Source organism: Saccoglossus kowalevskii, chromosome 8, assembly GCF_978046115.1.
Source record: "Saccoglossus kowalevskii chromosome 8, keSacKowa6.1, whole genome shotgun sequence".
Lineage (NCBI taxonomy): Eukaryota > Metazoa > Hemichordata > Enteropneusta > Harrimaniidae > Saccoglossus > Saccoglossus kowalevskii.
The window spans coordinates 8,935,698-9,046,858 of record NC_140648.1 but is presented as its reverse complement, the minus strand read 5'-3'; the positions used below and the strand labels follow the sequence as shown (position 1 = coordinate 9,046,858).

At 36.6% G+C, this 111,161-nt stretch overlaps 5 protein-coding genes across 6 annotated transcripts; 2 read left to right on the top strand and 3 right to left on the bottom strand.

Annotated features, from left to right (window-relative positions):
• Nucleotides 1-2,203: 2,203 nt before the first annotated feature.
• On the bottom strand, nucleotides 2,204-9,365 carry LOC100373937 (ATP synthase peripheral stalk subunit d, mitochondrial-like). The gene is made up of 5 exons (XM_002739919.4): nucleotides 9,179-9,365; nucleotides 7,029-7,125; nucleotides 6,682-6,753; nucleotides 2,968-3,030; nucleotides 2,204-2,475 (listed from the first exon to the last, which is right to left on the bottom strand). Exons 1-5 carry the CDS (start codon nucleotides 9,298-9,300, stop codon nucleotides 2,347-2,349), a joined length of 483 nt encoding a protein of 160 aa, XP_002739965.1. The 5' UTR covers nucleotides 9,301-9,365; the 3' UTR covers nucleotides 2,204-2,346.
• Nucleotides 9,366-9,828: 463 nt separating this feature from the next.
• Nucleotides 9,829-36,360, top strand: LOC100374245 (BTB/POZ domain-containing protein KCTD5-like). 2 transcript variants are annotated; one of them, XM_002739921.4, is made up of 6 exons: nucleotides 9,829-10,062; nucleotides 29,182-29,290; nucleotides 31,667-31,758; nucleotides 32,704-32,799; nucleotides 34,708-34,833; nucleotides 36,171-36,360. In XM_002739921.4, the coding sequence occupies exons 1-6, from the start codon at nucleotides 9,862-9,864 to the stop codon at nucleotides 36,213-36,215; spliced, it is 669 nt and encodes a 222-aa protein (XP_002739967.1). In that variant the 5' UTR covers nucleotides 9,829-9,861; the 3' UTR covers nucleotides 36,216-36,360. The 2 variants fall into 2 exon arrangements, with proteins under 2 accessions (XP_002739967.1, XP_006823071.1); XM_006823008.3 differs by having other exon boundaries at nucleotides 31,667-31,764.
• A 16,596-nt stretch (nucleotides 36,361-52,956) lies between these two features.
• LOC146739263 (neprilysin-3-like) lies at nucleotides 52,957-58,239 on the bottom strand. Its single transcript, XM_085502676.1, has 5 exons — nucleotides 58,213-58,239; nucleotides 57,989-58,054; nucleotides 55,860-55,955; nucleotides 55,591-55,667; nucleotides 52,957-53,115 (listed from the first exon to the last, which is right to left on the bottom strand). Exons 1-5 carry the CDS (start codon nucleotides 58,237-58,239, stop codon nucleotides 53,016-53,018), a joined length of 366 nt encoding a protein of 121 aa, XP_085358802.1. The 3' UTR covers nucleotides 52,957-53,015.
• A 2,590-nt stretch (nucleotides 58,240-60,829) lies between these two features.
• Nucleotides 60,830-105,252, bottom strand: LOC100374393 (endothelin-converting enzyme homolog). Its single transcript, XM_085502675.1, has 17 exons — nucleotides 104,548-105,252; nucleotides 80,114-80,164; nucleotides 79,821-79,937; nucleotides 79,164-79,250; nucleotides 78,642-78,772; nucleotides 78,146-78,368; nucleotides 76,991-77,089; nucleotides 76,599-76,676; nucleotides 76,355-76,458; nucleotides 75,709-75,767; nucleotides 75,474-75,525; nucleotides 75,299-75,366; nucleotides 68,506-68,648; nucleotides 68,282-68,347; nucleotides 64,668-64,763; nucleotides 64,399-64,475; nucleotides 60,830-61,618 (listed from the first exon to the last, which is right to left on the bottom strand). Exons 1-17 carry the CDS (start codon nucleotides 105,250-105,252, stop codon nucleotides 61,519-61,521), a joined length of 2,256 nt encoding a protein of 751 aa, XP_085358801.1. The 3' UTR covers nucleotides 60,830-61,518.
• LOC144350047 (uncharacterized) lies at nucleotides 94,324-95,460 on the top strand. The gene has a single exon (XM_078008424.1). The coding sequence runs from the start codon at nucleotides 94,324-94,326 to the stop codon at nucleotides 95,392-95,394; it is 1,071 nt and encodes a 356-aa protein (XP_077864550.1). The 3' UTR covers nucleotides 95,395-95,460.
• Nucleotides 105,253-111,161: the final 5,909 nt, after the last annotated feature.

The following is a 111,161-nucleotide window of genomic DNA, read 5'->3' as shown; positions in this document are numbered from 1 at the left end:
AATCTAGTATCAACAAAAATCAGATTTATCAAATGACTTCTAATTTTGTATTATAATACATGGTCACATACTTTATATCCAAACTCAAGTACAGTTCACGTCTCTAGTATCGTAAGCATATGCCAGCTTATTTGTTATACTCAACAATGTTCATAGTGGGAAACTAAGGCACTTAACAATTTAATGAGAACAAGGCACAAGTCAAACATAAATGTGGACCACGTGACTATCGTAATATACAATGTATGATTGAGAATATACAACCTGGAGTGTCAGTTAAAGTTTACTCTTAATCGTAATCTGTTGTACTAGCTAATATGCACGACAGGAGGAAATCATTTGCAATTCGACTCATGTTATTCTAAATAATCCGTTTCAAGCTCTGCTGTCATCGTAGATATCACACGAGCTGTTCATATAAAGGATTGTCCATTCGCCAGTAATTGCGTGTTTGACTTCTTTGACCAGCTCAAGTGATATTTTTGAATTTTTGTTGAAAACGAAAAGTCCGATTGCTTTGATACTTTACATGTAGGTACCTCATTCAAAATTTGTTCATTTTGTGACAATATTTTTCGCTCCGTTGTCGACGAGCGGAGCTTATACGAGTGAATGTCAGTCGTCAATGTCAACTTTTTCAACTACAAGCCTGATTGCTTTGATACTTGGTGTATATGTACCATGGGCAAACCTCTTAGATTTGTGCATTTCTAGACAATACCTTCAATTTTCTAATATTTTTGTCATTTTTGGTAAAAAGTGATATTTACACTTTAATAGACAATATCATCGATTCTCTATTTTATAATATATTTGTTACTTTGGGTTCAAATGATATTTTCAGTTTCTTTTTGAAAACTAACAGCCGGTTTTATTTGATGTGTAGATCATTTTTGTAAACAGTTTGAGGTTGGGTTATAATATTCATAATAGCCAGAATCTATTAAACCAAGTTTGTCTTATGCTTGTGCATTACTTAACTTGGCTACCACAGTGTTCTTGTAAAACAGTGGGACTATTTCAGTCAGAATGCTTGTTTTGTTTTTCATTATGAAGATTTTCCTACAAATAAACATAGGCATGTACCGGTATTATGTTTGACAAAAATATGAGACTGTACATGGGTATCTTAGATATAGAAGTACGGCCAAAAAGGATGATTACCAACAGTCAACCATCTTTGATATAGTGGTACAGTTACCAGTCTTTGATTCAATTGTAAAACAAATTGTCATGGACATTCATCCACCGAATTTTGAACAAAAACTGACAAAGCATGTCTACAATACTACATTTTCAAAAAACAAGATGGCTAGCAGTTTATCATTTTGGATCAAATCACTAAACCACATTATGTTCACATGTCCCAGACACATGCAAAGAATAAATGGATTTGGTCCAGATGTTCTGGACCAAATTGACCCCCCCAGAATTAAAACAAGCAGGCCGAGGTCCACCTGAAGTACCTACATGTATGATATCAAAGCAATCAAACTTTTGGTTTTCAAGAAGTCGGTAAAGACAATATGGTTAGCTCAACAGTTGACCTAAAAATAATGGTATCACCCACCAGGTGCATGGCACCCTCTGGAGTCATGGGTAACACCTGTAAAATCTTCAGTTTCACTCCACTTTTCCAACACTGAAGCACAGTAGTATTCCCAAATATCTAACTTTAATAAACCGTGTAAAGTGTATACAATGCAAGTAATTGGAGTGACTAATAAACAAGTGGGCTAGCTGAGCAGCTCCTCTAAATTTTCATGAATACAAAAGTGCATTTGTACCCCCATCAGAATCCATAATAGCTCAGATGGCAGAGGACGTAGTGCAAGTTTGAACCCAATCCTTAGCCATATTTTTTTTCAATAACTTAGGAAGAAGCTTGACTCCTCTCCAATTTAATTTAAAAGCACCAGCTGAACTTACTGTGCAGTAAGTATGATAAATTTACAAGTCTTTTCTTTCTCTAGGCTTCGAAACAAATAAAATTACAGGGTGTGCATGATATATCCTTTATGAATCGATATCAATCGATGATTCCTCGTATTTGAAACAGAGGTAGAAGATTGTTTGATTACCGGTAACTTATGGAGCTGTGAGACGAGTTAGTTCATTCTGTTAAAGTTAGTTTGGGCAATCCACAAGTCCCTGTTTTGACATTTATACAAAGTTTCTGGCATCCTTAGTGAAACATGAAAACTTAAGGATTTCAACAAATGCATTTATTATGCCATTAAAACATATTACATGTACAACACCACAAACCTCTCAAATGGCCTAAGGTTCAATTATTAGAGACAAACTTGAGAATTCAAACACCATTTTTAAAACATCAATCGGGTATTATTCCCAGTATGGGTAATGTGGCCAGTGAGGATATTTCTTTCTCTGTTCAAGAGTTTCTGGGAAGGTCTCAGCAAACTCTTCTTTAGTCATGTCTTCAAATGGTATCATAGTAGTCCACTGAGCCAGCTGTCAATACAAAGATAACTTAATAAGATTGCATATAAACATTCAGGTTTTATTAAAATTGCACTCTAAGACAATCAAAGCTTTTTTGGGGTTGTCTGGACTATTATGTGAAATATTTCGTGGCCCTAATAATGAAAAATATGTACTAAAAATTTAAATTACATGATTTTCAGAGAGTTTCGGCTTTTCATTTGAAGGTTTGAATTCCATTTGCCAATGCTTTTAAATAGTGCTCTACATACCACAGTAATTCAGGAATAAAGCTTTATAATAAGTAATAAGTAATCTGGGATAATTACATTTTTACTTGGATAAGGCAAAATTAAACAGACTGTGCTGTGTATATTGTTCCATGCTATATATAGGAGCATTTTTCAAATGAAATGTTAACAATATGCAACACATTGGTCCAGCATACAACTAAATACATTAAGTGCATATTTTACTGCTTTCTGAAAAGAAAACATTTTACTTGCTATAAAGTAGTCATACCTCTTTCTCATATTCAGCAATACGTTTCTCTGATTCTACTTTGAAATCCGCTGCAAGTTTGTCCTAGAAGTAGATATAACAAGTCATTGTCAATGACACGTCCCCGTTCCGTTCATATTTGAGTGACATATACATTCAAAGCAGATCATGACCGAAATGCACCTGCATATGTACAACACATTGTACTAAATCTGAACAAAATCCATCCATGCCTGACTGAGATCTGGTTCCGGAATTGTGAAAATACGTGATTTTAATGCATTTTCGGTCTTAAAATGGCCATCATTCAGCTATTGTTAAGCGGATCATGAAACAAATGCACATATCTATTTGTGACATGATGTACCATGTGTGTGTGAAGTTTGAACTCGATCAATCCAGACATGTCTTGGATATGGATCCAGAACTGAATTCTTTAAGAAAATGGCCGCCAGTCGGCCATTTTGAACTTGATCCAGGAAAAAAAAATGACGTGCATCAAGGTCCTATTATGTTTAATGTAAGTACCAAATTTGAACGAAATCCGTCCATGCATAACTGAGATACGGGTCCGGAATGGTGAAAATGTGCGATTTCAATGCATTTTCGGCCTTAAAGCGGCCGCCATTTGGCTATCCTTAATGGGATCATGAAACAAATGCACATACATATTTGTGATATGATGTACCTTGTGTGTGTGAAGTTTGAACTTGATCAATCCAGACATGTCTCGGATACGGATCCAGAACTGAATTCTTTAAAACAAAATGGCCGCCAGTCGGCCATTTCGAACTTGATCCGAAAAAAAAAATGACGTGCATCAAGGTCCTATTATGTTTAATGTATGTACCAAATTTGAACGAAATCCGTCCATGTATAACTGAGATCCGGGTCCGGAATGGTGAAAATGTGCGATTTTGATGCATTTTCGGCCTTAAAATGGCCGCTATTCGGCTATCGTTAATCGGATCATGAAAAAAATGCATGTGCATATGTCCCATATAATGTGTCATGTATGAGTGAAGTTTGAACTTAATCGGTCCTTGCATGTTCGAGATAGAGGTGATCACGGACGCACACAGGGCAAAACACAAGTCCCGTTTTCGGACTACGTCCGAACGGGGACTAACAATAGATAGTATAAATACATGTACATGCATTTGAACACAGCATTTTGGGGATTGTCTTAATACAGAAAACATTTACATTCTATTCCATGATGTTTTATCAGACAGGTAAAAAAGAACTGACACAAAGTAGTACCGAGATATTGGATTATATCAGAAAGTCTTATTTATTATTTGTTTGACAAAACAAACTATACAGATTCAAATTAGCCTAGACCCCAGTGAAATGATCAATCTAACTCCCTGTCTCAAGGACTCCACTGAGATGAGTAATGTGACTCCCTGTCTCAAAGACTCCACTGAGATGAGTAATGTGACTCCCTGTCTCAAAGACTCCAGGGAGATGAGTAATGTGACTCCCTGTCTCAAGGACTCCAGGGAGATGAGTAATGTGACTCCCTGTGTCGGACTCCACTGAGATGAGTAATGCGACTCCCTGTGTCGGACTCCACTGAGATGAGTAATGCGACTCCCTGTGTCGGACTCCACTGAGATGAGTAATGCGACTCCTTGTGTCGGACTCCACTGAGATGAATGAGTAATGCGACTCCCTGTGTCGGACTCCACTGAGATGAGTGATGCGACTCCCTGTTTCACAGACTCCACTGAGATGAGTAATGCGACTCCCTGTCTCACAGACTCCACTGAGACGAGTAATGCGACTCCCTGTCTCACAGACTCCACTGAGATGAGTAATACGACTCCCCGTCTCATAGACTACAGTGAGATAAGTAATGCGATTCCCTGTCTCAAAAACTCCAGGGAGATGAGTAATGTGACTCCATGTCTCAAAAACTCCAGTGAAATGATCAATCTGACCCCCTGTCTCATAGACTCCAGTGAGATGAGTAATGTGACTCCCTGACTCAAAAACTCCAGGGAGATGAGTAAAGTGACTTCCTGTCTCAAAAATTCCAGGGAGATGAGTAATGTGACTTCCTGTCTCAAAAATTCCAGGGAGATGAGTAATGTGACTTCCTGTCTCAAGCACTCCAGTGAAATGATCAATGTGAATGGCTGGTTGTAAACATCTATTGAATATTTCATACAGTAGAACGTTGATTATCCGGACTGTTAGGGGGACATGCTTTTTGTTCGGTTATGCAAACAGTTCGGATATGCGATCTTGTGTGGGCGTGCTCATATTTACAGGCTCATGTACACACAAATTCTAACGCACATGACTGTAATGAAATCAAACAATAGTACATGTAGAGTACGTCATTAAAAACATTTTTATTTAATCAGTAATGTACATTTGTAATAAAAATGTTGCGTGCTGGAATATTAAAAAATGTTTCAAAATGTCCGTAAAATGTAGCGATAATAAAGTTCCTTTGCTCCTTTCTTGGGAAAACCAAGTCCCGGAACCAAGTGAAGACGGATTTCTCTGAACGATCGTCATAGGCTGTTTTCGTTATCTTTCGTTTCAGTCCTGCACTTGAATCCATTTTACTGAAAAAATACAGCAGCTTTTGTTTTGCCTTGATATCGGATATCGTCGATTTACCAACACCATACTCGGTAGATAGATTGCTTGCGGTTTCGCCACGTTCTAGTCGATTTATAATTGACACCTTCACGTCCAAATCAAGCACACTGCGTTTGCATTTCACTGGGGGTAGCCATGCCAACGCTAGATAAAAGATGCTGATAAAGTAAACAGGTGAAAGATCGCTTCGTATTCGCTGTGTATAGATCGGCTCGATGTTACCAGATTGCTCAGGGATTTTCGAATGGTAAACTGCTACAAGATTTTATTGGATTCAGCAAAGTTTTTAACACCTAGAACGATTGACATAATAAATTGTTGTAAAAATTCAGGTTGGCTACTGTGATCATCGGACGTAAACACTTTGACGCTGTGAACCATCAAACTGCCCGCCGACTGTGGTCATTGGTTGCCGTTGTCTGCTGATAAACCATCAAAGAGGCACACCAAGGGATTGTCGTTTCGTCTCTCTTTTTCACTGCACTATTAAACTGGTGTCACTTCTGTGGCAAGACATGCCAGTTATTTTCTTTCTTTTTTTATTCCGAAAAGGATGTGACTTCTGATACTGGACATTAAAATTAAAAATCGGAAAAAACATGGGATCGGCTCATGGCCGCGTTTCTTTGACGGTAATGGAACCCCGTACAATTTTCCCGAGAAACGTATCCGAACTGCGGTGACTTACAACTTGGTAAAGTTAAGGATCTGACTGTAAACAGTGAAGAAGACATTTGATGAAGTTTGTGTTTTTAGGACATTTTTTTATTTACAGTGGAACACTGGTGTGGCATAATAGGCTTGTCTGAATTTAGGAAATTATTGGATACTGTAATTCGTTTCATTGTTTGCGCAGACACTGTAAACAATGAACGTACACGTGAAAGACGTCGGATTACATGTTGATAACAGCTTTAGTGAAAGTATTGCACCAGGAAATTACACAAGACGACTGTAGTATTTATTGTTCACAGTTGACTTTCGTATTACACGGAACACAGCCAGACCTGCATACAAACTTTGGGGGACACACAGTAGGTTCGGATAACCGAACATTTCAGATAATCGACGTCCGGATAATCGATGTTCTACTGTACTTTGAACATGGATACATACCATCTGTTTCTCTTGTTCTTCTACTGCTGCAGTAGCTGTATCCTTCGGATATGGAACATTCACTGCGCTGTACTGAAATAGGATTGATGAATAAAACATGGTAAATGATTTTGTGTGAACTTATTGGTACTGCTATTGAAAATCAACAGAGAATGGTAGTGTGACTGAAAACAGTTTTAGTGGTTGGCCTACTGACAAGTCAAATTGGTGAGTTTCTGTTAATGAATTGAGCTATGGAAAGTGACACACACACATGTTTGTTTCTCATGTGATTAAAATAAATACTCACTTACTTACAGCAATGAATGACAGAAATTAAGTAAAATAACTTCAAAACCAGCACTTACTTGTTTTTCAAATTTATCGACAAGGCCAGCAACTGGCACCCTTTTTCTGTAATAAGCCCAGTCAATAGCTTTGGGTTTTTCAGGAAGCGCAGTAAATCTAATAAAAAATATTCAAATGAACATAAAGAGAATTCAGAACTAATTCAATAAATATTGTCACAGGTCACTACAGTACTGGCATACATGTACATGTATGAACCGACTATGTTACTTAGGTTAGTGGGTTACACAGCACTATAAGTAAGTAATTTATTATAGTGACCTGCAGCTCAAAGAACTGCCTAGCCCAGTAGACTTATCAGTCACCTTATACTAGTATAAAAATGATTACATTTAAGGTAGTGTCTTGGACAACAGACACCATTACATTAAACTTGGTAAACCAATGATTTCATAGATTACAAAACTAATTAAATAGATTGACATTTCAAATTTTTCTCTTGTGTCTTGTGGGATTAAGAATGGCATTATAATGACGATCAATTCTATTAGCAATAGTTGGACAACATCGCTACTGAGCTTGGCACAAAAAAAGATGCTAAAGGAGACTGAAATAATGCAGGAAAAAAATTGATTTTACAATAATACATGTATATATGCTAAAAGTTAAAGCAGTAATTGTTGAAACATATTTTCTCTGCCACTGTATAGTACAAGTGACCTAGTTCACACAGTGATCTAATTCTCATGCATAGGATCTGGAGTAGTTGTCCCAAATCAAAGTTCTTCTGTGTAGAAGTTCTCCCATTGGTAGAATCTGTTATGAATGCCATGACCAGGACTCTATAAAACAAACTGGCGCTATGAATTTACAAAGCTAATTTCTAACCTCATATCTACCTCTGGTTTATAGTCCCAAAGAAGTCAACCCAATTCCAGCATGGCTATTGGCGATGTGGATATTCTAGCTTAAGCTATCGTACATGTATCTATTACAGTACAACATTAATTTCTATGCTTCAACTAAATCCAGATAAAACAGATATTTTAATAATCAATAGCAAATGTTGCTAATTAAATCAGTTCTGTTAATGTGAACAGCAGTTCAGTGATAATGTATGTAATTTCTACGTGATTTTTAACAACCATTTGTCTATGGCTTCTCTTTTGTTTGTAAATTTTGGTTGTAAATTGGCATTCTTTTAAGTATGAATAATATCATCTAAAATCAGAGAGTGGCTCTCTGTCAAAATTCTCTTGTACTTGATTACTGTTTTTGATCAATCAGGTTTGTAAAGTGCAATACAAGTGAATAAATTATTATTAACATATACAAACAAAAGTTTGCCAACAATACAATTTTATTGCTAATGTATCATCAATGTGATATGATTTTGTTGATAATGTGCAAAGCGCCCTGATGATCTCAGATATGAGCAACTTTACTTATACTGGAAAGCTACCCACACTGTCCTGATTGATTGTCTATGGCTACCCAGAGACGAATATCACTAGTACCAGAGGCCATAAATAATAAATTTACTGCAAACTTGAGCTCTGTAAACACTGTTTTTACTATTGAATTGTTGTTGAGATGTTTAGAGTTTCGTTAACATCGCCATTTCGAATAAAAAGCTGAATAGTCATTTTAGCAATGTCTTTGGTTTAAATAATGGCAAAATTATATATAGACCCCTTACCTACTCTAAACACTAACCCTAATTTCTCCCAAAAACATTATCCTAAAATAATGCACTCATTAAAAATGGCATTCCTAAGACAGGACTATTATGTACACTTATATAATATACCATTTAATGCCCTTCACAACAAGGCATTGTTTCTGCTCCACTGCTGAACTGTTTCAAATCTAGGCTGGATGCTCTCTGGAAAAACACGTTATTGATTGGTTGTAAAAATGTTAATCACTATGTTCACTTTCACACAGTTCACAACTATTAGGGTTGACTTTTAGATTGAGTGAATGACGATAGGGATATTATTAGCATCGCAGCTAGTTATATTACCGGTAATTATTATCGTATAGTTTTCCAAATTTATATGGAAATCTAAGCTTTATTTATTAATATCTAATTTTGATACGTGCGATCGTATAGTGTGAAAAAATTGTACCACCGGTACCGTATAGAATGTACATGAAGCCGGCTTCTACAAGTTGCACGTAGACGTTCGACACTTGATTTACTTACTTTGCTTTAATGGCTTCTGACTTGCTCTTCAGTGCGAGAAATTGTGCTCGTTGGTTGGGTGGCACTCTCTCCGCAAATGCAGCGAAGTCAACGAATTTCTGGCCCACACGTCGGGCTGCCATGTTTCAATAATTTACAATACGAGATTTTCCAACACACTCGCCGGGTGAACAAAATGGCGGAGGTCAGATAGTTTACCGCTGACCCTATGCGCTATCGTTATTAGTTTGATAAATTGAATATATACAAATAATATCCGTATAAACAACTTTATATGGTCATAAACCACTATACTATGTATATTTTTTTTAAGTATATTAATAGTGATGCGAGTTACATAAAAATACATATGACAAACATGAATTGTGGTTATACAAAGCAACTGACGAATATGGTAAAAAGTTGTCAACGATTATGTCTCTTGGTGGCGCTATTTAATAATCTTCCTCGTTCCCAACATCTTACATACTTTATTGATTTATTGTTAACGATCATTAAAATAAATTATACAAAAATACTATATATAAAATAAATACATTGAACAAGTTATTGTAAAAAATATCGCCAAAATTATTTGCTAAAATTTATGTTGTAAATCCTAACGTTCTGGAATTAGCTGAAACGACTTGGCAGGCGAAAGAACAAAAATGCCGGAAGAGGGCGCTGTTGATTGAGCATAAAAGATGGCGACGAATTCAAGCTGGAGCAGCAATCATTCGGTGGAAATGGATGGCGAATCGGGTAGCGACGCCTCAAAAAAGAAATGGGTAAAGCTTAATGTCGGGGGACAGATTTTTCTAACGACAAGGACAACGTTATGTAGAGATCCAAAGTCTTTCCTATGCAGACTGTGTCAAGAAGACCCCGATTTAAATTCGGACAAGGTAAATCTTCCAGTTCCATTTCTTAAAATAAGTAAAGATGTCACATAATTTTATGACGACGTAAATGTCCAAATCTTTTAGTTCGACATTGGAACTTTCTTGTGTAATGACTGCGTGTGCCATGCGATTGCTCCTTGACATAGTACGCCGTAACTTCTACTACACATCCTTCGTTCGAGTCATCGATAAACCACGCTGGTTTAATCAATTATTACTTGAAAGTTGTAGACGCTTTCTCTTTTGTTTACATACCGTTCTATTTTTAGCTGACAGCACTAGAAAAATAAAGCATTCGTTTCTATTTTTGGATTTTCTTCAATTCGTTCTCGGTCATTCTCGGTCATTTTTTAAATTTACGTTCTGACACTAGATATTTTATGTAATACCCGTTTATTCTACAAAACTGGTATTTGCTCCATGCCGGCACTGTTGTACCGGTAGCTGCAGTTATTAACCGTGATGTCGGACATTACTTCATCATGGTTAATAATTCGTCTTTACTATAACTAGTATAAATATATTATTAGTTGCATCTGCCTACTTCTGTTGCATGGCCAATGTGTCTGAACAGATTAAAATATTTATGCCCCCCCCCCAAAAAAAAATACATATTCACTTACTTGAAAACCACTTAAACTAGTGATATTTGTGAATATCAAAAATACATTGTTAAATCACAGTCCCGATATTGTGGTTAAATATAAGGTGGAAACTGAGGACTAACAACTGATTTTCTAACCATATCCGGTGTCAAACAAGGCTGCAGTTTATGCCCAATCCACTTATTCATAAATGACCTGCCAGTTAATTTTGATGTAACAAGTTATTCACCTTTGTTGAATAATTTAACAATTAGCTGCCTTTTTTTTATACAAACTGAGTCATTTGGTTTTGATAAATATTTATAAACTGCAGTTGAATCCAACCAAGCCAATTTAATGTATTGCTAATGAAAATTTAATTTGAAGTTATATACATGACATTTGGTGACTGCATAACATTACAATGTGGCTGTATACTTAGAAATTGTTATGTTCAACTGTGTTGTAACTAGTGTTCATCGTTAAGTCAGAAAAAATATTTAAAAAATTTGGAAAACTATGGTAAAAGCAGCTTCCTGGGCTTACAAATATTAGTTACATCCTTGATAAAATAACAAACCCAAACGGTAAGATGCCCTGCTGACATTATCATCTCCTAAAACTAGCCAAAAAATATGAAAAGTCTTATAAGTATTAAAAATGTTTGATTGCCAATTATTAGTTTGAAAATTGTCACAACTCCAAACATCAACAAACTGTTAAATTTTTCAGGTTTTATTATCAGCTGTTTGCTGTAACTGTTTTCACTGACTTACATGTAGCCCGAGCGACAGCCCAACTTGCATGGTATAGTAGTTGAGTTTACATGGTCTGAAAATCAACATGATGTCACAAATTTAGCAGGCTCCAATAAAAACTCTAATATTCAACTTGTCTTTCTTTACAATAATGAAGTTCAACAACTGATTCCTCCAGTGAAGATTTACACCTCGCTTTCTGTCTCTTTCTTCTAAATATCATCAAAAATGCATCTAAAATGGCTAATTACAGTGACCTGGATAGATAATAAAATTTCGGAAAAGGAAAAGGCTCTGGCAGACTGATTATTTCATTGCACAAACAAACTTTGAACAAAAGTGAAATATCACGGCACGACATTGAAGATTTGTTAAATATCTTTCATTTCACTTGCCTCTTTCTTGGCTGGTATTTTGTGGTTTTGGAAGACCATCTTCCTCATGACTAAATTGGTATTTATGTGTTTTTAATTCAACTGTTTTTGTTGGTTTTTAAATGTAAATAAGTAATACTGTATTCTAAATTACTTTTTCAACAGTCCACGAATACACCTCTCTAGTTTGAAAATAAGTATATGTGATTGCATTAACAAATTATGCAACTTGAGCTTGATAAAGAGCAGCCAATGTACCACAGTATATCTTTTGAGGTCGCAGCCTTATTATTTCTTCAGTGTATTATCACATCGTTTATCTACCTACTTGACATTTATAGTGCATTATGATTGTGTTAAAGTGTTAATCAAACAGTGTTCATTATTATGTAATGAGAATTGCCATGGCTGAGTATTCAGTAAGTGGCTACCATTGGTTTCTGAGTAGCCTCATTAAATCTTATAAAAGCCACAAATTTGTCATAACATACAATGTAGTATTTAAATTATACATGTTACCCTATAGACACCCTGAATTAATTTTAACCCACTGTTGAAGAATGTGTGTGAACCGTGTCAGTTCCAACCTGCGCGAGTTTAATTGGAGAACTAGTAGTGAGGTGAAATATTATTTTATCAGATCCTCATGCAACCTACATACTTATGAAATCAGAAAGGAACAGTTTTTTATCTAGCAATATTTATATTGCTGTTTATCCATAATTTATGAATTAGTTTTGCTGAAAAATACACATTTTTGAGTTTTGAAGTACTGTTATAATTATCTGCTAGATTTAAAAATAATGTATTCCTGCATATGCGTGATCTTTTCTCACCTTTCACAGAATAAACCTGCATAGATCTATTCTATATTTTCACAAAAACATTGATCAACATCTCTAAGTTTTAATAAAAATCATCTAGGAAATTATATTAATTATAAGAAATTTCAAATTTAATTCATATTCATCATATTGTATGTCTGGCACATTGTTGATGCAAGTACAATCGTGTACTGAGAGACGTACACTCTATTCGAGATGGATGCTAACTTTTGAACAGGTGTTGTTTATCTCAATTTTGCCTTTTGGCATAAATACCATCTTTTCTTATCTCATGAAATCATGTAACCTAGCTCCATAGTGATTTATTTTTTTGATATATTTTATGCCAACAACAAAACAATGTTTTTAGTCATTGCACATCAACCCATTTTCTTGGCATACATATATCAATGAACGTGTTCTCTCTATAGCAGAAATGAGAGATAAGTCTCAAAAGTAATAAACTGTGGGCACTAAGTAAAATAAGTAAATAAACACATTTTTATTTGCTGTGTTTGTCGCTCGGCACTCTTAACTCAGATACATGTATGATTTGATCAATCACATTCAAACTTCACACACACATCATATATATTGGGATACATATGCATGTCAATTTGTTTCATGATCTGATTCAAGATATTTTAAAATTAAATATTCATAAAAATCAGGCATTTCTGCCATTCCAAAACTGAATCTTGGTCTTGTATAGATGGATATCATTACATACATGTACAATGTACATTGGACATTATTGGACCTTGATGCATGTCGTTTTGTTTTCAGATCAGATTCAAGATGGCCAACTGGTGGCCATTTTGTATCAATGAGTGGTTCTTTGACTGATCATGTTCAAACTTCATAGAAGCCTAACATGTACGTATTTGACATGTCATTTGTTTCATGCTCTGATTCAAAATGGTTGATTCATTTCAGTTTTGTTTACTATTGAACCAACAGTACTCTGATTCAAAATGGTTGATTCATTTCAGTTTTGTTTTGTTTACTATTGAACCAACAGTGCTCTGATTCAAAATAGTTGATTCATTTCAGTTTTGTTTTGTTTACTATTGAACCAACAGTGCTCTGATTCAAAATGGTTGATTCATTTCAGTTTTGTTTTGTTTACTATTGAACCATCAGTGCTCTGATTCAAAATGGTTGATTCATTTCAGTTTTGTTTACTATTGAACCATCAGTGCTCTGATTCAAAATGGTTGATTCATTTCAGTTTTGTTTACTATTGAACCATCAGTGCTCTGATTCAAAATGGTTGATTCATTTCAGTTTTGTTTTGTTTACTATTGAACCAACAGTGCTCTGATTCAAAATAGTTGATTCATTTCAGTTTTGTTTACTATTGAACCATCAGTGCTCTGATTCAAAATGGTTGATTCATTTCAGTTTTGTTTTGTTTACTATTGAACCATCAGTGCTCTGATTCAAAATGGTTGATTCATTTCAGTTTTGTTTTGTTTTTACTTTACTATTGAACCAACAGTGCTCTGATTCAAAATAGTTGATTCATTTCAGTTTTGTTTACTATTGAACCATCAGTGCTCTGATTCAAAATGGTTGATTCATTTCAGTTTTGTTTTGTTTACTATTGAACCAACAGTGCTCTGATTCAAAATAGTTGATTCATTTCAGTTTTGTTTACTATTGAACCATCAGTGCTCTGATTCAAAATGGTTGATTCATTTCAGTTTTGTTTTGTTTACTATTGAACCAACAGTGCTCTGATTCAAAATAGTTGATTCATTTCAGTTTTGTTTACTATTGAACCATCAGTGCTCTGATTCAAAATGGTTGATTCATTTCAGTTTTGTTTTGTTTACTATTGAACCATCAGTGCTCTGATTCAAAATGGTTGATTCATTTCAGTTTTGTTTTGTTTTTACTTTACTATTGAACCAACAGTGCTCTGATTCAAAATGGTTGATTCATTTCAGTTTTGTTTTGTTTACTATTGAACCAACAGTGCTCTGATTCAAAATGGTTGATTCATTTCAGTTTTGTTTTGTTTACTATTGAACCAACAGTGCTCTGATTCAAAATGGTTGATTCATTTCAGTTTTGTTTTGTTTACTATTGAACCAACAGTGCTCTGATTCAAAATAGTTGATTCATTTCAGTTTTGTTTACTATTGAACCAACAGTGCTCTGATTCAAAATGGTTGATTCATTTCAGTTTTGTTTTGTTTACTATTGAACCATCAGTGCTCTGATTCAAAATGGTTGATTCATTTCAGTTTTGTTTACTATTGAACCAACAGTGCTCTGATTCAAAATGGTTGATTCATTTCAGTTTTGTTTACTATTGAACCATCAGTGCTCTGATTCAAAATGGTTGATTCATTTCAGTTTTGTTTTGTTTACTATTGAACCAACAGTGCTCTGATTCAAAATAGTTGATTCATTTCAGTTTTGTTTACTATTGAACCAACAGTGCTCTGATTCAAAATGGTTGATTCATTTCAGTTTTGTTTTGTTTACTATTGAACCAACAGTGCTCTGATTCAAAATGGTTGATTCATTTCAGTTTTGTTTACTATTGAACCAACAGTGCTCTGATTCAAAATGGTTGATTCATTTCAGTTTTGTTTACTATTGAACCAACAGTGCTCTGATTCAAAATGGTTGATTCATTTCAGTTTTGTTTTGTTTACTATTGAACCAACAGTGCTCTGATTCAAAATGGTTGATTCATTTCAGTTTTGTTTTGTTTACTATTGAACCATCAGTGCTCTGATTCAAAATGGTTGATTCATTTCAGTTTTGTTTACTATTGAACCAACAGTGCTCTGATTCAAAATGGTTGATTCATTTCAGTTTTGTTTACTATTGAACCATCAGTGCTCTGATTCAAAATGGTTGATTCATTTCAGTTTTGTTTTGTTTACTATTGAACCAACAGTGCTCTGATTCAAAATAGTTGATTCATTTCAGTTTTGTTTACTATTGAACCAACAGTGCTCTGATTCAAAATGGTTGATTCATTTCAGTTTTGTTTTGTTTACTATTGAACCAACAGTGCTCTGATTCAAAATGGTTGATTCATTTCAGTTTTGTTTACTATTGAACCAACAGTGCTCTGATTCAAAATGGTTGATTCATTTCAGTTTTGTTTACTATTGAACCAACAGTGCTCTGATTCAAAATGGTTGATTCATTTCAGTTTTGTTTTGTTTACTATTGAACCAACAGTGCTCTGATTCAAAATGGTTGATTCATTTCAGTTTTGTTTACTATTGAACCAACAGTGCTCTGATTCAAAATGGTTGATTCATTTCAGTTTTGTTTTGTTTACTATTGAACCAACAGTGCTCTGATTCAAAATGGTTGATTCATTTCAGTTTTGTTTTGTTTACTATTGAACCAACAGTGCTCTGATTCAAAATGGTTGATTCATTTCAGTTTTGTTTACTATTGAACCAACAGTGCTCTGATTCAAAATGGTTGATTCATTTCAGTTTTGTTTACTATTGAACCAACAGTGCTCTGATTCAAAATGGTTGATTCATTTCAGTTTTGTTTTGTTTACTATTGAACCAACAGTGCTCTGATTCAAAATAGTTGATTCATTTCAGTTTTGTTTACTATTGAACCATCAGTGCTCTGATTCAAAATGGTTGATTCATTTCAGTTTTGTTTTGTTTACTATTGAACCAACAGTGCTCTGATTCAAAATGGTTGATTCATTTCAGTTTTGTTTTGTTTACTATTGAACCAACAGTGCTCTGATTCAAAATAGTTGATTCATTTCAGTTTTGTTTACTATTGAACCAACAGTGCTCTGATTCAAAATGGTTGATTCATTTCAGTTTTGTTTTGTTTACTATTGAACCAACAGTGCTCTGATTCAAAATGGTTGATTCATTTCAGTTTTGTTTTGTTTACTATTGAACCAACAGTGCTCTGATTCAAAATGGTTGATTCATTTCAGTTTTGTTTTGTTTACTATTGAACCAACAGTGCTCTGATTCAAAATGGTTGATTCATTTCAGTTTTGTTTACTATTGAACCAACAGTGCTCTGATTCAAAATGGTTGATTCATTTCAGTTTTGTTTTGTTTACTATTGAACCAACAGTGCTCTGATTCAAAATGGTTGATTCATTTCAGTTTTGTTTTGTTTACTATTGAACCAACAGTGCTCTGATTCAAAATGGTTGATTCATTTCAGTTTTGTTTACTATTGAACCAACAGTGCTCTGATTCAAAATGGTTGATTCATTTCAGTTTTGTTTACTATTGAACCAACAGTGCTCTGATTCAAAATGGTTGATTCATTTCAGTTTTGTTTTGTTTACTATTGAACCAACAGTGCTCTGATTCAAAATGGTTGATTCATTTCAGTTTTGTTTACTATTGAACCAACAGTGCTCTGATTCAAAATGGTTGATTCATTTCAGTTTTGTTTACTATTGAACCAACAGTGCTCTGATTCAAAATGGTTGATTCATTTCAGTTTTGTTTACTATTGAACCAACAGTGCTCTGATTCAAAATGGTTGATTCATTTCAGTTTTGTTTACTATTGAACCAACAGTGCTCTGATTCAAAATGGTTGATTCATTTCAGTTTTGTTTACTATTGAACCAACAGTGCTCTGATTCAAAATGGTTGATTCATTTCAGTTTTGTTTTGTTTACTATTGAACCAACAGTGCTCTGATTCAAAATGGTTGATTCATTTCAGTTTTGTTTACTATTGAACCAACAGTGCTCTGATTCAAAATGGTTGATTCATTTCAGTTTTGTTTACTATTGAACCAACAGTGCTCTGATTCAAAATGGTTGATTCATTTCAGTTTTGTTTACTATTGAACCAACAGTGCTCTGATTCAAAATGGTTGATTCATTTCAGTTTTGTTTTGTTTACTATTGAACCAACAGTGCTCTGATTCAAAATGGTTGATTCATTTCAGTTTTGTTTTGTTTACTATTGAACCAACAGTGCTCTGATTCAAAATGGTTGATTCATTTCAGTTTTGTTTTGTTTACTATTGAACCAACAGTGCTCTGATTCAAAATGGTTGATTCATTTCAGTTTTGTTTTGTTTACTATTGAACCATCAGTGCTCTGATTCAAAATGGTTGATTCATTTCAGTTTTGTTTTGTTTACTATTGAACCAACAGTGCTCTGATTCAAAATGGTTGATTCATTTCAGTTTTGTTTTGTTTACTATTGAACCAACAGTGCTCTGATTCAAAATAGTTGATTCATTTCAGTTTTGTTTTGTTTACTATTGAACCAACAGTGCTCTGATTCAAAATGGTTGATTCATTTCAGTTTTGTTTACTATTGAACTTGACATGTCAAATTTGTGGGAGGTTACAGTTGTCATTATTCAATCCCACAATTTTTGTTTTTAAATAACTCATCACTGTAACAAATTTGGAGAGAAAAGATTAACCTGATGTTAAATCGTGCAGACCTGACTCTAAATGATGAACTGCCTGGCATTATTCAATACGGTATAAATACCATATTTCTTTATCATCAAAAATATATTATCGTAGATTGGATTCTGGAAATACTCATCAGTGGTCAACCTAGTCGTATTTATGTTTTTTTATGGTTACATTTTATTTCATTCTGTGTACAATATCAAAAACTATAAAATCATAATCAAGCTGGAGTTAATATTTTTTTTGTCACAAAACCATGATGCAAACGTTTCGCAACAAAACTTATTTTAAAATTAGATGTACTAAATGGCTTTCCAATTATCTATCCCGAAGGCATCAAGAGAATCTGGTCTCGTAATTTATGTCAGCTTTCAGGAAAAATATATCCACCAAATTTGTCATTTTCAATGAAAATGCTATTTTTGAATTCTTCTTGAAAAATGCTACTCTAATTGCTTTGATACTTTGTATATGTTCACTTTAGTTCAAAGGTTAAATTTAAATATTAAATGACTAAATATGTATCTTCAATTCTGTAATTGTCACAGAAATTTTTGTCATTTTTGGTCAAAAATGTTATTGTCAACTTTTTCTGTATCAACAGGCTCTACAAACAGTAATCGGGTGATGAACTTGTTTTATTGATGGAACAAGAATATACATGTAACAAAAATCAATATTGATTCTAAAACTGCCAATATTAATTTATATTAAGAACTAAAAGTTAGTATAATCATTATAGCAATTATTGTAGTATACTTGGTCAATGAATATGTTAACTACGTCTACCGGTATATCATGTTTCAATCAGGTTACCCAACTCGACCTGCGTTAGTGCTAGTCCATCTGTTAGAATTTTAACAACAGACATGCTACTTACTCAGTTAATGTAAGATATTTATAACACTGTTTTTTTTTTTACTATTGTATGACCATTGAAACAGATGGTTCAGTGTAAATGTGTTCGATTTCACTCCTATTCACACATTGGCTTAATGCACTCGTCCTTTCACCCTGAATTCCGATGATGATTATAGTAATAAGTGAAATGAACGTCATGCAGTGGATATGTATCGTGTAGACAAAGAAGATGGAATAACGATTACTTATTACTGTACATTTTTTAACTTATTATTTTATTCTAAGATGTTAAGAGAAAGAGAGAGAATATTGATTGATTAAATAGGATGAGAAATTGGAGATAAATTTAATACTATTAACTACCGATGGTTAAAAATAACTGCTAGTTAAGTATATTAAACAAAAAATATTGATGATAATATACGAAAGGCTTGTGATAGAAATGCTATGCAAAGCTGAATTTCTACTAATAAGATCATTTGCATAATTAATTGATTTTAAGTTTTCTCTTTTAAATTTTCAAATGAAATTCCTTAGTTTATTATGCTTGTCTTTATTTCATCACATTCCCAACCCTTTTAAACACCTTGCCTGTATCAGTGAATAAATGCAATATAGTACAAGTAACTTGTCAAAATTTAGAGAGAAAATATTACTTCTAAGTTAAGTTATTAAAATCAATGAGTAAGTCTCAAAAACGAATATATTTTCATGATAGAAACCAAAGATCAATGAATCATTTACTAATATAACATACTTTGTGAGGATTAGTTTACTGTTTATTAGTTCATCAGTATTTTTAAACAATATTTTTATAATTTTATGTATGCCCGATAAAACATTCAAAGATTTAAGGGCGCTATTTGCATGTGCAACGTTTGTGTTGATGAACACTGATTTTTTTCCCACAATCCAATGCGCTCTTCCAATGAAATCACGGGTATCAGTTTTGACCTGGGCGCGATCTGTACTAATTACCACAGATGACTCCTTTGATACCTTTCAATCATAAAAAAAAATATGACCTAATTAAAGCTTGGTAACGTCTCAGTTTGTATTTGTTTGTCTGTACAAAAGCCAAAGCCACCATCTTTGTTTATGAGACCCATATCTCTGAGTCTCGCATGGTAAACTGTCATTCGGAAGAACAAGTAATATAGGAAACATAATTTTTCATAAATGCAGTTTGGTGATTGCCCCTTCACACATACACACATCTACAAACACCATAGCTTGAAATTATGACACTGTGAATCTTAACCCCTAAAATACTGACAGAAAGATCAAATAAGTGAAATTAATATTGCATTAAAATGCTGCAGGTATTCTGTATATGGAGAAGTGTCAAAAAACGGTCTGAAATATGCCATTCCAATATAAGGGAATGTTTTTTATTATAGAGAAAGTGAACTATAATGAGCTGTTCTACTAGTAATTGTATTTATCGTAGTAGAATTACTTCCAAACTTAATGACATGACATGACATGGTTTTATTGAGTTGTACTTGAGCTTAGCCAACTATTTGAAATTAACACATGCACTGTCGAATCTAACGGAGTACACTATGTTAGAGACCACTTCTTGTGAAAGAGCAGTATGATGTATCGGACTGTAATCCTTCCATTATTTTAACCACCCAAGTTTGTCTGCAAAAATAATTTTTGTTTTTCCTCTTATTTCGACTGACTTAAAAGAAGCATTTAAATAGCTACTGTGGAATACTTTATTTTCACTGGAATTAATTTTCGCTGAAAAGGCTTTTTGGGCGTTTTGTGTGGAATTTATTTTCACTGATTTTTGATGAGTTTAATGTGAAATATAGGAAAAAAAGTATATTCACTGGATTTTATTTTCACGGAAACATCCCTTCAGCGAAAATAGCGAAAATAAATTCCAAGCAAAAATAAAGTATTCTACAGTATCATTTCAGCTATTTGTTTCCCACAAGAATTTGTAAACGATGCCCATTACAGGAAGTTTTAGTTTGTCCATGATATCAAACAGATAGAAATGATTTTATTTCCAATATTTTATTCTCCAAAGAAATCATTTCCAATCTACAAAAATTCACATATTTAATGAAAACTAATTACAGAAATATAATAAAACTTTTAGAGGAATTTTTACATAAATCATTCATTTTAAGAAATAAGCTTTCTTTGGATATAATGACTTTTTTTTTTTTAGCTCCGCTGTCGACTTTGTCGAGCGGAGCTTATCATATGAGTGATTGTCCGTCTCCGTTGTTCGTGTCAATGTTTTACTTTTTCGACTTCTTCTTGAAAACTACAAGCCTGAATGCTTTGATACTTGGTGTATATGTACCTTGGGTAGACCTCTCTTAGGTTTGTTTGTTTCATGTTGATATCTTCAATTCTCTAATTTTGGTGAATATTTTTGTCATTTTTGGTAAAAAGTGATATTTTCGACTTCTTGTTAAAAACCACAAGTGCAATTGCTTTGATATTACATATATAGGTACTACATGTGGACCTCTCTCAGATTTGTTCATTTTGTAATGATATCTTTAATTCTCTAATTTTGGTGAATATTTTTGTCATTTTTGGTAAAAAGTGATATTTTCGACTTCTTCTTAAAAACCGCAAGTCTGATTGCTTTGATATTACATATATAGGTACTACATGTGGACCTCTCTCAGATTTGTTCATTTTGTGATGATATCTTCAATTCTCTAATTAATTTATTTTGGTGAATATTTTTGTAATTTTTGGTAAAAAGTGATATTTTCGACTTCTTGTTGAAAACTGTAAGCCCGATTGCTTTGATATTACATATATAGGTACTACATGTGGACCTCTCTCAGATTTGTTCATTTTGTGATGACATCTTCAATTCTCTAATTAATTTATTTTGGTGAATATTTTTGTAATTTTTGGTAAAATGATATTTTCGACTTCTTGTTAAAAACTGTAAGTCCGATTGCTTTGATACTATTCATATTGTTCATTTTCTAATGATGTCTTCAGTTCTTTAATTGAAATGTGCATTGCTAACAGCGGAGCTATCTCAGCCGATAGGCTGCTTGTCTATTTTTTACGTTATCATACTTTGATATTATTTTAATCACTTGTATATTTATTGCTGTAAACCAATAGAACATTTGTACTTCTAAGGATGCAATAAAGTTATTATTATTATTATTATTATGTCATTGATAAACATGCATGTTTTATCATTTTTCTAGGCTTTTAAAGTTAAAGTCAGTAACAATATTGTTATAAACTTTCGCTGCCATTTTCGGCTTCCTGTAGTTAATTAGACTTGGTTTTAATAAATGCAAAGCTAATCTGAATATTCACATTTAGTTATCTCCAGATAAAACCCGCCTAGTGTTATCTCTATAGAACAAATGGTCGGCAGAAGTCATGGTAACAATAGCATCAATAAGGGTCCACTCTTCTATTTTTAGCTCCATGGTGTCACATGTGAAAATACATATTGCCTTGGTTTTCAAGGTTTTACATTGTTGTCTACGAGTTGAATTTTAGTACATGTTCAAAGCCTCAAACTATTCATCAATAACAGTAGAAGTGTTTTTGTATAATGTACTGTAAAATACTTTATTTTAGCTGAAATTAATTTTCGCTGATAAGGAATTTTTCTGGCCATTTTTCAATTCCAATTTGTTTCCATGGTAACATTTTCATAGAGTAACTCAAGAATGTGCGTTAATAAATGCCCCTTGCTGATCAACAGTCTCGCGATCTGCTGTGATAACATTGCCCATAAGTTGTTTTAATAACAAGAGCAGCAAATATTGCCATTATTTTATCTTCAGGTACAAACAGCCAGCCAACCAGTCACTCGGCAGAATATGTATAATAACAATTGATTTTATCAGCTGCGAGTATGGATGTTTTTTTTAATGAATTGTTGCATTTTCCATTTAAATCTGATAAAATTCACAGAAATGATAAGTTGACTAGCAAGATTGAAAGATACTCTGGCGTGAATAAAAGCAGTACACGTAGTTGACAGCCATGCTGGCAGCCATGCACATGATTGCATTTGATAAGATTTTTATAGTAAAACTGTAATTGTTCTATTAGAATAAAAATAAATGATTATTTTTTTTAATAAGTTTGACTGTATTTTGTGTTTGCAAATGATGAATTATGTGATATTCTTCAATTAAATGATTTGCAAGATGGTTTCACAATTGTTTTATAATTTCTAGATGTAACTTTTTTTTGCACAAAACAATCAGCTGAAATGTGCAGTTTGTGAGCTGCAAAAATAATCTTATTGCATTGCCTGCAATGGTTGGGTAAATTGGGTTAGCTCATCTGACTGGCATCATTGTCGCTGTCATAGTTACCAAATACATGTATCATGGCCATTTTTCTTCAATCTTGCAAAAACATGTGTATGGTGATAGGACTGCCGTCAACCAGGAGTACCTTTGATCTTTTTGCTTGTTTACAATATTGAAAATATCATGTAATGAAAATTGAACAATTTTCCCATAATTTATTGATGATGCAAAGTTGTCTTTGAAATCACTGCTTGTTCACCTATCCTTGAATGTCAATTTTTATTTGGGTTTGTACATAATGTAGATATTCAGACTTTTTGTGGGCTGATGTTATGAATATGATTTTCTAAATGTCTGATTTGTAGACAACCATTTCTTAAAACCAAGACAGATAGTGTTTCCGGAATCTCTGTAATTGCACCAGTGCATCATGGGAGATGTAATTTGAATGGCTCGCCCATTGTTTTCTTTTTATACCAGTATGCCAACACACTACATACTCCATTGTCTGCCTAATATGGACTTGATTTGACAATGATTTGCCTGAAAGTTAGCTTGCCAATGTCAAAATGTTCCTGTCATTATTCTTTGTAGGATTTATTGTTTTGGATCTTTCTATAATAATTGTGTAAACAAGGTACCAGTATATTCACCACATTTTAAAATTAAATAGCACCCAGATGAGTTTTGAAATTTACAGTCGTGTAGCATGTGTTTGTGTTTTATTATCTAGGTCATAGCATATATTTCTGCTCCAATACAAGAGTAAGTCTCATAACTGCCTCTCAGTTGGTTATATCTTCTATGGTTAAATCTGGTTCATAATCTTCTGCTGTTTGCAATTTGACTAAATTTGGTTATTTCAATGCCAGCAGTCACCCAGTGTCATTTTTTTAAATACATTTGTATTTATTTTATTGATAACGAAAGTATATTCTAAACGAAGTTTCAAATAAAATCGAACAACAACTGCATTGCGCAAACTTAGCAAACGATCACAGTTGCGCAATCAGGTCATGCTGCGTTTCACAATTGTTGATTATTGCTCAGTAGTCATTATAATAACGCACAAAAAAATAAATTTGTTGAATTGTTATGAAATGCAAATAAAATTCAACTTAGTTTAGCCACAGTCTCTCTATCTACCTTCAAATAGAGGGACTGTGGTTTAGCAAATGATTCCGGTCGCATATAAACGCTCGATGCTGTAGGGTATCAGTCATGTTGCACGAGTTCACCTAATAGGTCAAATCGCTAATTAACCAATCAAAATGCTGGATGATGCCAACGTGTTCAAATTGCTATAGCTCATTTAAATATGTTAATGTTATTGAACGTAACGCGGAAGAGATTTGCCGATGTTGTAGTACGATCTTTTGGTTTGGATTTTGATGGGAAAATGGCATGACTTTTTTTCAAATCAAAAAATAGTTGTTTTCAAAAGATAAACTGAGCATTAGAAGAATAATTTAAAATTGTTTACAGTGATAACAGCTCATTGTCGAAACGAAGCTTACCCATTTAATAGACTATATAAAAACTAAATAGACTATTTTAGGCATCAGGAAAGATTGAAATGTCCGAAAAATTACGCCAAAATATGTAAAAAAAAAAAACTTTAAAAACTGCTGAAAAATCGCAATTTCTTGGTCCCATTTTATTTTTTTAAAAACCCAAACTGCCGTTTAACGGCCCTGGGCAGATTTACGGCAGAATCCGGTATAACGCCATTGTTTATGATTTCTAAATCAACCATTTTCGTTTACTTCAAGATTAAACATTATGTGTGAAATTTAATGTAAAAACAGGAGTAACACAGGTCATGGCGGGATTTGATAACTGGTACAGTATTCAGAAGTATTTCCATGCTTACCGGTAATGTTATTCACATTTGATGACAACTGTCAATTTTGCTGAACACATTATTCTCCTCTTCAAAGATGGCATTTCGATATTGAGTTGTAAACAAATTTATAACCAAATTCAAATCATGTGATTTTTGCGGCAGATGTTCTTCTGCACCTTTCTCGCAGAATGCAAGATCTCACAGTGAAGGGAAAAATCTTCTATTGAATGCAAATGATGTCAAAATTTTCCAAAGATCAGGCTCACTTCACAAATCTGAATTCTATATTCATGTACATGCAAGGTATAGATAGTTTTTGTATGTTTAGTTTAGGAGAATTTCTAATCCAATACGGTACCAACATACGGTATTCAACAACAATATAATGTACATAATTCTATATAGAATTTCCCAATTAGTAGTAACTAATCCCTCACTGATACCAGATTGTAATGTTATTTTTACTTTTCAATAAATTAAAATGTACAGTTGTTATATTCTCTATTGCATGTAAGTATTAATTGTAAATATGTATAAATATAAATTATATCTGGGATAGAAAAATATACATTAATTTGAGCAGTATATGAACTGTGTATATAAGGTATTACGAGGATACTGAAAAGTATGCATAAAGACAGGAAAGCATGAGTAACGACCGTCACGCAGCAGAAGTCAATGCGACCACATACTGTCTGAATGCATACCTTGCAGTATCCTCATAATAACCTTATTATTATACATCTTTTCCACCAAGAATACATCATAGGAATGCCGAAATCCAAAACATTTAGAAAATAATTAGCGAACTTCTTTATGTGGGGTCCAATCAAACCCAGGGGGCAGCCATGTTTGTTTTTATTATTAGAGGACACTTGCGCACATAATCCTTCCATATTTGGAATTTGGGTTTCCTAATATGTTAGGATGAAAATACCCAGTGCAATACCGCAAATTTACGGCACTCTGTAACTTGTGGCGTAACGGTGACAGATGTATAATAAGTTATACTCGTAGAGCATTCCTACAGCTACATGTAAATTTGAGATAATGTGAAACATTTGGTTTGCACAATTGCAGGATCTTTTAACACCTTTGTAGTTTACATAAGTGTATGTGCTACTATTAGAGCAAATACGGTAGTGACAAATCACCAGGGTCGTTTAGAGTGAAATTTGATGCTACAACTATCTAATTGTGTACATTTCTCTTTGTAAAAAGATGCCGTTTAGAGAAGTACACACAGGGTCCATAGCGTTGGGGAAATCCTTTGAAAGTCTTTGGATTTTTTGAGGTCTGAAAAGTCTTTGAGTTGTCTTCAAATTACAGGAATAATAATAAAAAATATTTGAAAAGTCTTTAAATTTCTTCATAGTTATTAATTCATTTTTAGAAAGGGCCTTTTTCTCCAGGGAACTACATGTACATATCCTCAGAACTTTGATGAACTTTGGTGATGATGTTGGCCTGAATTAAGGGTCAAAATGTCTTTAGGGAAAAATGCAAGAAAGTTTGGGAAAACGTCTGGAAAAGTCTTGGAAATCATTTGACCCCGATACATTACTAGGTGAACACCACAGGTGTTTTGATCTAGGCAATATACAAATAAACAAATGCTGTCATCGTCTTGACTTGATCAGATCTAAACATGCTTTGGATATAAACAGACCAGTGTGTGTTGTTTGTTATCTTCATACGCTGCATGTGTATACATGTAGGTATGTGTAATAGTATATTCCCTCTGAGCCCTTCCGTAAATTCCACTAGCACATGTCAAACTATATATATAAGATGGTCAAAATACAGATTTACAGATGTAGACATTAATCCTCTGAGCCGCAAAGTAATCTTCTGTCACCTTTCACAAAATAAACTTGGATAATTTTTCAGTATTTCTTTCTACGAATTCATAAAAATACAGAAATTATAGAAACATTTTGTAACTACATTTTGAGGTAGAAAGATATTCCAATATATATTCCAATATATATTGTCGCCATATGGGACAACGTCAAAAGATCGATGTCGGGGGGGGGGGACTTATTTGCTTTAGTTTGGGGGTGGGGTGTTTTGACCTCAAAAAGTTTCCATTCGACAAAAACGATTTTATTTTTTAATGAAGTCAAAATAAATCTTGGAGTACTTGTAGTTCATGAGTAATAACAGAAAATAAAAAAAGAACACATTCAAAACGACAAAATGGTTTGGTGCATGAAATAAGGTTAATTTCAGGGCATGAACTTGGAGCATGCGCAGAACCCAGAAAAGTAGTTTGCGCAGGCGTATATATTCCCCTTCATTATTACAACCAACTGCTATGCCATACTACTGTCCGATTATCAAATTATCAATTTGTATTTAATAATGAATGTAGTCTGACGCCATGATCAATATTCGTCAATTAAGTTTCAGTGGGGGGGGGGGGGACTAAAGGAATTAAGTTTTTTATCCTACATTGAACTTTTGATGTTGTCCCTTAGACGTATTGGTTTTAATATGCAATGCCTCTCACTCGATAACATCAAGAATTTGTTGTATATATATTTCAGGATTTGTACTAGTTAACCGCATCCAACGATCCAACCATAAAGCATTAATCAGCAAAACTGAAAATGTATTTTCTACATTCATTTATAAGCAGTTATCACTGCATATCTCTAGCAAATATTGTACCATGTTTGAGATGTGCACTTTACAAGTGTACGCATAATTGAACTATTAAAAACAGTGGCATGTTGCAGGATTCCGAATTTATGGTGGCCATGAAGGCAATTAATCAAAAGTCGGCTTCTCCCACACCAACAGCGGTGATGCAAAGCTCCACAAAAACACGAGAAACAGTGATTCATTCCATTATATTTTCTATTTTTCAAACGTGAGTGACGCCATGAATGTTCAGGGAAGCCATAAATAAAAATATTAGTGAATTTGACAGCGAGACCATTTAGTTTTGCTGGGAAAATGAGTTTTGGATTTCCTGGAAATGTAAGCTCCGCCCACATCGTTTTCAAAATGAAATAAACACCACTAATGCATTGTTTATGTAACAGAATACAATGGAATGAATTACAGGAAAGAAAACGCAGATGAGCTTCTTTGTAACGTAGGGGCATGAGGTTGTCAATCCCAGACAGAAAATGATGTGTCTGTTTGAAAACACAGACGGTGGTTGAAATCAACTTATCAACGATCAACTGCATTCATAAGCCGCTCCCAGCAATTATTCCTGTAGTTATATGTGCACCAGTTAGTGTGTACAGCCTTTTTCTTTTCTTTTCTTTTCTTGTGTATTTGTTATTTTGAAAAGAAATAAAATTAACTTAAATATAAAAAAAAAATATGTGTATTCTTATAGTTTGTCACAGCTCAGATCAGTAACTATACACATAAACAAAAGATTAGCGCAGACGTTGGTTATCTTTAATGAACGATTGACAGTTGCTGTTGTTGAATAATGAGTCAAATTAGAATACTAAGCTCCGCCCATCCCATGGGACGTAAATGTCAGCCTTTAACCCTTTGAGTGCCAACGGTAACTTCTGACACCATTAGTCTGCTCAAAAACTAGAAACAATGTAGCATTTTGTATGTTTTGTCCAAAATTAAGTTTGAACTCAATTACATAAAATTTAAACTAATTTACCCAAATTGAAACTGGGTTTTTAAATAAGCCTTCGAAGGGTTAAATGACTTTATTATGTTCACTACACAGTTTCAATGAGACCTTTTTAACATGTTTTGTTTCAAAATTATGGGGTTACCATGTTTTAACATGAACTGGGTTATAGTAAAACTTACTTAATTAAGGCAGACCTATATCATCCACACTAAATTATCGTACCTTTTGCCAAGTACTGTAATAATTCTAATTTATTTGGTTATTTTTTAGTGTGCATGTGAATCTGCATTCATTTGACGATCCAATTCAAGATGGCCAATCGGCATTTATTTTAGTGCTAAAAATGAATCAAAATCCAGCATTTCTGTCATTCTGCGTATTAGTCATGTACATGTACAACTTGGTCAAATAGGTTTATTTCTGAATGGGTTTCAGTTAATAAGCTTGTTTGCACATTTTGATAATTTTAGGTATTTTCAGTATCCTTATTCATGCTCGTCATTTGCCTTGCCCTTAACATGCAGCATTAGTTTTTAAACTTGATTTTATTCTTTTGTTACTCGCAGGATGAAAATGGTGCTTACTTGATTGACAGAGACCCTATTTATTTTGGTCCCGTTCTCAATTATCTACGGCATGGTAAACTTGTCATTAATAAAGACGTGGCAGAAGAAGGTCAGTATTATAACATTATTATTATTTCCATATTTGACTTTCAGTCTATTCTTGTATATTAGTCTAATAATACATTATTCATGAGTCAATCATGAATTATTCATGAACCTGTCATGAATTATTCATGAACCTATGCTTACCATGTTTTTTTCCCCCACTCGACTATTGAGACCCTCCATGTTAACTCTAATGAATTGTCTTTCCATGTCCTGTGCATTTAGAATTTTTTTTTTTTATTTATTTCAGACCTGAAACACTGATAAAGTATCTCTGTTATTAATTATTGTAAAACGTGTCTGTTTAGCTAGCATGTTATTTTAACTAATTTAGCTAATCTGTAATTTTGCTAATTCAAGATGTCAATAATTTAAAATAAAGTATATTCTCACAGTGAGATTGTTGGAACTTTAGCTAAATTAAGATTCAGTTAGTTCATGCATGGAGTCAAATTCACTAAAATGGCATGTAGCTATTTAAACGTGTTTTACAGTATTGTATCACCTGGTACAATCATGAAGTAGACATTCATTGATACTACCCCTTGAAACAAATCAATAAAAATGATTTGACGATTGTAATAAGATTTCAAATAAAGTGCATTGTTGATTTGGCATTCACTCAACAAATGTTTAGGCAACAACCTCTGCAAATTTGATCGAATGGTAGACTGTACATGTCCATATGTCGTATTTTGTATAATTGTAACCAATATGTTCATTCTACATTCTGTTGGTTCTACATCTTATGATGGTGCCAGATGATATGCACCAATGCTCAATTAGCGACTTGCCTATCAGTATATCGAATTTCCAAGCTCTTATTAATTGGATTTCTAGAGAGAAAAAAAATACAATACGACCTGGGTTATTTGTATATTCAGGATTCAGCAATCTTTCAAAACATGGCAAAAAACGTGTCTGCTGTAATATTATAACCAACCACACAACTAAAACAAACTACCAAATGTTGTTTGTTATGCTTTTCCAAAAAGACATTTTAGTCTCTAAAGTACTTTAAATTCACTTTTTAGTTGATCGATATACATGTACCACTGGCCAGGAAACTCTTCTTGTTCTTTTGGCAACAGCTGTGAAAGCAACCGATGTCATCTTGTCAATTTTTCATTCACTGAATACAACACAACAGATATGTCACCATCTCAGTATTATGTTATTCTTTTGTGGTTGTCATGGCAACTCCAGACAGATTTAATCAGTCGTTGGAAATTGAAATTATTATAAATGCATTGTTCCGACTGGTTCTAATTCTAACTTATAACTGTATTTACTGTAATAAAGTACAAAATATTTACTACCCGTTGAACAAAGTTATATTTTGGGTTCTGTGTGAGTGTGTCTGTCAATCGTAATTTCTCTGACATGACTGAACCGATTTTGTTCAAGGTTCGTACAAGGACAAGTCATAATGTGATGCATAAGCATGTCGATTTGTCTTTCATTTTGTTAACATTTGACTGGCGACTATTTTTTGTTTCAAAAAACGCTCAAAATCATGGTGGGTTACTGATGCTCATCTTTTCATATCGCAATTTCCTTCAAAATAGTCGACAGGCAGCCATTTTGTTTTTTTACTAGTATTCTGTTCGTTTTATTTGTTCTTTTGTAAAAAATTTTGAACCTTCCATCAACTATTGCTTAGGAATGTGTGTGCTGATTTCATTTGAACTTGATATGGACATCTTGCATAATGAGTTACTGATGCACGTCAAGTATTGAGATAGGTACAAAAACACGATAAAATATTATGCCAAGGTACATATATGAGGCATACATGTACCTGGGCCGGATTCATTTAAACTTGATATGAAATCATAAAACTAATTAATTTGAAATGGATGATTTAATGTTTTCGGTCAGGTTGGTGTAGTACACAGAGATCTGTGGAACTTCTCCAATTTCAAGACAATATTTTTAACATGCTGGATATCCAACATTTAGTTATAATCTGTCTACATGACTGTATTTCTTTCTTTGTTTATAGTTGATACAGTCACTAAAAAAACTGTCGAGACTATGACATTGACAATGACTTGTTATGGTAGTCCTCATTTGAACACCAAAAATGGGAACGTTTAATTTTGGTCATATCCATCTGGAGTTATATCTCAGACACTCATTGATTGATCTCGTTCAAACATTACACAAAGAAAATACCATCATGTCTTACGTATGCAAGTCGAAATACTTACCATTTTGGACATTGACTACAATGTATTTCTGATAACTCAACATGTCTGGAGCTGTTTCTCACTTGTCTACCATTATGCATACAATGACATCTCCCAATCCATCTATCAATCTATTTGACATACCTCAGTGCTTTCCTTTCTTACAAATCTTCTATACTCGTATTCAGGTGTTCTTGAAGAAGCAGAGTTCTATAATATTACAGCCCTTATTAAGTTAGTAAAAGAGAAAATACGAGAAAGGAATGCAACATCTTCTCAGGTACATGTACGTCAACATTATTATGTCTTTTCACAGTTTGTTGATTTTCATTAGCTGTGACACATTTCTAGGGGCTTAAAGAATGAATTCTGTCCATCTGCATTTTCTTTAGCTCTGCTGTTGACTTTGTCGACCAGAGCTTATCATATGAGTGATTGTTCGGCGTCGCCTGTGTCAATGTTTTACTTTTTCAACTTCTTCTTGAAAACTACAAGCCTGAATGCGTTGATACTAGGTGTATATTTACCTTGGGTAGACCTCTTAGATTTGTTCAATTCATGATGATATCTTTGTATAATGATAATATTTTTGTAATTTTTGGTAAAAAGTGATATTTTCGACTTCTTGTTGAAAACAACAAGTCTGATTGCTTTGATACTATACATATTGTTCATTTTCTAATGATATTTTCAGTTCTTTAATTGTAATGAGCCTTTCTAACAGCGGAGCTATCTCAGCCGACAGGCTGCTTGTTTACAAACTTGGTGAATCATAATGTATAATGGTATACATATACTTCTCATTTTTGTTTCCAATCAGATTCAAAACGACTGATGGCTATATTGTCACAAAATACTGAATTTATGTATGCAAAACAGTTCTTTTTGTACTTGGGGAAACAGAATATATTGGTTTGCTTAGGCACACTCATTAATTTTTTGAATTTGTTGAAATAAGCCAACTGGCGGCCATTTTTTTTATGTCAACAATTTTGTGTTTTTGTATAACGCATTCAATCTTTCAACTTGGTACAAGGACAATTAATTGTTGACATAGAAATGCTTGTACAGTGTATATCAAATTCACACGTTTTTATACCAGTCTGTTCCAATTTAGCTTTTCTCAGACAATAAATATAAATTCTGAAAAGCACTCTATGTAGCCTGTCCGCACTTGTATTTTATTTACTAAAATATTCAATTTTGCCATCTTGTTCTACTGCAGGCACCAAGAAAACATGTTTATAGAGTCCTGCAATGTCAAGAAGAAGAAGTGACCCAAATGGTATCAACGATGTCAGACGGCTGGAGATTTGAACAGGTATGTTGATAATAGCTCCATCTATCTTGGCCATGAACACCAGAAAAGTGTTAAACCTCTGAGATTCTATGTATATTTACTAAATTCTAGGAAGTTTATAATACAGTATTGTTTTATTAGTTCATGGCACATGTGAAGGATATTGCTAGGCTGTACCACTCATTCAAAATGGTCACCAAGTGGTATCACTAAGCACTCAAAATGGTTTCTAGGTGGTGTGACTTAGCATTAAAAATGGCCACTAGTGCATTGTTTCATTTTCTCCTTCCCCTCCACCTTCACTGATGGCAACACCAGTTGGGTCCTGGAACCTTATACCCACTAACTGCACTCCTAAGTCAGGCTGATTATAATGGACTTGTTTGGCACCACAATCTGTGGTGAAGAAGTATAGCCTGCCAGTGAAAAGTTCATTCTGCCACTAATTTAAGCCATCTGGGTTGAATGGTTTATTAACATACCGTACACCATATCAGTTAGCAATTCTAGAATGAAATGGTCGAGCAATTTCCTTCATAAATGATGGTCACTAACAGGGGTACCGTACTTCCCAGAGTATAAGCCCAATCTCTGTTTTTAGACATTTAACAAGTTGAGGGTATCCCAAGTATAGGCCCAGGGGGATTTACCGAGCGTCGACGACATTTATTAAAATATGCAAGTAAAAAGTGTATTTCATTGCATAATGATCGTGATTGGTATGGTAGTTTGGTTCCTGCTTTTACGAGAAAACTCCATTAATTTCAGAGTGCATGACCGGCGAGCATACAGAGCATGGTTTGCACCTTTTCTATTCTGTTATTTACTCACGATGAATCCCAATGTTGCAATACTGAAGTAATTAATCCATATTCCTTTTGAGTAGTGGTTTTAGAAACGCAAAAAATGGTCATTGAACTTCGTTTTACTTTTCCGAATAATCGTGTTCATTGAAACCTTCGTGATTGGGATGTGAACCAGCAAACTATTCTTCGACATGACTTGTTGGCGACTGTAAAACGTTTAAATACTTCCTCCACCCTCAGTTTACTTTTCGAAAATTGCAAATCACAACAGCATTAGGGGAAAAAAATCACCGTTTTTTGCGAAATCAGATCGCATTTTAACATCGTGGTAATTCACTTCCGCATTGCATTGAAAAAATTACTTCATCAATAATCGGAAAACTTTGTCTGTACGACACAGCATTTTGATTGGTTAACAAAAGACATGACCTGTTAGGTCAAAGGTAGTTTTTCAGGTCAAATCATGATGAAAAATACCATGGCGAAAATTGCTTTGTATCGAGAGTTTGCGAGCGCTCAAAAACATTCCACAACGAAGATAATGAAGATCTTGCCTTCAACAGTTTTCCCACAGACCCTACCCATTTTTGCAACGTAAATTCAGATGGTATGTAAACTGTATTGTAATAAAATGTGTGTATTTTTATGAACATATTTGTTTCTTCATTGTAAAAAGTGTTGTGGAAATCTCAGAGACCAGCGCTGTAAACGAAAAATGTAATTTTGATGATTTTTTGAGGTTGGGAAAAGGGTTACAATTTTAAACCCCCCAAAAAATTATCTTTTCTGAGGTGGTCCTCGAGTATAAGCCCACCCCCTAATTTTCCCGATTTAACATGTTCAGGCCCCTGGGCTTATACACGGGGAAGTACGGAAGGGAAGTATTTGCAAATTAAGTTACATGAGCAACATTGAGAGATGAGTTTCACTATATTGTTAATTGTGCAAGAACAGTTACAAAAGGTGGGTATGAATTCATTAAGGTCATCAACATACAGACAGAGTTTGAAAAACTAAATGAGGAAGGTATTATAGTTAACTTTTGGGTGATATAGACAATCATCTCAGTATTTATTTTCTTTTTAAAATAGTTGACAGTGTTGTGTTAATTAAAAAATTTCAGCTCATAAACATAGGGTCATCATATAATTATGGCAATGAAGACCAATCTGAGTTCCTGTGCGTGGTATCAAGAGAACTCAGCAATACTGTCAATGGGACAGAGGCGGAACCCACAGACAGAGCAAAGGTAACGTATTCATATTGCCCATCATGTCACATCATCGATGCATCACACTACAGTGATGCCTTGCCCATCATGTCACATCATAGATGTATCACACTACAGTGATGTCTTGCCCATCATGTCACATCATTGATGCATCACACTACAATGATGCCTTGCCCATCATATCACATCATCGATGCATCACACTACAGTGATGCCTTGCCCATCATATCACATCATCGATGCATCACACTACAGTGATGCCTTGCCCATCATGTCACATCATTGATGTATCACACTACAGTGATGCCTTGCCCATCATGTCACATCATTGATGTATCACACTACAATGATGCCTTGCCCATCATGTCACATCATAGATGTATCACACTACAATGATGCCTTGCCCATCATATCACATCATTGATGCATCACACTACAATGATGCCTTGCCCATCATATCACATCATCGATGCATCACACTACAGTGATGCCTTGCCCATCATATCACATCATCGATGCATCACACTACAGTGATGCCTTGCCCATCATGTCACATCATTGATGCATCACACTACAATGATGCCTTGCCCATCATGTCACATCATAGATGTATCACACTACAGTGATGTCTTGCCCATCATGTCACATCATTGATGCATCACACTACAATGATGCCTTGCCCATCATGTCACATCATAGATGTATCACACTACAGTGATGTCTTGCCCATCATATCACATCATCGATGCATCACACTACAGTGATGCCTTGCCCATCATGTCACATCATAGATGTATCACACTACAGTGATGTCTTGCCCATCATGTCACATCATTGATGCATCACACTACAATGATGCCTTGCCCATCATATCACATCATCGATGCATCACACTACAGTGATGCCTTGCCCATCATAGATGCATCACACTAGTGCTGCCTTGCCCATCATGTCACATCATAGATGCATCACACTACAGTGCTGCCTTGCCCATCATATCACATCATTGATGCATCACACTACAGTGATGCCTTGCCCATCATATCACATCATTGATGCATCACACTACAGTGATGCCTTGCCCATTATGTCACATCATAGATGCATCACACTACAGTGATGCCTTGCCCATCATTTCACATCATAGATGCACACACTAACAGCGATGCCTTGTCCATCATGCCACATCATTGATGCATCACACTACAGTGATGCCTTGCTCATCTTGCCATATCATTGATGCACCACACTACAGCGATGCCTTGCCCATCATGTCACATCATCGATGCATCACACTACAGTGATGTCACATCATTTATTGACAGTTTACAATTCTCATTTTATTTCATTGACAGGTTTTGCAGCAGAAAGGCTCAAGAATGAGAGAACTTCGAATGTAGGCACCCCTCCTCTCTCTTTTTCTCCCTCTCTTGTTTACAGTGGTGCATTTTAAGGGCATTTCGTTGCCAGGTGAAATTCAGGACTTTGCCTATCTTTGCTGAATGTTCAAACTTCCCATGATGCAATAGTGGACATGACTGAAAATACACCAATCGGTTCCTCCAAAACATCCTCATTCATACATTTGAATAGTTGTAGGTACAAGCTGTGCATTTAGTGCAAGTTTCATATGGTAGGCTGATTATGAAACAACTAATCCTAAATTGGTTGACATTCTAGGCAGACGTGGCAAATATGGTAAACTTATTTCGGCAGACATGGCAAATATGGTAAACTTATTTCGGCAGACATGGCAAATATGGTAAGCTAGTCTCGGCAGACATGGCAAATATGGTAAGCTAGTCTCGGCAGACATGGCAAATATGGTAAGCTAGTCTCGGCAGACATGGCAAATATGGTAAGCTAGTCTCGGCAGACATGGCAAATGTGGTAAGCTAGTCTCGGCAGACATGGCAAATGTGGTAAGCTAGTCTCGGCAGACATGGCAAATGTGGTAAGCTAGTCTCGGCAGACATGGCAAATGTGGTAAACTAGTCTTGGCAGACATGGCAAACTTATTTCGGCAGACATGGCAAATATGGTAAGCTAGTCTCGGCAGACATGGCAAATATGGTAAGCTAGTCTCGGCAGACATGGCAAATATGGTAAGCTAGTCTCGGCAGACATGGCAAATATGGTAAACTTATTTCGGCATACATGGCAAATATGGTAAACTAGTCTCGGCAGACATGGCAAATATGGTAAACTAGTCTCGGCAGACATGGCAAATATGGTAAACTAGTCTCGGCAGACATGGCAAATATGGTAAACTTATTTCGGCAGACATGGCAAATATGGTAAGCTAGTCTCGGCAGACATGGCAAATATGGTAAACTAGTCCCGGCAGACATGGCAAATATGGTAAACTTATTTCGGCAGACATGGCAAATATGGTAAACTTATTTCGGCAGACATGGCAAATATGGTAAACTTGTTTAGGCATCATTCTAAGCAGACATGGCAGATGTAGTAAACACGAGTGCTTATCAACATGTGTGACTTGATATCAATGGCGACTGCATTCTGCATTGCATCATGGGAAAAGGTTTGTAAAAATGCATAAATTCCTAAGCAGGATTAATTTTTAACTTGAGAATGTTATTTTTTTTATAGAGTGACTGCCTAATTTTTATTTTAGTGATAGCAATGACTGTTGTATGTATAAAATGACATTCATTTTGAAAACAACCTGTGTATTTGTTTTGTACTGTTCTCTCCAGAACTTAGTTGGTGAACTTTGACCTCATGATTCCCACTTTGGTTGCCATTTTCAATTACAGCATTTTCTATAAATCAATGTCGTCTTGTACAAAATGTGTTTATATTCAAGATGGTTTCTTAAAATTGACTTACTTTTTACAGTAACTTGCTCTCATTGAAATGTCATTACTACTTCTCATTTTGACAGAAATAGAACTCAAAACGTAAATTAGAAATGTGAACCTTAATTAACTGGTAGTTTGATTGAATTTCAAGTATGCAAAATGTGAGATGAAAGCAAGTTACATATCGTATCTTGGTTACCAACTTGGGCTATTGGTAATGGTCAAAGTGAATCAACTTTTAAAAGTTACTTATGCCACTAAGTTAGGGGTCCTGAAAAGCTTATCAGTGTGCATCACTGAGTTAGGAGGTCTGAAAAGCTTATCAGTGTGCATCACTGAGTTACAAGGTCTGAAAAGCTTAGTGTGCATCACTGAGTTAGGGGGTCTGAAAAGCTTATCAGTGTGCATCACTGAGTTAGGGGGTCTGAAAAGCTTAGTGTGCATCACTGAGTTAGGAGGTCTGAAAAGCTTAGTGTGCATCACTGAGTTAGGGGGTCTGAAAAGCTTAGTGTGCATCACTGAGTTAGGGGGTCTGAAAAGTTTATCAGTAGTGGTTATATTTTCAATGCAGAGAATAACGCTTGATGCAAAAAAAAATGCATCTTGCATTTTGAACTACTGCCGTCCTGTGTTGGAAGAAACAAGGTCAAAGTGCAATTGTTTGTTACTTCAACTTTTAGCTGTGAGTCACACATTGTCAAGAGAATTAAACTAGAAAACATGAAATACATGCAGTAAAAATATAGTTTGAGTGTATGTTTGCATTCATACAGACATTAAGACTTCATATTTTTCAGTAATTATTTATTAGTGAGAAGAGCTCACTGCACAGTTAATTCTTTACTACAGTGTATACTTGGAAATCTGTTCAGCTAATGTGGAAATGTTTCTACAGAATAGTTTTTTTTTTAGTATGATTTGATTGCAAACCCACTGTTGAATATTATAAAAAGCTGTAACGATACTTTTATGTCTGACCCATGTTTTTGCAACTTTCTTGCAATTTTGATACTGTCCAATGTAGTAATTCTCTTTATTATGCTTATCACACTAAGGATTTTTTATTACCTTGCTCTTTAAAAAAATGAGGAAAAATATGAATAAAAAAAAATAAAAAAATATGAAACAATATTAAAAAAAAAATTGACTCGATAGATTTTGTTGATATTTTTAACGGGTAATCGGTGGTGACGTATTTTAGTTACTGGTTGGGTAATTACGAGGTTGAGATGTTTATTCTGGGATGCTGTGTTTTTTTTTTCAGAATCTGCCCAGTATCCCTAATGTGTAAATGCTTTCTTTTTTTTTCTTTTTAATTATAGTTTTTTTTTTCAAATAAACTGCATGTAATTACTGGCATTTCAAAAAAATTCAAAGCAAATCAACGCCATCTTATTCATGTCCTATCTAGGGTACGTCAACATGCTACAACAATAGAGGGCTCAATACTTTACTTCCTGTAAATGTTAACATATATTCTGTGACCTTTGGGTGTGATGTCAAACAGCAGGAAATAACACCACTAGAGGGCACTCTCCAGGTCATGTGATGTATGATGTAATCTGGATGCAAAATGGGAACCTTGCTTTGGTCATATTATTCTGCTTATAAAATATTTGGAGTAAATCTGTATTAAATATTGGTAAAAGTTTGCAGTTTCCTCACCTCATATCAGAGTAATTCAAACATGACTGTTTGAATAAATCTAGAGTCCAAAATCTTGCCATCTTGAAATTCATTTCAAAATCTTGAAGTGCTAAAGTTTTTCTTGCAATTTTTGATAAACTGACTAGCTACTTTTAGATAGTTTGTATTGGTGATATGTACCTTTTTAATGCAGGTGAAACGAGTTGTGATGCAACCTTTGACCCTAAGTTAAAAACAAAAGAATTTAAATATAATACCTGAAGAGGGGAGTGTTCACAGACAACTGCTGTTCTCATCAACATTATGCAAATGTAGGCAATGTTTAGATAGCCCCTACCCCCAACAACAACAAAAAACATCTGATAGCCCAGAGAGGTGGTTTGTTTGCCGTTTATTTTATAAAGTATGTATACATATAAAGCATTGCTTTCCAGATATTGCATAAAGCTGCACTTAAAACAAGTCTAGTTTTCATCATTTTTTATACAAGTTATTCTTTGCTACACGAGTTGTAATGTTGTCTTGGCCTATTGAGATGAATGCAATAGTTGTCACTGGCTGTGTTCTCGACACTTATCATTACAGCATGCTCTAAACTTTTACCTGATTATAGTTTTAAATTTGTTTAATACTTGCTATTCTTGATTTGTGAAGACTTATAATTTTCTGAATGGATTGACTGAGCTCTGTATGCTATATAAACAATGCAAGTGTTTTCTACATCATTGAATTACATGAACTTTGACCCTCCAAGGAAGCATATACATCCTTTAATTTGCAGTTGGCCACAATATCATATTTTTACAGCATTCTAGACTTTTCTGTAGTTTTTCTGAGTTGGACATAAATTAAACTAAAAAATATTGAAATTTGGTCATAAGCTAATGCAGGTTTGGCAACTCGAACTGTATCTGGGTATATTGAGTCAAAATTTTTCGTATACTAGTAATCTCTATTTTGTTGCCATGGTTACTTAGAAATGAATTATTGTCAACATATGTTTTGATTTTGTTAATTTATATAATTTTATACGTAGAGACAACGCTAAATATTAACAATTAAAAACATATTTTTAATACCATGGTTATTTGCAGTTTATTTCTTTAGTCATGTATTAAAAAGTAGTCAAAATGTCTGAACATTGTCTTGGTTCAAATACAATTTCTGAATGTATCTGTCCAGTAAATAAGAATGGTGCAAGGACTGGACCTGCTTTACAGCTTGCAATCATAAACATAAATAAATCCACTTTTTTTTCTTGTAAAGTTCCAAAAAATTCTACATTTAAAAAAAAAAATAAGAGTTGTGTACAGTTAGACAACTATTAAGTTAAATTGTTGTGACTCTTTCTTAAAATGTTCAAAACAATTAAAAAAAATAAAATTTTACACTTTCAAACTTAGTATGTGTATGTTGTACTATTTTGTTGTGATCGCAGCTTTTAGTGTACATTGAAATGTAGACTCGCCTTGCCAAGTCAACTTCGTTCTATCCATTCCAGACTTGCCAAGTCTACATAGTTCTATCCACTCCAGACCTGACTTATCTGTTCAGCCCATTCTATCCATTCCAGACCTGACTTACCTGTTCAGCCTATGCTATGCCTTGCCAAGTCTACTTCATTCTATCCACTCCAGACTTGCCTTACCTGTTCAGCCTATGCCTTGCCAAGTCTACTTCATTCTATCCATTCCAGACTTGCCTTACCTGTTCAGCCCATGCCTTGCCAAGTCTACTTCATTCTGTCCACTCCAGACCTGACTTACCTGTTCAGCCCATGCCTTGCCAAGTCTACTTCAGACCTGGCTTACCTGTTTAGCCCATGCCTTGCCAAATCTACTTCATTCCAGACTTGCCTTGCCAAGTCTACTTCATTTTATCCACTCCAGACTTGCCTTACCTGTTCAGCCTATGCCTTGCCAAGTTTACTTTATTTTATCCACTCCAGACTTGCCTTACCTGTTCAGCCTATGCCTTGCCAAGTCTACTTCATTTTATCCACTCCATACCTGCCTTACCTGTTCAGCCTATGCCTTGCCAAGTTTACTTTATTTTATCCACTCCAGACCTGACTTACCTGTTCAGCCTATGCCTTGCCAAGTCTACTTCATTCTATCCACTCCAGACCTGCCTTACCTGTTCAGCCCATGCCTTGCCAAGTTTACTTTATTTTATCCACTCCAGACCTGACTTACCTGTTCAGCCTATGCCTTGCCAAGTTTACTTTATTTTATCCACTCCAGACCTGACTTACCTGTTCAGCCCATGCCTTGCCAAGTCTACTTCATTCTATCCACTCCAGACCTGCCTTACCTGTTCAGCCTATGCCTTGCCAAGTCTAATTCATTCTATCCACTCCAGACTTGCCTTACCTGTTCAGCCCATGCCTTGCCAAGTCTACTTCAGACCTGACTTACCTGTTCAGCCTATGCCTTGCCAAGTTTACTTTATTTTATCCACTCCAGACCTGACTTACCTGTTCAGCCCATGCCTTGCCAAGTCTACTTCATTCTATCCACTCCAGACCTGCCTTACCTGTTCAGCCTATGCCTTGCCAAGTCTACTTCATTCTATCCACTCCAGACTTGCCTTACCTGTTCAGCCCATGCCTTGCCAAGTCTACTTCAGACCTGACTTACCTGTTTAGCCCATGCCTTGCCAAGTCTACTTCATTCCAGACTTGCCTTGCCAAGTCTACTTCATTCTGTCCACTCCAGACTTGCCTTACCTGTTCAGCCCATGCCTTGTCAAGTCTACTTCATTCTATTCACTCCAGACTTGCCTTACCTGTTCAGCCCATGCCTTGACAAGTCTACTTCATTTTATCCACTCCAGACTTGCCTTACCTGTTCAGCCCATGCCTTGTCAAGTGTACTTCATTTTATCCACTCCAGACTTGCCTTACCTGTTCAGCCCATGCCTTGTCAAGTCTACTTCATTCTATCCACTCCAGACTTGCCCTACCTGTTCAGCCCATGCCTTGTCAAGTGTACTTCATTTTATCCACTCCAGACTTGCCTTACCTGTTCAGCCCATGCCTTGTCAAGTCTACTTCATTTTATCCACTCCAGACCTGACTTACCTGTTCAGCCCATGCCTTGCCAAGTCTACTTCAGACCTGACTTACCTGTTTAGCCCATGCCTTGCCAAATCTACTTCATTCCAGCCTATGCCTTGCCAAGTCTACTTCATTTTATCCACTCCATACCTGCCTTACCTGTTCAGCCTATGCCTTGCCAAGTTTACTTTATTTTATCCACTCCAGACCTGCCTTACCTGTTCAGCCCATGCCTTGCCAAGTTTACTTTATTTTATCCACTCCAGACCTGACTTACCTGTTCAGCCTATGCCTTGCCAAGTTTACTTTATTTTATCCACTCCAGACCTGACTTACCTGTTCAGCCCATGCCTTGCCAAGTCTACTTCATTCTATCCACTCCAGACCTGCCTTACCTGTTCAGCCTATGCCTTGCCAAGTCTACTTCATTCTATCCACTCCAGACTTGCCTTACCTGTTCAGCCCATGCCTTGCCAAGTCTACTTCAGACCTGACTTGCCTGTTTAGCCCATGCCTTGCCAAGTCTACTTCATTCCAGACTTGCCTTGCCAAGTCTACTTCATTCTGTCCACTCCAGACTTGCCTTACCTGTTCAGCCCATGCCTTGTCAAGTCTACTTCATTCTATTCACTCCAGACTTGCCTTACCTGTTCAGCCCATGCCTTGTCAAGTCTACTTCATTTTATCCACTCCAGACTTGCCTTACCTGTTCAGCCCATGCCTTGTCAAGTGTACTTCATTTTATCCACTCCAGACTTGCCTTACCTGTTCAGCCCATGCCTTGTCAAGTCTACTTCATTTTATCCACTCCAGACTTGCCTTACCTGTTCAGCCCATGCCTTGCCAAGTCTACTTCATTCTGTCCACTCCAGACCTGACTTACCTGTTCAGCCCATGCCTTGCCAAGTCTACTTCAGACCTGACTTACCTGTTTAGCCCATGCCTTGCCAAATCTACTTCATTCCAGACTTGCCTTGCCAAGTCTACTTCATTTTATCCACTCCAGACTTGCCTTACCTGTTCAGCCTATGCCTTGCCAAGTCTACTTCATTTTATCCACTCCATACCTGCCTTACCTGTTCAGCCTATGCCTTGCCAAGTTTACTTTATTTTATCCACTCCAGACCTGACTTACCTGTTCAGCCTATGCCTTGCCAAGTCTACTTCATTCTATTCACTCCAGACTTGCCTTACCTGTTCAGCCCATGCCTTGACAAGTCTACTTCATTTTATCCACTCCAGACTTGCCTTACCTGTTCAGCCCATGCCTTGTCAAGTGTACTTCATTTTATCCACTCCAGACTTGCCTTACCTGTTCAGCCCATGCCTTGTCAAGTCTACTTCATTCTATCCACTCCAGACTTGCCCTACCTGTTCAGCCCATGCCTTGTCAAGTGTACTTCATTTTATCCACTCCAGACTTGCCTTACCTGTTCAGCCCATGCCTTGCCAAGTCTACTTCATTCTGTCCACTCCAGACCTGACTTACCTGTTCAGCCCATGCCTTGCCAAATCTACTTCATTCCAGCCTATGCCTTGCCAAGTCTACTTCATTTTATCCACTCCATACCTGCCTTACCTGTTCAGCCTATGCCTTGCCAAGTTTACTTTATTTTATCCACTCCAGACCTGCCTTACCTGTTCAGCCCATGCCTTGCCAAGTTTACTTTATTTTATCCACTCCAGACCTGACTTACCTGTTCAGCCTATGCCTTGCCAAGTTTACTTTATTTTATCCACTCCAGACCTGACTTACCTGTTCAGCCCATGCCTTGCCAAGTCTACTTCATTCTATCCACTCCAGACCTGCCTTACCTGTTCAGCCTATGCCTTGCCAAGTCTACTTCATTCTATCCACTCCAGACTTGCCTTACCTGTTCAGCCCATGCCTTGCCAAGTCTACTTCAGACCTGACTTGCCTGTTTAGCCCATGCCTTGCCAAGTCTACTTCATTCCAGACTTGCCTTGCCAAGTCTACTTCATTCTGTCCACTCCAGACTTGCCTTACCTGTTCAGCCCATGCCTTGTCAAGTCTACTTCATTCTATCCACTCCAGACTTGCCCTACCTGTTCAGCCCATGCCTTGTCAAGTGTACTTCATTTTATCCACTCCAGACTTGCCTTACCTGTTCAGCCCATGCCTTGCCAAGTCTACTTCATTCTGTCCGCTCCAGACCTGACTTACCTGTTCAGCCCATGCCTTGCCAAGTCTACTTCAGACCTGACTTACCTGTTTAGCCCATGCCTTGCCAAATCTACTTCATTCCAGCCTATGCCTTGCCAAGTCTACTTCATTTTATCCACTCCATACCTGCCTTACCTGTTCAGCCTATGCCTTGCCAAGTTTACTTTATTTTATCCACTCCAGACCTGCCTTACCTGTTCAGCCCATGCCTTGCCAAGTTTACTTTATTTTATCCACTCCAGACCTGACTTACCTGTTCAGCCTATGCCTTGCCAAGTTTACTTTATTTTATCCACTCCAGACCTGACTTACCTGTTCAGCCCATGCCTTGCCAAGTCTACTTCATTCTATCCACTCCAGACCTGCCTTACCTGTTCAGCCTATGCCTTGCCAAGTCTACTTCATTCTATCCACTCCAGACTTGCCTTACCTGTTCAGCCCATGCCTTGCCAAGTCTACTTCAGACCTGACTTGCCTGTTTAGCCCATGCCTTGCCAAGTCTACTTCATTCCAGACTTGCCTTGCCAAGTCTACTTCATTCTGTCCACTCCAGACTTGCCTTACCTGTTCAGCCCATGCCTTGTCAAGTCTACTTCATTCTATTCACTCCAGACTTGCCTTACCTGTTCAGCCCATGCCTTGACAAGTCTACTTCATTTTATCCACTCCAGACTTGCCTTACCTGTTCAGCCCATGCCTTGTCAAGTGTACTTCATTTTATCCACTCCAGACTTGCCTTACCTGTTCAGCCCATGCCTTGTCAAGTCTACTTCATTTTATCCACTCCAGACTTGCCTTACCTGTTCAGCCCATGCCTTGCCAAGTCTACTTCATTCTGTCCACTCCAGACCTGACTTACCTGTTCAGCCCATGCCTTGCCAAGTCTACTTCAGACCTGACTTACCTGTTTAGCCCATGCCTTGCCAAATCTACTTCATTCCAGACTTGCCTTGCCAAGTCTACTTCATTTTATCCACTCCAGACTTGCCTTACCTGTTCAGCCTATGCCTTGCCAAGTCTACTTCATTTTATCCACTCCATACCTGCCTTACCTGTTCAGCCTATGCCTTGCCAAGTTTACTTTATTTTATCCACTCCAGACCTGACTTACCTGTTCAGCCTATGCCTTGCCAAGTCTACTTCATTCTATTCACTCCAGACTTGCCTTACCTGTTCAGCCCATGCCTTGACAAGTCTACTTCATTTTATCCACTCCAGACTTGCCTTACCTGTTCAGCCCATGCCTTGTCAAGTCTACTTCATTTTATCCACTCCAGACTTGCCTTACCTGTTCAGCCCATGCCTTGTCAAGTGTACTTCATTTTATCCACTCCAGACTTGCCTTACCTGTTCAGCCTATGCCTTGCCAAGTTTACTTTATTTTATCCACTCCAGACCTGACTTACCTGTTCAGCCCATGCCTTGCTAAGTCTACTTCATTCTATCCACTCCAGACCTGCCTTACCTGTTCAGCCTATGCCTTGCCAAGTCTACTTCATTCTATCCACTCCAGACTTGCCTTACCTGTTCAGCCCATGCCTTGCCAAGTCTACTTCAGACCTGACTTACCTGTTTAGCCCATGCCTTGCCAAGTCTACTTCATTCCAGACTTGCCTTGCCAAGTCTACTTCATTCTATCCACTCCATACCTGCCTTACCTGTTCAGCCTATGCCTTGCCAAGTTTACTTTATTTTATCCACTCCAGACCTGCCTTACCTGTTCAGCCTATGCCTTGCCAAGTTTACTTTATTTTATCCACTCCAGACCTGACTTACCTGTTCAGCCTATGCCTTGCCAAGTTTACTTTATTTTATCCACTCCAGACCTGACTTACCTGTTCAGCCCATGCCTTGCCAAGTCTACTTCATTCTATCCACTCCAGACCTGCCTTACCTGTTCAGCCTATGCCTTGCCAAGTCTACTTCATTCTATCCACTCCAGACTTGCCTTACATGTTCAGCCCATGCCTTGCCAAGTCTACTTCAGACCTGACTTACCTGTTTAGCCCATGCCTTGCCAAGTCTACTTCATTCTGTCCACTCCAGACCTGACTTACCTGTTCAGCCCATGCCTTGCCAAGTCTACTTCATTTTATCCACTCCAGACTTGCCTTACCTGTTCAGCCTATGCCTTGCCAAGTATACTTCATTCTATCCACTCCAGACTTGCCTTACCTGTTCAGCCTATGCCTTGCCAAGTATACTTCATTCTATCTACTCCAGACTTGCCTTACCTGTTCAGCCTATGCCTTGCCAAGTCTACTTCATTCTATCCATTCCAGACTTGCCTTACCTGTTCAGCCTATGCCTTGCCAAGTCTACTTCATTCTATCCATTCCAGACTTGCCTTACCTGTTCAGCCCATGCCTTGCCAAGTCTACTTCATTCTGTCCACTCCAGACCTGACTTACCTGTTCAGCCCATGCCTTGCCAAGTCTACTTCAGACCTGACTTGCCTTGCCAAGTGTACTTCATTCTATCCACTCCAGACTTGCCTTACCTGTTCAGTCCATGCCTTGCCAAGTCTACTTCATTCTATTCACTCCAGACTTTCCTTACCTGTTCAGCCTATGCCTTGTCAAGTCTACTTCATTCTATTCACTCCAGACTTGCCTTACCTGTTCAGCCTATGCCTTGTCAAGTCTACTTTATTTTATCCACTCCAGACTTGCCTTACCTGTTCAGCCCATGCCTTGCCAAGTCTACTTCATTCTATCCATTCCAGACTTGCCTTACCTGTTCAGCCTATGCCTTGCCAAGTCTACTTCATTCTATCCACTCCAGACTTGCCTTACCTGTTCAGCCCATACCTTGCCAAGTCTACTTCATTCTATTCACTCCAGACTTTCCTTACCTGTTCAGCCTATGCCTTGTCAAGTCTACTTCATTCTATTCACTCCAGACTTGCCTTACCTGTTCAGCCTATGCTTTGTCAAGTCTACTTTATTTTATCCACTCCAGACTTGCCTTACCTGTTCAGCCTATGCCTTGTCAGGTCTACTTTATTTTATCCACTCCAGACTTGCCTTACCTGTTCAGCCTATGCCTTGCCAAGTCTACTTCATTCTATCCACTCCAGACCTGCCTTACCTGTTCAGCCTATGCCTTGCCAAGTCTACTTCATTTTATCCACTCCAGACTTGCCTTACCTGTTCAGCCTATGCCTTGCCAAGTATACTTCATTCTATCCACTCCAGACTTGCCTTACCTGTTCAGCCTATGCCTTGCCAAGTATACTTCATTCTATCTACTCCAGACTTGCCTTACCTGTTCATCCTATGCCTTGCCAAGTCTACTTCATTCTATCCATTCCAGACTTGCCTTACCTGTTCAGCCTATGCCTTGCCAAGTCTACTTCATTCTATCCACTCCAGACTTGCCTTACCTGTTCAGCCTATGCCTTGCCAAGTCTAGTTCATTCTATCCATTCCAGACTTGCCTTACCTGTTCAGCCCATGCCTTGCCAAGTCTACTTCATTCTGTCCACTCCAGACCTGACTTACCTGTTTAGCCCATGCCTTGCCAAGTCTACTTCATTCCAGACTTGCCTTGCCAAGTGTACTTCATTCTATCCTCTCCAGACTTGCCTTACCTGTTCAGCCCATGCCTTGCCAAGTCTACTTCATTCTATTCACTCCAGACTTTCCTTACCTGTTCAGCCTATGCCTTGTCAAGTCTACTTCATTCTATCCACTCCAGACTTGCCTTACCTATTCGGACCATGCCTTGACAAGTCTACTTCATTCTATTCACTCCAGACTTGCCTTACCTGTTCAGACCATGCCTCGACAAGTTTACTTCATTCTATCCACTCCAGATTTGCCTTACCTGTTCAGCCTATGCCTTGTCAAGTATACTTCATTCTATCCACTCCAGACTTGCCTTACCTGTTCAGCCCATGCCTTGCCAAGTCTACTTCAGACCTGACTTACCTGTTTAGCCCATGCCTTGCCAAGTCTACTTCATTCCAGACTTGCCTTGCCAAGTCTACTTCATTCTGTCCACTCCAGACTTGCCTTACCTGTTCAGCCTATGCCTTGTCAAGTCTACTTTATTTTATCCACTCCAGACTTGCCTTACCTGTTCAGCCCATGCCTTGCCAAGTCTACTTCATTCTATCCATTCCAGACTTGCCTTACCTGTTCAGCCTATGCCTTGCCAAGTCTACTTCATTCTATCCACTCCAGACTTGCCTTACCTGTTCAGCCTATGCCTTGTCAAGTCTACTTCATTCTATTCACTCCAGACTTGCCTTACCTGTTCAGCCTATGCCTTGTCAAGTCTACTTTATTTTATCCACTCCAGACTTGCCTTACCTGTTCAGCCTATGCCTTGACAAGTCTACTTTATTTTATCCACTCCAGACTTGCCTTACCTGTTCAGCCTATGCCTTGTCAAGTTTACTTTATTTTATCCACTCCAGACTTGCCTTACCTGTTCAGCCTATGCCTTGACAAGTCTACTTTATTTTATCCACTCCAGACTTGCCTTACCTGTTCAGCCTATGCCTTGCCAAGTTTACTTTATTTTATCCACTCCAGACTTGCCTTACCTGTTCAGCCTATGCCTTGCCAAGTCTACTTCATTTTATCCACTCCATACCTGCCTTACCTGTTCAGCCTATGCCTTGCCAAGTTTACTTTATTTTATCCACTCCAGACCTGACTTACCTGTTCAGCCTATGCCTTGCCAAGTCTACTTCATTCTATCCACTCCAGACCTGCCTTACCTGTTCAGCCTATGCCTTGCCAAGTTTACTTTATTTTATCCACTCCAGACCTGACTTACCTGTTCAGCCTATGCCTTGCCAAGTCTACTTCATTTTATCCACTCCATACCTGCCTTACCTGTTCAGCCTATGCCTTGCCAAGTTTACTTTATTTTATCCACTCCAGACCTGACTTACCTGTTCAGCCTATGCCTTGCCAAGTCTACTTCATTTTATCCACTCCAGACTTGCCTTACCTGTTCAGCCTATGCCTTGCCAAGTATACTTCATTCTATCCACTCCAGACTTGCCTTACCTGTTCAGCCTATGCCTTGCCAAGTCTACTTCATTCTATCCATTCCAGACTTGCCTTACCTGTTCAGCCTATGCCTTGCCAAGTCTACTTCATTCTATCCACTCCAGACTTGCCTTACCTGTTCAGCCTATGCCTTGACAAGTCTACTTCATTTTATCCACTCCAGACTTGCCTTACCTGTTCAGCCTATGCCTTGTCAAGTCTACTTTATGTTATCCACTCCAGACTTGCCTTACCTGTTCAGCCTATGCCTTGTCAAGTCTACTTTATTTTATCCACTCCAGACTTGCCTTACCTGTTCAGCCTACGCCTTGTCAAGTCTACTTTATTTTATCCACTCCAGACTTGCCTTACCTGTTCAGCCTATGCCTTGACAAGTCTACTTTATTGTATCCACTCCAGACTTGCCTTACCTGTTCAGCCCATGCCTTGACAAGTCTACTTTATTTTATCCACTCCAGACTTGCCTTACCCCTTCAGCCCATGCCTTGCCAAGTCTACTTCATTTTATCCACTCCAGACTTGCCTTACCTGTTCAGCCTATGCCTTGCCAAGTTTACTTCATTTTATCCACTCCAGACTTGCCTTACCTGTTCAGCCTATGCCTTGCCAAGTTTACTTCATTTTATCCACTCCAGACCTGCCTTACCTGTTCAGCCTATGCCTTGCCAAGTTTACTTTATTTTATCCACTCCAGACCTGACTTACCTGTTCAGCCTATGCCTATGCCTTGCCAAGTGTACTTCATTCTATCCACTCCAGACTTGCCTTACCTGTTCAGCCCATGCCTTGCCAAGTCTACTTCATTCTATTCACTCCAGACTTTCCTTACCTGTTCAGCCTATGCCTTGTCAAGTCTACTTCATTCTATTCACTCCAGACTTGCCTTACCTGTTCAGCCTATGCCTTGTCAAGTCTACTTTATTTTATCCACTCCAGACTTGCCTTACCTGTTCAGCCCATGCCTTGCCAAGTCTACTTCATTCTATCCATTCCAGACTTGCCTTACCTGTTCAGCCTATGCCTTGCCAAGTCTACTTCATTCTATCCACTCCAGACTTGCCTTACCTGTTCAGCCTATGCCTTGTCAAGTCTACTTCATTCTATTCACTCCAGACTTGCCTTACCTGTTCAGCCTATGCCTTGTCAAGTCTACTTTATTTTATCCACTCCAGACTTGCCTTACCTGTTCAGCCTATGCCTTGACAAGTCTACTTTATTTTATCCACTCCAGACTTGCCTTACCTGTTCAGCCTATGCCTTGTCAAGTTTACTTTATTTTATCCACTCCAGACTTGCCTTACCTGTTCAGCCTATGCCTTGACAAGTCTACTTTATTTTATCCACTCCAGACTTGCCTTACCTGTTCAGCCTATGCCTTGCCAAGTTTACTTTATTTTATCCACTCCAGACTTGCCTTACCTGTTCAGCCTATGCCTTGCCAAGTCTACTTCATTTTATCCACTCCATACCTGCCTTACCTGTTCAGCCTATGCCTTGCCAAGTTTACTTTATTTTATCCACTCCAGACCTGACTTACCTGTTCAGCCTATGCCTTGCCAAGTCTACTTCATTCTATCCACTCCAGACCTGCCTTACCTGTTCAGCCTATGCCTTGCCAAGTTTACTTTATTTTATCCACTCCAGACCTGACTTACCTGTTCAGCCTATGCCTTGCCAAGTCTACTTCATTTTATCCACTCCATACCTGCCTTACCTGTTCAGCCTATGCCTTGCCAAGTTTACTTTATTTTATCCACTCCAGACCTGACTTGCCTGTTCAGCCTATGCCTTGCCAAGTCTACTTCATTCTATCCATTCCAGACTTGCCTTACCTGTTCAGCCTATGCCTTGCCAAGTCTACTTCATTCTATCCAGTCCAGACTTGCCTTACCTGTTCAGCCTATGCCTTGACAAGTCTACTTCATTTTATCCACTCCAGACTTGCCTTACCTGTTCAGCCTATGCCTTGTCAAGTCTACTTTATGTTATCCACTCCAGACTTGCCTTACCTGTTCAGCCTATGCCTTGTCAAGTCTACTTTATTTTATCCACTCCAGACTTGCCTTACCTGTTCAGCCTATGCCTTGTCAAGTCTACTTTATTTTATCCACTCCAGACTTGCCTTACCTGTTCAGCCCATGCCTTGACAAGTCTACTTTATTTTATCCACTCCAGACTTGCCTTACCCCTTCAGCCCATGCCTTGCCAAGTCTACTTCATTTTATCCACTCCAGACTTGCCTTACCTGTTCAGCCTATGCCTTGCCAAGTTTACTTCATTTTATCCACTCCAGACCTGCCTTACCTGTTCAGCCTATGCCTTGCCAAGTTTACTTTATTTTATCCACTCCAGACCTGACTTACCTGTTCAGCCTATGCCTATGCCTTGCCAAGTCTACTTCATTCTATCCACTCCAGACTTGCCTTACCTGTTCAGCCCATGCCTTGCCAAGTCTACTTCATTCTATCCACTCCAGACCTGCCTTACCTGTTCAGCCTATGCCTTGCCAAGTCTACTTCATTCTATTCACGCCAGACTTGCCTTACCTGTTCAGCCCATGCCTTGTCAAGTCTACTTCATTCTATCCACTCAGACTTGCCTTACCTGTTCAGCCCATGCCTTGTCAAGTCTACTTCATTCTATCCACTCAGGATTTGCCTTGCCTTGCCTGTTCAGCCCATGCCTTGCCAAGTCTATTTCATCACCTACCTGTGTAAAACATGGGTATGGGCATTTGGGGGAATCTTAAGAAGGTATGTTTACAAGAGAGACTGCAAATCATGTGACTTTATTATAGATAATGTACATCTTGATAAAAAAAAGCAGATACAATGCACAATGGAATAATAATGCCAATGTTGTACTGAAAATCACATATAGTTGCTATTGGAGATCTTCTCCAGAAATGCGGAGAACTGTACTGAACTGTATGTACTTGATAATCAAGTATCCATTGCCACATTCTTCAATTATTATTCAATGTGGACGAGTACAAATATACAATCACATTAATGTTTTCACATCATGACAATATGGCAAAGCCTGGTAAGAATTCTAAATACTAATAACTGTCTTAAGTCCACAATAATTCTAATGAAACATGTGGGCATTACCTAGAATATATTGGCATCAAAGCTCTAAAATATAATTTTGTATGTAACAACTAATTTTGATTAACATGCAGGTATGTGTAATCTCATTGTTTATATCTTCATATTTTGATTGGTTCAGTGTTCCGGCACTGTGGTTGTGAGTTATTAATATATCTAGTTATCTTTGACAAAATGTACTAAGAATTACCCTCCTCAATAAATCTGTTGTTTTCCCCAATTAGCAACCCAATTTGTGATTTAAACTGGGTAAACTAGATTATAATAAACAAATATGTGTTGCATTGTATACATCATTTTTGTCAAAATAATTATTTAAATTAATTATTGGTCGAGTTGAGACAGTCTTCACCAAACTGAGCATTTGTCTTCCCTGTTCATTTCATCATTCGTTGTGCACCCATATAGTGAACCAAATTCTTCAAAGTTACTCAGCGGACCAATCACCCTTTGGAAAAGAAGGAAAGGGAAATACCGTAGGTTGATTTGACTTTACCTGGACAAAGGCTGAGCATATTGCTCTCATCTAGAGATGGAGGAGGTTTTTCACAGAAGCTTTCTTCAAATTCTGTTAAATGTATGTGTATGGGCATATTCGCAAGTATCTACAACACTCCCCAGTACATTGTTGAGGGCAGTATAAAAACATTGCAGGGTAAAAATACTGTATTATATCACCATGGAAAGTCTATATACTAAGGCTCATGGATTGGTTTACTGACAAAAACTAGAGATACTAAAAGTGCTTCTCTGTGAAGTGAATTCAATATTCATCCATGCTTTCTGAAGAACTAACATGTAACTACCGGTATGTCCGCCTCAGCATGCAAATACTACTTTATATGTAAATTAGTTTATTAACATAATCAGCTTAATTCCAAAATAGTTTTAGAGATTCAACTATTAGTATGTTCACACGGCAGCATTCTATTGGAGCCGAACTACCTACTTCTCCTTCCACGGATTAACAGGAGATTATCTCCAGTGCGTTCATACGGTCGGGAACCGATCGAGATCAGAGTCCAACGGAACAATGCCCTTGAATAATTAGTGACTGAAAATGATTTTAGTGTCGTGCTTGTGTTTTTTCTTTACATGGCATGATGCTGTTGAGCTCGGAGAAAAAAGAGCCTGAGCATGGAGGTAGAAAAGACAATGACTGGTATTATGATTTAGGTACTAGTATCTCGAATTAACAGGAAACACTGCAGCTAAAATGCGTTTAATACAGCCTATTCACTCAAGTTAATGTCATGCAAAATTACCATTTTGTAACTATTCAACTGTAGTGATATCTAAACTACTAGGAAGAATCACAGATTCTCTCTATCTATCATAGAGAAACTATGGATGAATCTAAACCTACCAGGAACACGTCATCGTACCGTGATCGCTTCTATGATTTTTATCTTTATTGTCTTTAAAAAGTTTAATTTCGTACGCCATTTTTTGTTTCCCATTGAGCTATCAATCTATCACAATAATTCGTTACTATATATTAGGACGCGTACCTATGAAAGTTGTTGTCTCCGCCATAATTGAAATGAGAGGTTACTCGAAGAAGATGATTGAGGGCGTGATTTTTGCTCCGATAGTTGGGCCCGATGCGTTTACACGATCGGAGCTATGTCAGGACTCAACCCAATTGGAGTTCAACCCCGAGGGTTTAGTGGAGCCGAACTTGGCTCAAGCCGAACGTGTTTACAAGGCCATTTTTGCTGGCTCGAGCCGGCTTGAGTCGTTGGGCTTCGATAAAATGCTATCGTGTGAACGTAGCATATGCATACAGTATGCATATCCTAAAGCATTTAAGCTAAATATCAAATAAAATCAACTAAACATGCTGAAAGTAGTTAATTAGTATGCATATGACCTAATTAACATATGCAGATTAATTAAAAAGTAGTGTTGGATATTCAACTACAAAACAGTATGCATGTACCCAGTTTTAACCAATTGTTGGATATTTATTAAATATGCTGAAATGAGTTAATTAGTATGCATATTACCTATATAATTAACAGATGCAGATTAATTAAAAAGTAGTGTTAGATATTCAACTACAAAAAAGATGTGCATGTACCAAGTTTTAACCAATTGTTAGGATATTTATTAAATATGCTGAAATGAGTTAATTAGTATGCCAATTAGCTAATTAACATAAGTTTATTAAATCCAATTTTTTTTTAGATATTCAGCTACATAAATGTATGCATGTACCAAGTTTTTACTCATTTGAACAAACTGTTAGGATATCACAAATCATGATGAATATAGTGGATTAGTATAAATATTACATTAATCAGGGAACTGTCTCATTACAGCTCTCTGCATTAATTAACATATGAAGATTATTTCCAAATTAGTATTAGACATTCAAGTACCAAGTTTTAACCCATTTGAACAAACTGTTAGGATATAAACATGCTGTATGCTGTTATTATTTTATGTCAGACATTGGCATGACTTAGTCTCACTTTGCGCTCTGCAACTGAGAGTTATAATATTATTTTTTTAAATAAATATATTTTAAATATTGGACAACAAGTCATTGTTAATAAAAATAGGGGAAATGTTTTTCATGCCAAACTAAATAATTCAAAATGAATAATTGGCTGGTCTAAGTTAGATGTATTGAATGAAAAACAAGATGGATGCCAGTTGGTCATTTTGGATTCAAACACCAAACAAATCATCATGGACATGTATCTCAACATCTTTCAAATTTGAAAAAACATTGTATGATTGAAAATGCTTGCCAGTCAGCCATTTTTGATTGTAAAACAAATTGCCATGGACATGTAATCAAAAATGTACAATGTATACCAATGGTATATACTAACAGCTGACTGTAAGTTATAGGAAATGTACTGATTAGGAAGTTGGTAAAAATAATCAGTGAAGTACTGAAATAATGTAGTACCTGTACATAGCTGGAGAGTGAGGGTCTGATACCAACATTTGCTCCAAGTATTCTGTTGTATACTTATTGCACCAGCCCTATGGATAAAAAAAATCAACCCAGACTTAGACAGACAGCAACTTAAATAAACGAGAAATTCTTTCAACAATGATAGGGGTAGAGCTGCATGATAATTTAAAGATTTCTGTTCATCAAACTTTTCTTTGATTTCTGTTCATAATTCTGTCTTACTGTATGTAGTGTATGTAAAACATCATAATAATATTTACCTGTGAAAATGCTAAAAAGAGTACTTCGTCATTACTTCTAAATCCTGGAATTAATCCTACATCAAGGTTTCGGGCTAAATAGTAGTTGTTATATGCCTACATTCAAGCAATTAAAATAATTAATAAAATACTATCATCATAGCAGAATTAAATTTAATGATATTTCTAAAAGACACAGCAAGGTATGACACAATGTTGCAACTTCCAAACGCACATAAAGGACACAAAAACTGGGTACTTACAAACACAGATAATGAACACTATTACACACTGCGTACTTCCAAACACAGAAAAAGGAAACCAAAAGGGAAAGCAATGCACACTGGGTACTTACAAACACAGATAAAAAACACCAATACACACTGGGTACTTACAAACACAGATAAAGGACACCAATAGATACTGGGTACTTACAAACACAGATAAAAGACACCAATGCACACTGGGTACTTACAAACACAGATAAAGGACACCAATACACACTGGGTACTTACAAACATAGATAAAGGACACCAATGCACACTGGGTAATTACAAACACAGATAAAGGACACCAATAGATACTGGGTACTTACAAACACAGATAAAGGACACCACTACACACTGGGTACTTACAAACACAGATAAAGGACACCACTACACACTGGGTACTTACAAACACAGATAAAGGACACCAATACACACTGGGTACTTACAAACACAGATAAAGGACATCAATAGATACTGGGTACTTACAAACACAGATAAAGGACACCAATGCACACTGGGTACTTACAAACATAGATAAAAGACACCAATGCACACTGGGTACTTACAAACACAGATAAAAAACACCAATAGATACTGGGTACTTACAAACACAGATAAAAAACACCAATACACACTGGGTACTTACAAACACAGATAAAAAACACCAATGCACACTGGGTAATTACAAACACAGATAAAAGACACCAATACACACTGGGTACTTACAAACACAGATAAAGGACACCAATGCACACTGGGTACTTACAAACATAGATAAAAGACACCAATGCACACTGGGTACTTACAAACACAGATAAAGGACATCAATACACACTGGGTACTTACAAACACAGATAAAAAACACCAATAGATACTGGGTACTTACATACACAGATGAAGGACACCAATACACACTAGGTACTTTCAAACACAGATAAAAAACACCAATACACACTGGGTACTTCCAAACACAGCTAAAGGACACCAATACACACTGGGTACTTACAAACACAGATAAAGGACACCAATACACACTGGGTACTTTCAAACACAGATAAAAAACACCAATACACACTGGGTACTTCCAAACACAGCTAAAGGACACCAATACACACTGGGTACTTACAAACACAGATAAAGGACACCAATACACTGGGCACTTCCAAACACAGATAAAGGACACCAATACACACTGGGTACTTCCAAACACAGCTAAAAGACACCAATGCACACTGGGTACTTCCAAACACAGCTAAAGGACACAATACACACTGGGTACTTACAAACACAGATAAAGGACACCAATACACACTGGGTACTTCTAAACACAGATGAAGGACACCAATACACGCTGGGTACTTCCAACCACAGACAATGGACACCAATACACACTGGGTACTTACAAACACAGATAAAGGACACCAATATACACTGGGTACTTTCAAACAGATGAAGGACACCAATATATATTGGGTACTTTTAAACACAGATGAATGACACCAATACACACTGGGTACTTCCAAACACAGATAATGGACACCAATACACAGTGGGTACTTACAAACACAGATAAAAAACACCAATACACACTGGGCACTTCCAAACACAGACAATGGACACCAATACACACTGGGTACTTACAAACACAGATAAAGGACACCAATACACACTGGGTACTTACAAACACAGATAAAGGACACCAATACACACTAGGTACTTACAAACACAGATAAAAGACACCAATACACACTGGGTACTTACAAACACAGATAAAGGACACCAATACACACTGGGTACTTACAAACACAGATAAAGGACACCAATACACAGTGGGTACTTACAAACACAGATAAAAGACACCAATACACACTAGGTACTTACATAAAAGGCTTGTTTAATTCCACCCAAATCGGCGATGTTTTCAGATTTTGTTAATTCACCGTCAATCTAACAAAAAAGAGTAGTAATACCAATACATGAAAACCAATTCGACAACATTGTGACCAAGTAAACAATTGGTAATACTCATTCCCCATACCGGCTGAGGTTGAATTCTGCAAATACTTCTCATCAGTTTTGGCAAAATAAGAGTTACTGATACATACACATCCGAGATCAGTCCATGGAGGCATGCACTTTATTTTATCCACTCCAGACTTGCCTTACCTGTTCAGCCTATGCCTTGTCAAGTCTACTTTATTTTATCCACTCCAGACTTGCCTTACCTGTTCAGCCTATGCCTTGCCAAGTCTACTTCATTCTATCCACTCCAGACCTGCCTTACCTGTTCAGCCTATGCTTTGCCAAGTCTACTTCATTCTATCCACTCCAGACTTGCCTTACCTGTTCAGCCTATGCCTTGTCAAGTCTACTTCATTTTATCCACTCCAGACTTGCCTTACCTGTTCAGCATATGCCTTGCCAAGTATACTTTATTTTATCCACTCCAGACTTGCCTTACCTGTTCAGCCTATGCCTTGCCAAGTCTACTTCATTCTATCCACTCCAGACCTGCCTTACCTGTTCAGCCTATGCCTTGCCAAGTCTACTTCATTCTATCCACTCCAGACTTGCCTTGCCTGTTCAGCCCATGCCTTGCCAAGTCTACTTCATTTTATCCACTCCAGACTTGCCTTACCTGTTCAGCCTATGCCTTGCCAAGTATACTTCATTCTATCCACTCCAGACTTGCCTTACCTGTTCAGCCTATGCCTTGTCAAGTATACTTCATTCTATCCACTCCAGACTTGCCTTACCTGTTCAGCCCATGCCTTGCCAAGTCTACTTCAGACCTGACTTACCTGTTTAGCCCATGCCTTGCCAAGTCTACTTCATTCCAGACTTGCCTTGCCAAGTCTACTTCATTCTGTCCACTCCAGACTTGCCTTACCTGTTCAGCCCATGCCTTGCCAAGTCTACTTCATTCTATCCACTCCAGGCTTGCCTTACCTGTTCAGCCTATGCCTTGACAAGTCTACTTCATTTTATCCACTCCAGACTTGCCTTACCTGTTCAGCCCATGCCTTGACAAGTCTACTTCATTTTATCCACTCCAGACTTGCCTTACCTGTTCAACCCATGCCTTGTCAAGTCTACTTCATTCTATTCACTTCAGACTTGCCTTACCTTATCAGCCCATGCCTTGACAAGTCTACTTCATTTTATCCACTCCAGACTTGCCCTACCTGTTCAGCCCATGCCTTGACAAGTCTACTTCATTCTATTCACTCCAGACTTGCCTTACCTGTTCAGCCCATGCCTTGACAAGTCTACTTCATTTTATCCACTCCAGACTTGCCTTACCTGTTCGGACCATGCCTTGACAAGTCTACTTCATTCTATTCACTCCAGACTTGCCTTACCTGTTCAGACCATGCCTCGACAAGTTTACTTCATTCTATCCACTCCAGATTTGCCTTACCTGTTCAGCCTATGCCTTGTCAAGTATACTTCATTCTATCCACTCCAGACTTGCCTTACCTGTTCAGCCCATGCCTTGCCAAGTCTACTTCAGACCTGACTTACCTGTTTAGCCCATGCCTTGCCAAGTCTACTTCATTCCAGACTTGCCTTGCCAAGTCTACTTCATTCTGTCCACTCCAGACTTGCCTTACCAGTTCAGCCCATGCCTTGCCAAGTCTACTTCATTCTATCCACTCCAGGCTTGCCTTACCTGTTCAGCCTATGCCTTGACAAGTCTACTTCATTTTATCCACTCCAGACTTGCCTTACCTGTTCAGCCCATGCCTTGACAAGTCTACTTCATTTTATCCACTCCAGACTTGCCTTACCTGTTCAACCCATGCCTTGTCAAGTCTACTTCATTCTATTCACTTCAGACTTGCCTTACCTTATCAGCCCATGCCTTGACAAGTCTACTTCATTTTATCCACTCCAGACTTGCCCTACCTGTTCAGCCCATGCCTTGACAAGTCTACTTCATTCTATTCACTCCAGACTTGCCTTACCTGTTCAGCCCATGCCTTGACAAGTCTACTTCATTTTATCCACTCCAGACTTGCCTTACCTGTTCAGACCATGCCTTGACAAGTCTACTTCATTCTATTCACTCCAGACTTGCCTTACCTGTTCAGACCATGCCTCGACAAGTTTACTTCATTCTATCCACTCCAGATTTGCCCTACCTGTTCAGCCTATGCCTTGTCAAGTATACTTCATTCTATCCACTCCAGACTTGCCTTACCTGTTCAGCCCATGCCTTGCCAAGTCTACTTCATTCTATCCACTCCAGACCTGCCTTACCTGTTCAGCCTATGCCTTGCCAAGTCTACTTCATTCTATTCACGCCAGACTTGCCTTACCTGTTCAGCCCATGCCTTGCCAAGTCTACTTCATTCTATCCACTCCAGACCTGCCTTACCTGTTCAGCCTATGCCTTGCCAAGTCTACTTCATTCTATTCACGCCAGACTTGCCTTACCTGTTCAGCCCATGCCTTGCCAAGTCTACTTCATTCTATCCACTCCAGACCTGCCTTACCTGTTCAGCCTATGCCTTGCCAAGTCTACTTCATTCTATCCACTCAGACTTGCCCTACCTGTTCAGCCCATGCCTTGTCAAGTCTACTTCATTCTATCCACTCAGGATTTGCCTTGCCTTGCCTGTTCAGCCCATGCCTTGCCAAGTCTATTTCATCACCTACCTGTGTAAAACATGGGTATGGGCATTTGGGGGAATCTTAAGAAGGTATGTTTACAAGAGAGACTGCAAATCATGTGACTTTATTATAGATAATGTACATCTTGATAAAAAAAAGCAGATACAATGCACAATGGAATAATAATGCCAATGTTGTACTGAAAATCACATATAGTTGCTATTGGAGATCTTCTCCAGAAATGCGGAGAACTGTACTGAACTGTATGTACTTGATAATCAAGTATCCATTGCCACATTCTTCAATTATTATTCAATGTGGACGAGTACAAATATACAATCACATTAATGTTTTCACATCATGACAATATGGCAAAGCCTGGTAAGAATTCTAAATACTACTAACTGTCTTAAGTCCACAATAATTCTAATGAAACATGTGGGCATTACCTAGAATATATTGGCATCAAAGCTCTAAAATATAATTTTGTATGTAACAACTAATTTTGATTAACATGCAGGTAAGTGTAATCTCATTGTTTATATCTTCATATTTTGATTGGTTCAGTGTTCCGGCACTGTGGTTGTGAGTTATTAATATATCTACTTATCTTTGACAAAATGTACTAAGAATTACCCTCCTCAATAAATCTGTTGTTTTCCCCAATTAGCAACCCAATTTGTGATTTAAACTGGGAAAACTAGATTATAATAAACAAATATGTGTTGCATTGTATACATCATTTTTGTCAAAATAATTATTTAAATTAATTATTGGTCGAGTTGAGACAGTCTTCACCAAACTGAGCATTTGTCTTCCCTGTTCATTTCATCATTCGTTGTGCACCCATATAGTGAACCAAATTCTTCAAAGTTACTCAGCGGACCAATCACCCTTTGGAAAAGAAGGAAAGGGAAATACCGTAGGTTGATTTGACTTTACCTGGACAAAGGCTGAGCATATTGCTCTCATCTAGAGATGGAGGAGGTTTTTCACAGAAGCTTTCTTCAAATTCTGTTAAATGTATGTGTATGGGCATATTCGCAAGTATCTACAACACTCCCCAGTACATTGTTGAGGGCAGTATAAAAACATTGCAGGGTAAAAATACTGTATTATATCACCATGGAAAGTCTATATACTAAGGCTCATGGATTGGTTTACTGACAAAAACTAGAGATACTAAAAGTGCTTCTCTGTGAAGTGAATTCAATATTCATCCATGCTTTCTGAAGAACTAACATGTAACTACCGGTATGTCCGCCTCAGCATGCAAATACTACTTTATATGTAAATTAGTTTATTAACATAATCAGCTTAATTCCAAAATAGTTTTAGAGATTCAACTATTAGTATGTTCACACGGCAGCATTCTATTGGAGCCGAACTACCTACTTCTCCTTCCACGGATTAACAAGAGATTATCTCCAGTGCGTTCATACGGTCGGGAACCGATCGAGATCAGAGTCCAACGGAACAGTGCCCTTGAATAATTATTGACTGAAAATGATTTTAGTGTCGTGCTTGTGTTTTTTCTTTACATGGCATGATGCTGTTGAGCTCGGAGAAAAAAGAGCCTGAGCATGGAGGTAGAAAAGACAATGACTGGTATTATGATTTAGGTACTAGTATCTCGAATTAACAGAAAACACTGCAGCTAAAATGCGTTTAATACAGCCTATTCACTCAAGTTAATGTCATGCAAAATTACCATTTTGTAACTATTCAACTGTAGTGATATGTAAACTACTAGGAAGAATCACAGATTCTCTCTATCTATCATAGAGAAACTATGGATGAATCTAAACCTACCAGGAACATGTCATCGTACCGCGATCGCTTCTATGATTTTTATCTTTATTGTCTTTAAAAAGTTTCCGTTCAGTCGTTCTTTCAAGTTTTTGTCGCATAATTTCGTACGCCATTATTTGTTTCCCATTGAGCTATCAATCTATCACAATAATTCATTACTATATATTAGGACGCGTACCTATGAAAATTGTTGTCTCCGCCATAATTGAAATGAGAGGTTACTCGAAGAAGATGATTGAGGGCGTGATTTTTGCTCCGATAGTTGGGCCCGATGCGTTTACACGATCGGAGCTATGTCAGGACTCAACCCTATTGGAGTTCAACCCCGAGGGTTTAGTGGAGCCAAACTTGGCTCGAGCCGAACGTGTTTACAAGGCCATTTTTGCTGGCTCGAGCCGGCTTGAGTCGTTGGGCTTCGATAAAATGCTAACGTGTGAACGTAGCATATGCATACAGTATGCATATCCTAAAGCATTTAAGCTAAATATCAAATAAAATCAACTAAACATGCTGAAAGTAGTTAATTAGTATGCATATGACCTAATTAACATATGCAGATTAATTAAAAAGTAGTGTTGGATATTCAACTACAAAACAGTATGCATGTACCCAGTTTTAACCAATTGTTGGATATTTATTAAATATGCTGAAATGAGTTAATTAGTATGCATATTACCTATATAATTAACAGATGCAGATTAATTAAAAAGTAGTGTTAGATATTCAACTACAAAAAAGACGTGCATGTACCAAGTTTTAACCAATTGTTAGGATATTAATTAAATATGCTGAAATGAGTTAATTAGTATGCCAATTAGCTAATTAACATAAGTTTATTAAATCCAAATTTTTTTTAGATATTCAGCTACATAAATGTATGCATGTACCAAGTTTTTACTCATTTGAACAAACTGTTAGGATATCACAAATCATGATGAATATAGTGGATTAGTATAAATATTACATTAATCAGGGAACTGTCTCATTACAGCTCTCTGCATTAATTAACATATGAAGATTATTTCCAAATTAGTATTAGACATTCAAGTACCAAGTTTTAACCCATTTGAACAAACTGTTAGGATATAAACATGATGTATGCTGTTATTATTTTATGTCAGACATTGGCATGACTTAGTCTCACTTTGCGCTCTGCAACTGAGAGTTATAATATTTTTTTTTTAAATAAATATATTTTAAATATTGGACAAGTCATTGTTAATAAAAATAGGGGAAATGTTTTTCATGCCAAACTAAATAATTCAAAGTGAATAATTGGCTGGTCTAAGTTAGATGTATTGAATGACTCTTCCAAAATCGAAATATTTGGTCAGAAATTAAACAGGATATGCTATTCATGCATTTTTTTGTATCCAAATTGAATTTCCCTTGTCCAGGCTCATGTACAGAGATATGGTAGTATGGTCAAAAAGCAAGATTATAGGCAGTCAGCCACCTTTGATTTGACTGTGAAACTAATTGTCATAGACATGTAGATTTTGAAGAGGAAAAAAACATGTCAACAATACAATTTGGAAAAACAAGATGGATGCCAGTTGGTCATTTTGGATTCAAACACCAAACAAATCATCATGGACATGTATCTCAACATCTTTCAAATTTGAATGAAAACCGACAAATCCTGTCCAAAATGCAACATTTTCAAAAAAAAAACATTGTATGATTGAAAATGCTTGCCAGTCAGCCATTTTTGATTGTAAAACAAATTGCCATGGACATGTAATCAAAAATGTACAATGTATACCAATGGTATATACTAACAGCTGACTGTAAGTTATAGGAAATGTACTGATTAGGAAGTTGGTAAAAATAATCAGTGAAGTACTGAAATAATGTAGTACCTGTACATAGCTGGAGAGTGAGGGTCTGATACCAACATTTGCTCCAAGTATTCTGTTGTATACTTATTGCACCAGCCCTATGGATAAAAAAAATCAACCCAGACTTAGACAGACAGCAACTTAAATAAACGAGAAATTCTTTCAACAATGATAGGGGTAGAGCTGCATGATAATTTAAAGATTTCTGTTCATCAAACTTTTCTTTGATTTCTGTTCATAATTCTGTCTTACTGTATGTAGTGTATGTAAAACATCATAATAATATTTACCTGTGAAAATGCTAAAAAGAGTACTTCGTCATTACTTCTAAATCCTGGAATTAATCCTACATCAAGGTTTCGGGCTAAATAGTAGTTGTTATATGCCTACATTCAAGCAATTAAAATAATTAATAAAATACTATCATCATAACAGAATTAAATTTAATGATATTTCTAAAAGACACAGCAAGGTATGACACAATGTTGCAACTTCCAAACGCACATAAAGGACACAAAAACTGGGTACTTACAAACACAGATAATGAACACTATTACACACTGCGTACTTCCAAACACAGAAAAAGGAAACCAAAAGGGAAAGCAATGCACACTGGGTACTTACAAACACAGATAAAAAACACCAATACACACTGGGTACTTACAAACACAGATAAAGGACACCAATAGATACTGGGTACTTACAAACACAGATAAAAGACACCAATGCACACTGGGTACTTACAAACACAGATAAAGGACACCAATACACACTGGGTACTTACAAACATAGATAAAGGACACCAATACACACTGGGTACTTACAAACACAGATAAAGGACACCAATAGATACTGGGTACTTACAAACACAGATAAAGGACACCACTACACACTGGGTACTTACAAACACAGATAAAAAACACCAATGCACACTGGGTAATTACAAACACAGATAAAAGACACCAGTACACAGTGGGTAATTACAAACACAGATAAAAAACACCAATGCACACTGGGTACTTACAAACACAGATAAAGGACACCAATACACACTGGGTACTTACAAACACAGATAAAAAACACCAATGCACACTGGGTACTTACAAACACAGATGAAAGACACCAATACACACTGGGCACTTCCTAACACAGATAATGGACACCACTACACACTGGGTACTTACAAACACAGATAAAAAACACCAATGCACACTGGGTAATTACAAACACAGATAAAAGACACCAGTACACAGTGGGTAATTACAAACACAGATAAAAAACACCAATGCATGCTGGGTACTTACAAACACAGATGAAAGACACCAATACACACTGGGTACTTACAAACACAGATGAAAGACACCAATACACACTGGGTACTTACAAACACAGATGAAAGACACCAATACACGCTGGGTACTTACAAACACAGATGAAAGACACCAATATATACTGGGTAATTCCAAACACAGATAAAGGACACCAATACACACTGGGCACTTCCAACCACAGACAATGGACACCAATACACACTGGGTACTTACAAACACAGATAATGGACACCAATACACACTGGGCACTTCCAAACACAGACAATGGACACCAATACACACTGGGTACTTACAAACACAGATAATGGACACCAATAGATACTGGGTACTTCTAAACACAGATGAAGGACACCAATGCACACTGGGTACTTACAAACACAGATAAAAGACACCAATACACACTGGGCACTTCCAAACACAGATAAAGGACACCAATATATACTGGGTACTTCTAAACACAGATGAAGGACACCAATACACACTGGGTACTTCCAACCACAGACAATGGACACCAATACACACTGGGTACTTCAAAACACAGATGAAGGATACCAATACACGCTGGGTACTTCCAACCACAGATAATGGACACTAATACACACTGGGTACTTCAAAACACAGATGAAGGATACCAATATATGCTGGGTACTTCCAAACACAGATAATGGACACCAATACACACTGGGTACTTCCAAACACAGATAATGGACACCAATACACACTGGGTACTTACAAACACAGATAAAAAACACCAATACACACTGGGTACTTCCAAACACAGATAAAAAACACCAATACACACTGGGTACTTACAAACACAGATAAAGGACACCAATAGATACTGGGTACTTACAAACACAGATAAAGGACACCAATACACACTGGGTACTTACAAACACAGATAAAGGACACCACTACACACTGGGTACTTACAAACACAGATAAAAAACACCAATGCACACTGGGTAATTACAAACACAGATAAAAGACACCAGTACACAGTGGGTAATTACAAACACAGATAAAAAACACCAATACACACTGGGTACTTACAAACACAGATAAAAAACACCAATGCACACTGGGTACTTACAAACACAGATGAAAGACACCAATACACACTGGGCACTTCCTAACACAGATAATGGACACCACTACACACTGGGTACTTACAAACACAGATAAAAAACACCAATGCACACTGGGTAATTACAAACACAGATAAAAGACACCAGTACACAGTGGGTAATTACAAACACAGATAAAAAACACCAATGCACGCTGGGTACTTACAAACACAGATGAAAGACACCAATACACACTGGGTACTTACAAACACAGATGAAAGACACCAATACACGCTGGGTACTTACAAACACAGATGAAAGACACCAATATATACTGGGTAATTCCAAACACAGATAAAGGACACCAATACACACTGGGCACTTCCAACCACAGACAATGGACACCAATACACACTGGGTACTTACAAACACAGATAATGTACACCAATACACACTGGGCACTTCCAAACACAGACAATGGACACCAATACACACTGGGTACTTACAAACACAGATAATGGACACCAATAGATACTGGGTACTTCTAAACACAGATGAAGGACACCAATGCACACTGGGTACTTACAAACACAGATAAAAGACACCAATACACACTGGGCACTTACAAACACAGATAAAGGACACCAATATATACTGGGTACTTCTAAACACAGATGAAGGACACCAATACACACTGGGTACTTCCAACCACAGACAATGGACACCAATACACACTGGGTACTTCAAAACACAGATGAAGGATACCAATACACGCTGGGTACTTCCAACCACAGATAATGGACACTAATACACACTGGGTACTTCAAAACACAGATGAAGGATACCAATATATGCTGGGTACTTCCAAACACAGATAATGGACACCAATACACACTGGGTACTTCCAAACACAGATAATGGACACCAATACACACTGGGTACTTACAAACACAGATAAAAGACACCAATACACACTGGGTACTTACAAACACAGATAAAAGACACCAATACACACTGGGCACTTCCAAACACAGATAAAGGACACCAATATATACTGGGTACTTCTAAACACAGATGAAGGACACCAATACACACTGGGCACTTCCAAACACAGATGAAGGACACCAATATATATTGGGTACTTTTAAACACAGATGAATGACACCAATACACACTGGGTACTTCCAAACACAGATAATGGACACCAATACACACTGGGTACTTCAAAACACAGATGAAGGATACCAATACACGCTGGGTACTTCCAACCACAGATAATGGACACTAATACACACTGGGTACTTCAAAACACAGATGAAGGATACCAATATATGCTGGGTACTTCCAAACACAGATAATGGACACCAATACACACTGGGTACTTCCAAACACAGATAATGGACACCAATACACACTGGGTACTTCCAAACACAGATGAAGGGCACCATTATATACTGGGTACTTTAAAACACAGATAAAGGACACCAATACACACTAGGTACTTACATAAAAGGCTTGTTTAATTCCACCCAAATCGGCGATGTTTTCAGATTTTGTTAATTCACCGTCAATCTAACAAAAAAGAGTAGTAATACCAATACATGAAAACCAATTCGACAACATTGTGACCAAGTAAACAATTGGTAATACTCATTCCCCATATCGGCTGAGGTTGAATTCTGCAAACACTTCTCATCAATTTTGGCAAAATAAGAGTTACTGATACATACACATCCGAGATCAGTCCATGGAGGCATGCAATAGCTGTTGTATAAATCAACGACGCACTCTGTCTCGTTTAGAAATCCTTCCGTGGTTTCTTCAGTGTACCAACCACCAGGTATAAGAGCGCCCTCATGGTTATACATGCCACCTGTTGAACAAAATAGTTGTGGCAATTGCAATTACAATATCACTTGAAATTACTGCCTAGAATTTGAATTTATTAACCATTAGAAAACTGCTCTTAATCTTTTTGGAACTCCAAATGATCCATGGTACATCGTGGTCATTCCAGAATGTAAACTCGTTTTTACAATTAAATAAATACAACATTGGTATATTAGGCCCATTTTATATGATAATTCAATCGTATGCATGCGACGCAAAACTTAATATATTGCCAAATATTTTGATTTCAAATATTTCTATGGGATAGCAAATTTTGGATTTTTTGGATTTTTTTAATTCATTATCATTATCAGTGTGTTTAAATTTCCGCGAATTAACATTATGGCATTTTACGTCTGTCAAATAACGGCCAAATAAATACGTGGAATCATTAATTACTAAGAACCTGGAGTAGAATTGGAAATTACTCCAAATAAACAAATGTCCAATTCGGGGACGGGATAATAGTATACATGTATTTGGTTATTGAGGAAATAGTGGGGCGCCACCAGACGGTCTGGCTTAGCAAGTGCGTCGTGTTGTTCACGTGAAGTTGACGCTGATAAGCGGCTTATCCCGCTATTGAATGGCGGCACATCGTGTATGTGGTGCTTACAAAGGACGTGGAGATGATCCGTGGTACATCGTGACCAATAATAAAATGATTAGTTGTCCAACTGTGGGCGTGTCTTTTATTTCTGTGCTAAATGTGCAACACCAAAGTCCCGCCATTTATTTTTCTTGGTTGTTCGACCATCGTCGTCTGCACCAGTATCGCGGGTTCTAAGTTTGGTTTACTATGTTGGTAAAACGGCGCAAATTCATTTTACCGCCACTTTACAGCAGTTTTCACACATACACCAGCGATTCCGTTACCCAATGGCTGAAGCAATTTCACATCGATCACTGGCAGACATGTATCAGGGGGAAATCTCCTTCTCTCGGGGTCCTTCACACTTGTCAGGGGGAATCTCGTCTCGTCTCTCTATCTCGTCCCCTTGAGGTACGGGATCGGGAATGTCACTTATACTTTACAGTCAAATAAGACACACACAACGAAATACGTTTCAGCTCTCGTCTTAGTCGATCTTTTGGAGCACTCTATAAGACACAGCGCCCTGGGGAAAAGTCCCCAAGACTATCCAAGGCTGAACCAAGACTCGCCCAAGACTGGACTGCCTCAAGGCTCGCCCCTGGACTCTCTCGGACTGCGTCTGTCGTGGAGTATTCGCCAAGACCAACTCAAACTCTCTTTATTCATTTTCAAAACTCTAACCAATTACAAAGCAGTAAAGAGACTCTAGGGCATAACCTTCAATCATAAAGCCAATCAAACTAAGTACTGAATACGTCATATCTTTTGATTAATCGTTCACTACATTAATAACTATGGATATAAACTGTCAGAATGAGTAGTCTAAAAAGCGGTGGTTATCTGGTAATTAGTTCCAAATCACTGAGCCAAGTTCCGTCCAAAACTTCAAATAGACCTAAACGATGACAGACGTAACACAGCAATTCGCTAATAATCAGTTAATTAAGTCGGTCAACAGATACGCAAAAATCACTGAGCCAAGTTCCGTCCAAAACTTCAAATAGACCTAAACGATGACAGACATAACACAGCAATTCAGCTAATAATCAACTAATTAAGTCGGTCAACAGATACGCAAAAACAAATTCATGACACATCCCTTCACCCAAACTGAGATATGCCTCTCGGCATTGCACGTTCACAAATCAAAGATACCGTCAGCCACTCATCGTCATACGGGTTAAATACAATACTAATAAAAAGGATAAATCAAAAAGAGTAAAACACATTAATTAAGTACAATGATTATAAAGTCTAAATACAATGGTTATAAAGTCTCAAATATCAACGGTTATAAATCAAAAACAAGGGAAAGGCTACCAATCGACTCACTTTTCTCAAAACGGTTCGCTGAGGTTACCCTTCGCTGCACTGTCTCAGTTACTAAAGGTTACAAACTCTATATCAAAAGGTCAAAAACTAAGGCGTTGCGGTGTAACCAAGCGATCAGCCAATCGCTGCAGTCGACAGCATGATCACGTGATTACCAGGGATGCGTCTCTCGGTTAAAGCATTGCAAAGCGGTAACTAATAAAGAATGAATGAAAAGCTATTAATCAAACTCCTGTCATATACGCTTATAAACTTCAACTGAACTCAAAAGTCGTTAATCTAAACAAAAGTCATACGGCGTGGAAACAGAATGCAAAGACAAATTCGCTTTCATAACACATAACTCCTCTGGCAAAAAGACGGAAAAGGCAAAACGATAGAAACTACTAAGTTACATATAATCCTCTCAATCATGAACAAAAGCTTGCGTTATCAAACAATACATATATAAGCGCACCAAACTCTCATCTCAAAAAGACATTAAAAAACGTTACAAAGTGCTATCAACTCAAAAAGCGTCAGAAGTATTTCGGAAACAACACATAAACAAAAACAACTCTTAAAACGTCGGTATCTCTGTACTCGACAAATCTCAAAACTCTGAAAAACTCATTGGGGCATTACTTTCCCCATCATAATCCGTACTCATAAACTCATTAAAACTCCATAAAAACTCACAAAACTCAAAACACTGTGTTGCAAATACTTGTCCACTGAGGCGCGCTTAAATCGTTATAAAGGACCTCGCACGTCACCAAATATCAGTTCAAAACAAAGATCTGGGCGCTTACATACATACAATTCGACATCACAAAAAGAAAACGGTAAAAAACAATAGAAAAAAAAACAGCAATACATTACATTACTGAGCAATAGTGTTGTGATTGTGGAAAAGATTTCAACGTCTTAAGTTACACAGTGTCAGTTACAGTGTCCAACCAGCGGTTCTCTAAGCAATACACAGATAACTAAAGTCAAAGTCTATAAGCGTCTCTTCTCTTGTCGCGTTATTCTGGGTCGTTCTTTCATCTTCTTCTTGCCTTTAATGTCGCTCAATTCTTAATTATACAGTCCTATCCGGTACTCATCCTTCATAAGGGGTTCAGAGGTCTTCATCTCTTCAGCGTCGTTCATCGGTGTCGTTCGGGTAAAGCCGTTAGTCGTCAAGCGCAGTTTCGTCTCTGCCATCGAGCCAGTTAGTTCGGTTCGCAAGAAAGACACACCTTCGCCATTCACTTCTCTTCACAGGATGTCAATGTGTGTTAAACACAATGCCCAGGGTTCTCACACCACGTATCAGGGGGAAATCTCCTTCTCTCGGGGTCCTTCACACTTGTCAGGGGGAATCTCGTCTCGTCTCTCTATCTCGTCCCCTTGAGGTACGGGATCGGGAATGTCACTTATACTTTACAGTCAAATAAGACACACACAACGAAATACGTTTCAGCTCTCGTCTTAGTCGATCTTTTGGAGCACTCTATAAGACACAGCGCCCTGGGGAAAAGTCCCCAAGACTATCCAAGGCTGAACCAAGACTCGCCCAAGACTGGACTGCCTCAAGGCTCGCCCCTGGACTCTCTCGGACTGCGTCTGTCGTGGAGTATTCGCCAAGACCAACTCAAACTCTCTTTATTCATTTTCAAAACTCTAACCAATTACAAAGCAGTAAAGAGACTCTAGGGCATAACCTTCAATCATAAAGCCAATCAAACTAAGTACTGAATACGTCATATCTTTTGATTAATCGTTCACTACATTAATAACTATGGATATAAACTGTCAGAATGAGTAGTCTAAAAAGCGGTGGTTATCTGGTAATTAGTTCCAAATCACTGAGCCAAGTTCCGTCCAAAACTTCAAATAGACCTAAACGATGACAGACGTAACACAGCAATTCGCTAATAATCAGTTAATTAAGTCGGTCAACAGATACGCAAAAATCACTGAGCCAAGTTCCGTCCAAAACTTCAAATAGACCTAAACGATGACAGACATAACACAGCAATTCAGCTAATAATCAACTAATTAAGTCGGTCAACAGATACGCAAAAACAAATTCATGACACATCCCTTCACCCAAACTGAGATATGCCTCTCGGCATTGCACGTTCACAAATCAAAGATACCGTCAGCCACTCATCGTCATACGGGTTAAATACAATACTAATAAAAAGGATAAATCAAAAAGAGTAAAACACATTAATTAAGTACAATGATTATAAAGTCTAAATACAATGGTTATAAAGTCTCAAATATCAACGGTTATAAATCAAAAACAAGGGAAAGGCTACCAATCGACTCACTTTTCTCAAAACGGTTCGCTGAGGTTACCCTTCGCTGCACTGTCTCAGTTACTAAAGGTTACAAACTCTATATCAAAAGGTCAAAAACTAAGGCGTTGCGGTGTAACCAAGCGATCAGCCAATCGCTGCAGTCGACAGCATGATCACGTGATTACCAGGGATGCGTCTCTCGGTTAAAGCATTGCAAAGCGGTAACTAATAAAGAATGAATGAAAAGCTATTAATCAAACTCCTGTCATATACGCTTATAAACTTCAACTGAACTCAAAAGTCGTTAATCTAAACAAAAGTCATACGGCGTGGAAACAGAATGCAAAGACAAATTCGCTTTCATAACACATAACTCCTCTGGCAAAAAGACGGAAAAGGCAAAACGATAGAAACTACTAAGTTACATATAATCCTCTCAATCATGAACAAAAGCTTGCGTTATCAAACAATACATATATAAGCGCACCAAACTCTCATCTCAAAAAGACATTAAAAAACGTTACAAAGTGCTATCAACTCAAAAAGCGTCAGAAGTATTCCGGAAACAACACATAAACAAAAACAACTCTTAAAACGTCGGTATCTCTGTACTCGACAAATCTCAAAACTCTGAAAAACTCATTGGGGCATTACTTTCCCCATCATAATCCGTACTCATAAACTCATTAAAACTCCATAAAAACTCACAAAACTCAAAACACTGTGTTGCAAATACTTGTCCACTGAGGCGCGCTTAAATCGTTATAAAGGACCTCGCACGTCACCAAATATCAGTTCAAAACAAAGATCTGGGCGCTTACATACATACAATTCGACATCACAAAAAGAAAACGGTAAAAAACAATAGAAAAAAAAACAGCAATACATTACATTACTGAGCAATAGTGTTGTGATTGTGGAAAAGATTTCAACGTCTTAAGTTACACAGTGTCAGTTACAGTGTCCAACCAGCGGTTCTCTAAGCAATACACAGATAACTAAAGTCAAAGTCTATAAGCGTCTCTTCTCTTGTCGCGTTATTCTGGGTCGTTCTTTCATCTTCTTCTTGCCTTTAATGTCGCTCAATTCTTAATTATACAGTCCTATCCGGTACTCATCCTTCATAAGGGGTTCAGAGGTCTTCATCTCTTCAGCGTCGTTCATCTGTGTCGTTCGGGTAAAGCCGTTAGTCGTCAAGCGCAGTTTCGTCTCTGCCATCGAGCCAGTTAGTTCGGTTCGCAAGAAAGACACACCTTCGCCATTCACTTCTCTTCACAGGATGTCAATGTGTGTTAAACACAATGCCCAGGGTTCTCACACCACGTATCAGGGGGAAATCTCCTTCTCTCCGGGTCCTTCACACTTGTCAGGGGGAATCTCGTCTCGTCTCTCTATCTCGTCCCCTTGAGGTACGGGATCGGGAATGTCACTTATACTTTACAGTCAAATAAGACACACACAACGAAATACGTTTCAGCTCTCGTCTTAGTCGATCTTTTGGAGCACTCTATAAGACACAGCGCCCTGGGGAAAAGTCCCCAAGACTATCCAAGGCTGAACCAAGACTCGCCCAAGACTGGACTGCCTCAAGGCTCGCCCCTGGACTCTCTCGGACTGCGTCTGTCGTGGAGTATTCGCCAAGACCAACTCAAACTCTCTTTATTCATTTTCAAAACTCTAACCAATTACAAAGCAGTAAAGAGACTCTAGGGCGTAACCTTCAATCATAAAGCCAATCAAACTAAGTACTGAATACGTCATATCTTTTGATTAATCGTTCACTACATTAATAACTATGGATATAAACTGTCAGAATGAGTAGTCTAAAAAGCGGTGGTTATCTGGTAATTAGTTCCAAATCACTGAGCCAAGTTCCGTCCAAAACTTCAAATAGACCTAAACGATGACAGACGTAACACAGCAATTCGCTAATAATCAGTTAATTAAGTCGGTCAACAGATACGCAAAAATCACTGAGCCAAGTTCCGTCCAAAACTTCAAATAGACCTAAACGATGACAGACATAACACAGCAATTCAGCTAATAATCAACTAATTAAGTCGGTCAACAGATACGCAAAAACAAATTCATGACACATGCCCCAAAACAGATGACGAGATTTGACAGGATCGACCAATGCGCATATTCTAATTTCCTCATAACATATTTTGCACTTGTATAATGCAAAATATATATTTGATTAAGTTGGATATATATTTGTTTTAGTACTTATCTTAGTACGTCATTACATCCACCATTTTGGCCCGTTCTCGTTCACATCTAGTCGTCGTAATGAACAAGTTATTAGTTGCTTATTGAGATTTTGGGTTTCGCGCAAGTTGATGACGATTAATGAAAATCTGGGTACACACACGTTGGTGACATAACAGAAACTTGTCATTAACCTATTAAGAAAATATCATCACTCCATACCTATCGTGTCAAATCCATGGGTCAGCTCGTGCCCCATCACCATTCCAATAGCCCCGTAATTAAATGCCCTGTCAAATCAAAGTAAACAAAATATACACAGTTTTGCAATGGCGGTTTTTAATGGAAAATAGTGTTTATTGAATTTTGCAGAAAAAGTGCGTCGTAGCGTACTCACATTGTGTATCTGGGATTGTACATCGGGGACTGCAATATACCAGCAAGAAAAGCTAAAACGAACAAACAAATGAGATGAACGAGACGTGGTGTCGTCTGGTGCAAAACATTATTTGTCGGTAGAAATTCGTGTCAGTATCCATACTGATATTTGTTGATATTATTACCGAATATTTATTTTCATGTTCAATATGCTGTTCGAATGTCATCGCATTAATTAATAACTCTATACTTACTCATGTTATTAGTTGTTGGGTCATAATATGCATTCACAATCTGTGGTGGAAGATACCATCTAAATAAAGTCAATAACAATAATTTATTAAATTAAAAGTTATTGATATACTTCATCAACGAAGTGTAATTAGATTTCCCGAATAAGTCATAACCTAATAAAAACGCATATAAACTAAATAATGATATGTGGATCAATAATTCATGTCACATTTCTTTCACTTCAAAGCAGATAAATATTATTTATATTCTATAAAAAATACTCGCATACAGAACATGTCATTTATATGAAGTATTCGTTTGTCCCATTATACGTCTGTCAATTTGTTTATTTTGCTATGAGGTTGTTTGCAATATTCTAATTATATTGCACATCGCCTAACTGAATTGGACCCCGTAACCTCGTAATATATATTTGAGTTGTGTCACTGTTTACAGTAACATCAAATATCGCTCAAATGACACGTGATACTCATGCGAATAATTGTAATATGTAGATGAAAATAAAGGTTCATTCAATTTAGAAGTTGTATTTTTCATATTATTTCCTTTTTAAATATAATGAAATGACTCATTAGTAAATACGAAATGTTTAACACAGGTTGGCTGCAGATTAGTTTTAATAACATCACATGTGTAAAGACTCACTCATCTGGGTTAGGTTCTTTAAATATCCATTTCATGGTACCTTCATTTCGGTGTCGATGAAAAGACATTCGATTAACGAAGAATTGGGTGCGGTTCACTTCAAACTGAAGAATAAAGTACAATATGAAAAAATATCTTTTCAGAAATTGTGTAAAAACTTTAAATATATACATTGTTTCAATTAAAATTATTTTAAGACGAATGACGTATGTCACGTGACAACTTTATTAAACGTAGAACATACCCCTTCCCATCTCGCATCTAACTCCGTTGTGTTAAGAATGTAATCTGGATATCCTATTTCATATCCCATCAATTTCGCCTAGTATAAAGTAAACATAAATGGAATATATAGTTGTCAGATAACTAGTATAAGTTAAGTCAAAATGCGATATAACGTATTGGATATAATGTATCGAAACATACTTGCAGGCGAACATAATTTGTATAATGGCGTGTGGCTGGGCAATAGTTAGACAACGACAATGTATAATTTATCAATTACAACCATTCATTCAATGCTCCACGGTGACAATGTTTAGTGTCGTAAGTGTCTTGGTGATTGAAGACAGAAGACAGTTTGTTGCTGATAGCGATATCAATTGATTTCTAATTCCCAACGTAAGCTACTCTTACCTTCGCCTCTGCCTTACTCCTCGACTCGTCGTCCATCCAATCTATATTTGGTAGTTCATCAATGTAAGCATCCTTAATATCTTGTATCATAACTTCTACCTATGGAACATGTTACAAACTTATTTATGGCACAATCATGGTAAAAAACGTGCTATAAACGTAGTTTAAATGTGGTAAAAACGTAGTATAAACGTGGTAAAAACGTAGTATAAACGGGGTAAAAATATTGTATAAACGGCGTAAAAACGTAGTATAAATGTGGTAAAAATATGGTATAAACGTTGTAAAAACGTAGTATAAATGTGGTGAAAACGTGGTATAAACGTGGTATAAACTTGGTTTAAACGTGGTATAAACGTGGTATGAACGTGGTATAAACGTAGTACAAACGTGGTAAAAATGTGGTATATACTACAAATATGACACCCATACTCGTTGAGTATTTTCAGTAACTCCACATAGTGAAATGTTGCTGAGGAGGGTATTGATATACATGTAATCACATTCTCCAATTGATTACAGCAACATGTGTCAATGTAAATTCGGGTTATTTTAACCAAAGCTGCTCTTTATGGTCAATGAGGACTAGTGTATAACAACTTGAAAACAAAATCTGAACAATATACGACACAGACATATTCTAAGCTGCACGTTTCAGTGAGTCCTCTGTACCACGATCCCCCAACCTCATCCGAGAGGGGATTACTCTCAAGCACACCGACAGGGAGGTGTATCATGAACCTTTTAGACAATGACATGTCAAGCCGTCACTTTTGTACTGAATATTGAGTGTTAAACTAGATCATGGTCGTAACTGGAATGACAAACTACCAATCCAATCCCGAAGATAATTGGTTTTCACACTATGATTTAGAATTTATTGAACAATTATTTTTGATCAGGTTTTATGCTTAGTTCTTGCATGTCTTTTAAAGACGTCAAAAATTAGTCCATCATATATTATATCTGCTAGCATTTATGACTAAATCAGATAGTAATGTATTAGTGCTAAATACGGCACTTCCCGTTAGTGAGTAATCCAGAGTAACCCCCCCCCCTCAAACAGACGAACTTTTAGAATTATCGACATGATAAAGGTTTTCGTTTTTTTCAAGTTTGGCATTAAAACGATCACACAATGCTAAACACACTCACTTCTGCTTTGTCGTCTTCGGAGAAAGCTTCCCTTACAAACATTGCTCCGACAGCCATGTCGAACACGATGTTACATTCATCTTGACATTCCTTCCATCTTTCTCTTTTTCCACTTTTCCCGTCAAGTAGATTGTGAAACTTGGTATATTGGTCTCTGAATGGATCCGATAGATAATATGCCACGGAGTCTAACAGCTTCCACATCATAAAGTTATGCAGTATACTAAACAGATAAACAATGTATTTTACACGCGTTGTATACGTCGCTATGAGTCCCATATCGAACAGGACGCGGCACGATGACAGCCACCCTTTAATTATATGTTCATTCTATTGTCTTTAATTGAATAACTTGAACGTATTCATGTTTAAAGCTATTCCCATGTTAAAATCTTAAAAGCGCAAGACATTTAGGACTTTGTGGTACATGTATAAGTACCTTACCCAATGAGGCGCGGTAACCACAGTGACAATAACATAACATTGCCTGACTCACCGATCCGAAGTGACATTTACAAGTTCGTTGGCGAGTTCAAGATAATCAGGTCCATAACATATAACCTCACTGTTTTCGTCGATTTCCTCCATTTCTTCATAGAATGTATTCAAATTGTCTAATATGAAAAACTAAATAGATAAAATGAAAGATAAACTGTTATTCAAGTTTTAATTGCGTTCCTCTTTTCAAACATTAAAGGCCCCGTCAGTCATTGCTTATTATGATAGACGCGTACTGCATTTTCAAGGGTATCTAATGAGTCAATGTCAAGTTGTCATGGTGATGGTATACATGCTCTAATAGACTATAGCCGAATGAGTATGACAGATGACAGTATAGTTTGTCTTCAGTGATCACCGAAAATGTGATGTGTACCCTGACTGAGAGTTGAGTCTCACTTATTTATTGACGTATGATCTACTGCCAAGAAATATACTATAAATGCTTTTGATGATTATTCAAATGTATACAGACATAATGTAACTAATCGTATTGATGAAATCAAATCACACGACTTACCGAAGACGTAAATTCCTCAAGTTCAAGAAAGGTCATGTTGTGGTAGCGGGAAACTGGATCCACACGCTGTGATGCTGGGAGAGCGAGCTGAAAGACAACAAACATCGTAAAAATCAATCACGTGCATGTACGCAGTCTTACGGTCTCAATTCGGATGTAGCTAAATGGTATGCAAACTCTTGATGAACAATATTCATTGAGAAATGATAGGGGCCATACTTTGAACAAAATGAGAATTCAAAGAGGAGTCAGCAACTATTTGATATTTATATTTAAAAAATAACGAGTTCTTTAAAACGTGGTATAGATATATATAACAATATATTGAAAAAAATAAAGTGTAAACAAAACGTTTTGATACATGTGTAATCCCTCTCTATTTCAAATAGTCAACCATTATTTTTTTTTCAAGAGACATTTGTGCTCATCGTTTACGATAAGGCTTCCTCGTCTGATTTGTTGAGCAACATTTTCTGACTTGCAGCATTAAGTTCACCCTTATCCAACTTTATCACTTCTCAAGTTATTTGCAGACGCAAAAAGTGTGAACAAACGAACGTGAGAAAAAAAAATCACATCCACGTTGGTGGCGCTCCTCTGTATATTAATCGAAGCGTTGCGTTCAACATGGATACATTTTGGACAGGAATTACTTACACTATTCAACTGACGCTCGAATTCAAATACATCTTCCACAAAATTATCAGCAACTGTTTCGTTGACATTTAATTCCACCAACAGACTCTTCATGTAGTTTTTATAACCAATGACATACTATAAAAATGCAATGTTAAAGTCACGTGACACTCAATGTAAATTTCAGAAATACGCTATTTAATTATGAATTACGCAGTTTTGATAATATGCTTTTCATTACAACACTTCATAAAAGCACGAATTGAAGCACCGTAGATGACTGGCAACCACGTGACAAAGAGAACTATTCTTACCGTGTCATTATCGCCGTTATGGAGAAACGTTGATCGCGGGATTTGGTCAATCTGAAGTGAATAGAATACAGATGTCATTGTTATAAAAAATGTAAAGGGCGCCCTCTATAAGCTATCTTTTAAAACCGTTTAATGTCAAATATCATTTACGTAATCTACGAATAATTTCATTTTCTGTTTTATTTTGTAAGAAACTGGACAAAACTTTGTGGAGGTTTCAAAATCTCACGTGACACATACATCTCTTGGTTTACTTTTACACTTTCCGCACGACATCCAGGTTTAATATGCAGTTATCAATGCTGTTAAGTATCATAAAGCAGAGAAAGTGTGATATTCGGCAATACATAACGTAGAGGAAGTATGATATTCGGAAATATCATAAAGTAGAGAAAGTGTGATAATCGGGAATACATAAAGTAGAGAAAGTTTGATGTTCGGCAATACATAAAGTAGAGGAAGTGTGATATTCGGCAATACATAACGTAGAGGAAGTGTGATATTCGGAAATATCATAAAGTAGAGAAAGTGTGATATTCGGCAATACATAAAGTAGAGGAAGTGTGATATTCGGCAATACATAACGTAGAGGAAGTGTGATATTCGGCAATACATAAAGTAGAGGAAGTGTGATATTCGGCAATACATAACGTAGAGGAAGTGTGATATTCGGAAATATCATAAAGTAGAGGAAGTGTGATATTCGGAAATATCATAAAGTAGAGAAAGTTTGATGTTCGGAAATAACATAAAGTAGAGAAAGTGTGATATTCGGCAATACATAAAGTAGAGGAAGTGTGATATTCGGAAATATCATAAAGTAGAGAAAGTGTGATATTCGGCAATACATAAAGTAGAGAAAGTGTGATATTCGGCAATACATAACGTAGAGGAAGTATGATATTCGGAAATATAAAGTAGAGAAAGTGTAATATTCGGCAATACATAGAGAAGAGAAAGTGTGATATTCGGCAATACATAAAGTAGAGAAAGTGTGATATTCGGAAATATCATAAAGTAGAGAAAGTGTGATATTCGGCAATACATAAAGTAGAGGAAGTGTGATATTCGGCAATATCATAAAGTAGAGAAAGTGTGATATTCGGCAATACATAACGTAGAGGAAATGTGATATTCGGAAATATCATAAAGTAGAGAAAGTGTGATATTCGGAAATATCATAAAGTAGAGAAAGTGTGATATTCGGCAATACATAACGTAGAGGAAGTATGATATTCGGAAATATCATAAAGTAGAGAAAGTGTGATATTCGGAAATATCATAAAGTAGAGGAAGTGTGATATTCGGAAATATCATAAAGTAGAGAAAGTTTGATGTTCGGAAATATCATAAAGTAGAGAAAGTGTGATATTCGGCAATACATAAAGTAGAGGAAGTGTGATATTCGGAAATATCATGAAGTAGAGAAAGTGTGATATTCGACAACACATAACGTAGAGGAAGTATGATATTCAGAAATATCATAAAGTAGAGAAAGTGTGATATTCGGAAATATCATAAAGTAGAGAAAGTGTGATATTCGGCAATACATAAAGTAGAGAAAGTTTGATGTTCGGCAATACATAAAGTAGAGGAAGTGTGATATTCGGGAATACATAAAGTAGAGAAAGTGTGATATTCGGCACTACATAAAGTAGAGAAAGTGTGATATTCGGCAATACATAAAGTAGAGAACTTAGTGTGATATTCGGAAATATCATAAAGTAGAGGAAGTGTGATATTCGGAAATATCATAAGGTAGAGAAAGTGTGATATTCGGCAATACATAAAGTAGAGAAAGTTTGATGTTCGGCAATACATAAAGTAGAGGAAGTGTGATATTCGGCAATACATAACGTAGAGGAAGTATGATATTCGGAAATATCATAAAGTAGAGAAAATGTGATATTCGGAAATATCATAAAGTAGAGGAAGTGTGATATTCGGAAATATCATAAAGTAGAGAAAGTTTGATGTTCGGAAATATCATAAAGTAGAGAAAGTGTGATATTCGGCAATACATAAAGTAGAGGAAGTGTGATATTCGGAAATATCATAAAGTAGAGAAAGTGTGATATTCGACAACACATAACGTAGAGGAAGTATGATATTCAGAAATATCATAAAGAAGAGAAAGTGTGATATTCGGAAATATCATAAAGTAGAGAAAGTGTGATATTCGGCAATACATAAAGTAGAGAAAGTTTGATGTTCGGCAATACATAAAGTAGAGAAAGTGTGATATTCGGGAATACATAAAGTAGAGAAAGTGTGATATTCGGCACTACATAAAGTAGAGAAAGTGTGATATTCGGCAATACATAAAGTAGAGAACTTAATGTGATATTCGGAAATATCATAAAGTAGAGGAAGTGTGATATTCGGAAATATCATAAAGTAGAGAAAGTGTGATATTCGGCAATACATAAAGTAGAGAAAGTTTGATGTTCGGCAATACATAAAGTAGAGGAAGTGTGATATTCGGCAATACATAACGTAGAGGAAGTGTGATATTCGGAAATATCATAAAGTAGAGAAAGTGTGATATTCGGCAATACATAAAGTAGAGGAAGTGTGATATTCGGCAATATCATAAAGTAGAGAAAGTGTGATATTCGGCAAAACATGACGTAGAGGAAATGTGATATTCGGAAATATCATAAAGTAGAGAAAGTGTGATATTCGGAAATATCATAAAGTAGAGAAAGTGTGATATTCGGCAATACATAACGTAGAGGATGTATGATATTCGGAAATATCATAAAGTAGAGAAAGTGTGATATTCGGAAATATCATAAAGTAGAGGAAGTGTGATATTCGGAAATATCATAAAGTAGAGAAGGTTTGATGTTCGGAAATATCATGAAGTAGAGAAAGTGTGATATTCGGCAATACAAAAAGTAGAGGAAGTGTGATATTCGGAAATATCATAAAGTAGAGAAAGTGTGATATTCGACAACACATAACGTAGAGGAAGTATGATATTCAGAAATATCATAAAGTAGAGAAAGTGTGATATTCGGAAATATCATAAAGTAGAGAAAGTGTGATATTCGGCAATACATAAAGTAGAGAAAGTTTGATGTTCGGCAATACATAAAGTAGAGGAAGTGTGATATTCGGGAATATCATAAAGTAGAAAAAAGTGTGATATTCGGCAATACATAAAGTAGAGAAAGTGTGATATTCGGCAAAACATAACGTAGAGGAAGTATGATATTCGGAAATATAAAGTAGAGAAAGTGTAATATTCGGCAATACATAGAGTAGAGAAAGTGTGATATTCGGCAATACATAAAGTAGAGAAAGTGTGATATTCGGAAATATCATAAAGTAGAGAAAGTGTGATATTCGGCAATACATAAAGTAGAGGAAGTGTGATATTCGGCAATATCATAAAGTAGAGAAAGTGTGATATTCGGAAATATCATAAAGTAGAGAAAGTGTGATATTCGGCAATACATAACGTAGAGGAAATGTGATATTCGGAAATATCATAAAGTAGAGAAAGTGTGATATTCGGAAATATCATAAAGTAGAGAAAGTGTGATATTCGGCAATACATAACGTAGAGGAAGTATGATATTCGGAAATATCATAAAGTAGAGAAAGTGTGATATTCGGAAATATCATAAAGTAGAGAAAGTGTGATATTCGGCAATACATAAAGTAGAGGAAGTGTGATATTCGGAAATATCATAAAGTTGAGAAAGTTTGATATTCGGCAATACATAAAGTAGAGGAAGTGTGATATTCGGAAATATCATAAAGTAGAGAAAGTTTGATGTTCGGAAATATCATAAAGTAGAGAAAGTGTGATATTCGGCAATACATAAAGTAGAGGAAGTGTGATATTCGGAAATATCATAAAGTAGAGAAAGTGTGATATTCGACAACACATAACGTAGAGAAAGTATGATATTCAGAAATATCATAAAGTAGAGAAAGTGTGATATTCGGAAATATCATAAAGTAGAGAAAGTGTGATATTCGGCAATACATAAAGTAGAGAAAGTTTGATGTTCGGCAATACATAAAGTAGAGGAAGTGTGATATTCGGGAATACATAAAGTAGAGAAAGTGTGATATTCGGCACTACATAAAGTAGAGAAAGTGTGATATTCGGCAATACATAAAGTAGAGAACTTAGTGTGATATTCGGAAATATCATAAAGTAGAGGAAGTGTGATATTCGGAAATATCATAAAGTAGAGAAAGTGTGATATTCGGCAATACATAAAATAGAGAAAGTTTGATGTTCGGCAATACATAAAGTAGAGGAAGTGTGATATTCTGCAATACATAACGTAGAGGAAGTGTGATATTCGGAAATATCATAAAGTAGAGAAAGTGTGATATTCGGCAATACATAAAGTAGAGGAAGTGTGATATTCGGCAATATCATAAAGTAGAGAAAGTGTGATATTCGGCAATACATAACGTAGAGGAAATGTGATATTCGGAAATATCATAAAGTAGAGAAAGTGTGATATTCGGAAATATCATAAAGTAGAGGAAGTGTGATATTCGGAATTATCATAAAGTAGAGAAAGTTTGATGTTCGGAAATATCATAAAGTAGAGAAAATGTGATATTCGGCAATACATAAAGTAGAGGAAGTGTGATATTCGGAAATATCATAAAGTAGAGAAAGTGTGATATTCGACAACACATAACGTAGAGGAAGTATGATATTCAGAAATATCATAAAGTAGAGAAAGTGTGATATTCGGAAATATCATAAAGTAGAGAAAGTGTGATATTCGGCAATACATAAAGTAGAGAAAGTTTGATGTTCGGCAATACATAAAGTAGAGGAAGTGTGATATTCGGGAATACATAAAGTAGAGAAAGTGTGATATTCGGCACTACATAAAGTAGAGAAAGTGTGATATTCGGCAATACATAAAGTAGAGAACTTAGTGTGATATTCGGAAATATCATAAAGTAGAGAAAGTGTGATATTCGGCAATACATAAAGTATAGAAAGTTTGATGTTCGGCAATACATAAAGTAGAGGAAGTGTGATATTCGGGAATATCATAAAGTAGAAAAAAGTGTGATATTCGGCAATACATAAAGTAGAGAAAGTGTGATATTCGGCAAAACATAACGTAGAGGAAGTATGATATTCGGAAATATAAAGTAGAGAAAGTGTAATATTCGGCAATACATAGAGTAGAGAAAGTGTGATATTCGGCAATACATTAAGTAGAGAAAGTGTGATATTCGGAAATATCATAAAGTAGAGAAAGTGTGATATTCGGCAATACATAAAGTAGAGGAAGTGTGATATTCGGCAATATCATAAAGTAGAGAAAGTGTGATATTCGGAAATATCATAAAGTAGAGAAAGTGTGATATTCGGCAATACATAACGTAGAGGAAATGTGATATTCGGAAATATCATAAAGTAAAGAAAGTGTGATATTCGGAAATATCATAAAGTAGAGAAAGTGTGATATTCGGCAATACATAACGTAGAGGAAGTATGATATTCGGAAATATCATAAAGTAGAGAAAGTGTGATATTCGGAAATATCATAAAGTAGAGAAAGTGTGATATTCGGCAATACATAACGTAGATGAAGTGTGATATTCGGAAATATCATAAAGTAGAGAAAGTTTGATATTCGGCAATACATAAAGTAGAGAAAGTGTGATATTCGGCAATACATAAAGTAGAGGAAGTGTGATATTCGGAAATATCATAAAGTAGAGAAAGTGTGATATTCGACAACACATAACGTAGAGAAAGTATGATATTCAGAAATATCATAAAGTAGAGAAAGTGTGATATTCGGAAATATCATAAAGTAGAGAAAGTGTGATATTCGGCAATACATAAAGTAGAGAAAGTTTGATGTTCGGCAATACATAAAGTAGAGGAAGTGTGATATTCGGGAATACATAAAGTAGAGAAAGTGTGATATTCGGCACTACATAAAGTAGAGAAAGTGTGATATTCGGCAATACATAAAGTAGAGAACTTAGTGTGATATTCGGAAATATCATAAAGTAGAGAAAGTGTGATATTCGGCAATACATAAAGTAGAGAAAGTTTGATGTTCGGCAATACATAAAGTAGAGGAAGTGTGATATTCGGGAATATCATAAAGTAGAAAAAAGTGTGATATTCGGCAATACATAAAGTAGAGAAAGTGTGATATTCGGCAAAACATAACGTAGAGGAAGTATGATATTCGGAAATATAAAGTAGAGAAAGTGTAATATTCGGCAATACATAGAGTAGAGAAAGTGTGATATTTGGCAATACATAAAGTAGAGAAAGTGTGATATTCGGAAATATCATAAAGTAGAGAAAGTGTGATATTCGGCAATACATAAAGTAGAGGAAGTGTGATATTCGGCAATATCATAAAGTAGAGAAAGTGTGATATTCGGAAATATCATAAAGTAGAGAAAGTGTGATATACTGCAATACATAACGTAGAGGAAATGTGATATTCGGAAATATCATAAAGTAAAGAAAGTGTGATATTCAGAAATATCATAAAGTAGAGAAAGTGTGATATTCGGCAATACATAACGTAGAGGAAGTATGATATTCGGAAATATCATAAAGTAGAGAAAGTGTGATATTCGGAAATATCATAAAGTAGAGAAAGTGTGATATTCGGCAATACATAAAGTAGATGAAGTGTGATATTCGGAAATATCATAAAGTAGAGAAAGTTTGATATTCGGCAATACATAAAGTAGAGAAAGTGTGATATTCGGCAATACATAACGTAGAGGAAGTGTGATATTCGGCAATATCATAAAGTAGAGAAAGTGTGATATTCGGAAATATCATAAAGTAGAGAAAGTGTGATATTCGGCAATATATAACGTAGAGGAAATGTGATATTCGGAAATATCATAAAGTAGAGAAAGTGTGATATTCGGAAATATCATTAAGTAGAGAAAGTGTGATATTCGACAATACATAACGTAGAGGAAGTATGATATTCAGAAATATCATAAAGTAGAGAAAGTGTGATATTCGGAAATATCATAAAGTAGAGAAAGTGTGATATTCGGCAATACATAACGTAGAGGAAATGTGATATTCGGAAATATCATAAAGTAGAGAATGTGTGATATTCGGAAATATCATAAAGTAGAGAAAGTGTGATATTCGGCAATACATAACGTAGAGGAAGTATGATATTCGGAAATATCATAAAGTAGAGAAAGTGTGATATTCGGAAATATCATAAAGTAGAGGAAGTGTGATATTCGGAATTATCATAAAGTAGAGAAAGTTTGATGTTCGGAAATATCATAAAGTAAAGAATATGTGATATTCGGCAATACATAAAGTAGAGGAAGTGTGATATTCGGAAATATCATAAAGTAGAGAAAGTGTGATATTCGACAACACATAACGTAGAGGAAGTATGATATTCAGAAATATCATAAAGTAGAGAAAGTGTGATATTCGGAAATATCATAAAGTAGAGAAAGTGTGATATTCGGCAATACATAAAGTAGAGAAAGTTTGATGTTCGGCAATACATAAAGTAGAGGAAGTGTGATATTCGGGAATACATAAAGTAGAGAAAGTGTGATATTCGGCACTACATAAAGTAGAGAAAGTGTGATATTCGGCAATACATAAAGTAGAGAACTTAGTGTGATATTCGGAAATATCATAAAGTAGAGAAAGTGTGATATTCGGCAATACATAAAGTAGAGAAAGTTTGATGTTCGGCAATACATAAAGTAGAGGAAGTGTGATATTCGGGAATATCATAAAGTAGAAAAAAGTGTGATATTCGGCAATACATAAAGTAGAGAAAGTGTGATATTCGGCAAAACATAACGTAGAGGAAGTATGATATTCGGAAATATAAAGTAGAGAAAGTGTAATATTCGGCAATACATAGAGTAGAGAAAGTGTGATATTCGGCAATACATAAAGTAGAGAAAGTGTGATATTCGGAAATATCATAAAGTAGAGAAAGTGTGATATTCGGCAATACATAAAGTAGAGGAAGTGTGATATTCGGCAATATCATAAAGTAGAGAAAGTGTGATATTCGGAAATATCATAAAGTAGAGAAAGTGTGATATTCGGCAATACATAACGTAGAGGAAATGTGATATTCGGAAATATCATAAAGTAAAGAAAGTGTGATATTCGGAAATATCATAAAGTAGAGAAAGTGTGATATTCGGCAATACATAACGTAGAGGAAGTATGATATTCGGAAATATCATAAAGTAGAGAAAGTGTGATATTCGTAAATATCATAAAGTAGAGAAAGTGTGATATTCGGCAATACATAAAGTAGATGAAGTGTGATATTCGGAAATATCATAAAGTAGAGAAAGTTTGATATTCGGCAATACATAAAGTAGAGAAAGTGTGATATTCGGCAATACATAACGTAGAGGAAGTGTGATATTCGGCAATATCATAAAGTAGAGAAAGTGTGATATTCGGAAATATCATAAAGTAGAGAAAGTGTGATATTCGGCAATATATAACGTAGAGGAAATGTGATATTCGGAAATATCATAAAGTAGAGAAAGTGTGATATTCGGAAATATCATTAAGTAGAGAAAGTGTGATATTCGACAATACATAACGTAGAGGAAGTATGATATTCAGAAATATCATAAAGTAGAGAAAGTGTGATATTCGGAAATATCATAAAGTAGAGAAAGTGTGATATTCGGCAATACATAAAGTAGAGGAAGTGTGATATTCGGCACTACATAAAGTAGAGAAAGTGTGATATTCGGCAATACATAAAGTAGAGAACTTAGTGTGATATTCGGAAATATCATAAAGTAGAGGAAGTGTGATATTCGGAAATATCATAAAGTAGAGAAAGTGTGATATACGGCAATACATAAAGTAGAGAAAGTTTGATGTTCGACAATACATAAAGTAGAGGAAGTGTGATATTCTGCAATACATAACGTAGAGGAAGTGTGATATTCGGAAATATCATTAGGTAGAGAAAGTTTGATGTTCGGAAATATCATAAAGTAGAGAAAGTGTGATATTCGGCAATACATAAAAGTAGAGGAAGTGTGATATTGGGAAATATCATAAAGTAGAGAAAGTGTGATATTCGGCAATACATAAAGTAGAGAAAGTTTGATGTTCGGCAATACATAAAGTAGAGGAAGTGTGATATTCGGGAATATCATAAAGTAGAAAAAAGTGTGATATTCGGCAATACATAACGTAGAGAAAGTGTGATATTCGGAAATATCATAAAGTAGAGAAAGTGTGATATTCGGCAATACATAGCGTAGAGGAAATGTGATATTCGGAAATATCATAAAGTAGAGAAAGTGTAATATTCGGAAATATCATAAAGTAGAGAAAGTGTGATATTCGGCAATACATAACGTAGAGGAAGTATGATATTCGGAAATATCATAAAGTAGAGAAAGTGTGATATTCGGAAATATCATAAAGTAGAGAAAGTGTGATATTCGGCAATACATAAAGTAGAGGAAGTGTGATATTCGGGAATATCATAAAGTAGAGAAAGTGTGATATTCGGCAATACATAACGTAGAGGAAGTGTGATATTCGGCAATACATAAAGTAGAGAAAGTGTGATATTCGGCAATACATAAAGTAGAGAAAGTGTGATATTCGGCAATACATAAAGTAGAGGAAGTGTGATATTCGGGAATATCATAAAGTAGAGAAAGTGTGATATTCGGCAATACATAAAGTAGAGGAAGTGTGATATTCGGAAATATCATAAAGTAGAGAAGGTTTGATGTTCGGAAATATCATGAAGTAGAGAAAGTGTGATATTCGGCAATACAAAAAGTAGAGGAAGTGTGATATTCGGAAATATCATAAAGTAGAGAAAGTGTGATATTCGACAACACATAACGTAGAGGAAGTATGATATTCAGAAGTGTGATATTCGGCAATACATAAAGTAGAGAAAGTGTGATATTCGGCAATACATAACGTAGAGGAAGTGTGATATTCGGCAATACATAACGTAAAGGAAGTGTGATATTCGGCAATACATAAAGTAGAGAAAGTGTGATATTCGGCAATACATAAAGTAGAGAAAGTGTGATATTCGGCAATACATAAAGTAGAGGAAGAATGATATTCGGCAATACATAGAGTAGATGAAGTGTGATATTCGGCAATACATAAAGTAGAGAAAGTGTGATATTCGGGAATATCATAAAGTAGAGGAAGTGTGATATTCGGGAATATATAAAGTAGAGAAAGTGTGATATTCGGCAATACATAAAGTAGAGGAAGTGTGATATTCGGGAATATATAAAGTAGAGAAAGTGTGATATTCGGCAATACATAAAGTAGAGGAAGTGTGATATTCGGGAATATCATAAAGTAGAGAAAGTGTGATATTCGGCACTACATAAAGTAGAGAAAGTGTGCTATTCGACAACACATAACGTAGAGGAAGTATGATATTCCGAAATATCATAAAGTAGAGAAAGTGTGATATTCGGAAATATCATAAAGTAGAGAAAGTGTGATATTCGGCAATACATAAAGTAGAGAAAGTTTGATGTTCGGCAATACATAATGTAGAGGAAGTGTGATATTCTGCAATACATAACGTAGAGGAAGTGTGATATTCGGAAATATCATAAAGTAGAGAAAGTGTGATATTTGGCAATACATAAAGTAGCGGAAGTGTGATATTCGGCAATACATAAAGTAGAGAAAGTTTGATGTTCGGCAATACATAAAGTAGAGGAAGTGTGATATTCGACAACACATAACGTCGAGAAAGTATGATATTCAGAAATATCATAAAGTAGAGAAAGTGTGATATTCGGAAATATCATAAAGTAGAGAAAGTGTGATATTCGGCAATACATAAAGTAGAAAAAAGTGTGATATTCGGCAATACATAAAGTAGAGAAAGTGTGATATTCGGCAATACATAAAGTAGAGAAAGTTTGATGTTCGGCAATACATAAAGTAGAGGAAGTGTGATATTCGGGAATATCATAAAGTAGAAAAAAGTGTGATATTCGGCAATACATAAAGTAGAGAAAGTTTGATATTCGGCAATACATAACGTAGAGGAAGTATGATATTCGGAAATATAAAGTAGAGAAAGTGTAATATTCGGCAATACATAGAGTAGAGAAAGTGTGATACTCGGCAATACATAAAGTAGAGAAAGTGTGATATTCGGGAATATCATAAAGTAGAGGAACTGTGATATTCGGCAATACATAAAGTAGAGAAAGTGTGATATTCGGCAATACATAACGTAGAGGAAGTATGATATTCGGAAATATAAAGTAGAGAAAGTGTAATATTCGGCAATACATAGAGTAGAGAAAGTGTGATATTCGGCAATACATAAAGTAGAGAAAGTGTGATATTCGAGAATATCATAAAGTAGAGAAAGTGTGATATTCGGCAATACATAAAGTAAAGGAAGTGTGATATTCGGCAATACATAAAGTAGAGAAAGTGTGATATTCGGCAATACATAAAGTAGAGGAAGTGTGATATTCGGGAGTATCATAAAGTAGAGAAAGTGTGATATCCGGCACTACATAAAGTAGAGAAAGTGTGATATTCGGCAATACATAAAGTAGAGGAAGTGTGATATTCGGGAATATCATAAAGTAGAGGAAGTGTGATATTCGGCAATACATAAAGTAGAGGAAGAATGATATTCGGCAATACATAGAGTAGAGAAAGTGTGATATTCGGCAATACATAAAGTAGAGGAAGTGTGATATTCGGGAATATCATAAAGTAGAGGAAGTGTGATATTCGGGAATATCATAAAGTAGAGGAAGTGTGATATTCGGCAATACATAGAGTAGAGAAAGTGTGATATTCGGCAATACATAAAGTAGAGGAAGTGTGATATTCGGCAATACATAAAGTAGAGAAAGTGTGATATTCGGCAATATCATAAAGTAGAACTTGAACAAGTGTGATATTCGGCAATATCATAAAGTAGAGAAAGAGTGATATTTGGAAATATCATAAAGTAGAGGAAGTGTGATATTCGGCATGCGTGCTCGTTTCACAGTTAGACCAATCAGAGACCAGCTTGTTTGCTCAAATTCCGTCTTGTATATATGCTTCGACTCAATCTACCATTGCCAGTATATCAGGTGACATTGTGGTGTTCTACATCAACGTACTTTCCTTCCTATTGTAAACATTAACATTAGTTTATAGTGTACCCTTAACCTTCTTTAAGGTCTAGGTCGCTCCATAGACCCTCAACAAAGGGTGGCTATGGTCGCTCTCACCATGGTTCAATTGAACAAGTTATGCAAATATTGAATAGACCGGTGCTATTTACATTGAAGAACTGTGCAGACACACGTCCTCGGCACTTATCTAACCACTGAGCTAAAAAGAGCTCCATGATCCGAAGTTTTGTTAATCTATACTGACTACAAACTATGTGTGGCGGATATTACAGTTATTTGATTCCATTACTTGAAATAAGCAATTGTGCAGTTCCGTAGACGCCAATTAATCAATTAATTAGTCCAGCGACTCCCCGCCACACGGTTTCCGCCAGTGTAATCATTATAACGTGTACATGTTCTCCTTTGGAGAGGAATACGCTAATAGAATGTCATTGTTGCTATGACGATTTAATGAACCTTAACGTCTATGCGTTGCTATAGCAATACCTTTTATATCATTCCGCAGTTAATGGTGATGATGTGCAACCGTAAATATAATCTATACAATTGAGATAGAGTAATGTTTTATACAAAAACATTGCAGAGTCTATAAATTTAGTTTGATTTGCATACATTTCAGACTGTAAGCGGACTTTAACCGAATACCGATAACCCTTACATTACCGGGTAACCCATGGAAACATTAATTAAAATGAGGCGTAAATCCGTACAAGCTGTGTCGATTGATAATAAAATTGTCATGACTGTAAACGGGGTCAGTATTTCGATTTCATACATTCATGATCGGAAGAAATAACATTGTTTATAGATTGGAATACAATTGAGGAATAGTATCTTTCCGATTTGGCAGTAACGTAGTTGTCAAATGAGCGTACATACCCGTGTTTGACTGGCTCGTGTGCAAGCCATCTAATGTGCGAAATCTGCCACTGTGCAAACATATATAAATCTGCGTCCATCGACTTATTCGTGTGTCTGCATGAATGTTGGTGAGTGAGGAATGCAATAGCTGGAGACATTGGAGGTGAGTGCCATCCACTATACAATTCACATGTGATATTGATATATAAACCCGAACAAATATGTGTGTGTTATAACACAACAGTTGTTCTGTGTCTAATAATAATCACTGGCGTCAAAGTGCAACATAACAGACCGTCCTTCCAACAACACCGTGGTTTCAAATTGTCTAATTCTACCCAGGAATGCAAGACACATCATTTGAGTAAATCCCATTGGCGGATTTAGATGGGGGCCGAGGGCCCCTATTTTTAACAACCAACAGGGCTTCGCGCCATTGGCGCTCGCGAAATTGGCCTTCGACCAACTTATCGGCCCCCTATTCCAGAATCCTAGATCCGTCCCTAAATCCGACCGTCGTTATATATCAATTGATAGTGTTAACCGGACGTGAATTCCATTTAGACTGTTGGTACTTTCTGGGTGGCCGCTGTCGTAAAATATAACTACCGGTGCATGTCATCACCTAGTGTAAGTACGTACGCCATATGGTACTATGGCTGTGACCTTATGTAGAACATTATCCAAATCATGTATTGTTTTGTAAAATTCATTTTTTCTTCAGTACTGATTGATTGAAATTAATAATAAATGATCTTTTATTACAGCATACGTCGATATACTAGGATGTAATATTGAACCATTTAGCAATGATTTGTTGGGATTATTTCCTTTCCAATTAATATAGAGTTATCGTACTGATTGAGTCCGCCCTGCAACTGCCGCTACTAGAGTTAGCGCAAATAAGAATTTATTACCTAGTTGAATCGTGCAGAGTGGTTATAAACGTACCCACACCGTGTTTTGAGAAACAACACAGCTTGTCCGATGCAATATAAATATTCAATGTATGCGTAATTTGCAAAAAAGCAAACGTATAATAGTGTGTTTTTGTTTGTTTCTAGGGATTTTGTTAAATTATGATTCGTTGGTCATCCCGACGTCTCTGGTTAGCGGGGCGAGTGTTGTTCATAAATGTTCTAGTCATATCATTGCTGATTGTATGGAGTGCGTATGTAGTGAAGATGGACGAGGCGCGGATGACCACGGAAACGAAACTACAATACAAACGAAAAGCCATGACAACCGACAATGTTTACAAGCTGACTGAAAAACAGGGCGTCGATGACCAATCGTCCTATCAGACACTATTTAAACGGTATCCATGGCTTATCCGCACCAACACTAGTCCAAATTATTATACAAGTCAAGATGGACACAGTCTCCAAGACAATAGTACCATTGTTTTCGTACATCACAACAAAGCCGGAGGTCAGACAATCAAGTCATGCCTCTTTAACATGACCCGACGCATGCGCATAGACCGACCGAGAAAGGCGTCTTATAAGGACTTTGTTGAGATTTTCAATTACCTAAAACTTTCTGGAATACCGAAGAGAAAGTTTTACGAAGGTGGTTACGCGTTTGGGTTATGTGACCGCTTATCGAGTCCCTGTTCTTACTTTACAGTACTCCGTGACCCGTACGAACGCATGGTGTCGCACTATCTCTATTGTAAAGTGTTCTACCGAGATCAGATATGCCGCATCCGGGCAAACGGTTCTAACCACGTGACTGTCGTTGAATGGGCAACATTGATTGGCAGCATGTTTTTTAAACAACTCTTCAACGATGTCGATCTATGTTCACGCGTATACGTGAAAGCAGTTCATAAATACATGGTTGGATTGTTCCCAGGACCCAGAGGTGACGAGGATCTTTGCTGGAAGATCCACCAAGTTTACGTCAATTTTATGTTGAGCCAACACGAAAAAGATTTACTTTTAAGATACTTTCTCGATAATATGGAAAACTGGTTCACGGTTATTGGGATAGTAGACGAAATGGACATCACTTTAGATTTGCTACAAACAGCCTATCAGGTGCCGTTTTCAGACACGTGTAAAGAGAACGAGCACGTGCAAACAATCAACTCAATGGCAGTGAATGACACTGTCTCCAAGGAAAGACAAGCATTGGTAGATGAATTACAGGATGACCCGGATGTAGCGTTGGCACTCCACTATGACTTGGAACTTTATAAGGAGGCAGTGTACATTTTTCAACAACAGAAACTACAAGTGACTTCACTTTGACTGTTTTGTCTGGGCTCCATTGGACAGAGATTGAGTGATTCTCTGATAAAACAGATGAAACATGTAGTGTCAATATCTCTTTCTTTATATAACCAAACACGCAATCCAAATAAAATTTAAAAACGAATAGTAAATTCCAGTCCGGTCAAGCATATAGAAAGTTGTTTAAGCATATCGCCACTCTGTCGGAGGTAAAACTCGATGCTTAATATTGACATGCTCTAACACTCAGAAGATTGATTCCCGTGTGCATAAGTTTTGAGTTGAAATCTATACATATTAATTACCTAATTTACATAACAATTAGTAAATTGTAGACTTTTTTTGGTACAAAACAATGCGATCCCCTGATTAGTTTTTTGTTGAAATATGTACTTCTTAATTACCTAATTTGCATAATAATACAATTGTTTGGCTATTCTACAAATATCTCTGTATGTAGGTGCTCTGGAGCAATGCACAGACCTGATTAGTTTTGCGTTCCATGTGTACTAATCACCTAATTCGCATAGTAATTATCTAATTTTTCGCTTTCCCATCGATAACTCAAAAAACAATTATTAGGTTTCATCAGAACCTAATTAGCTTTGTATTAAAATTCAAAGATACTAATTACCTTTCGAACGCACTCTTTGGAATTCACGAGCGCCGACTAGAAACGGATCTAATGACCATTAGCTTATTCCCAGAGACGTTCGATTCGGACAAACAAGTGAGTAAACAGTCGTAAATATAACTGTTGAGACATTAAAATAATTTCTTTGTTTTAGCACGGTGTTTTCCTTTAATCTTTTTCACGCACTGTTCCGTGTTCTATGATTACGTCAGTTCCAAATGTTAGTAAGATTTCGTAACCATGTTAAACACCCATTTGACGCGCACGGCGTCTATTTGCGTGTCTAATTTGCATAATCATTACAACTTGGTACATAGATGCTATAGGGGTAATCCACAGATGTGATTAGAGTAATTTTGATATTATATCGATTATGAAATTTGCATTTTTATCCAATCTACCAATTACCCTTTCGTATTACAATTGACACTCGTCTCAGAGAATTTCAACTCAAAATAATTCACAATATTCTGACCACAAACAAAACATTATTTAAGATGAACCCTTCCATTGTGGAATCTGATCTGTGTAATTTCTGTTCAACATATTCTGAATCTCTTATCTATTTGTTTTACCAATGTCAATGTACCCAATATTGTTTGGAAACATTGTATATGCTTTGATGGACATATTTGGTCTGAGGGCATTCCCGAACGCACAACAAATCCTTTTCGGGGATGAAAACTCTTTCTGGGAGCAAAAAGTCATATATACTCGTGTACTAGACATAAAAACCAAAAGCCGGAATTCATGGCATACAAAAAGATATCTAAAATATGTCCTGGGGATAGAGTACTTCATTGCTGTCCGACGGAATAAGTTGACTTCTCATAATAAGAAATGGAGAAATTTGTTGAAAAATGTATCCCAGTCCACTTCACAATATGCAGATTAATTGCAACTTGTAAACCAAAGATGTTAATTTCAGTGCAAACTCCAACAAAAGTTTATAAATAAAAAAAAAAAAACTGTATTTCTATTGTCTCGAAAAATCATCATGTTTAAATTGTTGTTGCACAAGTTCTCTAGTTCTCTAAACCAGACTGCAAACCACAAATAGTAAATTTTACTATTCTATGTGAGTGTTATAAACTTCAATTACATTGTTTCCATGTTGTGTATCTTAGATGCATTGCATTGTAAGCATATTTGGTCGTGGTCAAACTAGATATAGGTGATTTTGTCACTTTGGACACAGAGGGCACTGCTAAACTGGCAGTGACTTCAGTTTATTTAAGCAATAACATTACTAATTAACTATGAACAGATACAACCCTAACAGGCCGGTATTAGTCGCCAAGCTTCTTGTTTAAAAGGCTGATTTTGAATTAATTTTAAATACTCTCTATTTTTTTTTCATATGCCTTCAATATTCTCATCACACGGGAGTTCTTTCTTTGATTCAAAGTTGACACTGTATACAAATATGCTCAATGACTAGATGAATGTATAATTGGAGCACACAAAATAAGGTAATAGTCGTGCAGCGCGTGTTCGAATTCAGAGTAAATCGATAGCGTGTTTTACACGCGCGATTCACATTACATGCAATAACAATAGGTGATTTTCCGTACAATTGCGAGATCTCGCGAGATGCATGAAAGAGGCGCGTCGAACGTCTGCCGCAAAAATCGAACGATTTGATTTTGAACTAGAATTTCTTTATTTCGTAGCTTACATTGACCGGCAGATCTTCGACAGAGTAATATTGCTTCCGAATACCCTTACTTAATCGAAATTGTTTATCATCAAATGTGGACAGCACATTATTAAGCATGGAAATGTCCCCGAAATACTTTCGCGTTTGTCGAATCCCACGCGATGTTTGACGCGACTACGACGCTATGACCTTTTTTGTCCTGTTTTTACGTTCGATTTCACGCATAACGCGTGATTCACGCAGTGAACGGAAAATAGTCTATTGCCCATTAGTTGTCGTCTATTATTTCATAATTTTAGTAATGTTACAGGACTAGTAAGCGCAAATTCATTCAAGGGGCATAGCTGCTGCGACCGCCACTTATTCAAAATGGAACATATATATATATATATATTTATAATGTCCATAACGTCCCAAGCTGTTTAACTTTTATTGTAGGTGTGTTTTTTTGTATTTTAATCATTTCTCACTGTTATTCGAGCTTACGGTGTACCCAATCGAACGAATTGGTGTGACGATTAGTGTGACGTGTGTAATTTACCATTCGCGAAAACAGTCGACGTCGTCCAGCTTCATTTTATCACCTGAGTGGCACTACGTCAATCCATCAGCGAGTGTTTAAGGTGTGGTCAGCATACAAGATGGTCACCGTGATGGTATGCACAGATAATAATTTACCTGCATGGTTTGTACGTGTTACTTTGCTGTGTGTGTTTTACTGTAAAATATTTAAGATTTGTGTATACAACTGAGGCTTCGTGTTTGAAACAATTTATCAGGACGGATCGGTCTCGGTCAAATAACTGAGTACCGGTACGTGATGGTGTCCATTGTGTGGGCTATTTATAAACACAAACCAAGATTGTAATGTGTAATTTTGCTACGTTCCGATATATTATTCAAACAATGGTTGCATTTGGCATAGTTAAGTGCCTAGTATTGAAGCAGTGACATGATATGGCATCAATTGTCCTACTTACCCCCCGTGGGAACGGGAAGAGGCGGTGGCACGAAATTTGCTAACCATCCCTCGCGTCGAAGGCGCGACTTTACTAGGGGGTGCGGGAGCATGCTCCCCTGAAGATTTTTTAAATCTAGACCCTCTAAAACTTTATTTCCTGCATTTTGAGGGACAGGACAGGCATTCCTCTTAATGTCGCATTCACACAAATACACAAAGGGTTTCAGGTTGATTTCAGGTTGATTTAGGGGGTCGCCCGGTGCCGCCGCCACTGTCGGGGATGTACTATTCTGGCAATCGGATAGATGTGTTCCGTCAGTAAAATCAGAAACTCTTCAAAATGAGATAAATTAATACTCTTCCAAAAATGTAGCGAATTTCTTTTTTGTCATTTGTTTCGGCATGTTACGTCGAACTGGCTATTTGTTAAAGCTTGTTGATTTAATCATAGACCTTTCTAAGGTCTATGATTTAATCCAATAGAAACAACAGTTATTTATACTGAAATAGCGGTTTTTGTTGATTTCCAAGGATTGTTTTCAACTGAATGTGTTCGGTGACTTTCCAAACTAAAGCATCATACTCCAAGTCAATGCCCAAACAAATGAACGTAATTCGATGGTACATCTCTATCTGAGATGCTGCATTGTTCGAGTTACGGATCTCGAGTTTATAGCATTGAGCCCATATTTTAGAAACCACGCCCACTTTTGCGAACCACGCCCAAATTGTAACTCGGTGTGCAATTAATTAACAGTTAAACAAACTTCGAGTTACGAGCAGCATAAATTGTTACTGTTGTACAACGTCTACATTTGGTAACTCGAACTCCAGGTAACTTATCCGAACTTCGAGTTACGAGCAACATATATTTTTTGTTTTGATTAACGTTTTTATCTTTTCCATAACTCGAAATTCGGTTGATAAACATTCTAAATACTAAGTTTGAACGTTAAACAAAACAAAAAATATATGTTGCCTGTAACTCGATGTTTGGTTGACTGTTACTTAAAGTTCGAGTTGTTAAATGTGGACGTTCAACAAAAACAAAAATGTTTGTTGCTCGTAACTAAAAGTTCTGTTAACTGTTAATTTAACATCGAGTTACCATTTGGACGAGGTCTCACAAAAGTGGACGTGGTTTCTAAAATATGGGCGTGGTCATTTTTGTAACTCGATGCTCGTAACTCGATTTCCGTAACTCGTACAATTCAGCATCTTCCTTATCTATATTTCCACTGGAAGTACCCCCCCCCCCTCATCGCTTTCGCGAGCATATCTACATATATTCGTGCAGACATCGTCGGACTGTAACGGTGCTGGTGAAATGAGATGTCACGGGTTGTTGACGTCATTATCCAGATAGGAGCAATACTTATTTCTCTGATTAATGCACATACATTTATTTACTCGTAAGCTACGCAGTTTTTACATTGTCACATTTGAAAATGTATTTTCATTATCAGATTAACCGTAAACAAGTACTCCTCTATCTGCGTATCTGTTCTAGCGCATCTATCGGTCAATAGTGTCACCACCTGCGACAGGACTCCCATACTAATTCATGGTTGTATCACTAAATATGAACTTTGTTTAACAGATGTTACGATGATTCATCATTCTTCAACAATGGTTCGTTCCAGTGGTTATTGATTGTTTTTGTTTAAAAACATGTGTATGTAATATAGAACACAGTAGCCCGTATTCGAATGACGCTTCAGCAAACAATGTATTTTACATCCGTTGTGTATGAGACTCATATAGAAGACGATCCACATCGAAACGACGCGTTTTATTGACCTATATGGAATACAGTGTACTTACTGTATGAGACCCACACTGAAGAAGACGCGCTGTATGGGTTCCACTCAAAAGATGACGCGTTATGTGGGACCCACATCAAAGACGACGCGTAGTATTTGAGCCACATCTTGGGCAACTATGTGTATGGGATCATATCATAGAGGATAATTGGTATGGAACCATATCGAAGACGGCTCGTTGTATGAGACCATATTGTGAACGATACTTGGCAAGGAGGCATATCGAAGACGACTCGAACTCGTATGGGGCCATATCGTGAACGGTGTTTGGTATGGAACCATATCGAAGATGACTCGTATGGGATCCATATCATGGACGATACTTGGTATGGAATCCTATCGAAGACGACTCGTCGTATGGGACTCATACTGAAGACGACGCGTTGTATAGGACGCAGAGCGACTACTTTGACCGTTTTATTTTTGAGTATGTTAGACTTTTTGTGTTCAATATTGTTGGTGAAACTCCTACCGGTAATTACCGGTACGTTTCATTAACGTTCAATTAGAAGAACTCAGATGGGAATGCTCGCTCGACTACTTATTACATTATTGCACACATCCATGTCATTATTGTTATCAATACTATGAGGTTATTACGAGGATGCCTCAAAGTATGCACAGACGAATACAGTACAGCCGGGGTATCGACCGACGGGCAGCGAGGTCGAAGCGCGGCGTACTGTCTGACTGCATACTTTGAGGTATTCTCGTAATAACCTTATTATTATACATCTTTTCCTTCCAAGGATACACCATGGGAATGCCGAAATCCGTTTTTTTTAACGGATCAGCGCTTTGTGTGGAGTCCGGTCAAACTCTGGTGGCACCCATGTCTGTTTTTATTATTAGCGGACGCTTACGCGCGTAATCATTCCATATTTGGAATTTGTATTTCCTTATATGATACGATTAAAATACCCCGTGAAATACCGCAAACTTACGGCACGCTGTAACTTTCGGCGTTATGGTGACAGATGCATATTAATAGGCAATATGCCGTCCTTTATTCCCTAACTACAATCGGCACAGGTGGCGCTCGTCACGTTGTTTTGATTATTATAATCAAGTAAACACGTTTCCAGACACATCAATTTTGTTGAGACTCTCTGTTTGAGACCAGGCATGCACGTCGTAAATTACGTCATGGAAGGCGTAAATGGAAAAGAATTACATTTACTGTGAGTCAGAACAGCCTTGGAATATTTTATTTGAAGAGTCTAACCCTAGAATCTATAACGTGTAGTATTCTTGTCTATTCGTTATTTGCGTCATTTATTTTATCGCGTGTAAAGCTTCCGAACCATGCGTTGTCATGCGTTACCAATAATTGTATATATTAGAGAAAAAACATTAAAAACAAATTATCTATAGTAGTAAACTAAAAGATTATGGGCTACGTTCTGCGAATGGTAACGCACACAGTAAAACAGATAATACCATGTGATGTAGGTCACCTTGAAAACCTAAGGTAATAGTAGGTATATTGAATAAACCTAATACACGCGATCTGAATATATAGGTCGCTATGTGTTATGAATACTAAGATTTGTGTAAACGACCCCTTCCGGTACGACCTCAACAATTTTGATGCAACCTGTAAGTAAACTGTTGTCTCGACTCTATCGATTCCGGACATGCGAATGACAGAACCATTAAGCTTAGGGTAGTGTTAGAGCACGTGCGCGACATACTAATATACCCTCGCAATGCAGCCTGAATAACAATGGCATATGTCTCAAAGTGTAAGTTATTTTCATGTTTTTTTCTGCAACACAATAACGGGTACAATGACGTAACATAATGGGTCCATAAAATTTAAGACAACAGCAAGAAACGAATGTAAAAGACTACAAATATTGAAGCATATGCTTTTTTTATTTTGTTATCAAATCTGTTAGTTTGATTTTATCGACTGTGACAGAAAATATGCCATATGATTTAAATATTTACTGTGATTCAAGTTTATTGAATTCGCTATAATCTGTACAATGAAGAGTGCATGGTTTGGTGACAAATCAACTGTCATACTCAGCCCATAAAACAAATCTGTTGCTGATTTGGAGAAATGATATTGACGAATATCATCGTATCAACAACTGATATACACGAGGTACCTCCTATCGAAACATCAACTAGTTTGGACCTTAAAATCGTTACAACGGGTGTATTTATGAAATAAAACTAAAACTGGGATATCACCAGTGTTCCAAATAAATTATTATTATATATCAAACAAACTATATAAACTTTGAACTTATTATTGTAATATTTCATCTTAATCTGCAGCGAGACGTGGTGGTGAATATGCACGTATTTCTTCGAATTACACATCATTTAAAATTATTTTATTATGTTTGGAAACGATTGGGGTGAATTAAGTCAAGTCAAACAACATAAGGCCCCTTAAAGAAAGTCCTCCACAAATGTAGCAGAATGCAATTTACAGTTTGCTACCATGTTCTGAACTTTCAGCCAATTTGAAGTTCAACTTTTGAAGTTATAGATGAAATCATTTTCTCAATTTCTGACAACAGTGGATATGATGTCATACTTTACCCATACTCCTTTGCTGAAGAATCAAGTTGGTGGACTGAATAAATAAATTAATGAAAAGTTAAATATCTAGAGAATGAAAAGTAATATGAAAAAGCTGTAAATTACATGTTCTTACATTTGCCGAGCTCTTTCATCTTGGAGTATTATGTTGTCAGACTTTACTTTTTCCTTTAAAGAAAATTGAAAAACAATTTCCCATAGAGAGTTTGGCAAATAGATCATCTTCATTAAAAATAGAAAGAAGTAGTAAACCCAAATTGTACACGTGACTTCCCGTTGACACAAGGAACAGCAGTCGCAGCAGAAATGATAATTTACACAAAATGTATAATCCTGCCACCTATGCAAAGATTATGGCCATCCCATATAATAATGTACGATCGCTTTACAACGCCGAAAACGTTACGTTGTATTGTAAAAAGCAGGCACGTTGCTTCACTACTGATCATCGCAATATGCCAGGTGTGAGATCATACTTGAAATGTGTTTATCACAAAATCTTGAATAATACACATATTTGAAACAGATCCAGATGCCCAAAAGCTGTGCTCAGTGTTTAATCTATAACTTCGCGTATTAATATTTGCACACCATTCATATCGGTTAATAAAGTTATAAAGTGATATTGATTTGAAGATACTAAGCTGACGTATAGATAAATACAGTATTTTAATATCAAGTGTACTCATCTCCACAAACAACATGTCAGGGTTGCCATGGTAACCTTAACAGAGGTCTGGGTCACCTTGCTGATCTCTGCCGTCACAGTGTGTGGGATTTGTGCTCAACGTGTAGTAGTGTGCAATATACCCACAATTACAATATAATGCAATGCGCATGACTTTGAATTAATAGAACGTACCATTAAGTTCTAAATCATAATCCAGTGTATCGTATAAAATTATTAAACTGTTGCCCGTCTGTTACTGTGATTTTACAAAACATCAAAGCTGGGATTAAGACCAGAATGATATAATGCGTTAAATGAAGTGAACTGCGGCGATTTACGTGGGAAAAACCACGGCTAAAATGACGTTATCCGATAAAAATGAGTTATGACTTCAAAACAAATAGTGGCACTTATTGATATTTACATAAGTACACCTAGTTCATGTCAAAATATGGTACTGCGTTGGTCTGATTTGGGGTAGAATTTAATTTTAGAAGTAGAAAAACTAACATTTTTTAGCACATTACACATTGTAGTCGTTATACATTGCTATATATAGTCGTAGACAGTATATAAGCAAGAAATAAAACATTTAATAGCGATCATTCCCACTTTAAATGGCGAATGTCGGGTGCATGGAATTTGTAATATTTGAAATGCTATCCGACTGTTTTTAGATGAACATTAACAATGCCAACACGATGCTGTAAGCGAACTTGACACCCACGATCGACTGAAAATAACGTTAGTATTATTTTCGTACTAAAGGGGCTGGATCACTTTGCCGAACATTTAGCCCCTTGAATAATAAATTTACCAAATGTTAACTCTTTTTTTTATGTGTACATAAATATAAAAACTTACTTTGTAAAGCGACATATGTGGATCCATGTCATCGGCTCCAACCGACCAAGTGTAAAACGGTGTTACCCCGACCACGTGATCCAATTCCCCTAAACTGTAGTTAAAATACCAATTATCACTATCCCAGTTCCCGAGTATCTCCCAGCCACCAAGCATGTCTACCAGATCCAGGAACGGCTGGGCTCCTTTCGCGTCCATTGTGTCCGTGTCCATACATGAAACGTAAAATTCGAACGTCTTGTTTTCCGCTTCGCTTTCTTTGTTGTAAGTTCCTCCTTCGAGTGTGTTTTTAATGATTTGCATGTTGTTGTCATTGATCTGCGTGAACACCCCATAACTCGACGAATCGGATGGAATATCGTATTTGTCAAGCCACCCCCCACAAGCATGCATGTAGTACTGGTTGCAAGGGTCTGAAGACTCGTTCATGTTCTCTAAAAGTTGTGCAGAGGTAAGGATACACTCCGTCGATAGACACAGTGGGGGAGGTGTTGGTTGGAAGTGGTCCGTGGGGACCACAGTTGCTAATTTCTCCTCATCGTCGGATACTGCGTCAGCGTACAGCACAGCTAACACAATAACAGTCACTAGTAAAGCTAACGACAGAATAGCCAGGCCATACAGTATATACCTATCCCTTTTAGCTTTCTTACCGTGTGTGTAGCCAACGTCGTCGGTGAGGGAAAACTGCGAGTTGTTGTACATATTGAAAAAGTGTCACGGTCGGCAACCGCATTTGTTGAATGCTGCGGCAGATGGTGTTGATACACCTATAGGCGATGAGTTAAGAAGACTGGGACACGACTTGACAGGTCATTTCATATACACTGCACCTCGTTGTGGTTATCGGCGATGAATAAATAGACGACTTTTCCGGAAGTCGAAGAACCGGCTTTTCGCATGCGCGCGCATGCGAAATTGGGGTGTAACGTAAACTTGCACGCGTGATATTGTGCTCCTGGGTGTACCAATCGACGTAACAAAAATAACATTCTTTTCTATCGACTATCAGTAAACTGACATGGTTGTATTTTCCGCCATGACAAAGCAGGAGTATTTTTGCACCCCAGTTTTGCTACTTCCGGGAAAGTAGTATATAAGTTAAGCGAAGATCTGATAACCACAATGTCCGTCTTGAACCAATAGAGGGCGCAGCATGATTTATTAACAGGATAGGCACATATGAACGAGTACAAGAGCAACTCAAAAATGTTTTGAATCCGAACAGAAATTATTAGTTTTAAAATCTTCTCGTAATTATTTATATATTATCAAAGGCAGGAATTATAGACGCCTAAAGGAAATTATACACAATACCTCACAAAAAGTCTTTTCTCTCACGTAATCAAACCATAACTCTACATTCCTTCCAAGGCTACTGAAACGATTAAGGGTTTGTTTGCGATAAAATAATCTTCCGATCTAAATTTGGGTTAGGCTATATTATATGCAGGGTCATGTTTTTAAGAGCATCACTACCATACATCAGTTCCACCGTAAATACGTGTTCACACGACCCGGGATTATCAATAAAACCCGATACGATTGAGTTCAATAACGTCAATATCATTACCATAGAATAGAATAGAATAATGCTTTATTAATACCGTAAAGAAAGAGTTAACATTTCCTTTTAGGTTTTCAGATTAATAAAGTAAATAATAAAAGTACATGAAATGTAAAAATTGATTTAAAAAGAATTCAAAATTAGTGAACGACAAAAATACTACAGACAATTATTAATAATATAAGAAATATTAAAATACTGTGATATGTAAGTATCACTGTATGTAGCATAGAACATGACAAAATAAAAGAATTAGTCTTGTTTATATTTAACTAAATATTTGCAAAGAGTGATAAGATGATTTGTATTTGGTGACTGTATAGTACAAGTTTAAATTGTTCTTTTTTGTTCAAGTTTTGGTAATCACTGTTAATTTCTTTAAGGATATTATATATGTCATCTCTGTGTTCTGTGTACAGTTTACATTCTAGTAAATGATGTAATTCATCTTCTATCTTTTTACAGTGGGTGCATAATCTGTCTTTTATCAGTGTTTTTGGTTTTGTGTACCTTCCTGTTTCTATAGCTAGTTTGTGACTACTTGTTCTAAATTGTGCTAGTATTTTGATGTAATGTCTGTTATCTATGTGTTTTATGTAATGTTCCATGTCTAGTGTGGTTTTGTATGTACTGTAAGTGTGCAGTTTTGCATCATCTCTTTTATTGTCATTGTTCCATGTGTTAGTGTAATATTCTCTGATTGACATTATCAGTTCTTGTATTGTTATATTATCTATATTACATTTAGTGTATATTTCTAAGTTGTCTTCTAATGACTTCAACCATGACCCTGGGTAATTATTTTTCTTCATTTCCTTCAGTGCATAGTATGCCAAGTTGTTGTAGTCTAGAGTTATTAGGTGTTTATAATACCTAACTGCTTGGCAGTATGTTTTGGAGATAAGAGGTTCCCGTCCCATTTCCATCCTACAGGCTATTTTGTTTATCTTATTATTTAAATTTAAAATTTGTCTGCAGAAACGGATGTGATACTTTTCAGTTTCTGTCTTATCCCATGTAGTAGGTTTGAGAAGGACACCCAAATTTCTCCTGCATATGTTAGGATTGGTAATTGGGTCATATTTAACAGCTTTAATTTAATATTAATATTAATATTATTTGTATTATGTAAATATAGTTGTGATTGTATACATTGTGCTTTGTATGCCTTATATGCTAGTCTATCAGCTGTAGTTACAATATTACTATTTGATTTAAAAATTACTCCTAGGTACGTGTATTGTTCTTTGACTTCTATTTCTTCTTTTCCATAAGTGAATTTTTGTGATAATATTTTACACCAGTTTTTCCTGAATATGACAATTGTTGTTTTTGATGTGTTGACTTGTAGCCCCCAACTAACTGTATATGTATGAAGGTAATTTAGTGCATTTTGTAGCCCTGCCTTTGTAGTAGACAATAATGCAATGTCATCTGCATATTGTTAACAGTTAATATGTTTACCATCTAAGTTTGGTGCTGGCATTTCAATATTTGACAGTCCTTCAATAAAGTCATTCATAAAGATGTTAAACAATGTTGGGCTTAAAGGGCAGCCCTGTTTAACACCATTATCTAGCTTGAAATGTGGTGTTATAACATCTCCTAATTTTATAACAAAGTTCATGTATTTGTAAATCATTTTCATAATGTTATATACTTGACCGTTGATGTTATTTTTCAGTAGTTTATATTGCAGTGCTGTTCTCCACACTGTATCAAAACATTTTCTTAAATCCACAAAGCAGCAGAATATTTTTTCCTTTCTTAATTGATATTTTTTAATAATGGTGTGGAGTGTCAATATATGGTCAGTAGTGTGATGTTTGTTACGAAAACCTGCTTGGTTTGGATGTATGGTGAAGTTACTTTCTAAATAGCTGGATATTCTTTTGTTAATAATACTACTAAATATTTTAGCGATGATGTTGCTAACAGATATACCACGGTAGTTATTAACATCCATTTTATCATCTGTTTTGTGTATTGGTGTTATAACATTTGTGTTCCATGACTGTGGATAAATACCAGTTTCCAAGATGTGGTTATACATTTGTTGTAAAGCTTGTTTCACTAGTTTGTTGCTATATTTCAACAGTTCTCCTGGTATTCCGTCTGGTCCAGTTGCTTTATTGTTTTTCAGTTTTCTTGTTGCATGAATAATTTCCTGTAATGTTATAGGTTTGTTTAGTTCATGATTGTTGTCCATTTCTTTCTCTAGCTGCAACTGCCTGTCCTCAATTTCTTTTATTCTCTCAATGGGAGTTGTATCATTTCTACTGATTTTCTGAAAATGTTCAATCCATGCTGTATATGAAATTTCTTTTATTGAACTGTTTTCTTTTGTCTGTATTAATAAGTTTATCTTCTTCCAAAAAGTTTGTACTTCATCGTTCTCATCTGCTTGTTCAATGTTTGATAATAATTTTTGTTGTTTCTTTTTCTGTAGTTTCTTTACATATTTTTTGAATTTCTTCTTCTTAGTGTAGTACATTATTCTTAGTTTACCATCTGTTGGATTTTTTTGTAACATTTTTGAAAATGTTTGTAATTCCTTTTTCATCATATTACATTGTCTATCAGTGAATTTTACTTTGTTTTGTTGTGTTTTCTTCTTTACTTTCTTATGTATGGAGCATTTATTTGCAAATTTGTCCATTAATGTTTGAAATTCATGAGCGATCTCATCACTTTCTTTGCTGTTATTGTAATTTTTTATGAAATGTATTTGCAATGTCTTCGCTCTCCTTTGTTTTCATGTAGATTGTATACAGTTCTTTATTTATTGTGTTCCATTGGTATTTTGATGGTGCCTGTGCCTGTAGGTTTTTATTTATATCCATGTTCTCTTTATAACTACTTTGTGTTTTTAGAATTGTTCTGATTGGGCAGTGGTCACTGGTTGTATGTAGTTCTTGTACTTCAAAATGAATGATACTCTTAAGAAGTTCTTCACTAGCTATGCTGTAATCAACAGTACTTGCACGATGGTAACTATAACATGTCAGTTTTCCTGACCAGTCACCGGGAGTTCTTCCATTTACTATTCTCAAGTGGTTTGTCTTACATAATCTAACAAGTTCTTCTCCAAATTCATTTTTCCATGTGTCTGCGTTTCTCCTTTTCTTGATGTTTGTATCATAAATGTGTGTATCTGGTATTGGGAGGTTTGTTTGTAACTTGTCTTCATCATCTATAATAATATCTTCAAGTTATTTGGTTCTTGCATTGAAGTCACCTTGTATGATTATATTTCCTTTCATTTTGAATTCTTGTATTTCATTGTGCAGTTCTTCATATGGGTCATTGTTATTTTGGTTGTAATAACTTGAATTTTTTGGTGGTATGTATGTTGTCTTAATTTAAACATCTTTTTCTAAATGGAAAAACTCTTTTCTTAATTTACATCATATTGTATAGCTATTTCTTGTTGGTATGATCTGGATTCCTTCTTTTATACTATTTCTGATAAAAATGCTGATACCACCTGATGATCTCCATGCTTTCTTATTTTTTGTTCTAATTTTGTGATACACATAATATCCCATTGGTTTTGGTATTAGTCCTTTACTTTCCTTGTCAAGCCATACGTCACCATAGCTTGTGACAAATATACACTGGCGCTAGAGATCGTCCACCGTGTAGTTTACGTGAAGATTATTCTTCAAACATATCCAATCCAGGCATCAACTCAGTAGTAACAGCAATCCTCAGAGATTTGCTGACTGTGACCATTTTGAAACTTTTCGCTGATAGCAACATGCCACATAACTGGTGATGATACATACATGCTTCACTGGTCCGTAAAATACCCCGGATAAGTTACTCTGTTTTCTTCAAACACACATTAACCAGCGATTAACACTGTCGTATATATCCCTCGCACGAAGTCTCTTCTATAAAATCCGCCACGAGACATTTCATTGTGGGGGTCTTTATATAAAATAGAGTCCGTATACGAGGGATGTATCTTACTGGGGGAAAAACACTGCCCAAACTATCTCTATATTTACAATTTTGGGGAAAGTCTCACACTTTAAAGCATTCAGTGCGTGTTGTCAACAATTCTCCACGAAATTCGTATTGGGAACGAGAGATCATGTCACTACTTTCAAATGGAATAGGCTGATAGAACCCCTGGAACGTTTATTACGCAACACGCGTGCGCGAACGTTGGCCATTTCTAGATTACTATTCCTTGTTCTCATAAAATTTGCATACAAGTGTGGCAGGTGGACTAACTTATGAATATTCATGATCTTACTCCAAACATCCAAAAACCAGCGATCGACACTGTGTAGTGCCATCTCTGAATCCGAGCCCAGTCTAGAACTGTTACAAGCTTTTGTTCTAGAGCCTTTATACAGATAACGTGACTTCAAAGACGACACGCCTACCTTGTTCATGCGTGATATCAAAGACGACACGCTTACCTTGTTCATGCATGATATCAAAGACAACACGCTTACCTTGTTCGTGCGTGATATCAACGACGATACGCTTACCTTGTTCATGCGTGATATGAAAGACTACACGCTTACCTTGTTCATGCGTGATATCAAAGACGACACGCTTACCTTGTTCATGCGTGATATCAAAGACGACACGCTTGCCTTGTTCATGCGTGATATCAAAGACGATACGCTTACCTTGTTCATGCGTGATATCAAAGACGACACGCTTACCTTGTTCATGCGTGATATCAAAGACGATACGCTTACCTTGTTCATGCGTGATATCAAAGACGACACGCTTGCCTTGTTCATGCGTGATATCAAAGACGACACGCTCACTTTGTTCATGCGTGATATCAAAGACGACACGCTTACCTTGTTCATGCGTGATATCAAAGACGATACGCTTACCTTGTTCATGCGTGATATCAAAGACGATACGCTTACCTTGTTCATACGTGATATCAAAGACTACACGCTTACCTTGTTCATGCGTGATATCAAAGACTACACGCTTACCTTGTTCATGCGTGATAACAAAGACGACACGCTTACCTTGTTCATGCGTGATATGAAAGACGATACGCTCACCT

What these genes read in the sequence shown, in the direction of transcription:
- LOC144350047 (XM_078008424.1), top strand. Translation starts at nt 94,324, where the DNA reads ATGGACGAGGCGCGGATGACCACGGAAACGAAACTACAATACAAACGA.
- LOC100374245 (XM_006823008.3), top strand. Translation starts at nt 9,862, where the DNA reads ATGGCGACGAATTCAAGCTGGAGCAGCAATCATTCGGTGGAAATGGAT. An exon ending in TAAAGACGTGGCAGAAGAAG is followed by an intron (nt 29,291 to 31,666) that starts GTCAGTATTATA and finishes ACTCGTATTCAG; the next exon opens with GTGTTCTTGAAGAAGCAGAG. An exon ending in ACGGCTGGAGATTTGAACAG is followed by an intron (nt 32,800 to 34,707) that starts GTATGTTGATAA and finishes AAAAAATTTCAG; the next exon opens with CTCATAAACATAGGGTCATC.
- LOC100374393 (XM_085502675.1), bottom strand. Translation starts at nt 105,252, where the DNA reads ATGTACAACAACTCGCAGTTTTCCCTCACCGACGACGTTGGCTACACA. An exon ending in GGAGTAAGGCAGAGGCGAAG is followed by an intron (nt 76,677 to 76,990) that starts GTAAGAGTAGCT and finishes ACTTTATACTAG; the next exon opens with GCGAAATTGATGGGATATGA. An exon ending in CCATGGATTTGACACGATAG is followed by an intron (nt 68,649 to 75,298) that starts GTATGGAGTGAT and finishes TTTGTTCAACAG; the next exon opens with GTGGCATGTATAACCATGAG.
- LOC100373937 (XM_002739919.4), bottom strand. Translation starts at nt 9,300, where the DNA reads ATGGCAGCCCGACGTGTGGGCCAGAAATTCGTTGACTTCGCTGCATTT. An exon ending in AAGAACAAGAGAAACAGATG is followed by an intron (nt 3,031 to 6,681) that starts GTATGTATCCAT and finishes ATCTACTTCTAG; the next exon opens with GACAAACTTGCAGCGGATTT. An exon ending in TTGCTGAATATGAGAAAGAG is followed by an intron (nt 2,476 to 2,967) that starts GTATGACTACTT and finishes TTGTATTGACAG; the next exon opens with CTGGCTCAGTGGACTACTAT.
- LOC146739263 (XM_085502676.1), bottom strand. Translation starts at nt 58,239, where the DNA reads ATGCCTCCATGGACTGATCTCGGATGT. An exon ending in CATGGACTGATCTCGGATGT is followed by an intron (nt 58,055 to 58,212) that starts GTATGTATCAGT and finishes CTTTTTTGTTAG; the next exon opens with ATTGACGGTGAATTAACAAA. An exon ending in TCTTTTTAGCATTTTCACAG is followed by an intron (nt 55,668 to 55,859) that starts GTAAATATTATT and finishes TTTTATCCATAG; the next exon opens with GGCTGGTGCAATAAGTATAC.